The sequence below is a fragment of the Lissotriton helveticus genome, chromosome 9, assembly GCF_964261635.1.
Source record: "Lissotriton helveticus chromosome 9, aLisHel1.1, whole genome shotgun sequence".
Classification (NCBI taxonomy): domain Eukaryota; kingdom Metazoa; phylum Chordata; class Amphibia; order Caudata; family Salamandridae; genus Lissotriton; species Lissotriton helveticus.
Genome location: NC_136070.1, coordinates 913,667,493 through 913,811,671, shown reverse-complemented (window position 1 = coordinate 913,811,671; position 144,179 = coordinate 913,667,493). Strand labels below are relative to the sequence as shown.

General features: G+C 45.6%; 1 protein-coding gene across 1 annotated transcript; it reads left to right on the top strand.

The window, feature by feature from the left end:
* The first annotated feature begins 31,327 nt into the window (after positions 1–31,327).
* On the top strand, positions 31,328–128,519 carry LOC144781992 (thymus-specific serine protease-like). The gene is made up of 12 exons (XM_078661089.1): positions 31,328–31,609; positions 43,810–43,997; positions 45,498–45,597; positions 48,342–48,471; positions 57,845–57,968; positions 68,355–68,432; positions 74,845–74,892; positions 75,527–75,796; positions 91,865–92,006; positions 98,191–98,370; positions 100,320–100,465; positions 128,176–128,519. The coding sequence occupies exons 1-12, from the start codon at positions 31,546–31,548 to the stop codon at positions 128,236–128,238; spliced, it is 1,533 nt and encodes a 510-aa protein (XP_078517215.1). The 5' UTR covers positions 31,328–31,545; the 3' UTR covers positions 128,239–128,519.
* Positions 128,520–144,179: the final 15,660 nt, after the last annotated feature.

The following is a 144,179-nucleotide window of genomic DNA, read 5'->3' as shown; positions in this document are numbered from 1 at the left end:
TGTTAATAGGGCCCCTTTACACGCAGCACTTTGCATGAAAGGAGTGTTCCATGAGTGTTGCTGTGGGTGTTCCCAGGCAACTCCCATGGAACAAGACACATTTCCAAATGTACAAAGAATCGGAAATCTGGAAATGCATCTGAATGCTACGCCTCCCCAGGGCAGGCGTAGGGAGGCGAAATGTTTTTCTCTTTCTATGTGTGCTGCATTCTGCAGCACACGTAGAATGAGAAAATAACCTCTAAAGATTGTTTATGTACAGGAAGGTGTCTCCTCCTGTACATAAACAATCATCCCTCTGCGCAGGCATCCTTGCACCATGGTGCAAGGGTGCCTGGATCGGCGCATGGTAGCAGTTTGTGCGTCAGCGCTGGGGAAAGCACAGAGATGTGACATATTGTTGTAAATATGTTGCATCCCTGTGCTTCCAAATGAAGGCATCGTGTCGCAGCAAAATGACTTGCTGAGCCGCGCTGCGTTAGTTTATTGCAAATCTGCCCCCTGGTTTGTATTGTAGTGGTTGGGTATAGGAGAGGGCGTGGATGACAAAGATCAACTTGCGATGATAGAACCTACTTTGTTGATTTTCCCCAAAAAGAAGCAGTTGATAGTGTTGTATCTGTCGGGTGATAGAAGGATAGCAGTTCTGGGACATGACTGGCACACTATGTGGAGGCTTAAAGAGTGCTTTTCTTTTATTGATTGCGCCATTAATGATGAAAAAAGGGGAAAACGGAAAATCAGCAACATTCATATTTTTTCCCCTTGGAGATGTACATTTAACAAAGTTAAATTGTCGAAGAAATAATTACAAAAGTATTTAAGGATCGTCTTAGCTATTCCTTAATAATTATTAAAGCAAACAAAAACAGAATAGCAATGCTAAAAAACCTTGGCAAGCTGGTGTAATGGTTAATGTTTTGTCACTTTTTGTTGCGTGAATATGCTGGAAAAAAAAAAGGAATATAAAACAGAAAACATGCTGTTTGCTTAAACAAACCAGCAACATACATACTTGAATTAAAAGGTTTGAATTTGAAGAATCTAACCATTGCATATAATTTTAATAGAACAGTACAGGTGTTTCATAACAAGCAATCATACTTTGAAAAGGAATATTGGGTTCACATATTAAAGTCAGAGTATTGGTTTTGAATTACTGTAACCTGAAGACATATTTTAAACCCGCGTTTGACTACAAAAAATACAAAAAATATAAAGAATGGAAAGAAAGTATTAGCCCACCAGTACTGACTTTGAGGTGCACTTCTTTTTAGGTGGATGTGCATATGTTACCAAGAAAAATGCTGTAACTCACAGTGCAAGAAAGCCAATAGCTTGGGTGAGGCGCAACGACAAGGCGGCTGCGCCTCACTTGACCCCCCTCCCAACAGGCTACACTTTGGTGCGGACACAGCGGTGGCAGCACCCCACACAAGGCAGCAGATTTGAAGGCATCAGGCAAGCACGGAGCACAGGTTGGTGCATATTAGAGGCGGCAGCACCCCGCAGTTCTTTGTTTCAGAGTACACAGAAAGCAGGTGACTGCGAGGGGTCTCTCACAAGGGTATGCAGGATGTCGCGGAGAGGCAACAAGCAGTAACAGGAGGACCTAGTAGAGCTGCTAAAAAGTATGGGGGCGGCATCACAGGAGCATGGGAGTGACTGGATGGACCGCTTTGCGTCAAGTGACAACAGCGACGAGGGGTCAAGTGGGCAGCGCCAGGCGGACACCATCCTGCAAGCCGCCAAGAGGTCAAGCAAGGCGCCAGCCAAGTTTGCAGAGGCGGCACCCACAAAGAAGGCCCCCCAGAAGAAGGCCTGACCATCTGAAGCCAAAACAGAGGAGGCGGGACCAAGCTCAGGGACCAGGGACGAAGCAACGAATGGTGAGCATATTAGTGAGATAGTATAGGAATGCATAAAATCTATGACACCTTTGTTGTTAAAAAGTTTCAGCGCAGGGGGGGCAGGTGCGGCTCCAGAGGGGGAGGTGACAGGGCTGCCTTGGCATCTCATAGACCCAGGACAGGCACGAGCACAGGCGCTAAGGGGTCAGTGCGCGGCAGGGCCCAGGGGGACAGCAGGGCACCACTAGCGGCCTGGGGGAACTCAAACACACTAGACAGCAATGCCGCTGCCCCCCCCAGCAGCCAACCCTTACACAAGGCCTTCCCCAGGGCCAGAATCCATGACTACAAGAGCGACAGGGCTGGCTTGCCTCATACCACTAGCAGTAAAGGAGAGAATATGGAGGAAAGAGTTTATAGACATATTTTCCCTCTTGGAAATACAGTTGGAGGGGCTTGACCTGACAACATGCGATAAGAAAGACGAGGATAAAAGGGAGAGGCGAAGGGAGTGCAAGGAAAGGAATTTCGACAACTGGCTAGACGCGTTCAGAATCATGGCATGCATAATAGTGGAGAAATTCCAGCGATACGCAGCTGACCTTCGGCTTTATGAGGCCAACATTCATAGGGCCCAGAGGCAGTTCCCGGGCAACGTCTGGCTAGAGTACGACAAGGGCTTTAGGCTCAAGATGCAGACACACCCTGAAATGGAGTGGAATGAGGAAGACGTATCTGGCTTCATCCATAAGATGATGGTGGCCAAGGAGGCTATGTCATGGGCAGGGAGGAGCGAGCAGCCCTTTCAGACCTCCTTCCACAAGGGGAGAGGGAGGCCTTTTCAGAGGTCCAGACAGGCCAGCACGTTGAAGACGGCGCATGCTAGCGGGGCACCAGCAATATGCTGGAAGTTTGAAGCAAACTAATGTACTTATGGAGCGGCATGCAAGTTCCAGCACACATGCTCATCCTGCGGGGGAGGGCATCCAGCAGCAGCATGCAATCGTAGAAGGATCCAGAAAGGAGACAAGAAGGATGCAAAGAAGCAGTCGGGAGCCCACAGGGGCCACAGAGGGAGAGGGGGGCCTACGAGCTAGCATGGTCACCAATTAACACCCACCAGTTACACAGGCTAGCAAACAGGTATCACAACAAATCAGATGCAAGGACACTAGTACAGGGTTTTGAAGTGGGGTTCCCCATCCCTTTCTCTGGCTCCCTCCCACCGGGCAGCACCAGTAACCTGAAATCGGCATTACTACACCCAGGGGTAGTGACTAAGAAATTGGAGAAGGAAAGATCCCTAGGCAGAATAGAAGGCCCCCTCCCCCCGAGGGGTGCAAGGGCATGGTTGTCTCCCCTTTGGGGGTCGTACCCAAGAAACAGCAAGGGCAATACCGGCTAATACACCATTTATCTTTTCCCGACGGCGCATCTGTAACTGACGGGATTAACGCTGAAGTATGCTCCGTGAGCTACTCCTCAATAGACAACGCCTTTGACCTGGTTAGGGCAACAGGGCGGGGGACACTCATGGCGAAGGCAGACATAGAGTCCGCCTTTCGCTTACTCCCCATCCACCCCAACAGCTTCCACTAGCTAGGTTAACAGTGGGAGGGACAAGTGTATTTCGACAAGGCCATGCCAATGGGGTGCTCAGTCACCTGTGCTTACTTCGAAATGTTCAGCACGTTCATAGAATGGGCACTACATGACAGACACCCGGCGGGTGGGAAACTGCATTGCCTGGACGACTTCCTCTTCACAGGCCCGGCAGGGTCAGCAGAATGCGAGAGCACACTGGCAGCATTTGAAGTCTTAGCAGGCGAACTAGGCATCCCCCTGTCAGCAGATAAGACAGCAGGCCCAGCGACTACCATGACATTCCTAGGAATAGAGGTAGACTCGCTCGCCGGGACAGCCAGGCTTCCCCCAGAGAAAGTGGCGGACTTCAGGGCAGAAATCAAGGGCCTTTGTGGGTGCGAGAAAGCCACCCTTAGGGAGCTACAAAGTCTCACAGGTAAGCTGAATTTTGCAGCAAGGGTAATCCCGGCAAGCAGGGCATTCGCCAGACGCTTGACACAGCTAACATGCGGAGTGACCCATAAACACCATCACGTCAAATTAGGGGGGGGGGGTTAAGAAGGACGTACTCATGTGGGACACCTTCCTAAAAGACTTCAATGGTACTCTGATATGGAGGGAAGGCTGGGTAACTAGCAAACAGATTGCGCTGTTCACCGACGCTTCGGTCAGCACAGGCTTTGGCGCGATCTTGGGCAACAAGTGGTGCGCTGGACAGTGGCCCAGTAGATGGCACAGGGAGGGGGTGACCAAAAATGTCACCTTCCTCGAGCTATTCCCCATCATAGTCGCACTCACGATATGGAGGCGGTCACTAGAAATATGAAGCTCACACTATGGTCAGATAACAAGGGGGTGGTACAGACAATCAACAGGGGGACAGCCAGGTGCCCTGACACTGTGAGACGCAAGCGCCGACTGATTAAATTGCAGTTGGAAGGCAACATAGACGTGAGGGCCCGACATGACCCGGGAGTAGACAACGAAGTGGCGGACGCCCTGTCCAGAGCAAGAATGGCGAAGTTCAGGGAGCTAGCCCCCAGCGCGGACCAGAACATGACCCCCTTTCCGGACCAACTGTGGGACCTGGCGGGGTCGACTTGTCAGAACTGATCAGCCAAGGGCTCGCCCCCGAGGTAGCCAGGAGGTATAAGAAGTACGCCGCCATCGTGATGCAAGTAGGCGGCATCTGGTCAGTGAGCGACGTGGGGGCAACGAGCAGGGCAGCCGAGGCACTCATAAGGTGGGCTTTCAATGCCAACAAATCCAGGTCATGGGCTAGGGCCCACCTGTCCGCAATAGCACATTACAGTAAACTAGTGACAGGGCAGGACCCGGCAGCATCACACTACATTAAGTCAGCTATGAAAGGATGGTGACGCGCTGAGGATAAGAAGAAGGATAGCAGGCGCCCAATAGACTACACCAAACTGGGCGTACTGTTGGGGGCACTGGAGTGCATTGCAAAAGACACCTTTGAGCTTTGTCTATTAAGGGCAGCATTTTCGACAGCCTTTTTCGGGGCATTCCGACTCAGCGAGCTGGTGGCACCAGCAAAGACAGGGGCTGTGAGGCGCTGCCTACAGGCGGGCGATGTGGTACCAAAGACAGGGGAAGTCGAGATCCAGCTCAGACAATCAAAAACAGATCAGGCCAGCAAGGGGACATTAGTGAGGCTGCATTGCATCAGGGACCAGGCTTGTTGTGCAGTTTTTTGCCCGATGGCCTACATGGCCATACGCCCGGCCGGCGAGGGCCCCCTGTTCAGGCATAGAGACGGGTCACACCTGAGCAAATTTCAGTTTAAGGCGATCCTGCGACTCACGCTCAGCAAAGCAGGCCTGCCACCCGTGGTCTTCGGGTCCCATTCATTCAGGATAGGGCAGCCACAACAGCTGCACAGCAGGGCATGCGTGAGGCAGGGATCCAAGCGGTAGGGAGATGGCGGTCAAGGGCGTACCGCACTTACGTAAGGCCACAACTACTGAAGGACAACGGGACCTGCTGGGTGGAGGGAAATGAGGGGCGCCACCGGCAGGCGGACAACCGAGTGACAGATTTGTATGTCCTCTCCCCAGCAGGGCGAAGACCACGGCTCGTATGGGTGGTGGGCCACTCATACATAAGCAGGATGCACACCTGGTGGCGACAAGGGGCCCACAGGTGGGAGGGACGGCCAGTGGATACATGCATACGTTTGTACGGCCGACCCGGGATGAGATGGGACCAGCTCCCGGCGACCCTGGCAGAATTGCAGGCGGAGGCGGCCCGGCGCCCGGACATCCTGATCATCCATCTCGGGGGAAACGATCTGGCCAAGCTGGGGAGGTGAGCCGTCCTCCACGACATTCAGAGGGACCTTACCGAGGCAGCCAGAGCTTTTAAGTGCACCACCGTGATTTTGTCGGAGCTGATCAGCCGGTGGGAATGGCGTGGGGTGGAATCCCCAAAAGCGGTTGAGAATTCATGGAAGAAACTAAACCTCACCGTGAGCAAATTCAGCAGGATCAATGGGCTGGAGGCAATCAGGCATGGTCTCATTCACACAGGCCGCCTGGAGTTCTACGCGCAGGCTGGAGTGCACCTGTCCGAGGACGGCATGCGCATGTTCTGGAGCAACCTGTGGGGCGCCATGACTATGGCAGGGTGCAGATAAGGCTTTCCCCGGGGTGAGGGGAAGCCCCTGGGAAGACGGAAGCCTCCCTGGCGGCGTGGCGAAAACGACGGGGAGAATGGTTGGCACAGAAGCACACCGGAGGGCGGTGTCCCGGGACAGGACCACTTGCCTTAGGATGCCTCAGGCTGGGCGAGGGGACCGAAGGACGGCGGGTAGGACCGTTCACCTTACGATGCCTCGCGGCTGGGGAAGTCGGCCTACCAAGAGGGGTAGCTAACGGAGACGGCGCTCGCGGCCCAGCCCCCGCCGGTTGGCAGGGCTCAGCAGGAGTCCCACAAGGGCCTAACTCCGGGAAAGCGGCTACACCCCCCTTCACGCAGATGTGAAAGCAAACCCAACCAAATCCCCTGTTAGAAAAAAAGTAATTTTTGCAAATATGTCATGCCACACTGCCATTGAGAGCTGAATAAAGGCGGTACTGAGTACCCCAAAATGGTATATGTATCCCTAATAAAAACTGCGGCCAACAAATGACCACCACAAGAAAGGTGTATGTTGGCTTATTTACAAGGAGAGGGGTACTGTTCACAGGGAACACAAGGGGTGAGAGAGTGGGGCTGAGTGCGGGGGTTATCGCAGAGGCCAGCCCCCAACGGGGGCATTAGAGGCCGGCGCCATAACAGACGCCGAGCCCCCACCCCCAGCCATAACCGGTTTGGTGGCGCGAAAGAGCGCGACGAGAGCGGGAGGAGCCACCACCCGCCCACTTGGTAGCCAGGGTGGCGCCAACCCCCCCAGCCAATGGGCCCCCATGCACGATTCAAATGGCCCAATGGGGGTGTAGGGCGCAAACCGCGACAACCTTCGCCTGGGGGGATATAAGCCTGCTTCCCCCAGGGTGGCTCCTATATTTGGAGCGGGGGAAGCAGCACGGACAGAAGAACTGTTGACCCACCCACACCTAACAAGCAGCTATGTCGCAGGGCTGCGGAAAAGGCAGGACAATGGCAAAATGGTTGGCACAGAAGCACACCGGAGGGCGGTGTGCCGAGACAGGACCACTTGCCGTAGGATGCCTCACGGCTGGGCGAGGGGACCAAAGGACGGCGGGTAGGACCGTTCACCTTACGATGCCTCACGGCTGGGTGAGTCGGCATACCAAGAGGGGTAGCATACAGAGACGGCGCTCGCGGCCCAGCCCCCGCTGGTTGGCAGGGCACAGCAGGAGTCCGAAAAAGGTAGCGAGTTGGGCCTAACTCCGGGACAGCGGCTACACCCCCCTTCACACAGATGTCAAAGCAAACCCAACCAAATCACCTGTCAGAAAAAAAGTAATTTTTGCAAATATGTCAAGCCACACGGCCATTGACAGCTGAATAAAGGCTGTACTAAGTACCCAAAAATGATATATGTATCCCAACAAGAAAGGTGTATGTTGGCTTATTTACAAGGAGATGGGTACTGTTCACAGGGAACACAAGGGGTGAGAGAATGGGGCTGAGTGCGGGCATTATGGAAAAGATGTTTATGGAAAAAAAGAATGTTACTCTCAGTTAGTTCTTTTTCTTCCAAAACAATGGTATGATTGTTTTAAAGGAAAAAGAACAATACCTTGCACCTTTTTTCCAACGAGTAATGTTATCATGAGGTATCTGTATCTTTTCAGGTGTCATCCTTTTCTGACCCAGGATTAATCGAATCTGTTTCAGCACTTTTCCTCTAGGAAGCCAGTTATGATGTACTCTCCAATTCACGGAGCAGGGACAAGTTTACGGCGTTGTCAAAGGGAATTATAGTGCAGGACCTCAAGAACACGCGACCAGTGGCAGCCTGTAAGTATAGGTGAGAGGGGGTGGGGGCACACACATAAATTCATGTACACACACCCATGCATTCACATGCAGATACGTGCACACAAACACCCATTCACAACACTCACTCACAAATAAACATACATTCAAAAACACTCACACACCAAGCAGTCAAACACTTGCCTGCTGCAGGTCTAGGGGGGAGAAGCCTCTAACAAGCCAGGAGGGTTGGGACTGCTGCCTCCTCTCATTGGCTGACCTTAGATCAGCCAATGAGGGGAGGCCCTCATTGGCTGACCTTAGGTCAGCCAATGAAGGGAGGCAGCAGCCCCTACCTTTTCCAAGAGTAGGACGGGGTCAGAGAGACTGCTGACTCCACCCACTCTGAGAAGACTGGCAGTAATAGACACTTGGTCCTGGGGCCTTCGGGGCTTAAACTGAAGAGCCCATGTACAAGGCTATCACTGAAGCTCTCCCTTGTCATGGGGGATGGCCTTGAGGACTTCTGCTGAGCTGAGGAGGTCACGTCCACAGGATATGTGACATCCTCAGTCCAGCAAAGTTCAGCTCAGGCAACCAGGAGCCTGCACATCTAGCACATGTCTAGCTCCTGGCTGCCTGACCTGAAAATTAAGAGTGACTGTTGAGTTGACCTCTGCTCAGCCTGACAAACACTCTACATGTTCAAAAGGTGCTGGGCGAGACTCCTACACCCTTAAGGAGAGGCCGCTGCTGTGTGCTACTTTATTTGTTTGCCAGCCTAAAAGCACGGCTAAAGAATTTTGCTGAAGAGAGATAAATGCCCACAAAATACGAAAGGATCCAAATTTTAATTCCCATAACTATGACCATATTGTTAATCAGGTGCTAGGCTATTAGCGGTTCAGCTGATGCAGCGGTACTGGGGCTGGGAGGGTGGTCTGTCTGTAATGCGCCAGCTGCAGTTATTGTAGGGTCTGTCCTTTTAGAATTTTACAAAACCCATAGCCTGGCTGGTGTTTGAACTTTGAGGAGGGACAGGGGTACAAAGAGAGCAGAAGATAAGGTATTTATTTATTTATTTTTCACATTTTTAAAGCGCATTGTTACCAGACGGTGTCCTGGCGCTAACTGACCACTAGTATGCATGACCGGAGCATTAGTGTGTGAAGAGCCATGTCTTCAGGGCTCTCCTAAAGGACAGGAGGTCTGGTGTCTGTCTGAGGACCAACGGCAGGGCGTTCCAGGCCCTTGCTGCTCCCGGGGAGAAGCTCCTCCCCCCCCCAACGAGCCTTCCTGACTCTAGGGACTACAACCAGCCCTTGATCTGCTGACCTTAAAGATCTTGCTGGCTTATACCACTGGAAGAGCTGGGTCATGCAGTGGGGGCCCAGCCATTTCAAAGCCTTGAAGATAACACAGAGTGTTTTAAAAGCTATTCTTTTGCATACTGGTAACCAGTGTAGCTTCACCAGGTCCTGTGCCACCGAGGCAAATTTGGGTGTGCCCGTGATCAGGCGGGCTGCTGCATTCTGCAGGATTTGGAGTTTGTTTAACAGCCCCTGTTGGGCGTTCAGCAGCAGGCTGTTGCAGTAGTCTAACCGGGACATCACTAATCCCATTACCACTGTCTTCCTATGCTCGTCCGAGAGAAAAGGCAGGACTTTTCGTATTGTGTTTAAGACGTAATGTGTTGCTGAGGACAGCGCGTTTACTTGAGGCCTGAAGGACAGAGTATCGTCCATCCGTACCCCCAAGTTTTTAACCTTCGCGACTGGTGATGGGGGGTCCCCATTTCCTCCGGCCACCATCTTGGGGACCAGAAGTTATCTCTGGCCCCAAACAGCAAAACTTCCGTCTTTGCTGAATTCAGCTTGAGACAGTTTTCTGCCATCCAGTTGCTGACCTCACGCATACAGTCTCTAAACCTGTCGGCCGTGCTTTCCACTCCACCCGGTAACAGCGACACCACTATCTGCATGTCGTCTGCATATGATGTTAAGTTAAAGCCAAAGGATCTGATAACTGGTGCCAGGGTGGAGACATAAACGTTAAAAAGAGTCGGACTCAGGGAAGAGCCCTGGGGTACTCCGCAGGGGAGCACAAAAGGGTCAGATTCAAAGTCCCCCAGAGCCACCACCTGGGTACTAGGTAAGAGAAGGTAAGGCAAATGGAGAAAAGTAAAGCAATGAATTAAAACAAGAGGGTGGAAGATAGAAATGATCAGAAAAAAGGGAAGAGGAAAAGAAAGGAACTAGAAATAAGGATGCTGGGTGAGAAAGGAGACAAGGAAGAGTGAGAGATAGAAGAGGGGAAGAAAAAGAAAGGAAGGGGTAGAGAGGAGAGTGTAAATGAGAGGTAGGAGATGAGAGAGGGATGGGGAAAGGAAAAAGAGAAGGAAAGAAAGGTAGAAAGGGAAACGTGTTGACCTGTAAGCAGGGGCACAGCTGTCAGTAGTGCAGCAGGTGCACTAATATGGAGGCAAGCAAATTATATCTTTATTGTAATACTAACCTGGGGCCCCTTTATCTTGCTTGCATTAAGGCCCATGATACCTAGGCCACGCCACAGGCGGTAACAGTAAAAGGCAAAGAGAAAATTAATAATTCCAGTTACCATAGTGATTTGGCATCTTAATGGGCTTTTTCAGCTCTCACGCAGATGTTTGAGTGTCTGGCTGCATGTGACAGAAATTACATTTCCACATAGATGAGATCAGTGATAACTACGTGAAAGAACTGTGGTTTTGAAATTTGCTTGTCACTACTATTTGTAACGCAAAAACATGTACTTGAATGTTTATTTGTATTGTGAGCTACAAAAAAACGTCCAACACCTGTAAAATTTAAAATAAAATAGAGCTTCTGTTTGTCCCTATTGATGCAGATTAGACAAAAGTTATGTATGCAAGAGTGTGTTAAAAAAATAGAGTAAGTTTCGTGCAAGTGATACAAAAGTTGTGATTTGAAGTAAGCTGGAGAAAGTGAGGCCTGATGTCTGGCAAATAGTGGGATAACATGCTGCATGCCATCCCAGCATATTTGCATACAAGCCAATATTTTAGAGCAGGCAAGTGGGAGATTTATCAAATTAAAAAATAGGTCGGAAGAATGTATTTGAAGCAGAGGCAAATTGCCTGAATCAGGTCTATTAGTATGTATGGTGACCGACAGCCAGCATTTAATTTTTGCCAGTTTAATAACATAGAGTACACAAAAACAGGGTTTAAGCTCTGTTTTTGTTTATGCTATGTAAAACTGCCCAAAAATAAAATTGTAGACTGTCACATGCTCTAATCTACCCCTCCAAGAATTAAGGACAAAGCCTTAAACTGTGATGTCAGAGGCACTTCTTGGAGGGCGATATTGGAGCGTGGGTGATAGGCATACAAATCTTAATTTTGGGCAGTTTTGCAAAACTACGAATTGGGTTTCTGCTTGCAGGAATCGGGAGGCAGGAAAATAGACTTAAGGCAGGAAAGGCCCCTGGCCCTGATCAAATACCGGGTGATCTTTATAAATCTGAACCAATGGTTTGGGCTCTCTATATAAACACCCTAACAAACTGCATATCGGCTGGAGGGGCTATCCCTCCAAGATAGAGGGGAGCCGAGATAATCACTATACATAAGAAGGGTGATACTTCTGTCCCATTCAACTACAGGCCAATCAGTTTAATAGATAACTGGCAAAATCAAAAAATCGCCCGTCAAGTTCTGGATAAACTCCAGAGCTGGATGGACAAGAAGAAAGTGCTGTCCCCTATCAAGCGGGCTTTGGCTCCAAAATTAGCATGCGTGAACAGGCTTTTAGATTTACTCTCCTGACTTGGAAGTATGTGCTACTGAGAAGACAAAAACTTTACATGGCATTTGTCGACTTAAGAGCTGCCTTCGACTTAGTGCCACGTAAATTGCTGTGGAAAGTAATGCACGACCTAGGGGCCCCAATTGAACTGGTGACTCTGATAGCCACACTCCATGAGAACAACTATGCCCAGGTCAGATGGGGTGCACATGATGAATTAAGTGATAAAATACCAATACAGTGTGGGGTGCGTCAGGATTCGTGCTAGCCCCTACACTTTTTTCCTTGTTTATCATGGATGTTGCCAGCAGCTTAATGGTCTGCAGGAATCACTCTCCTCCCTTGAATGGTACTAACAGTCCCAATCCTGCTCTTAGTGGATGATTTCTTACTTATTTCCACAACCCTAGTGGGTTTGCAAATCCTTATGGATACGTTTTTGGATTTCTGCAGGAGCAGGAGTCTGGAACTAAACGTCACGGAGACCAAATTTAAGGTGTTTGGGAAAATCAAGGGTAAATCAAAAGAGGTCAGGATCACACTGGAACCTTTAGAGCGGATGAAAAGCTTTGCTTACCTGGGCAGAAGTCTGAGTGATACACTAGGTTGGGAGCAACAACTGGAAAAGAGCTACTTAACTCTTGTCCATAGGTCAAAATCAATACTGAGACACTTTAAGCAGTCTTATATTCAATCACTGACTCCAGCTCTCGAAGTGTATCGAGCAAAAGCTCAGAGTGGTGCTTTGTACGGAGCAGAGATATGGGGGTATATCAACATAAATAAATTGACGATATCCGAAAAAATCTTTGCCAGATCACTCATCTCAGTACCTAAGACTGCTCCCCTAACTCTTGGTATGACAGAACTTTGGGAATATCCAGAGTAGGCAAATAGAGAGGATTTCTCATAGTTGAAGATCAGGTTTGGGGCAGCCGTGGAAGAACATTATGTCACCAGGCCAGCGAATGGCCAATTAACGTCACAGTTCTTATGTGTCAAGCCATGCCCTTCCTTTGAAATCTTCCTGGATCTAATCACGCACCACTCGCAAAAAGCCTATATGTTAGATTTTCGGTATGGTAACCTTCTACTACGGTTTTCTAGCAATCGGACTGCAGGACTATCTTTACAACCCTGCCCTGCAAGCCCTCAGACTTTGGAGACAGAAGAGCACATTCTTTTTTTCTGTTCAAAACACCAAAAGATCCGCAGGAGATGGATATGACCGACCAGCTTAAACATTGGAGTTAGGCAACATCAGGTTGCCTATAGAATCCTGAAAACCGACACCACAGGACCAATAGTTTACACAGTCAGTCGTTTCCTATTCTCGTTCTGGATCAAACGGGAAAAGCTTCTGCATATAGTTGGTGCCGATTGTTAACACTAAAAATAAATCTTAATGATTCAAATTGATTTGCTGGCTTAAATGAATTGTATGCTTTAAGCAAAAACCCTTTTATTACTGTTACCCTTGAAGAACCGGGTTTTCTTAGAACCCAGCGGCGTCAGGGACACGCCCGAAGTCTTCGAGTTCCCCTGTCCTGGCAAACAGAGACACGGAATACTTCTAGGTGGCGTCAGAGATCAAATTTATTAGCTGCAGCTAGTAACAGTAAACCAAGCAATACAACACGGTGTACAACTCAGGAAAATGCTCAATTTTTGTTCAGCAAGACATCACCTTATATTCACAATTTCAGCCCATTACAAATGCACACCCACTGCGGCAAATTCTGACGAATCAAGTACATTTTACACACATTATTACATTCCAAGAAGCTCACTTTACATCGTACCAACCCACAAATTAATTATTAGGACTGTCCCAAATTCGATTACCAAAAGCCGGACAAACCCATAATTGAAAGCACTACCCATGTAATGAAAAGACATAAGAAAAGGAGCAATTTAGATGTTGAGTAGGATAAGATATGGGCAAGAAACTAAAAGTTAACGATATCCTGAACATTGATTGCCAATTTGAGACAACAATCTACTAGAGAAATTGGCTTCGTGAAAGGGTCAGTTTCAGGTGACGGGGTCAGCATCTTGCAGTTCACTCGCAAGTCGAAAAGGCCATGTTAATACGTACATGAACAACGAAGCCCATGCAACTTTGTTTGTTCGTTTACTTCCACGGCCTACATGAGGGCAACACAAAATGGCGTCTCGAACAACGCAAACAAAATGGAGTCCGGTCCCGAAAACCACGGAACCTCAGACCCTCCTTTTGCCATGACGTAGGCAATAACCTAAACTCACGTCAATCTGAATCCAGGTCTACATCTATTCTCATCAGATCATCAAGGTGTTGCTGTAACATCATCTTATGATCTTTCACTTCTCTCGGGACGGGTCTCTTCACACAGATCGTAGCACAAAGGCCACAAATGGCGGGACCACACTGGATGCATAAGCAACACGAGAAAAGGATCGCTAAAGCCATACCAAGAAACATCAGAATCTTCCATCCCCATTTGGACAGCAGTTACCAAAACCCTCCTATCAACGACCAGTTCCCTTCGTCTATATGTATAGACTCTGCGGACTTATGTAACTTCAAGATGGCTTGGTACACTGTCGGGGCGTTATCTGGTATGAAAACGCAGCAACTAGATCCGATCAATTTACATACTCCACCTCTATCTGCAAGTATAATATCTAAAACAAAACGGTTCTGTAATGTCATAAGGCGATCCGCTTGAAGCTCAGCTGTAATATTGCTAAGGGCACCTGCAGTCTCATTTATAGTGGCCTCAACCACTCTCGTAAGCTGACGAATATTCCTACTATTAGCCATAGGACCCCAAAAGGGCAGGAAACCCTTAAAGAAGTCTCCAACTTCTTGTGCGACAGTATCTTTCGCATCGATAATACCTCTACCAAATCTTGTCTTATGGTAATCGAAAGCAGCTGTGTATGTAGGGGGAAGCAAAAATGCCACATAACATGTGCCTGAAAAATCAGATGGCAACCATGTATATGCTCTGTCGTAACAAACAAAATACGTGCCTTTGGCTGGCACGAACGGTGGAGATTTCTGGGACGTATAGACATAGGTGTGAACACACACACTCTTACCAAGCTGAGCTCTCGGATTCTGACCATTACCTTGCAGAAAAAAATGACCTCGATGGGGTACAATCCAAATAGGAGGAGACCTTTTCTGTCTCTCCTTTTCAGTCAGACTAATACTATATCTCGTCTTGTTCCAACCAACATATGCTCGTACCTCATCTTTAGGGATAGCATTATACGCATCGATATCTCTGATCATATCGACTATTCCCCGTATCAAGGCATTATTACTCACATTATCCTTAACGGAACGTACAGGAGATGCTTCATTCGCATAGATTTTTTTATTTTTTAAATCTTTTTATTGACAGTATATTAATAGAATGACACAGTGCAGCAAGTACATTTGCATTGATTACACATCACATTAATGTTGAATTACCGTTCCTTTGCTGTAATAGATATTTTCATTTTATGATCAAAACAATCCCGGCCCAACTCCCTCCTCCCCGACCCTCCTGCCCCGGCACTCGTAGGGTAAATATCTTCCATCGTGTTGCTTAGTCCACCACATGCGAACATATTACTTGTAGCGTGTCTTGCGCATTCCTACTGGGAGCATACCTAAGTTTCCCTGTGAGGCAAGTCTGGTGCGGTCGGTGCACCCAGTTATATTTATAATAGGCTGTATAATGGCAAGTCACTACCAAAGCACTATCAACCCACCTCTGTAGAGGTGTCAGATGCATCACTTCCCTCTGCCTCGAAGGACCCAAGTAAAGTATTCCAGTCTAGGGAGATAAGGTTCTTTCTGAGTACCCTACGCTCCTTTCGTTGTAGCGTCACCCCTTCAGCCTTACCCCATCTTACCACTTTCGCCCTCCACATTTCCGGGTCAGGTGGCCTTGGCGACATCCATTTCATTGTTAGGGTGCGTTTTGCTAGTAACAAAGCCAGATCTGTGAAGCGCGTACCTACACTTTTCCTCCTCTCTACAGGTCCCAGCCCTAGCAATGTGTATTCCAATGCAGTGTACGGTTTGGAAGGGACCAGTCTGACCAGATCGTTATGAACGGCCGTCCAGTAGTATCCCAGTTTTGGGCATTCCCAGAGCATATTGATCAGGTTTGCGTCTGCCGCACCACAACGGGGGCACGTGTCTGGTGCAGTGGGGAACATTGCATGTATGCGGCGCGGTGTCAGGTATACTCTATGTAGTATCATAAGCTGTATACATTTGAATTTTGGATTTTGTGATACCTTTTTCGGAAATGCAATTATTCTGTCCCATTCCGTGTCTCTGATAGGTCTCCCCATATCATGTTCCCATTTTTCCCGTATCGAGTGCAACAGGACTGCTCTACCCTCTCGTATACCATGTGTTAGCCATCTGGTCAGGTGACTGCCGGAACCCATTAAGTATTGCATGGTGATTAGGGGGTTTGTGGGGGGCTCCTGTCCGTCTGTTGCCCACACCCGTGTGATATAGTGGCGCACCCCAGCATGCAGTAGGAACGACCCTCCCGATGTGTGGTGCGTGTTGCGGAAGTCCTCAAATGACATGACTCTGCCTTCATGAAAGAAGTTCCCTGTCTGTGTTACGCCCGCCTCATGCCACTCCGTCAACTTCGGATTCAAAAGTGGCCTCGGACCCACCGGTAGTCCCATAGGAGGTCGTTCGGGGAGTATACCTCACTGCCTGTCTCCAGTATAGAATCGCAAGACGAAGCAGTGGAGGCGCCTGTCGGGGGATTTCAGCTCCTGGTAACAATAAAGTGTGTACACCCCCCCTGCTCCAGTCCGTTACCTGAGACGTTGATTTCATGCAGGTTCCTTCCTGCCACCCAATAGGCTAGCCATTGTAATTGGCAGGCAAAGTTGTATGCCCGCAGGTCTGGTACACCCATACCGCCTGCCGCTGTAGGAAGCTGCAATTTAGCCAAACTAATCCGTCTCCTCCCAGCACCCCACACCAGTTCCGTCAGGAGAGTGTTCAGTGTAGTAAACATGGATGCGGGAATCAGAAACGGCATGTTTGTAAAATAATAAAGGAGTTGAGGTAGTACCACCATTTTAGAGATGGTCACCCTGCCTGACACCGACAGTGGCAGTGCGGTCCAGAAGAGCACCTGGGATTTCAGCGCCCTAATCGCTCTCCCTAGATTGCCGTCGAGCATGTCCCTCGCTCCCCTATAAATTTGAAAACCAAGGTATCGGAAGGTAGTTTCCGCCACCTGGAAGCTATGTGGTGCGAAGGGGATGTGGGCCTCCTCCTCCGTTACCGAGAAGTAGAACCAGTGGGATTTCGGTTCACTTATGGTGAGCCCTGACAGCGAGCGAAAGTTTTCAAATATGTTGGGTACCGGATCAAGACCCCCTCTCAAGTCCCTGAAGTACAGAATGATGTCGTCGGTGTACGCCGATACTATATGCGTGACTTTGTTCCTATGGATGCCCCTGTTTTGTGCCAGTCCCCGAAGTTTGCCCAGCAAGGGCTCTAACGCCAGTATGAACAATAGCGGAGACAGCGGGCATCCCTGTCTTGTACCTCTCGCCACGTCTAGGGGCGCCGAAATGCAGCCATTTGTACGGACCCGTGCCGTGGGGCGGGTGTATAGTAGTTGAACCCATGATATATATTCGGGTGGTATGCCGAAGCGTGTAAGTGCCGCCAGCATGTAGTCCCATCAGATAGAGTCAAAGGCCTGTTTCAGGTCCAGAGAAATACAACCCTCTCCATGCATAGCCTCACTCCCGTTAAGCATAAGTTGGCTGAGTCTCCGGAGGTTCATTGCCGTGCTTCTTCCCGGCACAAAGCCACATTGGTCAGGGTGTACCATGTGCGGTATACGTTGCGCCAGTCTCGTCGCTAGAATCTTACTTAAGATTTTATAATCTGTGTTTAACAAGGAGAGGGGTCGGTAATTAGCCAATTGTAGGCCATCCCTGCCCGGTTTCAACAGTGACACTATTAGGGCTTGAAGTGACGTCTGTGGTAAGCTACCCGTTAGTAGTGCCTCTCGGTATACCACCTGAAGGCGTGGGGCAAGAAGGTCAATGAAAGTACCATAGAACTCGGCCGGTAGGCCATCCGTTCCCGGCGCTTTGTTCCGTGGTAGTGCTCATATCGCCTGGCTGATCTCAGCAGCTGTGACAGGGCGGGACAGCTCCTTGCGTTGGTGATCGCCAGTCGAGGCAGGTCGATCCCCTCCATGAACTCTTCTAATGCCGTGTCCGACTGCGGGCTGGGTGGGCCATATAGGGATTCATAGTATGTTCTAAATGCTGTGTTTATGCCTATCTGTGTCGATGTTCGGGACCCTTCCTGGTCAAGTACCTCCATGATTGGCACGTGTATGGGGTCATCCAGTATCATACGAGCCAGTAGGGGCCCGGCCCTTTCCGCCTGCGAGTGTTGTCTGCATGTGTATTCCCTGTAATCTAGTACTCTCAGCTCCTCCAGTAGCTCTGCGTGCTGTATGTGTGCCCCCTGAAGCGGCGTGAATGGTACGTTTGTGCCAGCAGCCTCACTCTGCAGCGCTGCCAGTCTCCCTTCCACTTCCCGTAGTTTGTCCATTACAATGTGCCTCATGCCCACCCGGGTGCTCATTGCCACTCCCCTGATAGCCACCTTGAATGCGTCCCATTCCACCCGGCGGGAACTCGCCGACCCCGTGTTCGTGTCAAAATAGGATGTAATGGCATCTGCAAGTGTTGTTCGAAAAAACGTGTCTTCCAATAGCTCCGGTGCGAGGCGCCAGGTAGGTATTGGTGTTGGAATCCTACCCCAATGGAACGTAACCTCCACCGGGTTGTGGTCTGACAGAGTCTTGCCCATATGTTCCGCCAAGGCGACCTTCCCCATCAGTGATGTAGTACAAAAGACATGGTCTATCCTGGTGTGCAAGCTGTGAGGAGGTGAGTAAAAGGTGTATTCTCTGTTCAGCACATGTTTGACCCTCCATGCATCCGCCAGTCCCCAGCCCTCAGCCCACCTCTTTAGCTTATCCGCTTGTTTCCTACTCTCAGTGGCCTGTAGGGGTGGGTGCGACCTGTCTAATGAGACATCTAACACTGCATTGAAGTCCCCTCCTATTATCCAACTATGGTCCGCCCATTCCGCCATAACACTGTTTACGTGTTGCAAAAAGTCCGATTGACCCGAATTGGGGGCGTAGATACTGCCTATCACTACGGGGGAACCATCCAGTATCCCACTGACAAATACATATCTACCTTCCTTATCTAGGCGTTTCTCCACTAGTTTAAACGGGACAGGATTACGAATCCACACAGCAGGCCCCCTCGAGAATACAGAATAAGAGGTAGCAAACAATTGTCCTTTCCATTTTTTAAGGAGCTTCCCACTCTCCGCATTGTTCAAATGAGTCTCCTGGAGGCAGGCAATCTTAAAGTTTCTTCGGTTAAGTTGTGCCAGCAGTCTATGCCTTTTATGTATAGATCCCATGCCTCGAACATTCCAGGTGCACAGCTTGTACTCACTGGTAGTCCCCATCATGTTCATTTGTAGGCAAATCCGGTGGATGTTGCAACATGAATAATACTAATAGATTTTGCCATGTCCCCAGTGCCGCGTTAACTATTAATCCCAGAACTTTCAGGTCCCAAAGTAAAAACTCTCGGGGTCCAAACCTTACCGCCCAACGTGGGCGGATGAACAACCTAATCATGTCTATATGGTGGGGCGAGGGAGCCACTCGCGCCGGACCAGAGCCTGGTGATGGTACTGTTTTGTGCCCTTAGCCAGTGTGACCCCCACCCACATCCGCCCCTCATGCAAGGCATACGTTACCAATCGGAGTCTTCTGCGGCCGCGGTCAGAGTTCATTAGCCACTTGTGCCGTGATTTTGGGGAATAGTTGCAGGCTATCAGCCGATCCTGATACCTCCGTCGGCGTGTCAGAGCGGTTGTCTGCGGCTGAGTGACCGTTGGCATCATGCGCCGCCAGCGCTGCCTCTGTCAGGTGTCCGATCTTCGCCGGTCTCCCAGACCTAGTCGACTTGTGCCCTCTACTTGACGATGATTCTCTGATCCAGCTGACGCGTGTTCCCGGTCCCGGTGAGAAGGCCCACCGCCCCGGTCGTCCTCGAACAGGTCTTGGTTGGTCGGTGGTGTCAGCGTCACTTCCAACCATTCCGCCGTTTCTTCTGGCGAGTCGAAAAAGTAGGATTTGTTGCCGTGTAGTATCTTGAGGTGAGCAGGGAATAATAGGGCGTATTTAAGGTTTCTGTCCCGCAGCTTGCGCTTCACCCCCAAGAACGATGATCTGGCTCTTTGTACCGTTGGGGTAAAGTCTGGGTATACTGATATGGTTTTGTCCTCGTAGCGCAGTGGGGCTTTCTCCCTTGCCACTCGCAGTACAGAGTCTCTATCTTTGTAGTGCAGCAGGCGTGCTATGAGTGGCCTCGGTGGTGCTCTTGGCTTTGGTGGTATCGCCGACATCCTGTGTGCCCTCTCCACACTATACAGCGGAGTAAGTTCCTGTGGGCCCACAAACTTCTTCAGCCAGTCCTCCACAAATTGAGTGGGGTTCCTCCCCTCGCTGCGCTCCGGTATTCCCAAAATTCACACGTTGTTGCGGCGGGAACGCCCTTCCGCGTCGTCCACCTTATTCCACAGCAGCTTGATTTGTTTCTACATACTTTCCAGCTTCGTGGAGTGGACCTTCTGTTGCGGGAATAAGTCATCAGTGCAATCTTGTGCTCAGATACCTTCTCTGCTAGTTTGTTATGGTCTGCTCGTAATAGTGATAGACCAGTCGCCATATTGTCCATGCGCAGTTCCAGTGCTTCTCTGGATGCCTTTATTTCCGCCAGTATAAGGTCCAATTTAGCGTCTTGGGTGGTCTTACCCGTCGGCGGGATGATCTCCACATTGGAGGAGGCCAGCGGGTCTTCCGATCCCGTAGACTGTAGTGTTGGCGCCCATGTCTTGTGCCTTGGCTCTATTTCTTCCCGTGGTTCTCGCTGCATCCGGCGTTGGGTCACTCTATATGGGCTTCGGCCGGGGGTTCGCACCTGTGTGGTGAATTGGCCGTCGCAAACGTATTAAGCTAAGCCCGTCTCACTAAGTAGTATGCTGGTGCCTTCGGTCTGCTCCGGACTTCACCTGGCTTTGCGCTCGTATGTTCAAGGCTAATGTCCCCGTAGATTCGCCCAATGCCTCCACTTGCTTTTCTGAGGAGCGATGTAAGGTTCAAAAAGAAGGTGCTTTCACCCTGTCCCCCTGTCGAGTATGGCACCGTGTGTTGAGATCGGTCTTCTGGAGCTACTTGGCGCCAGAAAGGTCGTGCAGTGCCGAGATCTCCACGTTAGGCGCAGTAGCGATGTATGTCAAGTCAAGATGGCGGCCGCGCCACCTGAGTTGGTTAACAGGTAGTTGCCCCGCAATTGTGGTGTCGGGGGTCCGGTTTCAGGATTACCGGCAGTCCCTTCCTATGGCTGGCAAGTTTTTAGTGTCCCTGGCGAGGTACGAGCGGGAGCGGGTGAGGTCGTCGCGCTCACCGCGCCAATACTGTCTTGCCGGCGCTGCCTCTGCACAGCGCCCGAAATCCCTTCTCGGCACCCGGCTCACCTCCACGTTCTGTCGCCCCGCCGGTCCCGGGGCACCGCCAGGGCTGTCCGTGTCTCAGTGCTCAGGAGTCTCTCACTAGCCGTGCTGCGCCGCTCCGAGATGTCCAGGCGGCCGAGCGCCGCGCCTTCGGCGCGGTGCTCCTACTGTGTGCCGCGGCTTCAGATCGGGTGTAAGGCCTCACTTTCGCCGCTCCTCGGTTCCGGCCGTCAGAAGGATCTCACGCGTGGTGGCGGCTGTCTCAGGGACCCCTTAGGCTCCGGTTTGATGTAGGGGTGGAATGTGCGGTCTGTGGGTACAGGTATTCAGGATATTCCGCTTATTTAGTGGGCATCGGACGGAGCTACTCTAGAGCACGTCCGCCATGCTCAGCTCGTGGCCACGCCCCCTCATTCGCATAGATAAACATCGCTTGGAGTGCCCATACTGACCTATTAGGCGAAAAAGGCAAAACCAAATATGGCATTCCCTTATCTGTCGTATGTGGCATAAGACCACAAACCCAACAATTCGTGGAATTTATGACTAGCTGATGCTGGTGCAACATCTGTATAAACGAATTGTTCACAAATTCTGATCTTCGTGTCTGTTCATGTTCAGGCATCGTATGAAACTCATGTGAAGAAACAGTAGGAAAAAAAAGAGTAGGTTGGGATGTAGATGCAAGCGTCTGTTGTGTGACATAGAAAATTCAACCCACACAAGCTAACGTAATATTCAAAAGCATTAGAAAATACAGTATTAAAAAACATTTGCTACGAATCAAGATACATATTTGCGCTTTAAAATCAACTTTCTTAACACTCTTATCAGACTCAAAAAACTCCATCCTCTAAGGTGCTGCTCACGGCTATTACCTTCTTCACTTAAGTGTGCGCCAATATCGTACTAACGACCCTGAACCACAGACCTTGTGTCAATACGCGGCTCACCCCTTAAGGCTGGACCGCGACCCTGCAGCGGAGTCCGGATGGTGACTCGAAAAAGAAAAAAGAAAAAAAAGTTTCTTGATCTGACAAGGTGTAATTCACTGCATAAAAAAGTTCTAACTTTATTTGTCCATTACTCAGTCTTTCGTGATATTAGATCGTAGCGCTCTTTACCAGGCACAGTCTGGTCTCGGAAAAGGACCTCTGGATTCATAGTGTCGATTCTTAGGTGCGGCGGCACAGCAGCTTGAAGAATGTCAACATCCGCACGTTCTGACTGAGTCCATATCAAATGAGCATCACTAAATGGTACGAATATAGGAACTCTTTCACAATCAGAATCAGCTATTCCCTCCCTCACCCACTGATCATACGGTAAGGGCAAAGGAACTTTTTTACAATGGGTGGCATGCACCCAGTTCTTTTTGCCAGCTACTCTAACAGCAGTCCAAGTTACTAATAAAACTAAATGTGGGCTGGTCCACCTTGGTTCTAGATTCTTTGTTCGTTGAAAATTCTTGGTCAGCACGTAATTTCCAGGTTGAATCGTGTGGCCTGGATCTGCAGTAGCTGTCGGCAAACTGTCATAGACCTGTTGGTGGAGAACACGCAATTTAGCAGTCAAGTCATGTAAATAATCCACCAACATAGGGTACTCAATGTCGCTATATTTCTTGGGACGAGGCACACTCCAAACATTCGCCGGACGACCGAAAACTATTTCGTATGGGCTAAGTCCCACACGAGAATGCACAGTCGTCCTTGTTGACAAAAGAGCCAACGGCAAGGCATCTGGCCATGTAAGACCAGTGCTCGCTTAAATCTTAGCTAACTTCAACTTCAACGTGCCATTATAGCACTCAACAAGTCCAGCTGACTGGGGGCGATTCGCAGCATGGAATTTCTGCTTTATTCCCAAACCAACACACACTTTCTTCATGATTTGACCCACAAATTCACTCCCATTGTCCGACCATACAATTCTCGGCAAACCAAATCTGGGGAAATACTCTTTGAGCAAAACCTTGGCTGTAGACAAGGCAGTATTATCCTTTAGGGGGTAAGCCTCTATCCATCTGGAAAAGGTGCAAACAACCACAAGGACATACTTCAAGTTATTGCATCTCTCCATGTGAATGTAATCTAGCTGTATCCCCTCAAACGGATACGTCGGGGGAGCAAAATGACCAGCTGGAGTTGGAGTTCCTATTCCAGGATTGTATTTCAAACAAATCATACAATGCTTCACCACATTCTCAGCACATCTTGGAATTCCAGCATTCTGCCATACTGGAGCCAACAACTTGCATATTCCCTTCGAACTAATGTGAGCCATTCCATGAGCCATAGTAACCACTAGGAGCACATACGCATCTGGCAACAACCATCGCTGGTGCTCCGACAACTCAACCCAACAACCTGTCGAATCCAACATACCCGTACTTTCTTTCCACGTACTCACTTCTTTCTCAGTCGCTTCAGCCTGAATCATCTTCACACTTTCTATTGTGTCTTCACACATTCCACCTGCCATGACCCATCTTGCGGGGCCTGCAACATACATACGGCTCATCATGTCTTTCGCCGTTTCCTTCGCAACTTCATCTGCAAACGCATTTCCTCGACCTACATCATCCACAACTTTCTTATGCGCACTACACTTCACAATTGCAATCTGCTTTGGAAGAGTAAGTGATTCCAAAAGTTCATTCACTAACTGCCCTTGCTGTATTTTCGTGCCATGGGAAGTGAGAAATCCCCTTTCTCTCCACAAACGTCCAAAACTATGGGCAACACCAAAAGCATACTGGCTATCAGTATAAACATTCACTCGCTTTCCTTCGGACAATATACACGCTCTAGTCAGTGCAATCAACTCTGCTGCTTGCGCAGAATTCTGTGCTATACGTGCTGTTTCAACAACTGTATGCAAAGTTGTAACCACATACGCTGCAGTCGTTTCACCATTCGGAAGCTTAAAGCACGAACCATCTACCCACAGGATACCATCAACATTCGTAAGAGGAGTATCTTTTAAATCAACTCTAGCCTTCGTTTCTTCCTCTGTCCTAAGAAAGCAATCATGCCGTTCTTGAGCATCTGTCTCTACAGAAATCGGCAACAACGTAGCTGGATTCAACACATTACATCTCTTAATGTGCACATGGCTAGCCAACAATGTCAACTCATAACCTGACAGATGTGCACTAGTAAGGTGCTGTGTTTTGGTCCTATTCAATAACGTATCCACTGCATGTGGGACCATCACAATCAACGTATTATCCAATACCAAACCAGCAGACTGTCGGATAGAAACAGCAGCTGCCGCTGTATCTCTCAAACAACTCGGCAACGCTTTAGCTACCGGATCTAACGTCACTGAAAAATACGCACATGGACGTTGCTTGTCTCCGAATTTCTGTTTCAATACTGACAATGCCCAACCTTCTCTCTCGTGTACTTACAACGTGAAAGGCTTACTGTAGTCTGGAGTACCCAACACTGGAGCCGAACACAATGCATCACGTAATTCAGAAAAACTTTTCTGACATTCGTTAGACCAAGGAAGAGGATGCGGAGTATCTTTAAGAGTCAATGCCAACAGAGGTTTTGCTAGTAGGGAAAAATTCGGAATCCATTGCCTACAATATGAAGTGATACCTAAGAAGGCACGAACTTCTCTCTGTGTGGATGGCACACTCATTTGCACAATCGCTTGAATTCATTCTGGGGTCAATCGCCGTCCCTCCTTCGACAAGAGATGACCTAAGTAGGTCACTTCTTGGCGGCAATACTGTAACTTCGAAGGTGACACTTTATGATGAAGGTCAGACAAATGTCGCAACAAAGAAAGAGTAGCCTCTTTACAAATCTCTTCATCATCAGCAGCAACCAGAAGATCGTCAACATACTGGATAAGAGTAGCACCAGAAGGCAACACAAAACTATCAAGCTGAGTTTTCAACGCCTGACTATAGATGGAGGGACTTTCACAATAACCTTGGGGAGCTCTCTTAAACCGGAAGCTTCGTCCTCCTAAAGAGAATCCAAAAATATCTCTACTCTCCTCGGCAATCGGAATGCTGAAGAAAGCATTCTTCAAGTTGATAACCGAGATCCAAGCTGCCGAAGCAGGAATCAGAGTCAACAAAGCAGTGATATCAGGAACAACAGGAAACTGTGGCACAACAATCTTGTTAACCTCTCGAAGATCGATCACAAACCGATACACAGGTGGTTGAGAAGCATCAGTACGCTTAAGGACAGGTAAAACAGGACTGTTACACACGTTACCTCTCGTTTCTTCAACTACACCCTTCTCAACCAAATCATAAATGAAAAGAGCTCTCTCGCCATCGCTCGAGATTTTATATTGTGGAATACGAGGCAGTCTAGCATTCTACTTGAGGGTAACAACATACGGTGGAATTTGCAAAAGGCCAACATCATTTGGACCTGTAGCCCAAAGCGTATCAGGAAGCGAACGCAATTCCAGTGGAAGACAATCTTTAGACAAATACATTGGAGAAATCACTCTCTTACCTAAAGTAAGGTGTACTCCTGAAGGAGAGCAATGTAATGTCGCATACAACCTTTTCAGTAAGTCCAAACCCAACAGATTCTCACCACAACCAGTCTTTAGAATAAGTGGAGCTTCCAATTCACAAGAACCAATAGAAAGAGACAAAGGACTAGAAACCGGATTACGAACTGGGGCACCTGAAAATCCTACTGAAACATTGGTCAAGCCAGACAAAGGTGCGCCAGGAAGTTTAGAGTGCATAATAGAACTCTTCATCGCACCAGTATCCAAAAGAAAAGGTTCTACCACACCTGATGTACTCACCGTAACATAAGGTCCACTCTGGTCTACTGGAACTGACACTACTCCCTCACTTTGTCCTTGGCTATCCTAGTTATCATTATAACCAACACACTCACCTTCAACACAGTAATCCTCAACATAGTACTGGGCAGACTGACCACTCGGAACATTCTGTCTATCAAAATAATTCGCAGAATTCTGAGGGGGAGAGGAACGCTCATTTTGGGGAAACACACCACGTCCCCTACCCCTAGGAGCTTGCTGGAAACCACCACAACCTCTCTGACCAGATACACCATTCGCACGCTGTAGCAAAGCTGGGCAATTATTCTTGAAATGACCTTCCTCTCTGCAATAAGCACACTGATTAGGACCAGGAAAGAATCGCGGAACATGAGGCTAAGGGTTCTGTAGCAATCTCTGAAACTGTGGAGGTTGCTGAAACTGAGGCTGATTCATACGAGGTGGATAAGCTTGCTGCAAAAGAACTTTTGTCTTTAGATCTTTAGTTTTCTTCTCCGCTTTACCCTTCTCATCTTTATCCCTATTCTCATAATATTGTGCAGTAGCCAATATCTGGCCCGACGAAGAAACAGCCCATGAACTCTCAGAGTCCTTCAACTTATTAGAAAGTTCGGGAAGCAAATTAAAGACAAATTTGTCCACAAACAGCCTTTGACCACCTTCCGTACTCATATCCTGACCACTATGATCAATAAACATCTCTTCAAACCTAGTTAAGAAATCAGACACACTCTCGTCTTTCTTCTGCTTACATGCTGCTAACTTATCCCAATTCACTCGTAACGCGGGCATCATCGTTTTCATTAAATTAATAATTCTACCAGGTATTTCTGCAAATGGTTCAGGTTTAGCACCTCCTACCTGTCGACCATCTGCAGCAACAATATTCGCCCACGTATCTCCTAATTCTTGCGCATGATTCTCATGACGAATCTTCGCCCACAAAGGTTGAGGGACTACATTACTCATCAACATATCAATGTCGGCTAAATTCATAATACACGCATCTACTGTCTGAGACAACGCTTTATAATAACCAGCAGGATTCTTACGAGGGTCAGGTAAGGTCTGCTTAAGAGCCAAGACCTCTGCTCTCTTCCAAGGGACATGTACCCATACTCGCTGAAAATGAGCCGGTTCGGCCTGAATACCCTGATTAACATTAGCCTGAACTGCCTCTCTCCATATAGGAGGAACTTCTCTCATGGGATACTGCTTCACTTTTCTCCTAACGGAGGAATCAGGTTCATGCAATGTCTGAGGCGGAAGCCTAGATCTGAAAGCAAGTATCGTCTCTACGGCATCTGTAACATCAGATTCTACTATTGCCCCTTTAGCAAACTCTGACTGAACATCGAGCACATCCTGCGGAATCGGACCCAACTCATTATCTTCCCATTCTTGGCTCAGAAAAGTACACATTACATCAAAAACATACCTTTGCTTAGGCGGTTCCCATTGAAAGAAAACATCTATAACCGCTGGCAAATCATACCTCAGAGCATTTATAATCCACCTACGAGCCAACAAATCCAACACTGTCCGTTCCTCGGAACTAGGAAGCTGACTACGACTCTGCTTACGTTCCGAAACAGGGGTCATATTCAATGACCCAAACAATGGAGACAACAGATTAACAACAGTCTCAGTCATTCGTTTTCGAGCAGAAGGAGAAGAAGTAGACATAAGAACAGGAGAATAAGTATTTTGAGGCAAAAGAGGTGTAGGAACAAGAACAGTAGAAGTCGAAGATTCAGAAGTAGACGGCAAAGGAGTTTGAGGCAAAGCTGGTAGCAAAGCTGGCGACCCTAGAGGGGGTTGCACAGTAGAAGGGAGAACCATCTGGGGAACAACGGGTGGCTGAACAACAGCAGGAGGTTGAACAACAAAGGGTGGAACAACCGGGGGTAATGGAGATGCAGAAGCACCCTGCACATAAGGAGGTGGCAATCTCAGTAAATGAGAGATCAAAGGATCTTTTTCAAGGTCTTCAATCACTTTCGGAGGAGAAGACGGCAAGGTCGGATAACATTTATCTATGGCCATGCAACGTTGTCTATCTGAGACTTCACTCGCACGCTTTTCTCCATCTTCCTTAAACTGCCTAGCAGCTTGTAGTACTGACATATTCTTATCTTTCCTATCTCTTTTTGCTTGCTTAATTTCTCGCTGTTTGGCTTCCTTTCGCCAGAGGCGGAAAGAGTCAAACATTGCCGGCCGGGCTTTCTTCTTAAATAGCGCAACTTCCAGATTGTCTAAAATATTTAATTCGAAACTACCATGTTGGGGCCATCGTAAGACACCATCCTTCCTAGTATAGCGGACCCACACTTCATTATAAGTAATAGGACCCACTCCGTGTTTTGAATAGAGCTCATAAGTTGGAGTTCCAACCGGAGGTATCGGTCACGAATCCTCTAGTCGGGAATCCCTGTTGCAACCACAACTAAACCATTTCCTAATTTTGCTAAGACCAGGCATCCTATAGCTCACTAATCTAGCTTCAAACTTCATGGGGTTATCAACTATCGATACACTCGCAAATATACGAGCCCCTCGGCTTTGATTGCTGCAGTAACCGAATCAAACCAAACCAAGAACCAAAACAAAGTCGTGGGAGCGACCCACTTATACTTAACCAAAATATCTGTCACGCCACCAGAGGACCGTCTATCGTCTCGCTCTACAAAGAATCAATCAAGGGTCCAAGACAGGGCGACAGTCAGGGCAGCAGTCCTTCGTAGCCGTCGGAAAGCGGGAAACCTCGCAGCAAAAACCTTCGGTCCACGTCGACATACAGGGGTCGATGAAGTGGCGGCCTTCCTCAAGAATTTTCTCACGTGGCTCCTCGCGATCCTCTGGCTTGGACCGGTACCGCTTGATGTCGCCCCACGTTGGGCGCCAACTGAAGAACCGGGTTTTCTTAGAACCCAGTGGCGTCAGGGACACGCCCGAAGTCTTCGAGTTCCCCTGTCCTGGCAAACAGAGACACGGAATACTTCTAGGTGGCGTCAGAGATCAAATTTATTAGCTGCAGCTAGTAATAGTAAACCAAGCAATACAACACGGTGTACAACTCAGGAAACTGCTCTATTTTTGTAGAGCAAGACATCACCTTATATTCACAATTTCAGCCCATTACAAATGCACACCCACTGCGGCAAATTCTGACGCATCAAGTACATTTTACACACATTATTACATTCCAAGAAGCTCACTTTACACCGTACCAACCCACAAGTTATTTATTAGGACTGTCCCAAATTCGATTACCAAGAGCCGGACAAACCCATAATTGAAAGCACTACCCATGTAATGAAAAGACATAAGAAAAGGAGCAATTCAGATGTTGAGTAGGATAAGATATGGGCAAGAAACTAAAAGTTAACGATATCCTGAATATTGATTGCCAATTTGAGACAACGATCTACTAGAGAAATTGGCTTCGTGAAAGGGTCAGTTTCAGGTGACGGGGTCAGCATCTTACAGTTCACTCGCAAGTCGAAAAGGCCATGTTAATACGTACATGAACAACGAAGCCCATGCAACTTTGTTCGTTCGTTTACTTCCATGGCCTACGCGAGGGCAACACAAAATGGCGTCTCGAACAACGCAAACAAAATGGAGTCCGGTCCCGAAAACCACGGAACCTCACCCTAGTGTAGTGCTTCTCAATAGTATGCTGCTTTACATGTTATTAGCTGATAAATGTGCTGATAATTGTTTATAGAATTTTTAGCTACGCACTCTTTTATCAATTTTAGATATGTCTGATGGCTTTTAAACCAAGTTTTGCTCGTACTTGTATTTGAACACTTTGATGGTTTTAAACAAACCGAATCAAGTTATTCAACAACAGTAGTCTCTCGTCTGAATCGGGAGGGTTGGCATGTTTGAATTTGGTACAGTGGGTGCAATGCTTAGTACAAGCAAAACTGTGGAAATCATCCATGATGTTCGTAATCTCGTTCATTTAAGCTAAATAAAGTGTCATTGACATTTTACAACTAGGCTCGTACTCGCTCGTTCTCTCCTCTGATTCCCTACCCCTCTCGCTCCATGTCGGTCTTTCTTTTCCCCACACTTTCTCACACCAAACATGCCAACAGAACCGATTCAAGCGAAATGATCACGATTTCTAGGTAAAAAAATTGCTTTATTTTAGCTGTCTTGCACTTACTATTGACTCTGCTTCAATAGAGAGCAATAGGAAAAATACACGTCCTCGATTTTTGGGAAAATCTTCCATCTTCTAAAATGTTGGCATGTAAGTCTCACACCCATACAGACGTTCTCTCTCTATTTATTTATTTATTTGGAAAGTTTTATATAGCGCTAGCTAGACCCGATGGTATCATCTGTCTCGCTCTGTTATTGTCAAAAAACTTTTAATTCTGGTTTAGCAATCAGGGTGTGTTCAGATTGCTTTTATGAATTTAGATTTGTTTTTTTTATAAACAACTGTGTTAAAAAACACAAAGCATGGGCAAACCCAATAGGTCTGGAGTTAATGTAATATCATATGTGGCTCCGCGGCCAGGACGACTGACGCTGGAATCTGGGGACCACGGTTTGATCCGGCGGCAGGTTAGCCCAGCACCATGTGACTCTGGGCAATAGCTCGCTTAATCTTCCCGACGGCCCCCAGCGCCTAGAGACCCTTACAGGTGATTGTGCGCTTTACAAATGTGGACTTTACTTTATAATGCATGCCAAAACGGCTATGCACGAATAAAAGTTCAATCAGGCAAAATACTCACGTTTTTTTAAAGCGTACAAGGGCTCTATTGTAGCAGTTCCCCCCTCCCCCGACATTCCATCTGCTTCCATAGAATGCTTCAATGTGTTTTTGTGTAAAGTAACTGGTGCGCATGTAAAACGCTCCAATACCAGCGCTTCAATACCTCCGGGTCGAGTTCGCACTATATAAATCTTCGAAAAAGAAAAAATGGGTAAAATACACTCCCCTCTCACCAATTTCGTTTTCAAAATCTCCCACTTTCCTGTTCTAAAATGTTGAGATGTATGCTAGTTCGATGTGCTAGTATGTTTACAAGGTATTTGTCTCGAAGAAAGGTGGCAACCCTAGCTGTGAGAAGGAAACCGCGTTCGCTTGCTAACACTCCTGACGCGACGCACAAAGGCTACACGGTATTTTAAAAGTAATTTAACACCAGAGGTCTGTGTTGGGGCAGCCCCTGTCCACAGCAGAAAGTAAAACTGAAACTGCCCCTGCTCCGGCAAAACTTGCACCGACCAATGAGAGCTGAGCATTAGATGCCGTCATGTGAGGACACCGCTAGTCATGTGAGGAGGAAGTTGGCAGCGCCGAGGCGAGCAGCGTTGAGAAGACCGTTCCTTTTCTTTGAGCTCATGATTCGTTGCTGGTCGCTCCTTTTGTTGGGCTGAGAAGGGCTCGAGAGAGGAGCGATCACGTGCGTACCAGGACTTCAGCCAGCAGCGGTCCCTAACAGTAGGCTGCACGGTACGGTCACCAGTAGACATGAAGGGTTTCTGCTTCTCGGCGCTAGCTCTGCTTCTGTCGCTCCTCGAGCTGGGAGATGCAGGTGAGTAAAGTTTGATCAAGTGCCTGACTGCGGGGTATTGTGGGAACTTTCCAGAGACCAGCACTCTGCTGTAGATGGAGCGAGCGCACGGAGAGGGTGTGGCGTAAGAGCCAGAGCTGTCGATTTTGGAACAGAATCTCGGCGTCGGCTTAACATCCTACGATTCTGGGCACATCGCTTAATGTCCCCCTGTCGGCAAAAAAAGAAATGAAGGTGTCCTTGTTTAATGTACCTGGGGCTCGTCAAACGCTCTAACACCCTCGGGGGGAAGTTCGCGCGAAAAAAGAGGAACAAAAATGTCATATATGAGCGCTGCAATCCCATGCTTATTAGTTTCCACCCCTTTCATTTTGCTACTCGAACGTACAAATAACTCAAGGTGTATCTTGTCAGGTGTCCATAGCTCCCTCTTTTTTTGTTATTAGATCTAACGTGGCAGCATATATGTCTGTAAGACTTGTTATTACCAGTTCCTTAATTTCTGCATAGAGTGGGGTTGGCCCCACCCAGGGGCGCACCACTCTTGCTATATGCTATTGTCTGGTCACCCTGGTGTATCATTCCACTTCGTATGGAGTGCTTACATTACCATGCATAAGAGACTAATTTACACCCTAGAAATACACACGTTAAATCTCATAGATTCAATGTATACATTATTTTTTCACTGCTGGAGGCTTTTTGAAATGCTTTATTCGTGACTGAAAATGAAAGCCAGAACTATTGGCTTTGCCTGTCTGCCTTGGTATTCTTGTATTTGGGTGCAAGTATTTAATATAGGCTTCAGGTGCAGGCCAACATTTCTGTAGGAAGATATTTTTGTAAGATTAGAATTTAGTAGTCTATGTAGGACTGTGTTTTTGCCATCTATTTTCAGATGCTATCGACCATATACTTAAGGTCTGCTTACTCAGCATTTATGTAATCGACTGACTAAATGTAAGGGTTTCGAAGGCAGCCATCTGTATTGAGCCACTCTCCACATATACATCAGTAACATTTGCAAGATCAAAATCACCTATGAGCCCAAACTATACAGAAACCTTCACACAGAATAAAGCACCCTGCCAGTTGCATTCCATTTCCTGATTTTAAAGTAGAGCCACAGAATAAACTAGTGGGACCACCTATAACTGATAAGTGTGAATAGTGTGTGTGTGTGCGTATGTGTGTGTATATTATGTGTTTATATCATTGCCACTGGAATTATGTGATTCCGTGGATGCTGCTTTGGATTTGCTGCAATTGCCTCGTAATTCATCATCTGCTGTAAAATCTGCAGATTTTAACCAAACATTTTTTTCCAGTTCAAATGATCAAAAGTTACTAAAAATGTAGCAATATGTGTTTGCACACAGTGGAAGGTCCAACACAAAGTATTAACATGTCTAAAAATTTCAAAATAATGTAAGGGATAAAGTACCCTCTACTGTACATTATAAGGGATATTGCAAGTCACTGAGGAGTTTCATAAACATATAGAGGAATGAAGCCAAAGGCCAAGTTCCTTTAGAAGGTGATGGAACTCCGAGTTGACTTTATATTCCCTTATCATGTATGCCAGGGGGGTTCTTTATCAAATATAATAATACGTAGTTACGCTATCACCTTTCCCTAAAAAACACTTAAAAACTTGGTGCATAGGTCTTTCAAATGAAACCGAGAGCATGTTTGCAAAGATGAAGAATGATAATAGAAACCTCTAGTGCACAATTAAACATATTAAATACCTGTTAAATATTTCTTGAAAAAAGATATTAGAAACCGTTCAAATACAAGTCATGAAAAAAATAAAAATCTCTGAATGCACATTTACATGCAGAAAGAATCTCACTTTTCTATAATTATCTAAGGGTGCAAAAATAAGCATATACTTTTTGCTTTTCACTGTAAGCTAGAACAATTAAGCAGAAGAAAGAAAAGCAACACTTCATTTTTGTTTTAATTATGCTTTGACCTGACCTGCCTTTCACCTCGATTTCTGGCGGTGGCAGCAGACATTGTGACATCAGAACTCAACTGTGATAACTCATAGCAGTTGATTTCTGACATCTTTTCCTTATAATCAGAGACTGGGTATGTCACAAGTTGCTGATTATACAGAAAATAGAGATGGGTGTTTATACAGGGATTGCAAAATCCCATGTGATAAATATATGTATGTTTCGTAAAATAAAAAGGTCTTGGCCAATGGCATACCTACAAATATTATGCAATACGTTAGGCCCATGCAAAAAATGTATCGAGCAAGAATTTGTGTAAAATACCAAGAGCTATGGTATCTTGCCCGCTGTCAGCCACCAGAGGTTCTGATGAAAGAAATGTAACGCAACTGTATTTTGCAGTTTAGTTGTTGTTAACTAATAGTAACTACTAATGTTTACTTAAATGGCTTGGAAGTCTGAGTGGCTGTTCGTTGATACTAACGAGCATCACATGCTGCCCTATAAACTTTTTTTTATAACTACCCATCTAGGTCCTAGTGTCGATTTTGGTTAAGTCTGTGTGTTTCAGCAAAAGGCAGTAAAAAGAGTTGTGTGCAAAAGGCAAGTCTGCACTTTGCTGCCAGTAAAATGTTGGTGTCTTTAAAAAAACATGTTTTGAGTATACAAAGTTCATCTATAGAGACGTGGTATTTGCAAGGGTAATCCCAAAGCAATGAGTCATTATAGGATGAGGCTGGACTTGAGGCCCTATTGTGAGAAATGTAGATTTTTTTTTCTGAAGGAGCAACAGAGCATAAAGAAAGAAAGACACAAGAGTTGATAATTTCATACAACTTTCCCTAAAAATATTAATGGTAATATTAACATGAAAAATAGTGTACGACCGGACAGGTCTTCGAAGTTTCTGGGATAATTCGTATATTAAACAAATGCTTTCAAATTGCCACACACATAAGAAACTCTGTTCCAACTTTATTCGAAACATTCTGATGGTCTTTGTTATAGAGCACAGGTTGAACATTATTTGTTCTTTTTGCTATTCACTTGGCACTGGATTGTCATTTAAATGTAGAGACTGCCCTGCTTTAGTGATAAATGTTGATAGAACTGGATTCCACAACTGCCTGAATATTAAATCCGATGAGATTTTTATAATAACCACAGAATGTATATGTGCTCCTATGAAATTTTGCTCATGTATGAGACAAGTCCTAAATATTGTTTATAGCTGGAGAAGTAGCTGGAACGATCAGAGACCTGGAACCTTGCTTACATGGTTCCTCTAGACAGACCCCACTTGACCCTTGTCAGATGTCAGAAGTTTGCTGTTATATTTTTGGTACAAGCAGTCCGAACGCTTTGCGGCACTGGGACAGTGTCCAACATTGGAAGGGAAAAACTGGTGAAAAGGTGATTCAAAAAGCATAAAACCCCAGGTAGGCTATATGATTTTAATAAAGGAAGCACTCTGACCCTTCAGATCTTTAGGAAGTCTTCTTCGAGTCTCATTTTCATGAATGGGGAGTATCAGAGAAAGGACCCTTGCACTTGTTAGTTTTTCTAAAGTGCACTTTTTGGCCATTTTCACAGTGGTTTGATTCCGACAGATTTATTGTGTTCCAGCGTGCCCTGACAAGATGGGTCCTGTACCCAGGTGCATTCGTCTTGACCTCCACCACAATAGCTGTTGAATGATGCCCTGTGCCTAGCAGCGCGATACAAAAGGGGATGATGGACGGAGCGTTTGAGCAAATCAAACACTCACCCCAGTCAACTGATCTGGGTTTAATCCATCACCATTCTTTAGCCCACTCAGCCACCCCAGTTCAGACATGGCCATATGCAAATCAGTCTGACCCTGTGCCTCATGGAAACAGTCTAGCCCGAACTGCCAAGCCATGTCTTCCCTGGACTGGAAACAAGCATCCTGGGACCGGTTTCGGATTCATAATCCTCATCATCAGGCTATCTTGAATCCAGTGGCCAAGTGAGCAAGGGACTCACGTCTGAGCATATCCTGCCACACTTGGGGCGAACAAAGCGGTACAAAAGGGGATGATGGACGGAGCGTTTGAGCAAATCAAACACTCACCCCCAGTCAACTGATCTGGGTTTAATCCATCACCATTCTTTAGCCCACTCAGCCACCCCAGTTCAGACATGGCCATATGCAAATCAGTCTGACCCTGTGCCTCATGGGAAGTGCCTAGCAGCGACACAGGAACATGATCTGACACAGCACTGTGCCACACGCATTATATCCAAGTAATTATGTGGTATAATGTAGCACATTTATTATATAGTACTACTTTATAGTGCATGTATAGGGGCTTTCAGTCTGCCTGCATCATCAATTAGTCTGTTGCTGTGCCATTCACCTTTTTCTTCTGCCCACTACAGCATACAGCACTGCACAGTGAATTAGCCCATTCCCCAAGTCCTCTTCTTGTGTTTGGCCCTTCCCTTAGAGCATGTACCAAATACTTGTGTCCATCCTCTGCTCCCTTACTTGGAACTACTCTTGTCTTTGTGTTCAAACGCTCCAAACGAATGCTTGTGGTTTTAGTCAGTCTCCCATGTCCTCGTCCATGTAGCTTCCATTCCCTCACAACCGTCCCACTTCCATGTTGCTTATTTTCTCACCCACCCCGCACTCTATGCACCCGCCCTCCTGCCCCCGCCCTCCTGCCCCTGCACTCTGCATTACTCTACTCTGCACGACTTTCCTCTGCCACTACACACTGCTCCACTCTTCGCTACTGCACTTTATGCCACTGCTCTCTGCGCAGCTATAACGTACTTTGCATGACTCTATGCCACTTCACTTTTTGCTACTGTACTCTACGCCATTCTACTCTGCATCACTGCACTTTATGCCGCTGCACTCTACTACACATTACTTTGCACCACTCTACTTTATGTCACTGCACTTTATGGAACTGCACTTTACGTCACGCTACTCTGCTTCACTGAACTCTGTGCCTCTGCACTCTACACCACTACAATATCCTCCAAGCCACTGCACTCTATAGCACTCTAATCTACTCTACAGCACTCTTATTAATCTCAGCCCCAGTACTCTAATATGTACCATTGCACTCTATGTCACTGTTCTTGACTCTGCACCACTCTACTCAATTGCACTGTATTCTACTGTACTCTACACCACTACACTCTGCCACTGTCATATATTCTAAGCTACTGCACTCTATGCCACTCTGTTCTACTTTGCAACACTCTACTCTATGCAACTGCACTCTATGCCACTTCACTTAACGCCACTATACTCTGCCACTCCACTCTACTCTGCACTACTCTACACCACTGCAGTCTACTCTGCACCACTCTACCCCGCTGCAATCTATGTCAGACCCCTGTATGCCTCTCCATTCTACTCTGTGCCACTTCACTGTGTGCCACTCCACTCAACACAATAGTACTCTACACCAATCCACTCTAAACAGTGCCACTCTACTCTGTGCCACTTCACTATACCCTGCTTCACTCTCTGCCAATTTTCTCTACGCCACGCCTTTTTATGCCACTCTTCTCCACTCCATTGCACAACACTCTACACCATCCCACTTCACTCTGAAGCACTTCACGCCACTCTTCTACTCCACTAAACTCATCTCTACTCTGTGCCAATTCACTCTTCACCACTAAACTCTACTCTGTACCACTGTACTGTACACCAGTCTACTCCACTCTGTGCCCCTCCACTCTACACTAATCTATTCTACGCCACTTCACTCTATTCAATGCCCCTCCAAACCAATGGACACTACTCCAAGCAACTCTACTCTATGCCACTCCACTCTGCACTAATCTATTCTGCGCCAATTCTCTCTATTCAACGCCCCTCCAAGCCACTAGACACTACTCCAAGCAACACTACTCCAAGCAACACTACTCCATGCCACTCTATGCCACTCCACTCTACGCCACACCAGTCCACGTTGCTTTACAACATGGCTAAAAGACAGGGGGAAAGCCAATAGTTTTCGCATAGGCTAAACCTGTTGGCTTTGCCAATACTTGTTTTATGCTGATGAGGGGTCCAGCAGCTTCCCCAACAATGTCGTTTTGAAGAAAAAAAAATGACAAAAAACAAGCATTGACAAATCTAAAAGATGTTGACATATTGGCTTTGCCAAAGCATGTTTTAACTGAAGTAGATTTACATTGGAAGTCAACAACTGTGGGGGGCAGGCCGTGCAAGGTTGCTAGTTTGTGGCAAGAAGAGCAGAAGCTTCTTCAGCTGCTTAATTCGTGTCTGAAAACCGATATTCGTTTGACACTCAGCTTGCCTAGATATCCTTCTTAGGTAGATGAAGGCCAGTGTAATGATTAAATGTTAAGAATGCTAATGTAAAAAAAATAGTAGAAAAACAAAATTCCAAAATATTTTGGTCACAATATATTTTTATTTATGCATACTGTGACATTTTTGTAAGGGAAGAAAGCATCTTGCTGTATAGTTTTTATTCTTTCTTTTTTTTTTTAGAATTCTCTATTCCGATTTCAACTGAAACGATCAGCATGCATAAAGTGTTATGCGATGCTTATGTTTATTGTCAAAAATTAAAAAATATACTCTTCTAGATATGTTTTTCTTAGGTTGCTTTTGTTGGTATCCTGCCCCAACTGCAGCGGTTTTGCTTCTTTGGATGATTTAACATTTGTTATAATGATTGTTAGTCTAACGCATTTTTTGGTGGGGGCACATGATCACATTATTTTGTTTAACGTCGAGGGGCTCTGTAGGACCACTGACTTGATTGGATATGGTATACGTCATTAATAATGTGCAGCTGCTTATTTTCAGACGTTGATGACGTAGATTTTAAAGAAGTTTCTACCACTTCCCCACACTGCCAAGTTGCATTATGCAAGAAGGGGAAGTGTGCTTCCTGAAAAGGGTCTCGTTTGTGCTTACCCAGCGCTCTCGGTCATGTCGTCTAGGGGCACAGTCCATGCTTACATAGCTCCTCTGAATTTGTGTCTGCTCTGCTAGGTGAGAGATATGTGCTGAGCTTTCATTGCGGGTGAAATAGCAGCTGACCATTGGGAAACCCCTCTTACATTTTCCCATCCGGCAGCACTTTGAAACAGTGTGTCATTTTGTTAAAAAAATGAAATACTGCAAAACAGTTTAAGATCTCTGGCAATTGTTCCTACTTGCCACAGCAAACACTGTTTTTGTACATGTGAATAAAGGGAAGTATCTAAGGGAAGGCATGAAATGTCACCTTCACAAAAAAACCTACAAAGCAAGCAACATTCATATCTACTTATACATTTTAACTTTTTGTAGCCCCAATGTGCATTTATAGGGCTTCTTGCTGTGCTCTGAAATATAGGGAATCCCATCTACTTTTGTAAAGGTTGTATATATTTGACCTTTTCTGCACCCTTGATTGTTGATCTCCCCCATACTCTGCAGCCTCAATACCTGCCTGCTGCCCTTGAAGTGTGTCTCAGCTCTTCAATTTTAAGACCAGTACACCTTTTTAATTTAATTGGTGCATGTGTGCTGGCTGCTCCAGTGCGGTAAACAACCTTTACAACGCAACTTTTACAACTCACTACCATTACAACACAACTTTTACAACGCAACATCCACTACAACGCATGACACTACAACACATACCACTACAACGCATGTCATTACAACGCATACCATTACAACGCATAACATTACAACGCACAGTACCCTTACACTATCCAACACTTACTCTACTGTTGCACCCCCTGGATCTAGAATAGTAATTTTTACCCCTACACTATCCAGCACTTACCCTACTGTTGCACCCCCTGGAGTTAGAATAGTAATTTTTACCCCTACATTATCCAACACTTACCATACATGCAATGTAATGTTGTGCGTTGTAATGGTATGCGTTGTAAAGGTATTATGCGTTGTAATGGAATGCGTTGTAAAGGTAGTTTAAAATTTTTTGTTGTAATGGCATGCGTTGTAATGGAATGCGTTGTAATGGATGTTGCGTTGTAAAAAAATGCATTGTAAAGGTATGCGTTGTATCATCATACATCCCTCCAGTGCTACAGTGTGATACCTTTACAGTGAACTGGAGAGAAATGTTTACCACTCTTCACCTCCCGTTTGGTCGCACAGTGATACATAGACCACTGTATCAAGATATATAAGTGTGCTGTTAATTAAGATTTAATTTCACAGGCCTCGGGTGGTAACTATTATTTTAATGAATAATACAAAGTACATGCCGGGTCTGGTGACTCAGTGGGCTAATGCGTCCGCTTCAGGGGCCTGTATTCGACCTCATGGTCACAGGTTCAAATCCCTGCAAATCCACTCAGCCTTTCATCCATCTGAGGTCGATAAAATGAGTACCATTGAGTTTGGTAACAATAAACATCTGTTATTCAGCACCAAGATACCCTTGGGGGTGAATGTGCGCTTTACAAATCCACATGTTTTGTTATATGTTATGCTGTCCACATTTGCATAGGACATACCTGCCAGTGGTATAGCATTATATTGATGTGGGCTATCAGAAATGTGTTCTAGCCCCAAGGCGACTGGGTATGTGATTGCCTATATTTGCTGCTTTCCCATCCATAGAATTGGAGCAACTAACATGCTGTAGTCTAGTTTAGAGGCCTATTTAGACTTTGTAAGGTGTGCTTGTGTTCATACGAACTAAGGCGCACTCATGGAACTTTGTAACAACTCAGAGCCAGGTAGTAGTGTGTCCACCTAGTTATTCAAGTCCAGAATCCTAATAATGTTAATGAAGGAGTATATGTTGCCGGCCATGTGCCACAGGGGTCTTTGTCAGTAGGCATATTTGCTGATACCTATACACAAAGGGGACCAACAACTACTTTGAGGATATGCAAGTCACCTCAACTAATGATATTCCTCTATCGACAACACCTAACTATATATCCATCTCTAGGTGGCCTACAGTATATAATATGAGCTGCCCCTATGTTGCGAAACAACAAAAGATAGTATGGCTTACAGCCTGCTGCCACTCATTCAAAGCAGGGCCAAGTATCTACTCTTGATCACACAAACCTGGGTCCTTAATATTTTTTTTGCCACCCTATCAGTTTTCCATTCCTACAATGACATTCTCAACCCTGACCGCAAAGTGGCAGTAATATTTTAAAAACTGAAATTTTTCCTCATCAAATCAAAGCAGTTGCAAAGTTGAGCTTCCTTCAGTCCATCCTATCTGTGCACGTCAAACTTCATTCAATAGCCTTGGGGGATCCGATCGGTCTCAAGTTAGACTGTGCCAAATCTCTAAATGTTCAGCCTTATTACCTCCTGGTGCCCTGATAAAAAGTCCAAAATGCTGCTGTTAGGTTGGACCTGCATCTGGAAAAATTAGACCACATGTCAGCAGGAATAATAGGTCTTCTTTTGTTGTGATGCTTTTTAAAAATCAAATGCAATGGCCTTCTGTCTGCCCTGAAAATCCTTGTCTGCGAAATTCTTTACTTACTGAGTACTATTATAAATCTACATTCCTCGTCAGTTGGTTACTTAAATTTCAGCTATCCCTCTCCTCGTCTAAGGTAGACACATATTTGAACTATACAGTATATCAGAAAATGTAATAGAGGAGCATCACCAAGAGTGCGTTTGCCCTGAGGGATGCGCTTTAACAAGTTGTGTTTTGCTAAGCATGCATTTTTAACAGCCAGAGAGCTCTGTGGTGTTAGTGAGGAAGGAGGAATGTATTTTTACCTGCAGGGATGAAATACAAATTTAAACCAGTAGGTCCTCAAATGTTTGTGAAGGGTTACACAATTTTGTTTACTATGCAGGCTGAGTGGCTAATCACGTCAATGCATGGAGGCCTTTGCGTTGTAGGGTTGGCTGCCCAGTTTCTCTTGAGTGAAGCAAAGAAATTGCAGAAGAAATGATTGTTTGACCAATGCAGGACATCTTGAACTTGATCTAGCTAGACAAGATCAGGAAAGATTCCTCGATGGCTTTTAAGGGCATGAGAGCTTGACTTGACTACTTCAGAAGTGTTGTCAGTCATAGAAAGGACAGTGCCAGAGTAGATGATCAGTTTAGAAGTATCAGAGAAAAATGGCCAGTGCAACATGCCCATTTGGATTCTCTATTAAATGAAGAGGAATTTCTGAAGAGGAGGACCTCAGTTTTTGACGGGTTCAATTTTTAAAAGGCACTTCAGATAAACTTTATAGAGACAAAAAAATTTAATATATTTCTTCTCTGTTAGGTATATTGAACTTCTTTAATGCAAGCAGGGAAGGCGTTTTACTCCTTTTCCCATCTGCCTAAACGTCTTTTTCACTGTTGGATGGGAAACATCCTTTACAACGCAACTTTACAACGCACTACCATTACGACGCAACTTTTACAACGCAAGTTATTACAACGAATTGCGCGGGGGGGCGCTCTAGGATAGGGAATAGTTTAATTACTATCCAACACCTTCCCTACTATCCACGGGGACTGGAGAAGGAATAGTAAATTAAAATATTCACTATCCAGCGCACCCCAACGCAAGTCGTTGTAACGACTTGCGTTGTAAAACCTGCGTCGTAATGGCATGCGTTGTAAAAGCATGCGTTGTAGTGACATACATCCCTGTTGGATTCTCTTTTGTTTTTTTTATCTTACCAGATAACATGGGAGGCTGTTAATAAGACCAGGATAAACTCATGATACCTTACACTCTCTTGCATGATAATCCCTGCGAAGCCGCCCTCCCCTCCTCCGAGAGTATTTTTTTTAGGGCCTCTAATTTCAGTCAACAGATCACGTTTTTCAGGTGGGAGTAAAAGAAAATATACATTTTTTTAGCTTCTCGACATCGTTCTGGTTGACTTTGTTGTTTGGCTGTACATTGCAGTGTGCTACTGTGGATTGCGTTTCTATTCTGTAGGAGTTTTGAGTGTGAATTACAGTACCATTATGAATGTTTATCTGTATGCTACATTAATAAAAATGATTAAACCATAAATATGTTATATATTTTCTCATTTAAACTAAATGAGATCCAGCACAAACAACTGCTGGGCTTCGTCAACCAGTAATTTAATGTTATGTGTAGTATGGTCCATAAACTATAATAAGTTTGGTAGATTGAGAACTATTGTCAACCATGTCCAATGGAAGCGAATGCCACTGAAACAATTGCTATTCCCAGGAGGTCTGCACAAGCATCTTAGGTATCCATTTTGAGTGTGTACACATTTTCTGATTAAGTGCTCAGATAAGACAACATTTCAGAAACCTGTGGTTTATTGCCCCGAGGCATAAGTATGCGCTGTGGTGACTTGTTGTGTCCCTAGTTGCCTATATCAATCAACTGGAAGCCGTTGACAATTTCATAATATTAGAAATGGACATAGCGAGGACCCAGCACTGTTAACTACGGTTCCTAAAAGATCATTTGAGTTAACTGGTCAAGTAAACCATACAATGGAATGTAAAGGTGGGGGAAAGACTATCCACTCAGTCATACAGAAGACCGGCAAAAAGGTTTTTGTATTTTTTGCACGGAGTTCCACTGGTACAGCTGATGAGTTTTGCTTGTGGGAGTAATGGTGTTTGTCTCAGACATTTTGGGCTCTGATGTCATTTATCTATTGATATCATTTATTTAAAAACTGTAGAAAAACCTGAGCCATTCCATTAAGCTGGATTTGTAGTTAACCATTGTAAACCACTTTTCAGCATCCAGTTGTAGATTTTCTCCACAGTATAGCGCTCATAAAAAAAAAAAAAAGAAAAAATGTACTAAGCGTCTGTTTTACTGAGTAATCGTACTTAATCAAATGGTTCGAACCAGCTAAAAGTCCATTGCCGCGATTTGAAAGGTACAATTGTTTTAATACATAAAGAATGGCTATGGTTGCCTTGCAAGTATTTTCTAATCATGGTCTATTTTAGTTGCATTTTGTAATTGATGTACAAAGAGATTAGCGACTTGGCCAAGATAATGAATTTGGAGATGATGATAAGAGCTAGCTGCAAACCTAGGGCCACAGTCACTAGGCTCTTCCACGTCCTAGTTCCTGCAGGGAACAAATGTTTGCCTTTCCTTGAGCAAATATTGTTCATAATTTCATGGATTTATGATCTTTGGTGGAAATTCCTTCTGTTGATGTTTTCGGTGTGTTATGTGATTTATTTGTACAATATTAAGCACATTTTCTCCAGCTGCCTGTCATCCTTTACTACATAATGCTCAATGACGGAATGTTCTCCATCCACAGCAAGGAATTTCCACCTAATTAGGGAGAAGGTCTTGCAGTACCGGGAGATTCAGTCTATGAAAGAGGTTTACTATAGGAGAAAGTTTCACAGAGGACAGATGGCACTGCCAGTGAACGAGCCTGTCGAGGGCTACATCAGGCAGCCACTGGACCACTTCAACCGCCGAAACAATGCTACATACAACCAGGTGAGGCTGCCTTACTCCTTCTTGAGTTTTACAACACACCTTTCCCTCTGTCCTCACATACTCAACCTAATGGTAATATGTTGAACTTCTGGGCATTGCAGATTGATTGTGGTGGTGTTTAGTGCACTGCTGTAGGTCATAGCTTGCTTCCTCTACTTCGCAAAGCAAACACAAGGAGACGACATACGGAGGTCGGAAAGGTTTCAGACACTCACCCCCAGTTACTGTTGGATCTGGATTGGATCCATCATCATTCTTTAGTTCACTTCGTCACTCCAGTTCAGACCCAGCCATATGCAAATCAGTCTTGACCCTGTTCCTCCTGGCAGGAACTATGATTTTTGTAGTGGGTAGTAACCATAGCCCTGGAATGATGAAGGGTGCCTTATTAATGGTAGTCTATTTCCACCAAGATTACCTATCTTGAAAAGGCTGCCTAGGTTGCATTATACCTGCTCTGATCATTTAGGGTTGTGATGCAATAAAAGTTACACATTCCAATGTGAAGAGACTGATAAAATAAGTCTGTAAAAGTGGATGAACACACAAAAGGGGCGGGGGGGTTAAAAACCTTCAGGTACAGGTTCACAAATAATTAGTACACACACAACAATCTACCTGGGTGTAAATCAGTGGATTAAACTTTGAGGGTTCAGCTAGTAATCAATGTTTTTGACAAATGAAAAAAGTTTTCTTTCTGAGGACGAAAACCCTCACCCACCATAATGTGGCATGCTTCATCATAGGGGTCCTCCTCACACCACGACGATAGTCGTGGTGTTGGCTGCCACTCCTAAAATAGAAAGAGCTCTTGAATGTTTTTTGGCGTACCCTATGTAAATAAAATGTGTGGGCGGGATAAGGAGAGTATAACAGCGTGAAGGAAGTGAGGTTAAAACTGACACCTAATCAGACTGTAACCTTTATTCTGGTCTGTTAGGGACAGGATTAAAAACAATAGAGTGACGCAGGGAAAAATTTGTATATCCCTAGCTATGTTAACCGGGTCAACACGTTTCTGCCATAAAATACCTTTTAACTAAGTGTAGAGGCATTCATCACTCTGCTATGATATGTAAATGTGCTATAGCGTTAATGGAAATACAAATATTTGATACAAAGGTTGGTCACCAAAGATTAAAGAAAATGTACTTCTCCGATACCCGCTGTCATAGTCAGCGTAGCCATGGCTTGCGAGGATTGAGTACAGAGCGGACTTTCACTACTGTCTGTTTTGACTGCAAGGAAGATGGCGTGGGAGCAGACGCATCAGTAAGAGAATGACCATCCGTCCACAAGCAAATAATGACCTGTTGTGGCCAGCTATAATTAAGTCTATTTCACAGTTTCTTCATAGGGTGTAAAATGGCTACACATGTCTCTTTCAGTGTTTTTCAGTATCCCTCACTATTGCCCCGTATCTGTCTATCAACCCATTATTCCAACCCCCCCCCCCCCATTCACATTTAGTAATTCCTGTTCGGATTATCTTCTATGCAGAGATACTGGATCAATGAGGAATACTGGCAACTCAAAGACGGACCTGTCTTCCTTTACATCGGCGGCGAGAGTTCGCTATCGGAGTTTGCAGTGATGGTTGGTAAGTTGTTGCAGCACGTTTACATGGAGCAGATGCTGTGTTGGCACATAATTGTCAGTCAAAATGAAAATGCTAAAGTCTGATAGAAGAGATGTGCAGCTGCCTCTCAATATAAGTATTATTGTCTCCTGAGAATTGTTTTATCTGATTTTTACAAAAATACATGTTTTCCAAGCATTTCAAATTGTGTGATGTCTTGGGCCTGATGCATAGTGGGTAAAGGTTAGTTGATGGAGTGTCAAAGAGGAAATGACCTCACAATCTGGAGCTCTGGTGTTTGCTGGAGACCTGCATAAGGGGTACCTGCTGTTCTGGAAAGGGAGAACATCCTAACATACAACTAGGGCATTCAGAATGGGAACAGTTAACACACATGAACCTTGAAGTTCTTTTTGCAGATGAAGGTCCAAATGGATGTCTAGTCTAGCAAGAGTGTGGCACTTTATATGAGAGTGACGTTGTAGTGAAGGAGAGTTAAGAATGGTTTTAAAAATGTTATGGCCATAACAAATATAATAACACTGTAAAATCGAACAATTATGCTTGTTTTCTAACTTTTAGGGTGGAGAGAGAGGCTTATAATGTTAATGTTTGGTAAGGGTATAGGGTTGATCTTCCAGACTGCATTTACACACAAAGAGAAACCCTTGCTGCTCTAATAGAATGTAGGAGGGTTACATTTTTCACTTATTTGTATAAGTTATTAGCATGTGGTCTTTTTCTGTAAAGAGCGCAAACTCCCACTCACAAAATAATCTGCTTTATCAAAGGCTCTTTGATTTCCCTCCATAAATGATATATACCAATTTCGGTCCTTCCTTTTATAACGATCTCTACTAGATTTAAAGTGTCTAGTGGTGGGTCATGAATTTTTTATTTTTCCCCGACGTTCGCAAAGTGGAAAAAAATAATCTTTTGTGGCTATAATGCCTCTACTATATTGCTGTCAATCTACCTCATTCATCAACCGGTTTCTGCCTAAAAACTGTGCCTGCCATTAATAAGTAGACTTCTTTAGGATGACCCAGACTTGTGTCCTAGAAATCGTTGACCTCCTACGTGCTACTGGGGTAACAGGGGTTTCCTTGTGTGTACTACTTTGCTTGGCCCAGTGAGTTTGAGATCATGAAATGGAATAAACCTCCGAAGTAGAGAAACTCGGCTTAGGGTCAGTGAGTGAGAGCCTCCTGGAGAATGAGGCGGTCACATTGAAACATTCATCTTGGGAATATTCAGTCTGGTCTATAAAATAAAAATGAATATTTCCGGTGTGCGACTTGGTGTTGTGAGTATGTGGCCCTTACGGCCACTTATGAAAACAGAACAGCGATGGACCTCCCATTATAGCATAAATGTTTGTTGTCCAATTTCTGCATAGTAAAAGCGTAGTTGAGAGGGTTCCACTGGTTCTTAGTGAGTGTTGGGTTCTCAGATCTAAGACAGTGAGTAAATAGGTAGCACCGCTGTATTAAAGGAAATTAGTGTTTTATTACACGCACCTTATATACGAATATTTTTATTTCAAATTGAGAAATCATTAAGTGGGAATAAAGCTTTGAATGATTGTATTGCATTATCTGGCTTATGATGGAAGGTTGTAAAATGTTGTGCTTGTATGGTTTATCAAAGAAATGAGCCGAATAAAGTTTATTCGATTTGAGGTAGCACAGCTGGCAGCACAAAAGCTTGGCCCTTAGTATAGAACAACACTGAAAAAAGAGGGTAGCCCAAACTAGCAGCAGAGGGTAAGGCAAAGAGCTTATGCACGCTACATGAAGGAATGTGCTGCATTCCTGTTCATGAGTGTCGTAGTTGTTAGAACCGGGGAAATCTGATCTTTAACAAATCTGCAGATTTGTGTTCAATGCTTTTGGGTCGCCGGTCCCTCAAACCCTCAGTTGAGGGTGATTGCTAGGTCCTTTTAAGCTTGATTAAGACAAGAGAAACTTGTGTCTGCAAGGAAGTTTGAGCCTAAGTCAGAGTGGAGTTTGGACCTAGACATCACCTTATGCAGAATAGGCAATGCTACTTGGGAACCTAATTTGCAATTCCAGTGGTTGTACTTGTTCTCTTTTTTTCTCTGCCTAAAATATGATGTCAAGCACTTTTTTCTTAAGCTATATTAGGCAGCAGACTGCTTTGTCAGCCTCACAAAGATTGGACCTAATTTCTGCATAGAATGAGAGATGCATCTGTCCCCTCAAACTCGGGTAACATTTCAGGCATGGAACTCTTTTGGAGGGAACTGTATCATCTGTTATGAACAGAAATAAAAGCTTTGATGTGCTTAAACACAGACTGGTAATTTATATATAGTGAATTTAGAGGGAGGGGACACAGGTTCATATTTGCTACTCTCCCACGGACATGTTTTCTATACGTCTTCTAACGAATTAATATTTCTCTGAAATTATAACATAGCACATATATACAAACAACACTACAAATGTGTAATACATGTATTAATATGTAGATCTAAAGTTTTTAATGAAATTCTGTTTGGGTGACTCACAAAGAACACGAGAGCAGACGAATTCAAAGGAAGGCTAAATGTCAGGGTATATTTTTCACAGTGAAGCAACCTGCCTGTTCGCAGCCAATCAGTAAAGGGAGCAGTTAGACGGTGTATTCATTGACGTGTGTGATAAATGGATGGTTGCATTTAACAAAGGTGTATCATATAGTTAGCTGCAGTGAATCCCAGCTGAGGACTTTGGAAGGTTACATCTGCTCGTTAATTTCAGGGGAGCACGTAGAGCTGGCACAGAAGCACGGAGCAATGCTGGTGGCCCTGGAGCATCGGTTTTATGGCGCCAGCATCAACCCGGATGGACTGGTACTCGACAACCTTCGATTCCTCTCCAGCCAACAGGCGTGAGTATGGCAGCGTCTCGCGTCAATTCTCCTAATCTGGCAGAGCGGCTTGCAATCGGATCGCGTGGGCTTTTGCATGCCTAGGAAGCGATAAGTTTTAGCATCCTGCGGACGCTATGCAATGATCTGAAAAGATGAGTAACTGAGGAAATGTATACTTCGATGACTTTAGATTTTGAGAAAGCTTTCCTTGTGCTTGGGGGAGCACAGCATGCAGTTTCAAATTCTGACTTGGTTGACAGATTCTTTGAAAAGCTTGACACTTTAAATCGAATAGATATTGTGCATACATTTAACTGTAGAAACAGAGTTATTTTAATAATTAATTTTGTGCAAAATACTTTTCTGTAAAACTTTAAAGCTTTGGAGCGGTCATAATGAAATTCCTGTGATAATCCTTTTACAATTTAGAGCATATAATATTTCACATAAAAAAATGACTCTAAAAATTAATATCTGGATTATGTCTTTAGAGTGGAACTCTTAATTTTTTTAATTTTTTTTAAAAAAAAGTGTGTTTCCCCCAAACCTCAAATATCCTCCAACCACCCACCCAACGTTCACCTGAACCTTCTTTTACTTTGCATGAATTCCCGGAGAGGAGATACAAGAGTTTGAGCACTATTAAAAACGCGAGTCAACAACTATAAACTTCCTGCTTGGCCAGTATAACTAGTGGGTGGTTTTTCTTTTCAATGTCACTAATGGAAGGGTTCCTGTAATTATTGTAAGTGCTCATAGAGATACCACCCTGGTGTTTTCCAGCCATGTCCCCTTCAGTTTCCTATGTGTTCTTGACACCTACATTCTGAACAGTGGCCGATGATTCAGTAATTGATGCCTTAATCAATCTAATCCTGTCAGTCAGGAGAAGGAGCAATGACACTTTTGGAAAATAAGACAGTCGTGCTAAAAGGGTTGAAAACCATCATTTAATGTTCTTCAGTTGAAAGATAGTTCTACACTTTCAGTAAAAGTAGGATCCTGATTTTTTTTTAAGGAAAGGGAATTTGAACAAGACATTTGTCTGCCTAACTTGCCCAGGCATGCACATAAAAATGTCTAAGTCCAGCTCATCTTCTTGATGGATTGGTGTTCCTAATAGGCAAGGAGAGACCTAAATAAGCAACCATGAATAATCCACCAGGGAGATGTTGCTCTGCAAAACAATGTTCCATATTTATCCTAAAAGATTGGTACTTTGGCTAGGGGCTGAGCCTCATGCCCAAAAGTATATTTTGGGAGACCCTAGAAGTCCTCTGTCACTATTTTTTGTGTAAACAGACTGAGTAATCTAGTAGTTTCCTGAATATTTCATACTCTGCACTCCTGAAATCATGCAAATGGCCTAAAGGAAGTGAGATGTTGGGGCCATCGCTCAGTGCCAAACGTCAAAGACCACTTGACAAACTAGGATGAGTTAAGTGTCCGATTGGTGTTAAAATATGAGATTGAAGTTCTAATGTCGCAGTGGGCCCGAAGCAACTTTCCCTGTGGAAACAGGAGGTCTGACCTCTTAGAAAAATATCTTTCAGCTCTAGGATGTGACACAATAGTCTTATTCCCAGCAAGATTCGGTGAGATCAAGAGAGTCTAAATTGAATGTTAAGTCGGTTTTCATTGTCACGCCTTATTACGTTCCTCTTTGACTGCGAGAATACAGGCAGACTAATTACCATAATATAATTACCATCAAGGTAATTACATTGCCCAAACCACTACGGTGCTGCTAAAAGCAGCCTTATTGAGTTTTTGATATTTTATTTTTCGTGAGAAGAAACCCTGATTTCAGCAGCTAAAAAACAAAATCACCTATTTAATTCAGTTGAAAGTTTCACTTATCGCTGGTGTCATGGACGTTCCCTGGCGAAATGCATTTTGTGTTGGGTTGAAAACCTTTTTATCCTCTCCCTAAAATAAAGCTTGGTTTAATATAATTTTAGCAAACCATCTTGCTTGTTGGCATTCATTCTAACAAAATTGATAATCCACTAGATTACCATGAGTTCCTTCCTTGAAAATTGATCTAGCATTGCGCCTAGCCTTTCTTCAGGAATAGCGTAAGTACTTATTATTCCTTGAAAAAGTGAGTTGAAATTTCAGTCCACGACAGCACATTTTCTGTAAGTAAATTGCCAGATCACTCATCAGGTCATTTGGGATTTAATGTTTTACAAGCTCTGATTAATCCAAAAACAGAAATACTTGTGATAGGTATACTTAATTCTACAGGGCTAATTGTTGCCCAGTTTGGCAATTTTTCTTTATCAAGAACTTAACAAATAAATGATCCTACTATGCACAGCCTTTCCCTCGCACTACTGGGTTTAAAACCTCTGGGGCCCTATTACATATAGGACACACTCTCCCTGTTTACACCACAGTGCACCTTCAAACAGTTGCGCCGTGCGCAAACAGGGAAAGTGTGCACAATTTTGTTGAATGCGATACCCTAAGGGCAACCGCAAACTCGAGTTGCCTTGGGGCAGCGCATTCAAGTGAAATATGGAGTGTCTGCTTCAAAGCGACTCCGTGGTTCACTGTGCATGTGGAAACCCGCTTGCAATTTTAAGAGGGGAGAGAGATCCCCTTGCCGGCGGTTACAGAGACTGATGGCACCCACCTGTGCAAGAGGATGTCGGAGGTGTCCAAAGGGCCCCCTTACCCCCCTCCAGAGTGATGCCATCAGGGGGCACACTGACCGTGCACCACACTTTTGTGACATACTGCTAGAGTACCGCCTGACAAGCTTCTTTGCCTCTGCACCACATGCATAGTTCTGTGCACCCGCAGAGGTAAAGATATTCCTTATTTGCTTAGGGCCATGGGGTCCTGGATGAATATTTCAAAGCGGCCTTCCCTCATACCCGCAAGACGCAGGTATGAGACCATGTTGACTAAGAGCCAAATGTCTTTGTTGTGTTTTGCTTGGGAGTGATCAAATACGGGAGCTGCTCCCAAAAACAGCCACCATCTTGCCCACCCTAAAGAAACCTGGAGCCGACCCCTCCGCTCTTGTCAACTACCGCCCTATTTCATTATTGCCCTTCCTAGGGAAGGTACTAGAGCGCCATGTCACCCGTACGCTCAGCACCTTTGTGGAGGAGAGCGGGGTATTAGCCCCCCGGCAGGCTGGGTTCCGCCCCGCACACTCCACGGAGTCCGTGGTGCTATCGGTCCTTGACAATCTCAGAGAGGGTATGGACACCAACCATCCCCAGGCCCTGGTCCTCCTCGACCTCTCCGCCGCCTTTGACACGGTTGATCATTCCATCTTACTTTCTCGTGTCAGGGCGGCGGGGATCGGAGGTTCGGCCTTGGTCTGACTGTCCTCCTTCCTGAGGGACCGCATCCAGGCAGTACGCCTGGGCGACTTCTCGGCGGACTTCCGGAAAGTTCCATGCGGAGTCCCCCAGGGCGCCTCTCTTTCTCCCCTTTTATTTAATTTGTACATCGCCACTCTCATTTTCGCCCTTCACCAAATGGAAGTCACCGTTCTCAACTATGCGGATGACCTGCAGCTTATTTTCACCCTGTCCCCATCCCCTGAGTCCATGGTGAATTTCCAGTCCACCATGATCTTCATCCAGGACTGGATGAATTACAACCCCCCTGAAGTTAAATCCAGACAAGACCGAGTTGATTCTGACAGGTGGTTGCTCCAGTCCCTGGACCTCTCTCTTCTGGCCCCCCTCACTAGGCCCCCCCGCCCCTTCTTCCTCCGTGAAAACGTTAGGGATCAAGCTGAACAACCAACTCACCCTGCACTCCCAGGTCAGTTCTGTGGTGTCCTCCTCCTTCCTCTCACTTTGCACCATCCGCAAAGTTTCCTGTTTTTTTTCTTTCTCTGCCCTAAAACTCATTGTCCTAGCGATGGTGGTCTCCCGCTTGGACTATGGAAATGCTCTATACTGTGGCATGCCCGCCTACAGCACGCGACGATTACAGCTGGTCCAAAACCAGGCGGCCCGCCTGGTTCACAACTTGGCCAAATTCCATCACGTTACGCCTCTCCTAAAGTCCTTGCACTGGCTCCCTATTCGAGAACGAGCTCAGTTCAAGATGGGATGCATCACCTTTTAAGCCCGGGTCGGCACGGCTCCCGCCTTAATTTCTGCGGAAATCAAGGCATACGCCCCCGCCAGGGAACTACGCTCATCTTCCCAACACCTGTTGGTAGTCCCACGCTTCAGGCGTAAAAAGTGGGGGGGCACGAAATTCTCCACACTTGCCCCCGCCTTTTGGAATTCCCTCCCCGCCCACCTCAGATCTTCCACTCAATACTCCCACTTCCGAAAGGCCCTAAAAACCTTTCTTTTTTCACAAGCCTTCCCTTCATAATCCACTCTTCCTCGTTCTCCCCGACTTCCCTACCCTCTTGGGCTCAGTACCTCACAGCACCATGAAACCGCCAGGTGTACGTGCGCTCTATAAATGTTTTAAACTCAAACTCAACTCAAAAACAGATGCATGATGGGAGCTGCTTGATATCAATTATTTTCCACAGATTTCTCCTGCTTAATGTACCCACTAACCAGAGTAAATAATAAACTTGATTGGTAAGAGCATGTCAATTGTTCTTGCGAGAATAAAATGAAGGACTCCGAAAATTGGCTAAATGACTTGCATGCTGACTCTTTGCAGGGGTATTCTAAAGTCCTCAAATCCACGCACCTATGTTTACAACCACTGGAGCAAGCCAACACTCCCTTAATGGCTACTTGGAAAGGGGCCCTGGTTTACCGCCCACCAGGCCCTTGTACGACATTTGCCCTGTCTTTAGTGGAAGCATTGGCCCCACATATTAAATCCGGGAACGATTTTCTACTGTTGGGAGATTTTAATGTACATAGTGAGTTAGTGGACAATGTTGAGGTTCAGTCCCTTATGGCTGATTTAGCCTCATTAGGACTAACACAGCTTAATAAGGGTTCCACCCACCTAGCAGGGCACACATTAGACATGATTCTGTCCAATTCCCCTAAGATTGTGTGCAATCCCCCATGCAGGTCAACTGGACTGACCATTTTGTTATAGAATTTGCCTTGCTTAATGTAGGTAAATCCAGAAATTTTCCTGCCCCTCCTCATTTATTGCGTTGACAGTGGCACAAAATAACATATGAAACTCTTCAAGAGACACTGACTGAACCCTCTATTATAGCCTCAGACAACATAGAGATGGCGATGCTTAAATACAATCATGCCCTTCTCACCGCAGTGGACGTCATAGCCCCCATAAAACTATCCAAATTGCGCTCCGTCCGACAGCAAAAAAGGCCTGCAGAAAGACAGAGAAAATCTGGAGATCATCCCGTTCTGAGGCTGATAAGATCTGCTATTACACCGCTCTGGCCGTGTACCACAAGAACATTAGACTGGCCAGAAAGACTCATATTGCCTCGCAACTTACTGAGGCAGGCAATGCTCCTAAGGTGCTGTACCAGATTCTCCAATCTTTCACTAAACCCACTGCCTGTGAGAGTCTAGATATATCTTCACAACAATTATGTGATGATATTTCCCTATATTTTACAAACAAAATAGAGATGATCTATGACAAAATTATTAACTCTAGCCTCTCTTCGAGCGGCCCTCTACCATCTTCTCCTAAGAGTGGGCTCTCGAACTCCCTCTCGCTCTCTGAGTTTCCAGCGGTCTCTCAGAGCGAGGTAGAAACTTCATGAGTCAAATCAAGAGTGGATCCCCCCTAGATCTTATTCCAGCTAGAATCATGCCATCATTAGGTAAACTGCTTGGCCCGATGGTTCAGTCTTTGGTCAACCTCTCTCTCTCTCTGAGGGTAAAGTACCTCGGAAGTGGAAGACGGCTCAGGTTAAACCTATCCGCAAAAATTCAGCCATTCCCTGGACAGAATTATCCAACCTCCGTCCCATCTCTCTCTTCCCGTTTCTGAGCAAATTAACGGAAAAGCACGTCAACAGCCATCTGTCGAGCTTTATCGAACATACTGGGGGCCTGGACTATTCCCAGTCAGCCTTCAGGCCCAAGCATAGCACCGAATCAGCTCTCCTTTCAGTGACAGATGACATCCGAATGTCCTTGGATAAGGGGAACTCGATGATTCTGGTGCTATTGGACCTGTCAGCAGCGTTCGATACTATATCCCATAACATCTTTCTCAGTCGCTTGGAAGAGGTGGGGCTGGAAGGCCAGGCACTGGCCTGGATGCGGAGTTTTCTATCGGGCCGTACACAGTGTGTCAGCATGGGTTCATTTCGATCTGCCTCTGTTGAGCTCACCAAGGGGGTGCCACAGGGCTCTTGTTTGAGCCCAACTCTTTTTAACATCTATGTGGCCCCCCTAGCAGGCCTTATGAGATCACATGGATTCATCTTAGTGTCTTACGCTGATGATACTCAGCTTCTCTTACCTTTTAAGACACTTAGCGCCACGGTCAAACAGTCCTTCAATGAAGGCATGAAGGCCATGGCAAGATGGATGGCCTCTAACTTTCTACAGTGCAATGTAGGTAAGACTGAGGTGATGCCTTTGGGGGAAGCCACATTTTTGTGGACTCCGGACTGGTGGCCGGTATATTTAGGCTCGGTCCCCATCCCCAAGCAGGTTGTGAAGAACCTTGGTGTACAGATAGATCAGGGGCTTGCATTAAAACCCCATGTAAATCAAACAGTTGAATCCTGTTATCACGTAATGGGACTTCTCCGTAGAGTGTTCCCTCTTTTACCAGATTCAGTCAGAAAAACCCTTGTTCAGGCCCTGGTACTCAGCCGCCTGGATTATTGCAATGGACTGCTGCTTGCAGCAAACGACAGCCTTCTTTCTAAGCTTCAGGTGGTACAAAATACCGCAGCTAGGTTGGTTTTAAATGCTCCACCTAGATCCCCTTCACGCCCATTGCTGGAAAAGTTACACTGGCTGCCGATCCGTCAACGGATTAAGTTTAAGATCTCCTGTGTTGTCCATAAGGGCCTACATGGTTTGGGCCCCGCATATCTGGCAGAAAAGTTTACTTTCTACAACCCAGTACGCAACCTTCGTTCCAGCAACCAGTCCCTTCTTCAGACTCCAACCATTAGAAGGGCCAGACAGGGTGGAAAAGCACTTTTCTATCTGGGCCCATGTCTATGGAACAAACTCCCGGATTCCCTTAGACAGTGTACTAATCATCTGACATTTAGGAAACTGCTAAAAACATTCTTAATTCTACCTTAATCCCTCATTTTGGCTCGCTTAGTTCTTTCCGTCTTTGACTTGTCCTCTTGCCCTGGCGCGGAGATACTCCTTCGGGAGTCGATTCCAGCGCGGTACAAATCCATAAATAAATAAATAAACACTGCTAACAAAACCAATCAACCAGCACTGAAGTTCTACATTCCAAAACAGTAAATTCACATGGTTTTGTAAAGGTTGAGCACAGAGTGAGTGTCGGCGATTGCACTCAATCTTCATGGAGGCATTTACATACATGTCCCCCCTGCAACACTACTTTCAGGTCTGGTAGAAAGGCCAACAATACTACAAATACTCCCATGTGACCTATATTTCTTTGATGTAGGCTTACTAAAGCTCTGTGGGGCTGTCCTTAATGCAATTTTAACATAATACACCCTCATTCATGATATTATTTATCTTTTTATTAAATTATTCATATTTTTTCATTTCTTTCCAGTTGTCATAGTACAAAACAAATAAAATACAAATCGAATTTTTTTTTACAATATTTCCAATGTGCCACAATTTCTTTTGTTAATACAGATAAGCATTGCATTTATGTTTTACTTCATTTAAAAAAATAAAAAAAAAATCTGTGAATACATTAGATTTTATATGCCCCAACTTGAACCACACATACATACTAACCTATCATGCTACCACTCATTCCCACTCTCTCATCCTATACATCCAAAACCCCGCCTAGATCACATACACTAGATAGGTCACGGTTGGAAAAACTCTAATAGATCGCAGTGAACGTGTTGTAGGCTTGGGTATCTCAACAACCAGGTCAACCCACGTTTCGGTGGAAAATTTCAATTTAGAACCACCTTCTCCAGAACCACCCATAACAAATTTGCAGGTGAGTGATTGGGAATAACAACTAGTATGAAACCTCTACTCTGTCAGAGCCAAGATAAAATCATGTAAGGGTCTCGCTCTTTCATCCCTTCATTCTGAATCCAAAAAGGCGAAAAGTATCCAATCTTATGGTCCTCTCCTAATTAGTATCCATACTAAAATCTATTTGCTGTAGTACTCAGTTGGTTTGGTAAATGGGCATTGTTAGTTCCATAAGAATTGTCCATTGAGTACTCCCGACCCGGGTACAACTCTGATATCACTTCACATTTATGATATGATGGCGAGACGGGCGAATTTCAGTTCAGTAAAAGCTACATTCCAATAGGGTATAGCCACTATTCCCAAAGGTTAGGTGGAGGACAAGTACTAGTTGTAGATCCTAGGGGCAACATCTGTTTTTTTTTCTTTTGGGGGGGCATTTACATGCATAGCCGGAACCAACCAGGGTGCACTTATAGCATACCCAGAATACGTGCCAAAGCAAAATAAAGCTGCTCTTGCATTTGGCGGCTTAACAAATAATACCGCTATTGGTGTGAAAATAGGACTTCCCTTCCTGAGAGTAAAATATGAATGTATATATTATTCATTAATATAGCTATGTGTCTGGTAATCTGAAAAAAATAACTCTACAGAGATTAAGCTACCAACTTCGACTTGTCTCAAAACGATGGATGGAAAAAGAAAAATATTAATTCATCTGTTATTCGGCCACACTCAAACGAGTTAATGGTGAGACAACGTTCACAATTTTTAGCTGTGCCAGGCTGATCTTAAGGTGAAGCAAATTTATACAGACAGCAATTCAAACATTTTACAATGTTCTATTATTAATATTCTGCCATACAATTTTCCCTCAAAAAGCACCTGGCTTCCACTCTGCTATCCAGGTGTAAGCCCACGGGTCCTGAGGAGAAACTGCGAGCACCCACATTGATATGCACTCCTTGCTCAACCCCAAGGTGACAAACACACAGCACAGGCTACTCCCCACACCTGCCTGGGGGCCAACACAATTCTTACTTTCCACCAGCCTGCCTCCCTATGACCTTTCCATGTGAGGGTCCCTGACTGGGAAAAAACATGCTTGCCTGTGGCAGCTCATCCGATGCCCGACTTTGCCGACCACAGGGGTGACATTGGAATCCTGGTGGAAAAAAGGCAAGAGATAACCATCCTCTAGTTAGTACCCCACTCTGGGTTGTTCACTAGGGAACTTTTCATTTACATTGCTGACCATTGGCATTATTTCATTGATATGGCATTATCCAGTTCCTCAAATCCTTGACCACATTGTCTATTCCTTTCAGGTTGGCCGATCTGGCATCCTTTCATCTCTATGTGACCCAGAAGTACAGCCTGACCCCAGAGAACACCTGGATCTGCTTCGGAGGCTCCTACCCTGGCTCCCTCTCTGCATGGTTCCGACTTAAGGTAATTAGCCTATGGCCCTAGCGGTGGCGCACTACATATATGGTATGCTGTAAAACGTTCCGAGACAGTTATCAAAGCTGTCTTGAGTTTGAAAGCATTAAACCTCTTTTGCTCAACTTTACCTAAAGCTGGCCATGTACAGTTCTGTTCATGTGTAGCACATAGTTGCATAAAGGTCACTCATGGGGAGGTGAAATGGTTGGGGAGCAATTTCAGGGCATGTGATATATTCGAGGGAGAGGTGCAAATAGCAAGGAGAAGTCATGCATAGGGCATGAAGAGGTGATACAAACTCATTAGAAAGAGTGGTTCACACAGCTATGTTGGGGACCCCTAGGGAAATTGATTCACTCTTGTAATAAGTTGTCGAGCACATGCATACCTTCCAACTCACACGTTACCACCATGTTGCACACCATATCGGTTCCCATCACACGGTCTCCCGGTGAGGAGCCGATATCACGCGTTGGTAGGGAAAATGAGCTGAAAACCACTGTAAATACTGGTTTTCCAGTTCGTTTTCCGAGGCTTTGAACTGTCGACCTCCATTAAGGGGTGTGAAAACACCCCAGGACATCCGGCACCAGCCTCAGTAAACATTTTTGGAGGGCGGGAGGAGGAGGTTTGGAGGCAGAATGGGGTTCAAAAGTGTCTCGTAGGTATTTCTCGGCTCGAGGCCCGGCCACCTTCAAGCCCGCTCCCTCGTCACACAGTGAGGTTGTTCTTCAAGTTGGCAGGTATGCACATGGGTATGGGTTAGCTTATACAGCTTGACTGGCATATCACTAATTCTGGAAATCAGACTGGAAAAGGAGTAAGTGGCATGGTTAGGTGGAGCGGGGCACTTGGAGGTATGTGTGGAAAGAGAGTACAATCTGGCCTCTATTACAATAGAATGTAATAGATAGTAGAAGAGGCCTCTGGTCTCCGGTGGAGTCCCAGCTCTATATCAACCTTCTGGAGCTGCGGGCGATCCGACTTGCACTGAAGGCATTCCTCCCCTCTGTCCGGGGGAGTGTAGTGCAGGTGTTCACGGACAACACCACCGCCATGTGGTACTGCAACAAACAGGGCGAACCGATATCTAGGGTTAAGGTCATCCCCTTTCAGGGCCCTAGTTTTTATAGCACCAGTGTTGGTTTTTATTGTGGCTCTGCGTTTTCTGGCGCGGAAAATCTGTATAAGAACTGACGTCAGCGCGCCAGGGCGGCGTTTAAGTACTCCGGCGACGTCGACCCGGCGCCGATGACAGACGCGGAGCCGCAAACGACGCCTACCGACGCGCAAGGGTACTGCTACGCAAAAGTTTCCGGATCCAGTCTGACGCCTGGGGGTATTCTAAGGTAAGGAATCTAATACTAACTACCGTTTCTTACAGATATATCGCTACCGAAGGTAAGTAACTTGTGCATCACATATGCAGTATGCTGGAAGGTTCAGGGACAACTTATGCAGAAGTGACAAAGGACAGACTAGGAATGTCAAGGTGATGGGGCCACAGAATGGAAACCCACCACCTGTGCCACCACTACAGAATGGCAGCTAAGCCACGCAGTAAAGAACTGGGTAAGTCTATTTGGAGGATGTAAAGGGATGAGAACAAATGGAGAGGCAGGAGAACCAGGGGTCACTAGGGTGCACAGAAAAAAGCAACCCAAAGCTACTGTAACACAGTAGTGAGCATGGTGCCCAGGAAGGGGCATGAACATCCTACTTGGAGAAGCTGCTCACAGATGAAGAGAGGCTGGGTCGTGGAGCAGAGAATAAACAACCTGCGGCCGCTGACACATCATGGTGGTGTGTATAAAAGAGAGTAAATGTAGAGGTAGCTATGCATATGTGGGGATAGGCGGGAAAATGGCATATAGAAAACGAACAACTATGGCCACTTAGAAAATATAGCAGCCGTGGTCTGCAGGGTGTGGGAGGGAAAGCCTGTGCAAGAGGTGAAAGGTGGTGTGTGTAGGTGAAAAGAGGCTAGACAGTAGTGGGCATAGCAAAAACACAATTTGCAACTGCTATCACAATATAATAACGATGGTGTGCAAAAAGAGGCAGGAACAATATATGTGGACAGACAGAGCTGTGTGGAACAGATGAGGAAAGGCAGATCAGAGACAAGAAAATATGGAGTCAGTCAATCAATCAATCAATCAATCAGAGTTCTTGTAAAGTGCGCTACTTGCCCGTGAGGGTCTCAAGGCGCTGAGGGGAGGGGGTGCCGCTACTGATCGAAGAGCCAGCTCTTGAGGAGTCTTCTGAAGGCGAGTAGGTTTTGGATCTGCCGTAGGTGGGTAGGGAGGGTGTTCCAGGTCTTGGCGGCAAGGTAGGAGAAGGATCTGCCGCCGAAGGTTGTTCGTTGGATGCGGGGAACAGCGGCGAGGGCGAGGCTGGCGGATGGGGGTGTAGAATCTGAGTCTGCTGTTCAGGTAGGCTGGTCTGGCGTTGTGGAGTGCTTTGTGTGCGTGGGTGAGGAGCTTGAAGGTGATCCTCTTGTCGACGGGGAGCCAGTTTAGGTCTCTCAGGTGGAAGGTAATGTGTCTGCGGCGGGGGACGTTGACGATCAGTCGGGCGGAGGCATTTTGGATACGTTGTAGTTGTCGTAGGTGTTTGGCTGGGATTCCTGCGTAGAGTGTGTTGCCGTAGTCCAGTCTGCTGCTGACGAGGGCCTGTGTCACTGTTCTTCTTGTTTCGGTCAGGATCCACTTGTAGATCCTGCAGATCATGCGGAGGGTGTTGTAGCAGCAGGAGGAGGAGACGGCGTTGACCTGTTCTCAGCAGAAAAAACAAACTTTTATTACGGCACAATAGATGGTTACAGAGGGTAATACAATAGGGCAGGTGAAACATTGATGGGCTGGCAGTTGTGGGAGAGAAGCAGGTGCTGTGCAAGAGAGTGTTTGCTTGGGCTAGTCAAGCTGTCCTGTCTTTCTAGTGCTAGCTGTGTGTAATTTTGCCTTTGGTAGGTATCCTAAAGAGAAGACATTAATCTGATCCTCCTGAACCTACGTTGGACATCCTTGACCTGGCAAGTGGCTCTGGTGGACATCTAAATCAATGTGATCAAAGTTTGATTTCAATGTCACGAACTGTAGCACATGATGCAGGTGTGTCTGCTTCAAGAGGTTCGGATACTTGCTGTCCTCTTCATCCTGCCTTATCTCACCAACCAGTGCTTAGACTTCTCTTTTTCTTCAGACAGTTGATGAATCTGACTCACATAGTAAGAATGTGTTAAGACACAAGCTTCCACTGCCTCACTTTGGTTGATGTGGCTTTTAAAGGGGTTGTGCCATAGATCTCAGGAGTTGTAATATTGTGTGGGAATTTGATGTTAGTGGTAGTGATATGTTTTAAGTTTTTTGCATCGGTTTTGACTTTTGTGGACCTCCGCTGAATAACTATTGAAAACTGGGGAATCCAACCTAAGTCTTTTCGACAATTTGGACCTCAAACAAATACAACTACAGAAACAAGTATGGATTAACCAAATACACAGTTTATGAACTATTTTCTTTAATTCACAAGCACTAAAACATACACAATTAGAATTTTTTATTTTAACTGGAAGGTTAGAGTTTTTCAAAATGATGTTTCTATTTTAAAAAGACAAAGCAATATGCTAGACACTAGCATTTCACTTTGTCTTTTTTTTCTTCCTATAACATCCTCAATTTTCGACAGTGCTTACTAGCATAGTGCTTCAATCGAGACCAACAACCCTCCCTATTCATGTTTGCTGTTCTTGCACCGCTTACCAACTACATTTGTAACCTCCAATTTAAAATCCAACACATTTGCTGAACGTTTAAAAAAATCAGTTTACATTTTGCTTTTTAAGTGAATATAGTTGATTAAACTGTTAATAATAATGTTCGAGGCATGTGGGCTGCTAAATTCATATCTTAGCATTAGATCGCCGCCTAGTGTTGGGCTCGGATGATCACACATTGTTGTCCTGGAAGAGTCTTCGAAGTATCCTGAGATAGGTGGCTCCTCCCCTGGACTACAGTGCGCATGGGCATCGGCTCCATCCCCAGATTGTTTTTTTCCGCCATTGGGTTCGGATGTGGTCTCGACGTCTTACTGTCGGAACCAAGAAAAACTAACTTTTAGCGGCCAAAAGGCCTCGATTTTCTTGCGTCGGTATTGTCTGCGCACGGTCTCGAGTCTTCCGTCTCTTGGAGCCGGAATAAGCGGAGTTTTCTTCGCTCTCGGAACTTTGAGGCCTTCTCATCGCGACACGACTGCAAAACTTTTCGGACATGGAGCGGAGCCCGTTTAAGTACTGCCCGCTCTGTGGGTCCAAGTACCCACACATCGATCTACACCCCGTGTGTAACAAATGCCTTTCGCCTGACCACGACGACGGCAAGTGCAAGTTGTGTGCACAGTTCCGCTCAAAGAAGACTCTCAAGCTTCGGCGCGCGGTGCGCATGGAAGCTAAACAAGGGGCCCCGGATCAGGAGAACATCTTCGGCGACCCGGACGAAGAGGACCAGGGTCATCATCTCCAAATCTCCCCACCCGAGACGGAGGTCGAGGCGGATCCGAGAGACGACGACGGAGTCGCGGGTCAAGGCCTTGAATACGTCGACGAGGTAGGAGACGACGATGAGATTTATGGGGCCGCGGCAGACAGCTCGGGGGACGAGCTCTGCCCCGAAGGTTACGAGGATATCGACCGGGACACGGGATCGCCTGTCGGCCTTACCCAAGACCCGTTGCCGCAAGCCACAGCCCCGCCTTCGGGCCCGGCCACGGACTTACTTGCTGAGCAGACTGTTTCGAAACCGAAACCCAAACCATCGGGATCGACAACACCTAAAATGGCCGACCCGAAAACGAAAACGAAACTTAAGGACTCGAGTGTCCCTAAGATGGCTGCCGTGCCGGTGAAAACGACGGTGCCCGCTACCTCATCGACTCCGTCGACCTCCGGTCCGCAGAAGTCGAAGAAGTCCGTCGATTCCGATGCTGCAAAATCGAAACCGACGCCAGAGGAGGGGTCCTCCAAAAAAGATGGTCGGCACGGGTCAGCGGCTACGACGCCGTCCAAGCCCGCCAAAGTCGGCTCCAAGGAGGCTACGCAGGCACACGGAAAGAAGTCTGCGCCCCGAACACAGGAATCGGAGCCGGTAAAGACAGGATCCGCGCCCAAAGTGCACAAGGCCCACAAGGACGTCGGATCCGAGGGAAAGATCAGACCATCCTCGTCAGCGCCGAAACAAACTGTGAGTGAGCCGTCCCTCATAGCCGAATCTCTGCAAAGAATCAGGGAGAAGGCTTTTGCCCCGTCGGCTCCGATACCATCGCCGCAGCCGCAAAAGGACACTCCAGCGAAGCCTTCTGGGAAACTTCTCTTTATTTTGCCGCCGAAGGAGGCGCCGAAGGCATTTTCAACCAAATCGGCACAGAAACAGGTGATTTCTTCACCGACTGGCCCGCCTCCACGTCGGGTACTCGAGTCAGAGGACGATTCAGAGCGTTTCATCGACGCTGACACAGGCAAACTGACCCTCTATAAGAGGAAAATCACTTCGCAGCCAGTGGACTCCTATGTCATCCCACTAAAGAAGAAGAGGGTGCCCCTTGACGCCTCAGGCCTCACGGAACCAATCCAGCCTCCTCCGAGACGGAGCCCTACTCCCTCCCCAGAACACTCTGCGGGTGAGGGGTATGATGAAGACGAGCAGTACAATTTCCCTATCAATGAACCTAATGCACAACCGGATTCATATGATGACACTGGTGACCAGAACACCCAGGGTGTGGGGCAGGACCCGCAGCTTTTTAATGCACGTGCATCCCCGACTGAGGATTCAGCAGGTTTTCATGCACTACTCGAAAGGGCGGCAGCCAATCATGATGTGGACATGCATGCCGACCCGGTTGAGGAAGACTTCCTTTTCGACACTTTTTCAGTCTCTGAAAGGACAGTAAAGACACTGCCTATGCTTAAAGGAGTCCTCAAGCATGCTGGGGACATATTTAAGGAGCCTACTAGAGCGAGAGTGGTCAACCCTCGCATTGAAAAAAAGTACAGACCTGCGCCTGCGGACCCCGCATACATCCGGGGACAATTGCCACTGGACTCTCTTGTGGTCGCCAATGCCAGGAAACGTGCCAACTCCCAGACAACGGGTGAAGCTCCTCCCCCGGATAAGGAGTCCAAAGTGCTAGAGGCAGGGGGCAAAAGAGTAGCTGCACAGGCATCAAACTTTTGGCGCATCGCCAATACACAGGCACTCTTGGCGCGTTACGATAGGGCGCACTACGACACCCTAGAACAGATTGTACAACACCTGCCTCCACAGTTCCAAGAAGCCACCCACCTGCTCATTGAGGAAGGAAAGCTAATCTCAAACGCAGCCATCAAGTGTGCACTTGACGCTGCGGACACAGCTGCTAGGGCTATCAACACTAGCGTTATGCTGAGACGACAAGCGTGGCTCCGCATCTCAGGGTTTAAACCGGATATTCAGACAACAATCCTTAATCAGCCAGTCAATCCTGATAGTCTGTTTGGTCCAGATGTTGACACCACCCTAGAGAAAATAAAGAAGGACACAGAAACTGCTAAGTCCATGGGGGCCCTGCAGTCACAACAGTTTCGTGGCAGCAATTTTCGTCGCTCAGGTGCACGTGGAGTCACCAGAGGACAAATGGGTCAACAATCCCAGTTCTCTAAAGGTGGGGCACAATCCTCGTTCACAAAACAGAACAAGGGAGGTTACAGAAATAACAGCAACAGAGGTCGCGGCAGAGGAAACAACAGCTCCCGCTCCTCTGCTCCAGCCAAACAGTGACTCTCTGTCACTGCCCCCCGACCACCTAACACCTGTCGGGGGGAGACTACAGCAGTTCCTGCCCGTCTGGAGAAACATCACCACAGACAGGTGGGTGCGACAACTAGTCCAGTATGGTTATTGCCTAGAGTTGAGGTCCACTCCACCCAACATCCCGCCAAGGCAAAGGCCTATGTCCGCAGAGCACTTGCTCTTCTTGCAGCAGGAAGTAGTGGTGATGCTGCACAAGGGAGCAATCGAGCTCGTGCCGGTGGGAGAGGAAGGCACAGGGGTTTATTCCCTGTACTTCCTTATTCCAAAGAAGGACGGATCTCTCAGACCCATTCTAGATCTACGTCCCCTCAACCTGTACATACTATCGGAACATTTCCACATGCTTACACTGCAACAGATTCTTCCATTGCTAAACCAGGGAGATTTCTTAGCAACCTTAGATCTCAAGGATGCTTATTTCCACATTCCACTACACCCGTCACACAGGAAATACCTCAGGTTCACTATTCAAGGCAGGCACTACCAGTTCAAGGTCCTACCCTTCGGAGTCACCACAGCCCCGAGGGTGTTCACCAAGTGTCTGGCGACAGTAGCGGCGCACCTCAGGAGGCAGAACATCCATGTCTACCCCTACCTAGACGACTGGCTCGTGCAAGCCAAGTCAGAGCAACAGTGCGCCGCAGACATGTCGACTACAATTCACCTTCTTCACGATCTGGGTTTCTCCCTGAACTACCCAAAATCGCATCTTCAGCCGGCACATGTCCGGCAGTTCCTAGGTGCGACGATCAACACCCTGACGGCCATGGCTCAGCCAAACCAAGTCAGGATAGACAGCATGCAGGCTCTGATCCAAAGGTTCAGGCCACAACACTCGCTTCCAGCGAGAGTGTTCATGCAGTTGATAGGCATGATGGCCTCCTGCATCTTCATAGTCCCTCACGCACGGCTTCATATGCGCCCGCTCCAGGAGTGCTTAGCGAATCAGTGGACACCGGCTCGTGGGCAATTGACAGACCTAGTGTTGGTTACCAGTCGGGCATACGACTCTCTGCATTGGTGGACTCCACACAACCTTTGCATGGGCCGACTGTTCCAAGAGCCTGTGCCGCAGATTGTCCTGACAACGGACGCATCTCTCCAGGGATGGGGAGCTCATGTGCTCACTTACACAGTGCAGGGACTATGGACGACGCAGCAACAGAAGATGCACATCAACTATCTGGAACTGATGGCAATCTTCATGGCGCTCAAGTCCTTCATTGTACATCTGTGCAACAAAGTCGTGCTAGTCCGGACGGACAACATGACCGCGATGTACTACATTCAAAAGCAGGGAGGCACCCACTCGCCACAGCTGTCTCATCTGGCTCAGAGCATGTGGAAGTGGGCCATTCAGAGGAACATTTTCCTCATGGCAGAACACCTCCCAGGAAAGGACAATCAGATGGCGGATCTGCTCAGCAGGTACAGCCATCAAATGCACGAGTGGGAGTTACACCCATCTGTCCTCCACCCGTACTTCCAGCAGTGGGGTCATCCGGAAATAGACCTGTTTGCCACAAAAGAGAACGCAAAATGCCAACACTTTGCCGCCAGGTTCCCTCGCCCACAGTCGCAGGGGAATGCGATATGGATGAACTGGTCAGGCAAATTTGCGTACGCTTTTCCGCCAGCCCCTCTAATACCGCTGGTCGCAAGAAAGCTAAGGCAGCACGAGATGACTCTCATCCTAGTTGCTCCAACGTGGGCGCGCCAGGCCTGGTACACCACGTTCCTCGAACTCTCAGTGGTGCCACATCAAAGACTGCGCCTCACGCCCAGTCTTTTGACGCAGAACCATGGAGAAATTCAGCATCCAGATCCGCAACAGCTCAACCTGGCGATCTGGCTCCTGAAGTCCTAGAGTTTGGATACCTTAACCTACCTCCGGAATGCATGAACATCATCAAGGAGGCGAGGAAACCAACTACTAGAGCATGCTATGCTGCAAAGTGGAAGCGTTTTGTCATTTACTGTACAGCCAATGACATCAACCCGCTAGATGCATCTATCCCCAACATCATCTGCTATCTGTTGCATCTTTACAAGTGCAATCTAGCGTACACTTCCATTCGGATACATCTATCCGCCATAGCGGCTTATCTCCAGAATAGGCAGCACCTCTCTGTCTTCAGAGTGCCCGCCATTAAAGCCTTCCTTGAAGGTCTGAAACGAGTCATTCCCCCAAGAACACCGCCAGCTCCGGTGTGGAACCTCAATGTCGTTCTCACCAGACTGATGGGACCACCATTTGAGCCACTGCACTCGTGTGAACTCCAGTTCCTTACGTGGAAAGTAGCTTTCCTTGTAGCTATTACGTCTCTGAGGCGTGTCAGTGAGCTGCAGGCGCTCACAATCCAAGAGCCATTCATTCAAATTCATCCAAATAGGGTAGTGCTACGCACTAACCCCAAATTCCTTCCGAAGGTGGTGTCACAGTTTCATCTAAACCAAACTATTGACTTACCAGCATTCTTTCAAAACCCGCAAACGGTGGCGGAAAGAATGCTCCATACCTTAGATGTACGGAGGGCGTTGATGTACTACATAGACAGAACACAACCCTTTAGAAAAACAAAACAACTCTTTGTTGCCTTCGCACCACAATACAAAGGCAACCCGATTTCCAAAGCAGGGATAGCCAGATGGATTGTTAAGTGCATCCAGATATGTTATCAAAAGGCCAAGCGCACTTTAACAATACCCCCCAGAGCGCACTCCACACGCAAACTGGGGGCATCCATGGCTTTCCTAGGGAACATTCCTTTAGAGGATATTTGCAGAGCAGCCACGTGGGTTACACCACATACCTTTACAAAACACTACTGTGTTGATGTGCATTCCAAGCAGCAAGCTGCTGTAGGACAGGCTGTTCTGAAGACACTTTTTCAGGTTTCTGCAGCTGGCACGGGCAACCGCCGCTGATGGAGGGACTGCTATGTATTCTATGCTAAGATATGAATTTAGCAGCCCACATGCCTCGAACTGAATATGCTACTTACCAGTATGCATCTGTTCTTGGCATGTAGGGCTGCTAACATTCATATCGCCCGCCCTCCTCCCCGGTGCCTGTCGCAGCTGCAGATATACTATTGTATTTATTCATTAGCATGGACATCCTTTACACTTTTCACTCCATCTCCTGCCACAATGGCGAAAAACAATCTGGGGAAGGAGCCGATGCCCATGCGCACTGTAGTCCAGGGGAGGAGCCACCTATCTCAGGATACTTCGAAGACTCTTCCAGGACAACAATGTGTGATCATCCGAGCCCAACACTAGGCGGCGATCTAATGCTAAGATATGAATGTTAGCAGCCCTACATGCCAAGAACAGATGCATACTGGTAAGTAGCATATTCATTATTTTCTAAACAGTCATAGACCCCCCTGAGTAAGTGTCGCAGACCACAGGTCAGGAACTGCTGTTTTTTAAACTGTTTATAACTCTTGGATTAGGAAAATAGAATTCACACCTCATGGCTTCACTGGAGTGGGCTCGCGTGTGTCCTAATCTGACATGTGTCTCTTTTTCTCTTTAGTTTCCTCATCTTGTGTATGCTGCAGTGTCATCTTCAGCCCCAGTGAGGGCGGAGCTGGACTTCATTGGTTATAACAAGGTAAAAGTGTTTAGATTTATTTTCGCGCGTTGGAATGTATGATCATGTCTTTTGCTTGTCTATCACCGAAAAGAAATTACTGGGACCTGGTTTTAAATGAAGGACACCTACAATGCATGTAGCTGTTACTTTTGTAAAATATATCACTGCATACTGATAAAGGTGCTCCGCTGAGGAAGCCTGATTGGATAACGATGTGTGATGCAGAGCTGTGTGTAGTGTGGTAACCCTATGAGAGACACAATGTAAATTGCATACTGAGGGCTTGTGTAATCAGGTTTGCTGTGCTGATGCATACATGTGAATCTAGAGACCTATTAATGCCCACTGTCCCCTAATTATTAGGAAATGTAGGTATGTGTCCTGAACAACCACCAAGCAGAGAAATTCACTGGGTTTATCTGTTGCTTGGGATTGGCTCTGGATATTTATCTTGAATTGGCCTAGAATGAGGAGTTTCTGGAGGCCGCAGAGATCTAGAACGTGTTTGATTCCCCTTGTTGTTGCTCTGTGTGGGACTTCTGCACTACTTTAACTCATGTACACTAAAGAAGATAGTCCTCGGATAAACAATTACTTGAAAAGATGGGTATAGAACCTTCACATCAAACTGTATGAGGAGTCATTGGCTAATGCAGTGGCAGCTAGGTTTACAGATTTAAGTAAACACCTCTTTTGATACATAACAGAGATGCCAACTCAGGTGCTCCCAAGCACCTTATCTCCGTGCTAAAGGCTGTGGCTGACGACAGTTTGCAACTATGCTTTGGATTTGGTTGACCCTTTATCAAGTCTAGATTTTCCTGGAATTTAGGTCATTCCACAAATTAAAGACAATTCAGGTCTTTCTAAACAAAATAAATACTAGGGAAAGTAGATGTAATCCGCTTGGCTTTTTAGAGGCGCTCTGCAGCAAAAGTCGGAAAAATCGTACATTTTATTACCTGCCTTATCGGGACACTATTTCATGTACGTTCGGTAATTATAGCCAGAACCTCTGACGCTTTTGGGCCGCAGTCAGTATATCCCGTTAGCTGATAAAAAGTTGATTGATTCTACTTGGTGGACGGAGCTATGCCGCATGGGAAAAGCATGAGTACACATTCTCTCTGTCCACAGGACAATCCTGTACTGCCTCAACCTTCAGTAGCCGCAGACTCACGCTGTCTGGGCTGTGCAGTGTGCCACATGTGCAGCAGCTGCGACAATGAGAAGGTATCCAATGGTGCAACCGTCCAGCACAACCCACACATTATGAATGCCACATCACCTCCTCTGCCTTTTGGAGACTATGCTCTACCAGGTGGATTGGAGAAGCCTGGCATAGGACTGCTGGTGTGGCTACCAGGCTGTGAAAACAGTGACGCAATAACTCTTGACCATGAATCCGCACATGAACAACTCAACCAGCATGTCCACCAGAAAAACTGTCTTATCGCCACTACTTACTCAGGGAGATAAGTTTACTTCTTCTCTCTGTTAATGGTATTCCTCCCGCCCAGTACATGTCAAGTTTTCTGATTTCTTGTGTGATAGTTCTCTTTTAGTATTTTTGCTTGCCTTTTGTTTGCCATTTTGAGTGGAATTGTATCTCAGACAGAAGTGTGTATGTGATTTTAATGACAATTCCATTAGTCTCAGAGAGAATGAACTACTCAATCTTGATATCCAGCATTTGGACAAGTCATGTATAGATTTTTGAAGGGGACCCAAGTCTTTTTTTCAGGCTACTATATACTTTACGCCTTAGACAACTGTATCCTGGAAAAAGTAAAAAAGAAGTAAAAAATCCAACAAACGCACCAATGTTTTAGCACCATACGAAAATATATAGATCCCAACTTATTCCATTTCACGTATGAAAACTGACATTTCAGACAAACTTATTGCAATCAGAATTACACTTCAGCTTTATTTTTAATGGACAATCGATTGAGTTCGTGAAGCTAAGTGCCGATGTTGGTGCTTGATAACCCTTACTGCGGCAACTGTTATTTCTTTATTTGTTTGACAGCATTTGATCATCCATATCGGAAAACCTATTATATTGTTACAGTTATAAGGGGCCTGAGCATGTGAGCATTTTGTAACCCATCTGCTCTCTAATCCTGCACTCATTGGTCTCTAAGGCATGCAAGTGAGAGATTGGTATTGTTTATTTTTCTTCCGTGATCCTCCTTCGCAGATACTCAAACTAGTTGGAAGGTGTCAATTGGAAAAAATGAATTGACAAAAGGATCTACATGCATTTTAACCACTTTGATGCTAAGCATGAACTTGGACTTCAATGCAATTTCCATTGAAGTCAATGGAAACTCCATGACGAGCTGAGCTCGTCATGAGCGTCGAAGGAGTTAACAAGTGATAAGTCATATAGCTTCTTAGCTAGCTTATAGGGGAAATGTGCTGGAAAATTCACTTGCTTGGCTCTGCTTTTTCAAAGTTGTCTAGCTGGGGGACGTGGGAGAGTGATACCTTCTGGACTACCTTAAAAAAGTTGGACTTGCTGTCAGTTTTCTGACTTACATCATCCGAATCGAGGCAGGTATTTCACCAATTGTGTTAAAACTTTAGCTGCTACTCTTTCTGGCAGTTATGGATCTATACTAGCACCACAGAATGTTGCTGATATAAGTGGTGGAAATGGGCGACCGCAGCAGTGTCGGCGGTGCCATGCCATCCATATAAAATATAATACCCTATCTGTATCGCTACGGCTCCTGTCTTTAGCAAGAGCCTTTTTTTAGTAGAATATCTCTTGCCACCATTGTTGCATCCTTGTTGTAGAAGAAAAACCAGCAGATCTGACTGCATGGCTCAAATATAGTGTCACTTCAGAGGATTTTAACTCTGTCCCTTGCTCTGGCAAATCGAATGGTAGGAGCTTGATGACAAGCACCTAAAAAATGGGACACTCACTCGTGTCTAGCCGTAAAAATCTATTAAGGAATTTGCCTCTGCAGGGGAAGAAACTGTAGAATTTTATCTAACTGATGCCACTGATTCTAACTGTGAAGTCCTTTGTTCTCTTGCAAGGCTCAACAAATTGGTTGAAAGCAACAATTTTCTATGCCAATATAAATGAGGAACTTTTCCAGGGAGAGGGTTTAAAGCAGTTGTTATGTCACCAGTGCTATAGTGTTTTATCTACAGGCAATGCATTTTCAAGAACCCCCGATTTAGTTGAGTGCCAATTTTCAAGCGAAGCAAAACTCAAAAAACAGACTTGTTCTTGGGTAAATTACATCTCCAAATACCTTGCTCCATCTAGTTTTCTGCCAGCTGCTATGCTTTCTGTTTCATCAGAGAATATCCTTTAGGACCCTGGGTATTTAATAGGAAGTAGTACCTTTCAAGACTTCCTCAGAAGCAGGCCCTCTCAAAGATTCAGGTCAGCTTGTCAAACTCAACATTTACCTTCATCATATGCCAACAAATGTGTATCTAAATCTGAAGCACTGATTCTGAACATGGATTCAAGAGCAAATAACCCTTCTGACCCACCGTAATGTGCCTCTGTTGATAATTAACAAAGAAACAGATTCTCTTACTAAGGCAGTGGTGTACTCTGACAGTAACTATTCTACTGAAGCTTAGCATCCCCCAATTCTGAGTGGAATATTCAGTCCCCATTTGTTTCATCTGAGGAATCTTAGATTTGGAGTAAGTTACAGTTGCTTTGAGGTTGTAGAGTCCTGCAACTAATTGTATGCTCTTTATTATAAATTTGTATAGATTTAAGGTTTAAATAATACTTTTCCTATTTTACATTCCATGAATATCTGTCAGGTTTTCTGTTCCTTTCTTTTTGCTTCTCTGAAGCACAAGGAGGGTTTTCTTAACACGTGTGATAAATTAAAATTATGTGAAATTTTGTCTGGGTAAGCACAGGGCGTTTGTTTGACTTAGGCTAAAACTGCGGTTCTTTATTACTTCTCTGATGTAATTGTGGTTTTTAACTGCATTGTAGAAGCTTCTTGTTAGAATTTGGGCTTCTGGTTGGCAGATGTATGCCTCTGGATCAAGCAGGAATCACAATCCCAGGCAGAGTAAACAACAAGACACACTAAATTATCCTGTGCTCACCCTCTTGTAGCTTGGCACAGGGCAGTCAAGCTTAATTTAGGAGGCAATGTCTAACGTAGTTCTGCCACACTTTAAAAGATAACACAGTGAAAACACCACAAAAAGACTCCACACCATGTTTGAAAAATAGATTATGATCTTATAAATAAATAAAACAAGACCAAAATGACAAAAATCCAACAAGCAGAAGTCGAAATATGAATTTGTAAAGAATAAATGCAAAGTAGCGCTTAGACGCAATAAGCTCATAAATTGGATAGCTGGTCTCGCTATACCGGGGTAAAGTCAAAAGTTCAGGCCGACCACGATGCTACGTGTGCCAGATACAGAGACCCACTTGGGCCTGCTGAACCAAAGTACCTTGAGCAGAGATGGGTCGTCGTCGACTAAGATGTGAAGTTCAGTGCATCAGTGTCTAGCCACGCAGTGGTCAATGTGCGTCGATTTTCTCCACCCAATGCATTAGTTCCTAGTGCCAGGCACTGGTTCCAAATGCGATGCGCAGCTGCTGCTCCCGCAGTAGGTGATGTGTTGATTCCGAAGGCGATGCACGGGGTCTGCTCCATGCAGCAACAAGGGTTTGCTAGTTCAGACTCACTCAAAGGCAGAGATGCAGACCGATGAGGATGCTTGGGTTTTGGTTGAAGCAGCACTTTATACCCACTACCAAGGGCCCAGTACTGGGTTGGCACCACTTGGCATGGCAAGACTTCCAGCAAGCAAAGTCAAGGTGCGTAGCAGGATGAGCTGAAGTCGTTGATATCCCTGCGACTTAGAACAGGAGGCAAGCCATTGGAGGTACTCTGGATGCACGTGTTGTGGGTCCAGTCCTTATTACCCAGGCTTGAGAACAAAAGGCAGCAGGGCAGCTCTGAAAGGCAAGAGTCCCGAAAAGCAGCAGTCCAGCAAAGTGGCAGTCCTTCCAGCAGCACAGCATTCTTCTTCCTGGCAGAGCGGTCACTAGTCCAGAAGTGTACTGAAGTCCATGTCAGGGGTCCAGTACTTCTATCCCATTGTGACTTTGAAGTGGGTGAGACTGCAAAGAAAGGTCTATGAAATGCATGGAGGTACTTCCTTCCTGCCCTGGCTCCAGACTCAATGCAGGGGGGTATGCAGCTGTTTGTGTGGGGACGGAATACACTGTATTCAAATGTCAGCCCCTCCCTCCCATCTTGCCCAGGATGTGGATGGCCTATCAAGTCACCCCTAAACTCCCTTGTGTGTAGCTATCTATAGGCAATGCACAAAGCCCAGCTTTTCCCCACCCCAGACGTGTATTGAGAGACAGGCAGCAGGCACAGCGTGCCTAAAGTAAGAAAATGCCAACTTTCTAAAAGTAGCATTTTCAGACTTGCAATTGAAAATCCGTCTTCACCAAAAGTTGTGATTTTAAAGTGTGAGTCCAAAGACACCAAACTTGAAAAGTCCATCTCTTCATAAATGGGAATTGCACTTAAAAGATGTTATAAGGTCATCCCAATGTTAACCTTTGGGAAAGATAGGCCTTGCAGTAGTTAAAAACGAATTCAGGAGTTTTTCACTACTAGGGCAGGTAAAACTTTAAAATTACATGCTCCACCTATTAAATGCATCTTAGCCTGCTCTTTGGGTTTGTCCAGGGCCTACCCTAGGAGTGATGTATATGTTTAAAAGGGGAAGGTTTGGGCCTGGCATGAGGTTTATTGATCTTGACAGGTCGAAATGGCAGTATAACTGCACATACAGCAATGGCAGGCCTTCGCCAAGTTTGGAGGGCTACTTGAGTGGTTAGCGCAATGAGTGCTGTTGGCCCACTAGTAGCATTTAATTTAAAAGGGCCCTTGACACGTAATGCACTTTACTATGGACTTATAAGTAAATTAAATATGGCAATTGAGGTTAAGCTAATATTTCCATGTTTAGGGTAGAGAGCACAAGCACTTTAGCACTGGTCGGCAGTGGTAAAGTGCACAGAGTCCTAAAGCCAGCAAAAACGAGGTCAGAAAATGGTGGGAGACAGGCAAAACATTGAGGGGAGACCATCCTAAGCTGTCAGGTATAGCACTTCTTTATTGCTGTATTTTACGGAGGCACAGAGGAGTGTTGTCTGTGGTATAACACTGATGCTAAGCACTTAGAAAATAGTTAAACGGCCTGCAAAAAAATATTCCAGTGATAGGCGGTTGGTGGAAAATTATGCATGCATGGAGAATAGAAGTAAGCCATGGCACCCTCATGAGGCACAAATGGAGCAGGGAACACTGTGGAACTATCGGAATGCATGGAATAGGATGTACGTCAGTTTTTTTAATCTAGTCTTAAAGTAATTTTTTGTTCATGCTTGCAGGTAGTGTCGGAGAGTTTAGCAGATCCCGTAGTCGGCGGATCTGTCAAGGTAAGAATCATAGTGCAGCCTTCTTAAAGGATTAAGTAAAACTCTGGTCTTCTGGAACTTATTACTAGCTCTGTTACAACACACTGTTTACTCTACGCCTTTGTAAGATAATTACATGCCTTAGTATTAAATCAGTGTACTCCTTGAATATGATTTATTAATAAATAATATTTATTATGGATTAAATGATCTGTGAAACATAGCAAATACATTAACAACATTATGTGGCATATAAAGGAAGCTAAAGTGATTGAAATAAAAAATAAAACATAGCCAAAAGGGGCAAGGTAGGGGGTGGGGATAAACAACACATTTGAAAAACATGAAGTGCAATTCCAGAAAAACTTTGCTTGAAAAAAAATGCATTTTGCACCACAATACTTTCTTAGTGGATTAGAATATTAACCTAATCTATGAGTTTATCTGCCATTTGCATAGCAGACGCTTAAAACACCATAAAGATTATATCTGCATGGTTTGTGCAACAGCATAAATATAAAGTATTGCCAATAGTTATTTTCACAGTATTAAGCATATAGAGATCTAAGAGCAACTATCTTCCATACTACTCGTGGAGATAAGACAAACTTAAATGGTGGTAACTGTGTTTCCTTTGTTTCTCTTAACCATGCAGTGCAGGGATGCTGTGGCTGAAGCGTTTGACACAGTGGACCACATGCTGCAAACTGCAAACATCACTCAGCTCGAAAAGGATTTCAGTTCTTGTGAGAGCTTAAAGGGTAGTGATGATTACATAGAGTTTGTCAGTAATCTGGCAGACATTTTCATGGGTGTAGTGCAATACAATATGGAAATGCCTGGAAACGACATCTCAAAGCTCTGCAACACCATGACGGATGAATCCCTTAGAACCAGCTACCGCAGACTAATGGTCATCAATCAGGTAAGGATGCACAGGCAACCGCTGTCTGGAAACTGCTGTGGAGGCCCTAGGTCAGTGGAAAGGTTGGAGTGCGGGGCAGATAAGCTGTATAGCAATACAATTCTCAAGAGCCCAGAAGCTACCTTCAATGACTCATGGTCAATAATATTGTTAAGTTATTGGAAGTTTGAAATGGAGCACCATAACTCGTTAACCGCCTGGATTCAGCAACAATAATGTATGGCCAGTGGGGTAAAAGTATTTAAAGGAGCAACATCATGTGTTAGTTCCAATCATCTTTATTGCCACTGTTCTCAAAATGATTGCCCCTGGATGATCATTTCCCACAGCTTTGAATATTCCAGATTACACCTCCCTCCACAACTCCGTTAAATTTGGGCATATTTCTCATATAGATCCCAGAACCTGAAACACAAAAATCTAGAGCCCTCAGAGCTGCTGTGAAGTCTGAGTTGTCAAACAATGGAGCCAGTGGTGAGGGGTCCATTTACTTCCCGTTGTTTGACCAAGCTGGCCCACATCTCCAAGGTGATATGTGTGACCGGAGCTACACAAGGGTTTCGGCCTGTTTGGTGCTTCGGGATCCATGGTACTTCCCCGATTGAGCGGTCCGCCAGGTTTTTATCAATGAAGCATCATCATTTTCTAAGTCTCTCCTTGCAGCCACTCTTCCATATATTGTAGTTAGGACCCCTGATAGTAGTGGTGTACATGAGGCCACACCCATCCCACTGCTTGGGGTGTTTTGTACTTGTTTTCCAACGAAGTCAGAGCTCTTTCTTAACCCATATAAATGTCTTGGAGGTGGGATATTTTCTACCATTGAGCAGGAGCGCCTGGAATATATACAGAATTTTTGGGAGAATCATCATCTTATGCTTTCCAACCCAAGACAATGTGTGGTTGCGCCAGGAACACTGTAGATTTAGCATCTCTCAGAGGGGCCATTAAGTTCTCCTTCACATGTGGCTGGAGGTTGGGTACTAACTAGTAAGTTTCCAAGGTATTGAATAATCTCCATTGACCATTTTGAAGGGTGTTGTGGACCCACTAGGATTTGGCCCTCTGATTTTAAAGATGTTTTCATACGCCTGATGTTGCTCGGTACTGCTCCAGAATTGTGGTAAATTCCCTTTGTTTTTGCGATTCTATCAACGACAGTAGTATGTCATCTGAGAATGCTGAAAGTTTGCAACTTTGTTGGCTTTTGACTCTTTTAATTAGTAAAAGCTCTCTCTAATCCTTTGCTAAAGAGGTTCTAAGAAAAGGGAGAAGTGACACCTCTTACAGGAATCCTGTTGCTTGCAAATGCAGTTTGCGAGTTTACCAACAGCTGTGTCTTGGAGCAGGCATAATGGCTAATATCCACCCCATGAAGCATCTCCCATTGAAAACCTCCTCATGGCATCTCACCTTATGCCTAAATTTGCCCTATAAGACACTTTGTCTGCTTCTAGGGACACGAACACTGTCCCTCTGCTGTGTATCTTGGCTATGTATGTCAAGTGGAGCACTTTCTTGGTGCCGTCACTGGTTGTTCGACCCTTGATGAAGCCCATCTTGACTGCGTGGGTTAGGGAGGGCATCCCCTTATCTAGTCTGTTCAGCAGAATTTGTACTAAGATCTTGCCGTCCGTCTGCAACGCAGAGAATGGACTATATCATGTGCATCAGGTGGAGTCTTTGCCTGGTAGGCTATCAATGACATTGTTGCTTACACTATGGTGTGTATTACCAAAGTCAGTGACGACCTCCATCATGACTGGAAGCAACTGGGGAACCAGTATTTTGTAAACTATGGTTGAGAAACTGTCTGGCCCCAGCACTTTAGGCTATTTATTCGCTCCTAATACTACTTCTTTAGTTATGGGTAGGCTTTCCTGTTTTCAGGTTCTATTTTTGGTAAATTCTGGTGGGGGGTTTTCAGTGTTTTCCAGTGATTTCAATACCTTAAAAAACAGTGGTTATCAGTGGTTACACTTTTTCACGCCATTTAAAAACAACAGAAACAGTTTTTTTTCCTGTGTTTATGGAACTTTTTGCTTTTATTATTGCTTGCTTTCTGCACTGATAGTGCATGCTATAAAGACAGTGTACATACAGTGTATATGAGGTCCAAATGCATTTTTACAAATCAAACGTATCGTAGTACACCATACAATACTTCTTCAGTGAGTCTTTGGTCATGCACGCTCGCTCTTTCCTTCTCATGTAAACTTTAATCTGTGAAAAGGCCCTCTCAACATTGGCACTTGAGACAGGCAATGTCAAAATAGCCAGTACACAATTTGCTAACTCTGGCCACTACCATAGCTTTCCATGCCAATACTGGTGAACCTGAAGATTGTGATTTTCTGCGACAGGTTCTGCAACATATGCGTTGAACTGGGCGCATATGCCCTCAGAGTTATTGAAACGGTCAAAAATGAGGCCGCACTTTTGAAACTCCGGAGAAAATTTCCCCTTACGGAAGGGATCTATAACTTGTGCAGAGTACCACATTGAGGCTTCATTGACATCTAATGCCATGGCTGGTGAAGGGATATTTCTCATACATTGTAAAATAAAAGTTCCTGGATTGCTCCTCAACATTTCTTTGCTTACCAAGTGGCCAGCACTCTAACATGGAACATGTTGCAGCGCCAAAGTCACTAAAAGTGTCACCCAGCTTACTCTCAAGGAGATGTTTCACATCTACACATGTTATGGTCAACACTTGGCGGACAAGGCTGTTTTCAGACTCTAGTTTTTCTATTATGTCCACTACAGCAGTAATGCTTTCCTGTAAAAATCTAAGACTGTAGTAGTGTACTTTTTTTCAAATCACCATCAATATGGGTTCAAAGATCCTCACATTTCCTGCCATTTGCATCATCACTCAGCAAAAGTTCTGGAAACGGTTGCCACATGGATAATATAGCATTCATTGCCTCTGGGACTCAGAGCCACCAGCTAAGTGACACAGTTGGGATGACTCTTTCTTTGATGCCACACAAAGCACAAAACGAGAAATTTAGTTCCCACGCATTACAAAACAGTGCACTAGAATGGACTAAAAAGTCAATAGCATTCTTCATTAACTCTGAAGATTGTAAAGATGCTTTCAGATTGCCATCTAACAAGTGGCAAGGATCTCTAACAGGGAAGCACTTCAGCTCAGATATTGATTTTGACAGGTCATCACATAACTTTTTCATATACGTTGCTGAATCATTGTAAATACAAACAATATCACTCCAATCTTTGTTGAACTTGGTAAGAACTTTTTGCAGCAACATTCCACGTGACACTGCATTCCATGTTTTCTAAAAGTCTGGTGTTATGTTTTCACCAGTATTACAGATGCTTAGTGACTGCACTCTTTTCACATAAAACTGTCACTATACCTTGCATTGAATGTTTAAAGCCTGAGGTGTTTGGCAATTCACCTACTATCAATACTGACTTACTTGAAAAGGGGGCAGATGTATCAAGGGTTTTTACCCATTCTCTGTGGTAAATGTGATGGTACATATTGGGAAAGATTCTTATGAAACCTACATTTTTCCTATCAGTGAAAGACTCAAATGTAGCCAAAAAATCAAATATGATTTACATATTTCCTGATTCTCTACAGTTTATCAAATAAATGAACAACACCTAAAACATGCTTCTAACCCCTGTATCTTTAGCCCAAAGACCACAAAACTGAAAAAATGATGAAGAAACAATATTTTTGTGACATCCCTAAGCAACAAAACTCAAGCAGAATATTGTTAGCCCAGTCTTTCTTACTGCTACCTTATATAACAAAGTTACATTGTCTTGGCCCATGCAGGAAAAAAATAAAAATGACTCTTTCACTCTCCTTTTCCTTTCTTTGAATGGCATTTAGTTTGTGGTTGTGCAGGTTTTTTTTCCAGTGTTTATATATTTACACTGTGATGGCTATTTCCCTTCCAGTGGGGTTTTATCAGTTATTATATGTTTAAACCTAAAACCGGACAGCCTAGTTATGGGGTTGTCGAGCCAGTTCACATCCAGGTTGAATTGTTTAAAAAGGGTTACAGATTACAAGAAGGAGGTTCTCCCTGCAGAGCCAGATGATGCAACGGTCTGTAATATCTGGTAGTAGGCTTGGAATGCCTGTAGCTTCCGTTCATCTGGATTTCCCAATTTCTCATCTCTAACCCCCTAGACATGTCTGCTGGCTTGATGGGCACACTGTTGGTTTGCCAAGAGTGTGCCAATGTAGTTTCCTCCCTCATGATATCCGGCCCATATGTTATCTAATATATAATTGGCCCTCTCATTCTCTAGGGTACAGAGATGTTGCTCTTCTGTGATTAGATTCCTTTAAAGTTTCTTGAAAGGATAGACTTTATGCTTTCTTCTAGGTCTCTGAGTTTACTCAGCAATATCTCGATCGCCATTACTGTCACACCTCTGAGTTGAGCTGCCTCCTGTATGAATGAGTCTCTGATTACTGCCATGAAGGTGCCCCACATTACTCCCTTGATTGTGTTGCCTGTACCGTAAAAGGCCAAGTATTCCATAATCTTCTCTGTGATTTCATTGGGCTTTTAAAAGGAAGTTGTTCATACGCCACATTCCCTTTAAGCCCAACGTGCCTCTGGCCTGCCATTCGAGCGATACAGTTATTGATCCGTGATCAGATAGAATCTGGGGGCTCTTGAATGTTTCTTCCACAAGATCTAGTATGCACTTATGTATCAATCAGTAGTTTATATATGCATATGGTTGGTTTGCAGCCAAGAAGTGGAAGTAGTCAATTGTCAATGACTGGCAATTTTGTCATGTGTCAACCAGACCTACGTCTTCAAGTCAGGTGCTCCCTTCCACTGAGAGCCTTCGTTTCCTCGCTGTCTTTGCTGTAATGTATTCTAGGTGGAGCTCATTACCAAATTAAAGCCTCCCGCATGAAAACTGAATATGAGGAGAGTTCAACTATATATTGTATTGTCTGTTTTAGAAATTATTCCTTTCCACGATTAGGGCATATATTGCTGCTACTGTGATGTGCTGTCTATCTCACACTCAATCTACAGCTACTCATCTCCCTGCTTGGTTAGCCTTGGTATTTTGTTCCACAAAGGTGTGTCATGAAATCAGCAAGGTGTAATCTATGCAGGTCTGCTTGATGGAGATGTGTCTCCTGTTGAAAACAGATATCTGCCTCCAAGTCATATAATTCCCATAGAGTGTTCATCCATTTGATAGGGTTCTTGAAATCCTTGACATTATTGGTTGTGGCTATTAGTGGGTCTGTCCTAGGCATCAACCAAATGTATGCTGCTGTTCGCTATGTCAGGCCATCTATCTGTGCCCCTGTGAGTCATGTGTGGGCCTGTCTTGCTTCTCTGACTGGTTTCTACTCCTGTACCACCCACCCACCTCTAATATGCCCCCAGATTTTGAACATTTCCACCTTGAAAAGCAAAAGGGATTAAACTTTTACCAACACCGCAAGTAGTCTATTTCCATAGTTCTAGTTTTGACTCAACACATTACTCTCCACTTGAATCCTTACTTCAGTCGCTTGAGTTTAGTCTGAGGTGATCTAGTGTAGATTGGGATTATGAGCCCTGTCCCCACAAAGGCGCTCCCCACTGGCATCATTCACCCCACCCCCCCCCCCCCACCCCCACCCCCCAAATACACACACACACACACACACACACACACAGACTACTTATCCACTGTCTGTCAGTTTCAGTATGTGCTTATCACACAGATCTTCTGTATGGTGGCTTCATCTCGCTCCTTTCATCTGAAGGATTGTTGTCTGCCTTCCGACTGGAACGCCACTCTTAGTGGGTGACCCCAGCAGTATTTGATGGCTTTTGATGTCAGAAAATCTGTAATTGGCTTAACAGCTTTTTGTTTTGTGAGTGTGGTGGGAGAGAATTCTTGAAAGAGTACTATCTTCCCCCTATTAAACAATATCGGCCCTCCCTGTGATACTTTGGACATTATAGCTTCCTTTTCCACGAAGAAGTGCATCCGTGCCACTACATCTGGGAGCGGGGTTCCTGCTTGTGATATTGGAGGCTGTCTGTTTGCAATGTCTATTCTTTTTGGCTCTTTTATTCTGTCTGATATGACATAATAGAGGCTAGAGCAATATTGCTGCAGGTCGGTGCAGGCTATTTTGCAGGGGATTCTGAAAATTTGATTTTACCTACAGCGATACTCCAGCTCTTCACAGTTCCCCTGCAGAATCACATGATGTTCCTCGAGCACCTACATGCATCTTTGTAGTCGCATGTGCTTGTTTATTTGTAAAGGGTTGTGGGGGGCACTTGTTCAGCCCTTTGATGTAACTGCGGTCATAGGGTGCATGGTATTCATTCTGCTGTACCTGCCAGTTATGCAAATCTGTGTGCATGACTCCAGACAGGGCGAACAGCTTTCCTCATTGCATAAGAGCAATTCAATTCTGTGAAATTAAGATGTTACCCAATAAAGGTCATTAGCTGTTTACTGCTAAGAGAATGATTACAGGGATTAGTCCCGACCTCCTTGGTCTCTGCACCGCTTCCCAGCACCAGAGTCTGGTACCTCGAGCCCTGAGACCTCTGATTCCGTTCCGCGGTCACCCCAGGCGCTTGCTTCAATCCTTCCATCCACACACTTGTATTTGTTGTTTTGTATTGCTGGTGTCTATTTAGGCCTGTATTTCTATGATTTCTTCAGTAGTCCAGTATTTGTTTCATTGTTGCTGTCGGCTGGTTGTCTTGGAACTTAATTCCTTAGCCACTTGTTGCACCTGTCACCTCCCTTCACCCCCTTTTTTTCGTGCCGTTGCTCCCTGCCTCTCACTTCCCCGACAGCCCCACTTCCTCCCAGGACTACTTATGCATGCCATTTCCAGGTCGTACCAAATACAAGCCCATCCATGCCCGGCGCCAGGAACCCTGGTTTCCCAGCCATCTGTCACTACACCGCCGCCAAGCTCCTTTCCCTAGTCTCCAGAGGTGGCAACAACAACTGCAGACACAAGAAGGACCCGTCGCCTACCACCGCTGTTGGTTCACCTGTGGCACACACCCCCCCTCTGCATTGACACAGTCAACCTCCAACCTTGTGGAACAGCTCCAGTGAATGCTGGTCAATCTCAGATCCCTCTGTAAGCACACCACTGAAATCTGGGACACCATCATCACTTCCACACCCGACATGATGTTCGTCATCGAGACCTGGCTCACGCCGTCTTCAACCCCCGACATCACAACTGCATCGCCCCACGGCTACAAGATGATATACAGGGACCACACCAACAAACAAGGAGGAGGCATCGCCATCATCCACAAGGAGACCCTCCATTGCACCACCGAAGACGACATCTCACCAATCGTGGAACTCCTCAACTTCTGTTTTCGGATCGTCACAGAAACCACCGTCAAAGAAACCCATGCCCACAGACCCCTGGGCCGCCATCCCAGTTTCTGGGACACTATCGCCGAACTCCTCACCACCTTGGCAATAAAACCAGGAAGTGCATCTTCCTTAGCAATTTCAACTTCCACCTCGACTACCCCAGCTCCTCCAACCTGCTGGAAAACATGAGCAACTTCTTACTCGCTCAGCTGGTTACCAGCCCCACACACTGCTCTGGACAAATACTGGATATCATCTTTACAGCCAGTGACAGAATCAAATTCAGCCACTCCACTGAACTCACCTGGACAGACCACAGCATAGTCCACGTCACCATCGTAGGCTCAGCCACTTCACCCAACCCTGCCCTCTGTCACTAGTGTTCCACCAGACGATCTCCCACCAAGCACAGTCTATTCTTCTTGTAATGTTATCTTTCCATAATTTGGTAGGTTTGCTTCAAACTACCTGTGTGCCTCACAGACACTGTCCCTAATTACTGCCTGTAATATCAAAGCTGTCCTACATTTTCCTTTCCTTACAAAGGGCTTCATTATGTGTCTTCATTCCTTTTTTTCCTGCACCCACCTAAGTCTAAGAATGATGTGGGAAGGGGTGAGATTGCATTATCCTAGGCAACACTCCTACTCCTACAGGTTGGGCTTTACAGGTCCTATCCTGTGTCTAGTTCTCTCCCAAAGACTCTACCTGGGTGCAAGGTGAGGTCTCTGCCTCTGAGTGAAGGGGGGAGGGGTATGTCTATGTTAGTTTAGGGTGAGAGTTGTTTCTGTGTGAGTGCTCATGAGCAGGGTGCATGTTTACAGGCAGGGTGAGCAGTGTTCCAGTTTGAGTATAGGGTGAGGGAGGCAGCATTTTGGGTGGAGGGTGGGGAGAGGGATATGCCTTTGTGAATTTACAGTGAGTGCAGGGTTAGTTGTGTGTATAGTGCATGCCAGAGGATGTGAGTCGGTACAAGTGAATAGTGAAGGGATTTTCAACATGGACATCAGTTGGGGGTAGTCAAGGGTCGCAGCTGTGACCTCTAGCTTGCTCTCTTCTGCTCCTGACACTTCATTTGTGACGTTTGCCTCCTCTGAGGTCCCTGGCCTCAGAGGAGGCAAACGTTTTCCCTCCTCTGATGCCAAGGGTCACACAGAAAGTGTCAGGGGAAGCAGGGAGAAAGCTAGAGGTCATAGCTGCGACCCCAGATTACCCCAAATGACGTCCATGATTTTCGATTGTCTGTATACTTGCAGGGTAAGCAGAATAAGAAGTGTTCAGTCTGCAAGCAAAGTGTATTTTGAGTGCAGGGTGAAAGGTGTGTATTGTAAGTGTTGGGTTGAGGGCTATCTTTGTGAGTACAAAATGATCAGTTTGCTTGTATGAGTGCAGTGTGAGCAATGTGAGTGCAGGGTGAGTTGTATGCATTGGGGAGTTCAGGAAGAAGAGACTGCTTGTGGGGTATCGAATGAGTGGCGTGCATGTGTGAGTGTAAGGTGAGTCAGGTCTGTGTGAGAGTAGTCTGTGTGTGTATGTGTACAGTGACTAATGTGCCTGAATGCGGAGTTTCAGTGTGTTTGAGTGAATCTATGCAGGTTAAGCAAAGTGCTTGAATGTAGGGTAAGCAATATGTCTGTGTGATTGTAGGGTAGGTGGTATATCTTTGTAAGTGTAGGGTGAGTGGTGCGGTTTGTGAGTGTGGGGTGAGTAATGTGCCTCAGTGCAAGCTCTCAGTGTGTTTTAGAAGTGCAGGATGAGTGGTGTGCCTGTATAAGTACAGGGTGCAGTATATTAAAGCCAGACCTATTGGGATTGCCAAGGCTTGTTAAACAATTTAGCAGGGAAATGTGCTTTCAATTCAGTCTTTAATTTTTTTATGTTTGTGTAGGTATCCTCTCTAGTCTCAATAGAAAGTAGTATAATTGTTGCTAGTATCACTCAGTTGCGCACATAAACAATAAATGTGCACACACAAACATGTCACTCTGCACAAACAAAAAAATAATTAGAGTGAGCACTGATCATAAGAAGCACTTTTAGGGATACAACTCACAAATGTATGTGCAAAATCATATGTAACAGTCACTTGTAGTTTCAAAAACACTTTAGTTTGCAGAAACACCCTTGTGGCAAAATAAGCATGATTGTAGTATCACTTATAAGCAGAAAATCACATTTAGGTTCAGATTCAGCCACGGTGCAACATCAACAGGAGCGTGAAAGCACTTTTAGGGGAGCAAACACCCTAAGTACAGCATAAATATGAGTGTAGGTGCAATATTTTCAGGAGCATAGTTTCACATAACCGTGCTTAATCACTCAGTACAGATTAAGAATGTGGCAGTACGAATAGGAGCGTTGACACGGCGGGTATCATGTAATGCACGCTTTAAACTTATTCATTTTAACTTCCTGTATAGAACCTATCTCACTCCTGCCCGGCTGAGTCGCTATTCCGAGAGTAGAGAGGACAGTTGCCCCAGATGTGGTACGGCGGGGCGGGCTTCTTACACCTAGCCTGGGACTGCCCTTTGATAGGGCGATTTTGAGGGAGCGTGGTAGATCACATAAAGGCTACTACAGGCCTCCAGATTAAGCTGACACCTTTACACTGCCTACTGGCGTTAGTACCTAGGCCGAGAAGCAGAAACTTTCTTATAAATTGCTGCAGCTGCTGCTCGTGCTGGCCAGGCGCAGAGTAGCTATAACGTGGATGGGACAGAGAGCCCCAGAGATCCCTACATGGCTCAAGGATGTCAGGGAATGGACCCTAGCGGAAGAAACGCATATGCAGAGCACAAGGAGAGATGGGAAATTGCAGGAGGACTTGTTGGCTTGGTGGGCTATGTGCATCTCAGGATTAACAGAGGGAGAGCAGCCTTCACACAATGATTCTGAGGGGTCTAGTGGCGACCTTTTTTCAACACAGGGATCGGGATCTGACGGGGAGGAGGGCGGTGACTCCTGAGCGGTGTTTGGAGTAGTGCATGGGGCGGGCCCGGGTTATTTCCTCACGATACAGTATATTTATTCAGTTAATTCTCCATTGAATCTTCCTCATGGATCTCAGTATGCCTAAAGTGTAACCTATGTCCAAAAAGTGCCATAATTAGACTGTCGATCTGTATACGTGTGTTTTTATGATGCCACATGGGGGGGGTTAAATGTGTATCTGTTATATCGCAACATTGAAAAATAAAGTTAAAAAAAGAATGTGACAGTAAGTAACAAGTCACTTTTAGGTGCAAAATTACCTTTAGTGCTGATGTGTCTTAACTCTTTTAGGTGCACAAATCACACGTTAAGAGAACATTGGTAAAGGTGAAAATCACTTTTAGGTGTGCCATCTCTGTGTAGAAACGTGTTTAGTAGTAAACGCATAGCTCAGAGCACAATTATATTTAAGTGCAACATCGCATTAAGTGGCCCCATCACCCATGGAGTGAAATACAGTATACATTTGTGGCACTCAGCTTCTTCTTGACTAAGAGACTCAAAGCCATACACTGTTTGCCAAGTTCTGGCCTGAAGTTTAAACTGGGTTGAGGTGTACGTGAATCGACATTGGTGGTGGAACTCCATACGACTAGAGTATGGAATGGGAAGAGAACAGAGGACCTGCTAGATTAGCCATGACTAACGTATTGGGTGCTTCATCCATTGGAGGCTAGGAGTTCTCCTGGGTCATCCAAGTGAGACGTTTGACCCAATATATACTTGGGTGACTGCGTGCTTAATGGATCTGGGGCACCTCCAGTCTCATCCCCTATCTACTGTACAGCAGAATTGAAATGGCATTGAGGTATAAACTGCTTACAAATCACTGTTTTTGTGCTAGACGACTTGTGTAATTTGCCTTTTTTATTTCATGTCTATTGAAAACTATTATCGGCTGGTGAAGAAATGGTCACTATCAACTTGGTGCAAAATCAGCTAGAGTGTAAACTATTTTAGGGAGGACCAAAACCCAGATGTAGGTACACAATTACATTAAGGTGCAAAATCACTCTTAGTGCAACATCAGTTTGCATGTGAAACCATTTGCAAGAGCAAATCCCACATGTAGGTGCAAACAAATCACACCTGTGTACACATTTGCTCTCGGTGCAACATCACTACGAGTGTGGAAACATTCAAAGGCACAAACCAAGTGTAGGTGCTTAATAACATTTTGGTGTTGGGAGAAAAATCACATTTAGGAGTACAGCCACATGATGCAATATCAGCTGGTGTGTGTAAACACTTTTAGGAGATAAAACCACATCTACATGCACAAATAAATCCAGGTGAAAATTTCTTAGAAGAGCAAAGTCAACAGGAGTGTAGTATTGCTTTAGTTGTAAAATCACCCAGGATTACATAATACGATAGTAAGATGCCACATTAAATGTAAAAGTTGATCAATGGTTTGACTACACAGGTAAAATCATCCTTGATGTGGCACATCAGCACAAGCGTTGTAATCTTTTGGGGGCACTGTTCGAAGCTGACTCTTTAAATAGTATACCAAAAAGAGGTATAATGCGCAGAGTCCCGGTATTCCCATATAAGTGGCGAGGGACTTGCTCTAGCAATCTCAAGGTGCTCGTCTAGGAGGTAGTGTGGTTGAGCAGCCTTAGGTTTATCAGAGAGGAATATTCGTCTTCTGCAATACAGACAGTCAATAAATGATGCACATGACTCAGTAAGGAGATCCACACCAATTTATAAAAAATAACACATATCTTTATATAACTTTAGGCACAAAGATCATCAAAATCAGGTAAGTAATTTTTGAGTTCTGAATTTTTACAGTTTTCAAAAATGGACACTGCAGTTTCTGAAGAAGTAATGTTATCCTATGGAGGAAAGACATGCACTGCATACAGGTACTTCACAGCGACATACAGGTACTTCACAGTGACATACAGGACAAATCTCCTGGACTTAAGGTAAGTATGGGGTAAGGTCTAAGGCAACACCAACAGGTGTCATTGGGGTGACCGGGTGCAGAGGTGCTTTTCTTCGTCAGTTGCCCAAAGTTATCTTATGGGGATTGGTTTGGTTGCAAAGAGGCTACAGGTTTGGACTGGGAGACCGGTCAGGCTGAACCAACAGGGGGGTTGTGATGCTCGGAGAAGTGGGGACACCTTTGGTCCTCTTCTCCAGGAGTGATGGGTGCAGAAGTGTTTTGCGGCATATGGTTTTCGTCACCGGAGACCCTCGTGGTGGCGGGCTCCACACAGAAGCTGCTGGTGGAGTGGAGTAGTTCACTCCTGGCAAACCCATGGTGGACCACGTTGGCACCATTGACACACCGGCTCGGAGTGACAAATGCAGTGGTACTACCTGGTGTTGGGGTTGCGTGGTTCTGAAGTCCTCACAGTTCTTTCTTTGGTACCTTCATTGTGCTGGGAAACCGCTCCACTGCTCTATGTGGGTTCCCTGGGCCGATGTAGAAGTGCTGGCAGTCCTCCCAGGCTCTTGAAGGCACAGCAGCTTGCAGGGCAAGTCGAATTTGGTGCAATTGTTGAAAATAGGTAAACAGGCCTGCAGGGTTAGTGCCAAGCCAGTTGCTCCTTCTTCAGTTCTTGCTTTTCATGGCTCTTCAGTCCTTCTTTTGGGGCGGTAGGATCTTATTTCCTGGTACCAGGGGCTCCCCAAAATACTAGATTTAGGTGCATTAGGGGAGTGTAGGATAGTAGCCAACGGCTACTTACCCCTGGGTTCACTACACCCCCAATGTGACCAGTTCCTGTGGGAAGTGGGCATAACCCTGTGGCAGAGTTCGTAAGTTTTCCATCACAAAGTTGACAGAGTCTAAAATTTCGTCTTCACTTCAAGTAGCCCACCTTAGTGGTGGAACTAGCCTGAAGGTGAACACACACCTCTCTGACTACAAATTTTCCCACCTGGCCAGGTGCCAAGGGGGCCCTGGACAGAGGGGGTCGGCATCCTGTCTTGTGAGGGAAGCCAGATTCGCATACCACAGGCGATGGGTTCTCGGAAGCACCCTGCCTTGGAATGCTAATTTACAGGTCATCCTGTGGGAGGGGGTGTAAACAACCTTTGCCCGAGCAGGCTTTGTTCCTGCCCTCCAGAGAACAAAGGCCCTCACCCTTGGGCGTCAGAAAATCATTTGGGGTGGCAGGCTGGCTAAGACCAGTCACTGAGCACAGCAGTAGTCGGTACGTTTTCAGGGGGCATCTCTAAGCTGCCTTCTGGGTGCATGTATTAATAAATCCAATACTGGAATCAGTGTGGGTTTATTATTACAATATGTGTGATACCAAACATCCCAGGTTTCAGTGAAGCCATCATGTAGTAGGGGTACTCGTTTTTTCCAGTGCCCAGCACATATTTTGAAATGGCTTTCCTGAGTTGTACATGCAGTTATACCTACACGTGTTTTATAGTGCACCCTGCCTTAGTGCTGTAAGGCCTGCTGTAGGGGTGACGTTACCAATACTGCATACAGTGTCTGTAGGCATGGCACACAGGCTGTGAACCGTGTGGTGTTTTCACCTTTTTCTGCACCAGAACACGTAGTCTACATGAATTAGTTGAGGGGTCCTTTAGGACATCACAATATGTGCTGTGGCCCTTAGGGACCCTCTTCAGTATTTCAGGCCCTAGGTATCATGGATACCATTTATTAGGGACTTATAGAGGGTGCTAAAGGTGTTTCCATTTAAGGTACAATGGCATAGTTTTGTGAAAGAGATCTGGCACTGGAGGGCTGAAACGTACTTCGGGTGATGTCATCTCTCGGCGGGTAGACCTCATTTTGGATGCCCCTGCCAATGTCGCTGAAAGGACGCATTGCCTTATCTAAGATGGTAATGCTATTGCGCTTGCTTTATTAGTTTTCCAATGTCGCAATTTATTTGCATAGGTCATTTTTTGTCACGCTTTAATGCCTGCTTGATGAATTCATCTGGTCCGGCAGTCGCAATGTCAATAATGTGCTTGCCCCTGATAAAGGGCAGGCTGGGGCTCCAAATTTTGAGCACTACTACCTTGCTTTCCAACTGCTTAGGATAGCGTGGTGGTTTGTTGAGCACAGTTTAGATGACACATCAACACTAACATCGCTCTTCGGACATTAGAGCACCTGCTACAACTTTCACCCGCAAGTTTATGCCCCGTCCCGCCCTTTGCGTCTACTGTCAGCGTGGCTGTGCTTCTTTCGCCGTTGCCTCTGTCGTACTAACGCCTCAGTGCTGTACTCCTCCTGCTTCCGTTTCTCTGTACACCCAGAGAGGGGGCACACCTCACGGTGGCAGCTATTGCCCATTGGCATGAGGCAAGCCTAGATTGCTATAGGCGACCTCTTCTCCAATACTTCACTCATTCCATTTGCTAATGTGAGCAACCAAGCTGGTCTTCCCCTGGGACAGTTCTTATATACAACTCAATCATAGACACGTACACATATACTGGAGACGATTGCGGCTTGAACCGGTCACACATCAGGTACTTCATAATCTACACCTCCTGGACACTGGGCACTACCTGGTCACATAGTTCACCAAATCCCTGCACGATCACACCTGCCTGCTTCACAACCGGTAGAACGAAGAACTGTGCAGCAACGCTGAGTGGGCCACTATCCTCGCATTCCCTGCCAATCTCTTCCATCTAGTGGCTCTGCCCCCTGATGCAGAACCCACTTCCCAGACCAGCACCTCTGATTTGTTCACTACCACAGATGCCCGGCCTATTGCCTTGCTTGACTGCCTCCCACTGATGACTTGTTTCATTACTTCCTCCCGCTCTACCTTCCCCTCCATCTCCCCCTGGTTTTGCCACTTGCCTGCATTTTTTCAGCACTCAACCAGTGCGATTTTCTCCTTCAGTGGCAGGGGATGTTTGGGTGTGTGTGGTGAGGGACTGGACGCCTCTGTATGCTGGGTGTGTGTGCCCATGCTCTTCCTCATTCCCTTTCCCCCTCGTTTCTTCCTATACATGTTTCTTCTTGTTCTGAAACGTATACACACTATGCACTGTTATCTTGCTATTGTCATTGTAATAAATTCATGTCGTGCACTGTTAAGATGACAATACTATTTGCAGAATACTTATTAAAAACAAGTTTGAAGAAAAAGATGCTAAATGAGGCAACATCAGGTGTTGTGTGGAACCAATTTCAGAAGTACTGATCACATTTAGGAGCAAAGTCACTGTTGTGCAGCAATCAAGAGGGACAAAAAAGAAGGAAAGAAATGAGCATCAGAATGTCAATTTAGTTGAAAAGAATGAGGTACAAAATCACCATTGGTCCGATATTAGAATGAGTATTCAAAATATTTAGAACCACAAATCTCATTTAGGTGCAAAATCCTATTCAAACGCAAAACCGCTGTTGGTGCGGCAGCGACAGGACTGTAGAAACACTTTCAGGAGCACAAATGCACCACCATTGCAGCGCATGGAGGCTTTATCCCACCATCTCTGCACTGCAATAGGATGCACTCTTTAGGCAGGTGATCTAACACACTTGAGCCAATAGCTAATCGTGAAAGGGAAATGCTCTTCTGGCCAATTAAAAGTATGAATGTCACTTTATTCAAGCAGTGGCTTCAATTGCTCTCAGTTTTTTTATTCGTATTGATTGTATGACGTTTGGCATAGTACTAAAGGTGTTTAAAAGCAGTTTACAAATTATTTGTGCTTAAAAAATATTGAACCAACTTTGCTCTGTTACAGAAATACATGGAGAGCATGGCTCTGAGCTGTGTGAACAGCTCACATCAGAAAACCCTGGATGACCTTAAAAACACAAACCTATCACTGGTTGGAGTAGGGGAGCGGCAGTGGTACTTTCAGACCTGCACCGAGTTTGGATACTGTAAGTGCTAATATCTCTGAAAGTCATTACAATTGTGCATTTCACTTCTTTTAAAAGTTTTGCAAAATACCACTATATTCATATATGGAACTACTCACTTTTGATACCAACGTACTCTTGCACGTTACCATCGGGTTATACTAGGCATGCTTTGTGGAAATGTACTGATGCGTTTTGGTACATACCTGCACTGAAAACGTGCAAACAGGTGAGCTTATAAATAAAACTTGTTTAAAACATAATTATTTGAATATCAAAAGGCACACTGTGCCATTGAAAAACAGATGTTCTGGGAATAGCATTTTATTTGGGAATTCACAATTATGAGAGTTTATTAACAATAAAAAAATCACTCTTTATATTATGTTTATGTTTGAGTCTCTGTCTTTATGATAGCCTTGACATCATGTGTGTACATTATCTTAAGACCATAGTTGAAACAGTCTAAAGTTCAGTTGATGTTAGATATTCAACATATTATTACATATTATTATCTATTAACCTAATGTGCATTTCTAAGGTGCATGTTCTCCCCTTGGCCCTCTTGGTGCTGAAATAATAGATTTTTATTGTTACCAAACTCAATGGTACTCAATGTATTACCATCAGGAGGATGAAAGGTTGAGTGAACCCACCATGATTCGAACCTGTGACCATGAGGCTTGGAATCCATTAAACCATTTTGTAAATGTATCTAGGTTTTCACTATGTGACACTACAAAGATGCTACTAAACAGAAGCTAGCTGTGTATTTAGGAGTTTTGCGTTGTGCTACGTGTCACCTGATCACTTTTTGTTGCTGGGACATAGGAAACATTCTCATGATGCATGCAGTGACAACAAAATAAGGAGGTAGAGTGCATCTGGCTGTGAGAACTTTTCTTCTATCCCGAATTCTTTGTTTATTCTCCTTTGTGAAGTGCTCTCTGGTTGAAAGCTTTCCAAAAGTAACTGTGCTTTAAAGATCAATTTTTTTAAAGTGAAGCTGAGGGCTGATGGCATTTTAGAGTTTCAGGCCTTGTCCCTCTAAAGATCTGCCTCCATGTTTAAATCTTTTGAAGGAGTACTGTTGGATTAGGAGCTGGGTGAAAGCTGATGTGAAGGTCCCGCTTGGATGTAATATGGAGCAAGGTTGTGCAGGCTGTGAGGACGTCTGCCCCGTGAGCTTTTTGCATGATACAGAGTTTTAAATATTTTTCTGTATTCCCCCAGAAGCCATTACAGTTTTCTTTTCTACCTTGATGTGATACTTTCTGCTTAAGTTCCAACACAATCTGACTTAACTAGTTTGTAATCTTTCAAATTTAGTGATGAGGCTCTTTGAGATGCCAGTGTATATCACATTACAGTAGTCCAGGTGTGCTGTCGCTACTTCTCGTGGCCTATCTATTCGATATTGTGCATGTAGGTATGGTAGGATTTTCTCTAGAGAATGTGAGATTAAACCTGAAGAAAATTCCTCAGTTTATTTACCTGCTGTAAAACTGCTGGACGAGATCCTAGATTTGTAGGCCAGGTGAAAGGGAGCAAATCAGGACAGACCTTCTTTCACAAGAGAAGGTTTCCTTTTAGGATATTTTTAAATAATAAGATTTCTTTCATCCCATGAAGAAGACAGTATAGCCACTCTGAAATGCTGACCATCTTTTCTAGACAAATGACTATCTAGAAGTTGTCCACGTACATTGGAAAGCAAGCCTGATGCTGAATGGGAGCTTATGTCATGAAGGGCATAAAGATGTCGAAGAATTGTGGTAAGAGGGTAGGCCCCTTTGGAAAGTCACAAAGCGCGTTGTGAGATGATGATTCTGAAGATTCAATATGCACTTGATGGGTTCGAATTTAAATTAAGATTCAACCCGTCTGAAGATCAATACGGACACCAACACATATTCTTTAACTCTTTTCAACAAAATGTTGTAGTCGAGCATGTCATGGGCTGCTGAAAGACAAAGGAATATTAAGGCAGCTTGTTGATCATTGTCAAAGGTGATGGGTAGAATTTCCTTGATGTTTGTAAGAGCAAATTATGTCCCGTGTGTTCTTGCAGTTGTCTGGGTGATTTCTTCCAAGAGTGGGGTGACGACATCTCATTGAGTTAGCAACACAGCATGCCACAGAATATGGAGGCATCCAAATTTACACTTTCTAAACCCTTCCCTTTGAATCCCTCCACTGCCCTTTTCAATCCAACTAACAGACTCACATGTCCACGCTCAAATTAATTTCATATTTCCCTGTATTAATTCACCACTGATCCTGTTTGGGTTCCAAAGTAGGGTGCTTCTCCTCGAAAATCGCTTTGATGCTTCATCAGGGGTATCAAGCACTATATAAATGCAAACCTTTCCCTCTTCTATCCCTCCTCTATCATTTCAATCCAAATAACAGAATCACATGTCGACCTCTCAAATAAATTTCATATTTCCCTATACTAACTCACCACTAATCCTTTTTGGGTTCCAGAGTAGCATGCTACTTGCCGAAAAGCGATTTGACACCTTGTCAGGGGTAGTAAGTGCTATATAAATGCAATTACAATAACAATACAATAACAATTAATTATGCTAGCGGTGTCAGCCACAAGTGTAGGAAGAAGTTTCTGCACAGAGGCTGCTAAACATTGTTGCACTGCCAATTTGTTTCCCACAAAGAATGATAGAAAAATAATTCAAATTGACATTTGTTTGGAGCAAGAGACACACTGAAACGTTATATTAAAAACATAAAATAACATTGTCTGCTGAAGAAAGAAATTCATTAAGAGAATTCTATGGTGGTGGGTAAATTAAAATGAATTTCCTGCATGCACATAAAACCTGGGTTTTGCTTACAAACAGTGATACTGTAGTGGTGGCAAATGATACAGAATAACATGCACTCGTGTTACTCTGTGATCACTTTAGTGTTTGTTTGTGCATATCCACCTCCAGCTCTCAATGGCAAATGTTTATTTAGTCTCAGGAAGACTTGTAAAATCTGTAGAACCCAGTTACACATGGAGACTATTCATTCTCAAACATTTGCCATGTAAGTGTTGTAGGAAGGTGGATACCTGACTATGGTTGCCCCAGATTTTTTTGCTTTGTGTTTAGCTGGTTTTCGACTTAGTTGGCCTGGGATACTGCTAATCAGGGCCCCAGGCTATCTGCTCTCTCTGTAAAATGGACTCCATTTACCTTAGGTACATAACTAATTGGATATTGGGTCACCTTATGAGCCCCTGTATAGTGTACTATAGGTACCCAGGGCATAGGTGCACCCAAGGCCTACCATGGGCTGCAGCATATATTTTGCCACCCCTGGCTGGCCATCCAAACTGACACACTGGCTGATCACTCAGCTGGGGCAAGGTTGTGTAATCACCCCTTGCTTAGGTATAGTATTCCTATATCTAACCTTATATCTAGACACATATGCACCTATAATTCACTCCTATTGCCGGCCTTAACAATCCTGGAGGCAGAGTGCTTGGTTTTATGTGAGATGGTGCTCTAGCATGAGCTGAGCCTGTCTGCAGCTTTCGGAACCATGTCCTTATAGCTGTTGTAGGATATTGCCATACAATATACTCTTAAGTGCATTATGAACCTCGCGGTTAAATGCTATCTTTGGTTTGGCTTTATCAAAACATGTCGTGTAAGGTGTCATACGCTTTGGAATACTACCCCCTTGCTAGTTCTGGCGGCGGGGGTAGCATTCCACCCTTCTAGAGGAAGAAGACCTGTTACTTCCATTAATCCCGGTTAAAGTTAACCAGAGCCTCAGCATCACAAAATGGATGCTGCTGCCACAGACACAAGTCTGGCCTCCTGCTGCTGGGAGTCCTTCCAGCGAGGGAGGCTTGGACAATAGGTTTCCTGTCACAGGGAGGTGCTAACACCACCCCAGCCAGGCTATAGTGTATTGGGGCAGGGAGGGCTGAATGAAAGGAGACACTGCCTGGTGCACACAAGGTGTCCCATGCATAGGCCAGTTCAAACCGGTGCTGGGGCACTCCAGCCCCAGCTCTGGCGCGAAACTGGACAAAGGAAGGGGGTGTAACCACCCCCTTCCTGGGTCCCACCCATAGGAGGGACCTAGCAGGTAATCCAGCCCCTAGATTTGGTATATAGGAAGGAGCTGAGTCCCAAGACTTTAGATTTATACTGACTGAAACTCTGATACGAAACTCTGGACCTTCGACATCCTACTCGACAAAGAATCTCCCTTGTGGTCAAGGAGTGACTACCCTGTGCAAGCAGGCACCATCAAGCGTTCAACGGTTTCCTTTGTCGTTGCTCCCGCCGGAGCTTGAACACAGAGCCTGACAAGACCCGGACTTCCAGACTTCCTTCAGCCCGATCCACAACAACAGCAAAGCTGAGACCCTTGGAGGCGACGCGAGACGTGGGACCGGCCATCTTGGAAAGCCAGCGAATTGCTTTCCGTGCAACTTCTGAGGCACCCTCGAAGTTGTGCATTGGGGATTGAGAAGCCCCAGCCCCGAGCACCAACTGCACCGAAGATCACCTCTCCACACTCGCCGAGTGCTGCGTGGGGCCCTTTTGCATTTTCCTGCTCGACGCGTCTGTCCGGTCACTTGCCCGTTGGCTAGTGGCCTCTGCGACGACAAAACCTTGAATTTCCAACACTGGTCTGGTTGCTCCAGACTGGCCCTTGCTCCCCTGAAAAGGAGCAGCCCATCAGACCTTGCTGGTCTGATCCAGAAGCCATCTTTGATTCCTGTGTGGGTTGCATTTGCCAAGGCCTGTTGATTCCGAATCGAGAACCGACACTGCCAACAGCGAGAGCCTTCATGGGACAGTCCGTGCCCAGCTCCTGGTGGTCGTCGACACCTCCTGGTCCACGTGGCAGCGGAGACAAGCTCCTCGACATCACCTGATTGCTTCGCGACACCGCCTGGTTCCTTCCTGGTTCCATCCTGGTCACTGGCTAGTGACCCAGACTCTGTCCCCTCTGCTTTCAGGTACTCTTCCTCCTCGATCCACCCTTGGATCCAACCGGACTCTTCTCTCCTGGTCGCCTACAGCATCTTTTCTCCAAGGCTCCATAGAACTCCACGACGAAACCCGACACACTTTGGGACCTATGCACCCGCTTCATGTGGGTGAGGTAACGTGAGTACTGCAGTGCTCCTGTGAAGATTAATTCTCCTAGTGTCCTAGTTTCAAGTGGTTAGTTTCTAGTCCAGTCGGAAGACTCCTAAACCTTTAACTTTCTAACTTTACGCACCCATTGACTTCTATGTGTGCACGCGTGTGCATTTAGACACTGCACCCGCATCCCGTGGGCCTCCTGCTTCCTAACAACTGTTAGTCCAGTGTAGTCCCAGCGATTCCCAAGGCCCTAGGCCTTACCATTGTTCGTGACGTGGTTCTTATACCCCTATTTTAGTATATGGTTTAGCGGGCCACCAGGGCCTATCCATATTTGTGCAATTAAGTTACTTGTTATGCGCTTGTGCTTCTGTGCTCATAAAGAGTTCAGAGGGTTGTTTTAGAAATAAATACATATATATTTTGAATATATAACCTGTGTGGTGTCCTTTTATTTGGTATTAAAAGGTTTGCATATGGTAAAACAGCTGGCTTCACATGCCCTCTTGAGTTTAGCCTAAGACTGCTTTTGTCCATGCTACCCCTAGGATAGCTGGTCTATAAGGTTGACTTTACAACCATCACCATAAGGGTTGTTTGGACTCGTGCAAGGGGCTCACTAGAATAGTGAACATCATTTACCAGGCCAACGTCTCATTTTTCAAAAATGTTTGATTTCTTTTACCAGAACTGTACATATAATTATCAAAAGAAGAAAATGAGAAAAGTATGCTAAAAATAAAATCGACATCACATAAAAGCAAAGTAAGCCTTGTGAACCGCTAATTTTGAGCCCTTTTGACATTTGCTTACATTTACAGTCTTAACATACACATTTATGTGCAGTGTCTTAAGTCGTTTCCTTACATATTACACTCCCGGACTCACTCCAAGCTGAATAAGCAAATTGCTAAATATTGTAAATATGTTTGTAACATATATTCCACTTTGTTGCATAGTGCTGTTCCCAGATATTTGCCTTTTAAGAAGCAATTCCTTAAGATGTGTCAAGCAGAAAGTAAATGGTATAAAAGGTTTCTGGGAGCATAAAAATGGTTTTATGTTTTCTCATTTCATTCTTTCAGATCAGACCTGCGAGCAAAAGACGTGTCCATTCTCCCAGCTCATGACCTTGAAGTCCCAAGTGGATCTGTGTTCTCAAGTGTTTGGGATCCCTGCAGACACTGTTGAGGCTTCTGTGCAGTTTACTAACGAATATTACGGAGCCGATCATCCTAAGTCCAGCCGGATCATCTTTGTAAACGGTACAAAACAAACTTAAAAAAAAGAAATAGGAATAAGTCTGACTTTAGTGTACAGAATGCGTGGTTCAGAATAATTTCCATACATACATATTTCATGAATGTTTTCTTGTGTGCCACTGTTGTTGTCCATGACAAAACTACCTCTAGAGACCTTTATTTGAAAGGACAATCTTGAAGTTGCACGTGGGACTATTTCTTTGATATCCTATTTCTCCTTCTTGATGAGTTGACACATACAGGAACATTTGGTCATTGGTCCTTTTTGAGAAAAACATTTATTTTTTGTTTTTGGTCTATTAAATTTTGCTCTTGGCATCTCCCTTGGAATGATCTCCAAAGGTTAAGAGTTGTTCTCTTTACTTGTCTTAGTCACCCCCCACTTGGCCTCTTAAAGAGCTCCTGATCCGTTCTGAGCTGTTTCTTCCTTGACACACTATCTTATAATTTCAGGGAGCAGGGAATATGAATTTCAAACTCACAAGCCTTATTTAGCATCTGTTTGGAAGAATCACCTTCACAGCTAAAGAAGGATGTTGTTATGTTTAACTTGAGCCTGCCTCTAAGGAAGTCCAGGCTCCAGGAATATTGGCCATTGGTTCTTATTCCATTGCCATTTTGAGACTCTTTAAAAAGACTTAATTAAGCAAGGGAATGGGGATCCCTCTCTCTTGACTATTCTTACTTTGTCCCTAGGGGAATGTACCATAAATCTCAATTTATTTTGCCATGAAGTGATTGACTTGTCTCTAGAGTGGAGCTCAGGCTGAATATCCTTTATAGTTTCTTCAGTATGCCACCTTGCTCGAGAACCATGGCTTACCAGCATTAACCACAGTCACCTCAGCTAGCGTAATCCTTTGTATTTAGATCGTGCAGTGCCTTTTTCATTGCCCATCATCACCACCTCATAATAAAAACAGATTTGTTTGTGCTGAAAATATGCACACAGTTTTCCAGCCATTGGGTGTGCACTGCCAAGGTGGTAGCTGTGCTGTTCATTAGGACCGGTCTAAATCCCCATAGGCCCTTTTGTCATGGCTTTGACTCCTACTTCCAATTTCGTTGTACGGGCCACAATGTTTGATAAGAGACCGCCTCTCGTCCATTGTCTGTGCTCACTCTTTTTTTGGATGTCAGCCAACTTTTAAAAATATCTGTCTGGCACATAAAGCTGATAATCTGGGTCAGCCGGCCGGCCTTTCATCCAAGCTGAAAATCGGAGGATGAGTAGTGTCCAGGAGGTCACCTCTTTTAGAGATGGAGACTGAAGTCATGCAAAAAAAAACTAGCATGCTAATTTCCCTCCATTATTGTTTTAGTGAGATTTTTTTTCCCTGTCCCATAGAAAGAAATTGAGGGCTCCCTTTTTTCTATCTGCAGTTCAATTGACGTGCCATTTTCAGTTACAGGCACCACACAAGCAAGACCTATTTGTCACATTTTTTAGGGTTGTTATTCCATTTTGAAGAAAGCAACGTGTTATTTATTGGGCAGTGGAGAGACCACAATTTTGAGAGGAGTAAAACGGAATGTTGTTATGCTTTACTGTTAAATATTTTAATGGTAACTGTATTTAATGGTCATGTATTTTATACCTTAATTGTAAAATAAAAATAAATAGCAAGCCACAGTCTATTCTAATTGGCAATATTCACTAAAGGTGTGCATTTATTACACAACCAATCAGCATTTGCTTATTGTAATGTAACAGAATTAGTTAAATAGCTCCACTGAGACCACCAGCATAAGAGCAACCATTTATTTTTTTAACAAGCAGTGCATCATTGCATACCCCTGATTTAAAGCTACTCCTGTTTACCAGCTCTCTTCGCCAGATCCCACAACTCCGTTCTCGCCTGCTTTCCCAAGTCTGCCTGTCCCCTTTGTCATTTAAGGGTGTGTTTCTCATTTGTTAATTTACACCATTCTTGCTTCCTCTTTGATGGCAGGTAACATCGACCCCTGGTCCTCCTTGAGTGTGCTGAAGAACCAGTCTCACTCAGAGCTTGCCATATTTATCAATGGGACAGCCCACTGTGCTAACATGGGTTCCGCCAGGCCCATGGACCCACCGTCCCTGAAGAAGGCCAGAGAGGTAAGATCACATATTTCGAAAAGCTTTAGTGTTGCTGTGGGTAATGAGCAGGCATGAATGAAAGTTGTTCACAGTTGATATCTACAAAGTGAAAGATGTGTATAGGCAATGTCCTGCCTTCCTTTGGGCCCTGCCAAAGCCCTTGGGTGAAAATGACAGAAACTTTGCAATAGTGCAAAAATGGTGGCCGATATTGTACTATTTTACTGCTTTTGTAATATGGAATGGAATAAACTCATTTGCTCACGACAAATTTTCACCTGGGCAAGGTTGAAAATAAATTATGGGACCACTGCTGAACAAATGTGTCACTTGTTTGCGTTTAATAAATAACCCTAATCAAAACACTTTTAAAAAAAAATAATTTACCTCATTGTTCCATCATTCACATTTGGAAACTGAAATATATATGTTCGAGGCATGTGGGCTGCTGAATTCATATCTATAGCATAGATCGCCGCCTAGTGTTGGGTCCGGATGATTGCACATTGTTGTCCTGGAAGAGTCTTCGAAGTATCACGAGATAGGTGGCTCCTCCCCTGGACTACAGTGCGCATGGGCATCGACTCCATCCTCAGATTGTTTTTTTCCGCCATTGGGTTTGGATGTCCTTTCGTTATATCCAGTCGGAATCAACTTAAAAACTTTTCGAGGCCCTAAGGCCTTTTTCTATACGTCGGTATTGTTTGCGTTCGGTGCCCCGGTTCGGTTCCGACTCAGCCGAGTCGGATTTCCAGGGAGTCGCGTGACTCTTGAGTGATCGAGGACCAGTCGACGCAGCAAGACCATCGACGACGCGACATGGAACGGAGCCCGTTCAAGAAGTGTCCCGTGTGTGGATCTAAATACCCACACATCGACGTCCACCCGGTGTGCAACAAGTGCCTGTCGCAGGACCACAATGAAGCAAGCTGCATGGCTTGTTCGAAGTTTTGTTCGACGAAGACTCTTCGGCTTCGGCGCGTGGCGCGCATGGCGGCCCTGCAGTCGGCCACGGCACCAGTGGACATCTTCGAAGAAGCAGGCGAACAAGAGGTTCGAATGCAGATTTCACCTCCCAACGGTAGACGTCGAATGCGAATACGACGCGGATGTCGAAGGCCTCGATGTTGAAGAAGTCGTCCAAGAGGTAGGAGACGACGATGAGGCCTATGGGGCCATGGAAGATAGCTCAGAGGAAGAGCTATGCCCCGTTCGAACATTAACCAAGGCTCAGGTCGAGGGATCGCTGTAGGAGAGTAGGGTCTGCAATCCTATGATCACCCAGATTTTTGCTTTTTGCTTCACTGGTTTACGACTTTCCCTGGCTGTGGGCCTGCTAATCAGACCCACAGCCTAGCTGTTCTCTCTATTCCAAATTGTACCCAGGTACTGAATTGGCACTGGGCCCTCTCTTGTGTCCCTGTAACCAGGGCAGAGGTGTACCCAGAGGTCTCCCAGGGGCTGCAGCATGTATTATGCCACCCCTGGGCTGACTAACTAAAACAGACACAACTGGCTGCTTGACAGCTGGGGCAAGGTGGTGTACACACCCTTTGCTTTAGATATAGTATTCCTATATCTAACCCTAAAATGGACACATATATTCCTATCAGTCACTCCTACGGCAGGCCTCATCAATCCTGAAGGCAGAGTGCTTGGAATAATGTGAAATGGTGCTCTGGCATGAGCTGAGCCCGTTTGCAGCTTGCGGAACCAAGTCCTAATAGCTGTTCCATGATAACGCTATACCATATACTCTAAAGTGCATTATGTACCTCGCGGTCAAATGCTAACTTTGGTATAACATTATCAAAACATGTCGAGTAATGTGTCATACGAATTGGAATACTAACCCCTCGCCAATTCTGGCGACGGGGTTAGCATTCCACCCTTCTAGAGGGACACGACATGTATGTAACTGTGAACCCCGGTTAAAGTTAACTCAAGCCTCAGCATCACAAAATGGATGCTGCCACCACAGACACAAGTCTGACCTCCTGCTGCTGGGAGTCCTTCCAGCGAGGAGAGCTTGGACAAAGGGTTTCCTGTCAGGGGCGGTGCTAGCACCATCCCAGACAGGGTTTTGTGTATCCTAGGTAGGCAGGGCTTTAGAGGAAGGTGACTGCAAGTGGCACCCCGGTGCTCACTGTGCATATACCGGCTTGAACCAGTTCCAGGGGCACACCAGCCCCTGAGCTGGGGGAAGTCCAGCAGGGGAGAGGGGTGTAACCACCCCCTTCCTGGTCCCACCCATGGGCAGGACCTAGTCGCGTGCCAGCCCCTTTCCTTAGTATAAAGATAGGAGCGGGCCCCCTTCCCAAATTAGATAATTCTGAATCTTGACTACTTTCCACGAAAGGACTCTTGAACTACTTCTGAAGACTCTCCCTTGTGGCTAAGGAGTAGCCACCCTGCACCCGCAGGCACCATCCAAGCATCGCGGTCTGCTGTAAGTCTCTCCTCCGGATCAAGACTGCCCAGCTCGACGAGAACCGGCTTCCCTGGCACCTCTGACCTCTACCTGCATCATCAGCCCAGCTGAGATTCGTGGGTGTGACGAGACCTCGAGGGACCGGCCATCTTCAAGACTGCACGACGCTTGCCCAGCACGACCACCGAGGGATCCTTGAGTGAGTGCTTTGGGGTTTGAGAAGCCCCGACCCTGAGCAGCTCCAGCACCGAAGTCCAGCCCTCCAGCATCCACGAGATCTGCGTGGGGCCCTTCTGCTCTTTGCTGCTCACCGCGTTGTCCAGGACACTTGCCCGTTGGCTAGTGGCCCTTCTGACGACGAACCACGACGACAACACCGCTGGTCTGGTTGCTCCAGACTGGCCCTTGCTCCCCTCCAACAGAGGAGCACCCCGGACCCTCCTGGTCCACTCCAGACGCCATTTTGAGTCCACCGCGTGGGCTTGCATTTGCCAATAGTTGTTGCCCCAATCCTGGGTCAAGCGACGTCGACAGCAGACACCACCGTGGGACAGCTCGCACCTCCATCCTGGTCGCCGACAACGCCTCCTGGTCCGAGAGACTGCAGAGCCCAGCGTCGCCCACTCACCTGGTCGAGGTGACTTCGCCCGGTGCCATCCTGGTGCCCACCTAATCACTGGCTAGTGATTCAGGACTTGGTCCCCTCTGCTTACAGGTCTCCATCTTCATCGATCCAGGCTTGGATCACATCGAACTTCATCACTGGTCGCCTGCCAGCAACTTCTTCTTTCAGGCTCCATAGACTGCAACGAGGATTCCCGACGTCTTTTCAGACCTATGCAGCCGCAGCCCCTGGGCTAGGTAACCTGAGCATTTCGGTGCTCCAGCATAGCTTAACTATCTAAGTGTCCAGATCCTTTTTCGTTTCAGGTCTACCTAGTCGGATTCGTCCGATAACACTAACTTTGCATTTACTAGCCTCCATAGACTTTGTTCCGCATCCCGCGTGAGAGTGCACACTCTGCACCCGATTTCCCTAGGCCTCCTGCTCGTAATCTAAAGGTTCAGTAGTCTAGTCTTAGCGATCCCAAAGCCTCTGAGAATAGTTACTTACCTGCTAGTAATTCGTATTCCACTTTTGTAGTATATGGTTTTTCGTGCCCCTCGGACATTTGTGTAAATTGTGCGACTTTCAGTATTTCTGTAAGAGTTTTGTGTTGTGCTTAGCTCCCTGACTCATAAAGAGTTCAGGGTAGTATTGTTATAAATAAATATACTTTTATTTTCATAACAACTTGTGTGGTGTCCTTTCACTTGGTGTTCAAAGGGTAAATGTGATGGTAAAACAGCTGGCTTAACACGCCCTCTAGAGTTTAGCCTAAAGACTGCACGTGTCCATGCTACTAAGATAGCTGGTCTATCAGGTTGACTTACAACCAATCATCAATAAGGGTTGTTTGGTATGATACAAAGTGATCACTAGAATAGTGAGCACTATATATCAGGCCAACTTCTCACATTGGTGAGCAGCGGTTGGGATTTGAGCTTGCTGTTGTTTTACCACACACGTATCCTAAGAATATCATTTGAAAGATCACATAGGTACATAGGTACATATAACTTAACTTAGAATACTCTGAGTTCTACTGAACCAGTTGTTGTAGTGTGTTAGGGCTTAGCACACCCTAAACTACAACTCTAGCAAGGGATCAGTAGGTAAACCCATAGTGTAGGTAGGTGCATCACTTACACCACACTAGAAGCATGTCTACCCATGGAGAGTCTTCAGAGACTCCCCTAGTGGCTAATGACCCTCCACAGGTCATCTCAAGATATGCAGCTCTCAGTTTCCAGGAGATGAGACAAGTGTGTACCTCCAGGAAACTGAAACAGGGGTCTAACCCCACAATTCCCTTTCTGATAGGTCTCTTAGAGACATATGATGCTAAGAAAGCTTCTCATACAGATGGGAATATGCCAGCCTTAGAGGGTACCCTTGGTGATCCAGACCTCCTTGACACTGAAAATGCAGTTGAGGAGGAGGAAGAAGAGGAACTCTCTGGGGAAGAGGCAGACAACAGGTCTGAGTTAGTCAGCAGACTTACTAGGGCCAACTTAGACCTACTTAGGGAAGGATCTGGGGGACCCCCAGTACTGACCCTAATAAGGCCTAACCTTGGAGTTAGAAGAGATAGATCTAATTCTAGGGACTCCAATAGATCTCTGCACTCTAATGCCTCTTCTCAGAGGAGAAGGATTTCTCCCCAGAGGAGATTGACTTCCCCTCAGAGAAGAGAACATGAAGCTAGGATGAAACAGGCTAATCTAAGGATTGAAAGGGAAGAACTTGCCCTGGCCAAAGAGAAGCTTGCCTTTGCTAGAGAGCAGCAGATGAGTGGGTTAGCACCCACTGGTGGCAGCAATCTCCCTAGAGATAAAGAAAGGAGTTTAGATACTAAACACCTGAGTAAGATAGTGCCCCCCTTTAAACAAGGGGATGACATCCACAAATGGATGGCTGCTTTGGAGAGGGCTGGTTGCTGGGTAGCAAGGTTACTGATTACACAGGGTTGTATAATCTGATCATGAGAGAACAAATTTTAAATAACTGTCAGAACCAGTTGTTGCATCAGCACCTTGTTGATTCAGATCTGACCTCTCCCCAAGAATTGGGAAAGAAGGCAGACAGATGGGTCAGAACAAGGGTCAAGCAGAACCAGACTCAGAACCAGGGTGGTCAGAAGCAAGCAGACCAAAAGGGTAGTAACAAGAGTGAACAAAATGACCAGAAGTCTTCAACAGGTCCCCAACAAACCAAAGAGGGTGGGGGTCAGGCTTCACAGCAGAAAAAGAAGACTCAAGAAGGCCAGTCAAAAAGGTGGTGCCAATACTGTAAAAGTAAGTCTCACTGGTTTAGTGAGTGTACCAAGAGAGGAGGGCAAACTACAGCCCCTAAGGCAACTGCACCCCCTAGTACAGTCAGTAGTGGTAGTGCACCTCCCAAGGGAATAGTTGGGTTAACCTTGGGAACTGAGGGGTCTGACAACTTAGTTGGCACACTCACTCAGGCTGTCCTTGTCTGTACAGGGGATGTGGATATATCCCCTGATGCCAGTCCCAATACTTTGGGCAAATACAGGCAGACACCTTTAATTAATGGAAAAATGGCTCAGGCCTACAGGGACACTTGTGCCAGTGTCACAATGGTGACACCTAACTTTGTGTTCCCTGGACAGATCATGCCAGGTGCAGATTACCTGGTGACCAATGCCAGCAATGTCACTACCAATCACAGTATGGCAATTGTTGATTTCTCCTGGGGAGGGGTAAGTGGCCCAAAGAAGGTTGTGGTTAGTTCAGACCTCCCAGTAGAATGTCTGTTGGGCAATGATTTGGAAACATCCCTATGGTCAGAAGTGGAGCAGAGGACTCACATGGAAATGTTAGGCTTGCCAGCACATGTCCTTGCTGTGACTAGGTCACAGGCCAAAAGATGCCCCACTGAACAGGTGCTGGATCCTGGAACAATGGACCAGACACCTCCCAAGAAGAGGAGCAGTAGCGTTAAGGCATTGCCTTCCCCCTTGCCCCAGGTTGTGGATCAAGTCTCTGAGGAGGCTGATCTCAAGGAACTGAGGGAAACTGAGCCTAAAGAGCTTGAACCTGATCAGGCTGAGTTTCTGGGCTCAGGGGGACCCTCCAGAGCAGACCTGGGGAAGGCACAGTTAGACTGCCCCTCACTTGAACCCCTCAGACAGCAGGCTGCTGCTGAGGCTGCAGGGAATGCCACAGGTACCCACAAGATATACTGGGATGATGGACTCCTGTACTCAGAGTCAAGAGACCCCAAGCCTGGTGCAACCAGGAGGCTGGTCATCCCCTTGTCTAAGAGAGGTTTCCTTCTTACCTTGGCCCATGAAATTCCCCTTGCAGGTCACTTAGGCCAGAACAAGACGTGGGACAGGCTTGCCACACACTTTCACTGGCCCCACATGAATGAAGATACCAAGGAGTTGTGTCGCTCCTGTGTCACTTGCCAAGCCAGTGGTAAGTCAGGTGGCACAACAAAGGCCCCCCTCATACCACTACCTGTGGTGGGGGTACCCTTTGAGAGAGTGGGGATTGACATTGTTGGTCCAATGGAACCCCAGACAGCATCAGGGCACAAGTTTATACTGGTGGTAGTGGATCATGCCACCAGGTATCCTGAAGCTATACCCCTTAGGACCACTACAGCACCTGTTGTGGCAAGAGCCCTAATTGGAGTGTTCTCCAGAGTGGGCTTCCCTAAGAAGGTTGTCTCTGACAGAGGTGCAAACTTCATGTCAGGATATCTGACTGCAATGTGGAAGGAATGTGGTGTCAACTATAAGTTCACCACACCCTATCCCCCACAGTGCAATGGGCTTGTTGAGAGATTCAACAGGACCCTTAAAGGGATGATTCATGGACTACCTGAACCCCTCAGGCGGAGATGGGATGTCCTGATACCCTGCCTCTTGTTTGCTTACAGAGAGGTCCCACAGAAGGGGTTTGGCTACAGCCCTTTTGAACTTCTGTTTGGGCATCCTGTAAGAGGACCCCTTTGTTTGGTAAAGGAAGGATGGGAGAGACCTCTCAAAAAGCCTGGAACAAACATTGTGGACTATGTACTTGGTCTCCGCTCCCGGATGGCTGAGTACATGGAAAAGGCATCTAAAAACCTTGAGGCAAGCCAAGAACTCCAAAAAGCTTGGCATGACCAAAAGGCTGTCCTGACTGTGTACAAGCCTGGACAGAAGGTGTGGGTGCTGGAGCCAGTGGCCCCAGCAGCACTCAAAGACAAATGGTCTGGGCCCCACACAATCATTGAGCAAAAGGGAGAGGTCACCTACCTGGTGGACCTTGGAACCCCCAGGAGCCCCCTCAGGGTGCTCCATGTAAACAGGCTCAAGGCATATGTCGACAGGAAGGACATGGGCTTGCTCATGGCCACAGATGAGGGACAGGAGGAAGAGAGTGACCCTCTCCCAGACCTGCTCACTCAGAATCCTGATGATGGATCAGTAGATGGTGTTGTCTTTTGTGGCAGCCTCTCTGAACATCAACAAAAAGATTGTAGACAGGTTCTTCAGTCTTTTAGACATATGTTCTCTCTGACACCCAGTCAAACTGAATGGTGTACCCATGAGGTTGACACTGGAGACAGCCTGCCTGTCAAGAGTAAAATCTACAGACAGCCTGATCATGTCAGAGACTGCATCAAGACAGAAGTGCATAAAATGTTGGAGCTGGGAGTCATTGAGCCCTCAGATAGCCCTTGGGCTAGTTCAGTAGTTCTAGTGCCAAAACCTCACACCCAGGGTGGTAAGAAAGAGATGAGGTTTTGCGTAGACTACAGAGGTCTCAATGCAGTCACTAAGACTGATGCCCACCCAATACCAAGAGCAGATGAACTTATAGACTGATTGGCTTCTGCCAACTACTTAAGTACATTTGACCTGACAGCTGGGTATTGGCAAATCAGGTTAGCTGAGGAGGCCAAACCCAAGACAGCATTTTCTACCCCTGGTGGGCATTATCAGTTTGTGGTAATGCCCTTTGGTTTGAAAAATGCACCTGCCACCTTCCAAAGGCTGGTGAATCAAGTTCTCACTGGGTTGGATGACTTCTGTGCAGCATATCTTGATGATATAGCTGTCTTTAGCTCCACCTGGGAGGATCACCTGGTCCACCTGAGGAAAGTGTTAGAGGCACTGCAAAAGGCAGGTCTCACTATCAAGGCCACCAAGTGCCAGATAGGGCAGACACAGGTTGTATATCTGGGCCACCTTGTAGGTGGAGGCCAGGTTCAGCCATTGGAGAGCAAGATACAGGCCATCCAGGACTGGGCTCCTCCAACCACCCAGACTCCGGTTCGAGCTTTCTTGGGCCTGACTGGTTACTATAGAAAATTTGTCAAGAATTATGGGTCCATTGTGACTCCACTTAATGACCTGACAAGTAAAAAGATGCCAAAGAAAGTTCAGTGGACAGCAAGCTGTCAGAAAGCATTTGATGACCTAAAGCAGGCCATGTGCACAGCACCTATCCTAAAGAGTCCAGACTACTCCAAAACATTCATTGTCCAAACAGATGCTTCTGAGTTGGGTGTGGGAGCTGTTCTATCTCAGCTGAATTTTGATGGTAACAACCAGCCCATTGCTTTTATTAGCAGAAGGCTGACCCCCAGAGAGAAAAATTGGTCCGCTATTGAGAGGGAGGCCTTTGCTGTGGTTTGGGCCCTGAAGAAGTTGAGGTCATACTTGTTTGGCACTCACTTCAAGATTCAGACCGACCATAAGCCCCTCTTATGGCTAAATCAGATGAAGGGTGAAAACCCCAAACTACTTAGGTGGTCCATTTCCCTACAGGGGATGGATTTTACAGTGGAGCATATACCTGGTACTGATCATGGCAATGCTGATGGGCTCTCCAGGTATTTCCACTTAGAGCAAGAAGACTCACCTGGTCAAGGTTAGCTTATTGTCCCAAAGTTTGGGGGGGGGGGTCATGTAGGAGAGTAGGGTCTGCAATCCTATGATCACCCAGATTTTTGCTTTTTGCTTCACTGGTTTACGACTTTCCCTGGCTGTGGGCCTGCTAATCAGACCCACAGCCAAGCTGTTCTCTCTATTCCAAATTGTACCCAGGTACTGAATTGGCACTGGGCCCTCTCTTGTGTCCCTGTAACCAGGGCAGAGGTGTACCCAGAGGTCTCCCAGGGGCTGCAGCATGTATTATGCCACCCCTGGGCTGACTAACTAAAACAGACACAACTGGCTGCTTGACAGCTGGGGCAAGGTGGTGTACACACCCTTTGCTTTAGATATAGTATTCCTATATCTAACCCTAAAATGGACACATATATTCCTATCAGTCACTCCTATGGCAGGCCGTATCAATCCTGAAGGCAGAGTGCTTGGAATAATGTGAAATGGTGCTCTGGCATGAGCTGAGCCCGTTTGCAGCTTGCGGAACCAAGTCCTAATAGCTGTTCCATGATAACGCTATACCATATACTCTAAAGTGCATTATGTACCTCGCGGTCAAATGCTAACTTTGGTATAACATTATCAAAACATGTCGAGTAAGGTGTCATACGAATTGGAATACTAACCCCTCGCCAATTCTGGCGACGGGGTTAGCATTCCACCCTTCTAGAGGGACACGACATGTATGTAACTGTGAACCCCGGTTAAAGTTAACTCAAGCCTCAGCATCACAAAATGGATGCTGCCACCACAGACACAAGTCTGACCTCCTGCTGCTGGGAGTCCTTCCAGCGAGGAGAGCTTGGACAAAGGGTTTCCTGTCAGGGGCGGTGCTAGCACCATCCCAGACAGGGTTTTGTGTATCCTAGGTAGGCAGGGCTTTAGAGGAAAGTGACTGCAAGTGGCACCCCGGTGCTCACTGTGCATATGCCGGCTTGAACCAGTTCCAGGGGCACACCAGCCCCTGAGCTGGGGGAAGTCCAGCAGGGGAGAGGGGTGTAACCACCCCCCTTCCTGGTCCCACCCATGGGCAGGACCTAGTCGCGTGCCAGCCCCTTTCCTTAGTATAAAGATAGGAGCGGGCCCCCTTCCCAAATTAGATAATTCTGAATCTTGACTACTTTCCACGAAAGGACTCTTGAACTACTTCTGAAGACTCTCCCTTGTGGCTAAGGAGTAGCCACCCTGCACCCGCAGGCACCATCCAAGCATCGCGGTCTGCTGTAAGTCTCTCCTCCGGATCAAGACTGCCCAGCTCGACGAGAACCGGCTTCCCTGGCACCTCTGACCTCTACCTGCATCATCAGCCCAGCTGAGATTCGTGGGTGTAACAAGACCTCGAGGGACCGGCCATCTTCAAGACTGCACGACGCTTGCCCAGCACGACCACCGAGGGATCCTTAAGTGAGTGCTTTGGGGTTTGAGAAGCCCCGACCCTGAGCAGCTCCAGCACCGAAGTCCAGCCCTCCAGCATCCACGAGATCTGCGTGGGGCCCTTCTGCTCTTTGCTGCTCACCGCGTTGTCCAGGACACTTGCCTGTTGGCTAGTGGCCCTTCTGACGACGAACCACGACGACAACACCGCTGGTCTGGTTGCTCCAGACTGGCCCTTGCTCCCCTCCAACAGAGGAGCACCCCGGACCCTCCTGGTCCACTCCAGACGCCATTTTGAGTCCACCGCGTGGGCTTGCATTTGCCAAGAGTTGTTGCCCCAATCCTGGGTCCAGCGACGTCGACAGCAGACACCACCGTGGGACAGCTCGCACCTCCATCCTGGTCGCCGACAACGCCTCCTGGTCCGAGAGACTGCAGAGCCCAGCGTCGCCCACTCACCTGGTCGAGGTGACTTCGCCCGGTGCCATCCTGGTGCCCACCTAATCACTGGCTAGTGATTCAGGACTTGGTCCCCTCTGCTTACAGGTCTCCATCTTCATCGATCCAGGCTTGGATCACATCGAACTTCATCACTGGTCGCCTGCCAGCAACTTCTTCTTTCAGGCTCCATAGACTGCAACGAGGATTCACGACGTCTTTTCAGACCTATGCAGCCGCAGCCCCTGGGCTAGGTAACCTGAGCATTTCGGTGCTCCAGCATAGCTTAACTATCTAAGTGTCCAGATCCTTTTTCGTTTCAGCTCTACCTAGTCGGATTCGTCCGATAACACTAACTTTGCATTTACTAGCCTCCATAGACTTTGTTCCGCATCCCGCGTGAGAGTGCACACTCTGCACCCGATTTCCCTAGGCCTCCTGCTCGTAATCTAAAGGTTCAGTAGTCTAGTCTTAGCGATCCCAAAGCCTCTGAGAATAGTTACTTACCTGCTAGTAATTCGCATTCCACTTTTGTAGTATATGGTTTTTCGTGCCCCTCGGACATTTGTGCAAATTGTGTGACTTTCAGTATTTCTGTAAGAGTTTTGTGTTGTGCTTAGCTCCCTGACTCATAAAGAGTTCAGGGTAGTATTGTTATAAATAAATATACTTTTATTTTCATAACAACTTGTGTGGTGTCCTTTCACTTGGTGTTCAAACGGTAAATGTGATGGTAAAACAGCTGGCTTAACACGCCCTCTAGAGTTTAGCCTAAAGACTGCACGTGTCCATGCTACTAGGATAGCTGGTCTATCAGGTTGACTTACAACCAATCATCAATAAGGGTTGTTTGGTATGATACAAAGTGATCACTAGAATAGTGAGCACTATATATCAGGCCAACTTCTCACAATCGCCACTCGGCCTTACCCAAGACCCTATACCAGCGTCCACGGCCCCGCCTTCAGGACCGGCTAAGGACACTTCGGCGGAGCCGCCATTGTCGAAACCGAAACTGAAACCATCGGTGTCGACGACAACAACAAAAAGGGCCGAGGCGCCATCGAAACCGAAGACGTCTGCTCCCCCATCGACGCAGTCTTCTTCCGAGGTGTCGAAGCGATCGGCGCCGACGAAAGCTGTCGACACGGTCAAGGTGACGAAAGGGGTCAAGGTCGTCGAGCCAAAGCTAAAGAAGGCCGCCGACTCTGAGCCCAAAAAGACCGTCGAGCCGAAGCCAAAGAAGGCCATCGAGCCGACATCAAGCAAGGGCGTCGAACCGAAGACCGGGACCCCGACGCCAGTAGTCAAGGCCGCCGATCCGAAGCCGTCGCCGGCCGCGTCTACAGCCAAAGCCAAGGATCGTGGCGCGCCTAAGCAGGATGCTCCGGCGCCTCGCTCCGAGAAGCAAAAGTCAACGGCGATCGGGTCTTCCCCTGGGGGTGGACAGAAGTCGTCTGTCGGGTTGACGAAGCCGTCCGCTTCCTTTACGAAGCAGGTCTCGGACTCCCTCAAGCGAATTGGAGACAAAGCTTCATCGCCTGATCCGAAGACGCCTTCCGCCTCGAAGACCGCTGGATCAACGCCGCAAACTTCGACGCCGATCCTCTTCACGTTGCCGCCGAAGGTGGCGCCGAAGGCCTTCGCACCCCGTTCGGTGCCCAAAGACTCTGGGGTATCGAAGCCAACTCACTCGGCTGGGAGTCTGCTGCCTCAACAACACTTGCTAGAAGAGCAGACAGAACATTTTATCGATGCCGACACCAGAAAGCTAACGCTTTACAAGAGGAAAGTCACGGCAACGCAGCCTTTGGAGTCGTATACCATTCCTCTAAAGCGCAAACGGCCTGATCAAGATTCCATGGTCTTGGTCGAACCACTTGTTCCACTGTCCCACAGAATTGCGACACCCTCAGCCACTTATTCTGAGGGAGAGGATGCAGGAGAGCAGGAAGATGAATGTGACTTCCCCGCCAACACAGAGCCTGATGAGCAACAGGACTCCTGGATAGGAGCTGGTGACCAAGGGGATCAGCACACAGTCCATGACCCTCAGGTGTACAATGTTAACACTTCTCCCACAGAGGATTCTGCGGCATTTAATGCCTTGATTGAAAGAGCGGCCAAAAACCACGATGTGGAGCTACATGCTGACCCTGTGAATGTGGAGTTCCTATTTGACACTTTTTCAACAGCTGAAAAGACTGTCAAGACTCTTCCTATGCTGAAGGGGGTCCTTAAACATGCTGCGGACATCTTAAAGGAACCTACACGGTCCAGGGTGGTCAACCCTAGGATCGAGAAGAAATACAGAGCGGCACCTGGCGATCCTACCTATATCAAGGGCCAGTTGCCATTGGACTCTTTGGTGGTTTCCAATGCCCGCAAGAGGGCAAATTCGCAGACCACCGGTGATGCTCCTTCCCCAGACAAAGAGTCAAAAGTGCTGGAGGCATCTGGAAAGAGGGTGGCAGCTCAAGCGGCCAATATCTAGTGCATATCAAACACGCAGGCGCTCTTGGCACGTTACGACAGGGCACACTACGACACACTAGAGACCCTATTACAACATCTACCAGACCAGTATAAAGAGGCTGGGGAGATGCTTATCCAAGAAGGGAAGCTCATCACTAACGCTTCCATTAAGTGCGCCCTAGACGTTGCGGACACTGCTGCCAGAGCAATAAATACCAGTGTAATGCTTAGACGGCAAGCATGGCTCAGAATATTGGGTTTTAAACCAGAAATCCAAACCACCATCCTTAACCAGCCGGTGAACCCTGACCGGTTATTTGGTCCAGAGGTGGATACCACCCTGGAAAAGATCAAGAAAGATACGGAGACTGCCAAGTCCATGGGAGCTCTCCAATCCCAACAGTTTCGAGGAAACACTTTTCGTCGCTCAGGCAATCGAGGTGTTAACAGAGGACACATGTCACAGCAGACACAGTTCAGTAAAGGTGGGGCGCAATCCTCGTACACTAAGCAAAGTAGAGGAGGATATCGGGGCAACAGCACCAAGGGCAGAGGCAACAACAACTCCCGTTCCTCTGCCACCAACAAACAGTGACTCTCTGTCACTGCCCCCGACCATCCAACACCTGTCGGGGGGAGACTCCAGCAGTTCCTGCCAGTCTGGAAATCCATCACCACAGACAGGTGGGTCAGGAAACGTATCCAGTTCGGGTATTGTTTGGAGCTCACATCCACTCCGCCCATCATGCCACCAAAGCACCGTCCTATGTCAGCAGAGCATTTGCACTTATTGCAGCAGGAGGTTCTTGTCATGCTGCAAAAAGGCGCAATAGAGCTCGTGCCAGTGGAGGAAGAAGGCACAGGGGTGTACTCCCTGTACTTCTTAATCCCAAAGAAGGATGGGTCACTCAGGCCTATTCTGGAACTGAGGCCCCTGAACCGGTACATTCTCTCAGAACACTTCCACATGCTCACACTGCAGCAGGTTCTTCCATTGCAAAATCAGGGAGACTTCCTCGCAACCTTGGATCTCAAGGATGCTTACTTTCACATCCCACTCCATCCATCCCACAGGAAATACCTCAGGTTCACCATCCAGAACAGGCATTACCAATTCAAGGTCCTTCCTTTCGGGGTGACCACAGCCCCCAGAGTGTTCACGAAATGTCTGGCAACGGTAGCGGCGCACCTCAGGAGACAAAACGTCCACGTCTATCCTTATCTGGACGACTGGCTGGTTCAAGCAAAGTCAGCCCAGCAGTGCGCCACAGACATGTCCCACACCATTCACCTACTTCACGGTCTGGGCTTCTCACTAAACTATCCGAAGTCGCACCTTCAGCCAGCACATGTGCGGCAGTATCTGGGCGCGACGATAGATACTCTGGCAGCCATGGCTCAGCCGAATTCAGTGCGGAATGGCAACATCCAGTCGCTCATCCAAAGGTTCAGACCGCAACACTCACTTCCAGCGAGAGTGTTCATGCAGTTGATAGGCATGATGGCCTCCTGCATCTTCATAGTCCCGCACGCCAGGTTGCATATGCGTCCGCTCCAAGAATGCTTAGCATATCAGTGGACTCAGGCTCCAGGACAGTTGAACGACCTAGTGTTGGTGACCGGTCGGGCATACAGCTCTCTGCATCGGTGGAATCCACACAACCTTTGCAAGGGCCGACCGTTCCAGGAGCCTGTGCCACAGATTATCCTAACGACGGACGCATCTCTCCAGGGATGGGGGGCTCATGTGCTCCACTACACGGTGCACGGACTATGGACGACGCAACAAAAGAAGATGCACATCAACTACCTAGAACTGATGGCAATCTTCATGGCACTCAAGTCCTTCAAAGTACATCTGTGCAACAAAGTCGTGTTGATCCGGACGGACAACATGACCGCCATGTACTACATTCAAAAGCAGGGAGGAACGCACTCTCCACAGTTGTCTCATCTGGCTCAGAGCATGTGGAAGTGGGCCATTCAGAGGAACATCTTCCTCATGGCGGAACACCTCCCGGGCAAGGACAATCAGATGGCGGATCTGGTCAGCAGGTACAGCCACCAGATGCACGAGTGGGAGTTACATCCATCAGTACTCCGCCCGTACTTCCAGCAGTGGGGTCATCCAGAGATAGACCTGTTTGCCACAAGGAAAAACGCAAAATGCCAAAGCTTTGCCGCCAGGTTCCCTCACCCACAGTCACAGGGCAATGCGATATGGATGAACTAGTCAGGCAAATTTGCGTACGCTTTTCCCCCAGCGCCTCTCATTCCGCTGGTGGCAAGAAAGCTAAAGCAACACTCGATGACGCTCATCCTGGTTGCTCCAACGTGGGCACGCCAACCATGGTACACCACGTTTCTAGAACTCTCCGTGGTGCCGCATCAAAGGCTGCATCTCACACCCAGGCTCTTGACGCAGAACCATGGCGACATTCAGCATCCAGATCGGCAACAGCTCAATCTGGCGATCTGGCTCCTGAGGTCTTAGAGTTTGGCTACCTTGATTTGCCTCCTGAATGCATGGACATCATCCGGGAGGCAAGAAAGCCCACTACCAGAGCTTGCTATGCAGCAAAATGGAAGCGGTTTGTCATTTACTGTACTGAACACAATATCAACCCGCTAGATGCATCCATTCCTAATATCATCTGCTATTTGTTACATCTTTACAAATGCAATCTAGCATATGCTTCCATACGGATACACTTATCCGCCATAGCGGCTTATCTTCAAAATCGGCAGCATCTCTCTGTTTTCAGGGTGCCTGCCATTAAAGCTTTTCTAGAAGGGCTGAAGCGGGTCATCCCTCCCAGGACCCCGCCAGCTCCTGTGTGGAACCTCAATGTGGTCCTCTCCAGATTGATGGGCCCACCTTTTGAGCCTCTCCATTCATGTGAGATTCAGTTCTTAACATGGAAGGTGGCTTTTCTCATTGCCATCACGTCTCTACGGCATGTTAGTGAGCTACAGGCGCTCGCAGTACAAGAGCCATTTATCCAAATTCATTCAAACAGGGTGGTGCTGCGCACTAACCCTGAGTTTCTTCCTAAAGTGGTGTCGCAGTTTCATGTTAATCAAACCATCGAACTGCCCGCATTCTTTCAGAACCCTGAGACAGTTGCGGAAAGAATGCTCCACACGCTTGATGTCAAAAGAGCGTTAATGTACTACATTGACAGAACCAAAGACTTTAGAAAGACACAACAGCTTTTTGTTGCCTTCTCAGCCCAGCATAAAGGCAACCCCATTTCCAAAGCAGGTATAGCCAGGTGGATCGTTAAGTGTATTCAGATTTGCTATCACAAGGCTAAGCGCACTTTAACGGTCTCCCCCAGAGCCCACTCCACCCGCAAGTTGGGGGCCTCCATGGCTTTCCTTGGTAATATCCCTTTGGAAGATATTTGTAGAGCAGCCACCTGGTCTACACCACATACCTTTACTAAACATTACTGTGTAGACGTGCACTCCAAGCAGCAGGCAGCTGTAGGGCAGGCTGTTCTTAAGACACTATTTCAGACTTCTGCAGCTGGCACAGGCGGCCGCCGTTAATGGAGGGACTGCTATGTATTCTATGCTATAGATATAAATTCAGCAGCCCACATGCCTCGAACTGAATATGCTACTTACCAGTATGCATCTGTTCTTGGCATGTAGGGCTGCTGACATTCATATCGCCCGCCCTCCTCCCCGGCGCCTGTAGCGGCTGCAGACATTTTACACTTACTATTAGCATGGCCATCGCTTACACTGTTACACTCCATCTTCGCCACAATGGCTAAAAACAATCTGAGGATGGAGTCGATGCCCATGCGCACTGTAGTCCAGGGGAGGAGCCACCTATCTCGTGATACTTCAAAGACTCTTCCAGGACAACAATGTGCAATCATCCGGACCCAACACTAGGCGGCGATCTATGCTATAGATATGAATGTCAGCAGCCCTACATGCCAAGAACAGATGCATACTGGTAAGTAGCATATTCAATTTTCTCCAGTTGCTATGTGAATATGGCAGAAATAATGTGAAATCAGTTGTCATGTTTTCTGTGATTCAAATAACGTTTGCTACCACCCGTATTGCAAAAATAACAAAAATATAGCAAATGGATTTGCCCCTTACTCATTTTTTAAGACTAATGCACAGTTTCTGTAACATACCCAGTGATCTGCTGACAATTTGTGAAAACTAAGCCTTAAAAGTGCCGTTTAAATTTCAGCTTTGAAGGCCTACTAAACAATAGTACTCAGGGAAGCCAGTTGTTCTCCGAGCCGCATAAAAACATGCACCATCCAATTACTTATACTCCGCTTTGTACTTGGCATATCATTTCTTCTATTGAGACCAGTCCAATCTATGACGCATTACATTTTTACCCTTTCTCACCTTTTTAAATAACCTCTTTATTGTTTGTCTGAGAAGAGTCCTCGGGTTTGGCCAAAATGCTAGATGTTTTAGAAATCCAGTACAATGCATTGAAACAGACTTTTGGATACATCTTACCTAAATGGGCCAAAAAAACATATTGCGAGAAAAGGTCTCAATTGAGGCTTGCGTTCCCCACCTCAAAACTGTTCCTTTAGAGTCAAGGAGATGTCTAGAATCGAGAGATGCACCTGGCCTACAATTGGAAGTAGAATTGTGACACTTCCTTCAGAATAAAAAAATCCCTTGTAGCAGAAAGAAAAGGAATGTTAGATAGGTTCAGAAACTTGAGTCTGACTTCAGAACATGACACCCCAGCCCATCTCTGCCCAGGCCCTAATATTGCAGAGTGTGGGAGATTGCTCAGCTCTCATTTGCACATCCATCAGTTCCAGATTTTCATTCAAGGTTCAGCATAAAATACATTATGGAGCGATAGGCGGTGAAGATGAGTTAGGAGAGGTGGTAAAAGACATGACTGAGAGATACTATCCAGGCTTTTATTAAAGACCCATTTCCCACTGAACATATATGCATTCAGCACTGCTCAATGGTAAGTTCTGAGCAGAAAGAGTGAAATATCTTGCAGTTAAAATTGCCCCTTTATTTTCCTTGACATTTGACAGTAGTGATAGTGCTGTAATGATTGAGAATACTCCCAAATTGAGCCCCACCTATACTTTAGGGTAGCTAGATTGATCATTCGTGACTTCAGGCAGGTTTACCTGCTCTACAGGTGGGGTGGATGTCTGTGGTTAAAATGTAATTTGTCTACTGACTATCCCATTGTAAACTCGGACAGCTTCACATACCCAGTTTTTCCTTTCCCTAAAGTGTGTGTTGTGGAGTGTGTTCTGCATGCGTAACACTAGGAGACTCATTGAGGATAATGTGGGCTGGAACTAGATGGTGGTTTTGCTGCCAGTTGGCTTTATCCTCTGTCAATGTCACAAGCTATATGTCCTTTTAACCTGAAAATGTAGTTAACTTGAAACTCATCGCCCTACCAGTCCAGTGTCCTTCTAATTATAAATACAGCCCTCCTTGAGCGAATGATGCAAATGAGTCTGGTGAACACTGATACTCTGCCTTCACTAGAACAAAGCAAAGCTATACCAGGTACCGGTCCCTATTATCATTGATCTGCCCTGTGAGCTGGTAGTAAGCCCCAGGACAAGAAGATGACCTGTCCCAGCACCTTGGCTTGTAAATCCGTATTTGTAAAGCGCAAACTACTCACCCTTACGGGTCTCAAGGCGCTGAGGGCTTTCGTGGAAATTAAGTGAGCTATTGCCCAGAGTCACATGGTGCTGAGCTGAGCTGCCGCCGGGGATCGAACCGTGAATCCTCTGAAGCTGCCCTGGCCGCTGCATCACCTCTCCTTGGCTTGGAAGAAGGGGAAGTTGGAACTGGCCAGAGGAATGAGTGAAGCATGCCCCTAACTAAGAGGACAAGAAGTGAGACTCCGCAGCCTGAAGTGAGTGTAGAGAATGCCTCAAGGAGCTGATCTGAGGAGGAACCACGAAGAGATTTGCGGACTATAAACCCAAGAAATACTTGCACCATCAGAGATTCACCGATGTAGATGCCATCAGAAAGTCCTCACAGCCTTACCAGAGGCAGTGACAGTTCAGTGCCATTGATGAGCAGTCTCAGACCCCCATGTTTTTCTATGTGTGAAATGGGTGATTGTACCCGGCCTGGCTCTACTAATGAGTTGCATGCAGTGGAGCATGTTGTTTGCCTCTTCAAAACAATTATTATTTTGGATTCCCCACACCAATGTATGGCTATTTCAGTTCCCTCATGCCCTGGCCTGTGTCCCTCTTTATGGTCTCTTTCTTGGATATCAATTCTGTAAAGCTGGTGCAGGTGATGGAGAGAAGAGGAAGGGCATGCTGGAGAGAAAAGAGAGAGGGAGGATCGATACCTGAGAAAGTTTCCATAAAGAGGAACCCCACACCTCTCTCGAGAACATGATAGTGTCTCCAGTGAGCAGTCCTGGATCACGACATTTCATTTTGAAATGTTACAGTGGGTCCTGCATAGGCTGCAGTCTATATTGCCTACATGTGTGCTGTATTTGTGCCTTCACAGATTGGATTGCATGTGTGGGTCTCCACACCAACACAGAGTCAATTCAACTACCTCGTGATCCCTGGCCTGCTCCTGCCTTTCTTCCACCTAACGCCGATCCACTCTCCCTCTACCATACTATTTTGCAAAGTGATAGGGAGAAAGAAATACCAGCGAGAGGCTTGTACACAATTTTTACCCTGAGCCCATGACCGCACATCCCATAATTGGTCCTAGGTCACAAGGTTTCTTCTCTGAATGGTGAATGGGGAATTGGGCCCAAATTTTCTGCGTTTTAACAGCTTTTGTTGCTTACACAGATGAGTTTTTACTCCTGCTTGCCCGCACCAATCTGAGCCATTTCAGCTTTTTCTTACTTAGACTTGCCCCAACACACCATTTTTCTCTTACAAGTATTAAATGATCAAGAAAACAAAAATGGAAGCTAACCCTATGTAATCAATTGAAGAATATGAAGGAGTTTGAGTAAATTTAGGGTGTACTGAAGAGCATTCTCCCAATGGCGAGCTCATAAACCATGTAGCAGAGGTAGGAGGAACACCAAAAGCCTGCTGTCTACAAAAAACACTAACAAGCATGGGTAGAAAAGACTAGTAGCCTTCAGAAGTGCCTGAAAAGTCCCAATCACCTATAAGGTAATAGCACATCACAGTAGTGGAAGAAAACATATACAACATCTTCCAGCTTGGCAACCAGTCATTATTGCCCTATTTTAAATCTAAGTACAGCAAACAAATGGGTCATAAGAGATCAAGAGTTGGTGCTGCATGCTCTAGACTTAATCCCACCCTTCAAGAAATGTAGGAGGTTATTCTCCTCAAATCAACAAGCAGCACTGTCAGTATAGAGCTCGTAACGTCAGCTTGAAGTCGACACCAAATGCCCATTCTAAGGATATGGGAGAGGGGGTCGGTTTTCATGTATCGGAATATATATTCGTTAGCTTGTACATGGAAGACGGGCTAATAAAAACACACTTTTGGTTTAATGTAATGTAAAATTTATGGAAGCCATCCACCCCTAAACACAACAAGGGGCTCCACATCAACTGTAAAACAGCCAGACGTGATTCCTCCCTTCTGGATTCCATGACATAGCGATGTGCTATTGTTCCACATGCCAGACGCCATGTTGGCGCCTGCAGCACTAACTTGGAAGATCAGTGGTGCCCAACAGCTAATTATTCAGAGGACAAATTGAGTGTATTCATGCAACTGAGCAGTGGTCCCCTCAGTGATGGCAGAGGAAGATCAGAGATGGGGAGTTCCCTTCTTGGAATCTCTTCTTCTGCAATAGCTGTTTGCCTCATAACAAGCTTGGGGTCCTCACCTGGAACAACTCGCAGTGCAAGGCAAATGTTTAACCCTGTAGCGATTTTACTACAAACCTATGCTGTAACTAAGAGCAGTCAATCTATTTATCTGCCTATGCATCTAGTCAGTCGGTTCTTTCTACACTCAATAATGTCAGCCTCCTTGATTTAGTCTATGCACTAACAATGTATTATCTGAACAGACTTGGAAGGAAACAATCCATGGCACTTTCAAATTAGATTCAAATCATTTGGTAGCACTTTTAAATTTAGAACTTCATGATAATTTAATCAGAGCAACCAGCTAATTAGATACTTTTTGGAAAAGCACAAGTTCATTCTGAACAACAAAGTGCTTGGGGACATTTTCTTTGCTGGAGGACAATCTTGATCTTGTTGACCACAAAAACAAGGAGCACAAAATGCTGAGCATTCATATGCAGGTGGGTCCTAGGGTTTATTTCCTAGTTAAAAGCCTTTTGATAAATTAGTCAGAAAAATGTGTAGGCCTTTCTGCCAATTATCATGCTGAAAGTGCTAATCAAGTTGAAACTCAAAGTAAAGTGGATTTCTCGCTACACTGAATGGGGCACATCTCCTGTTCACGTTACTTTTAAGTTCCCATACCACTGCCGTCCTTTGCTGAGCAGTGATCTGGGTCACATGTACCATGAATGCTGTCATCTCGATCTTCATCTGGCTGCAAGGGTAAATTGGAGGAGAAGAAGTGTCCTTCTACAAGAAACTGCATGTCTTTGAGTGGAAAACGTTTTGTATTTGCTGCCTGGAGCAGCACATAGATTTATGTATGTGTCATGATGAAAAAGTAGTTGGTTATCATCCATATTTAGCTAAATTGGAAGTTCGCTCTTCTATAAATGTACATCTGGTAGCAAATGCAGAATAAGGGCATCGTTGTTATTTACATATAGTCCTATTGGTTTGCTTTTCAATAGAGGAAATAAACAAGCACAGTATGCTGGTATCTGCCATTTATGAGGCAATTTAGTTTAATTATTTGTTTGGAATATAATGAGCTCTGGGACTTTAATTAGACATAGTGACAAAACGTACCGTATTGCTTACCCAGGAGCTCGAAATAAAATAAATACTTTTACTTTGCAGATCAGGTCGAGGGGTTGTAGGTCTTTATTTTATAGAATGTTGTGCTGCTACTTAGTGTGTTTCTAAGTAGCATTCTGTTCGAGGCATATGAGCTGCAGGTTGTACACTTTTCATAGATCGCCATCTGGTGTTGGGCTCAGATGATTACATGTTGTTTTTGTCTTCGAAGAAGTCTTGTAGTCACGAGACCGGTGACTCCTCCTTCGGTGTACAGTGCGCATGGGCTTAGGCTCCAACGTTAGATTAGTTTTTTTCCGCCATTGGGTTCGGATGAAACTTGCAGTGCTCCGGTTCGGAACAGTTTCCAGACCTCTTCGACGCGCAATTACATTCACCGACTGTATTGTTTCGATCGCGTGCCTTCGACGCGCACCTCGAAGGCCACCATCACTCTTCGACGCCTGCGAACCTCGACGCGGGCCGTTGGGCCTACCCGCGCCGATACAGACGGACGTCGATGGAATGGACTCCTTTGAAAAAAATGTCCACAGTATGGTGCTAAATTTCCACACTCGGACCTCCATCCTGTATGCAATTTGTGCCTCTCTCCAGAACATAGAGAGGACAATTGTGAAGCCGGTCTTACATTTAAATCGAACAAGACTGTACGGGATCGTCGAGCGCGACGCCGAGACATGCAGCGAGGCTCAGTCTCCATTCTGGACATCTTCAATCCAGGTCCAGATAACCTTCCGGAGCCAGAAGAAATCATGGACTCCGAAGCAGACGTCTCCGATGCTGAGGCCAATGAGGACATCACTCCTGCTCAAAGGGATGCGAGTACTGAAACCCCGACCCAGCCCAAAACAATGGGCCCGGTAACACCTTCGCTTTTGGGCGCAGGTTTGCACCGTACCAAGACTTCGAACACCCCGCCCTCGGGCTCGGCACCGAAGGACAGACAAAAGCCATCCGGCTTGAGTCAACCACTCGGCACCGAAAAACCACCCTCGGCACCGAAGGTGCAACCATCCGAGTTGCCACACCCTCTTCCGTCGACACCAACAAAGCACTCTGTGCCGAAACCTATAAAAGACCCCTCGGCACCGAAAGACTTGGATAAAAAGTCGGCGCCGAAGCAACTCGATCAGTCATCGACACCAAAACAGCCGGATAAACCACCGGCACCGGAAAAACCAGATAAAACTTTGGTACCGAAACAAACTAAAAACATTTGGCACAGAAACATATAGAAAATACTTTGGTACCATCAAAACACAAGGCACCGAAAACTTCGGAACCGTGTAAAGCTGCTGTATCGGACAATGTCCCAAAACACCCAAAATCATTTTCTAAGGACAATTCTTCGACACCAAGCAAGTCTGTGGAGTCCGAAGAACTTTTTTTCCCAGATCCAAAGCAGACTACTATATTTATCCACCCAAAGACTAGTCACATAGTCACCAAGCCACCTGCAAAGAGGAAACCAGAACATTTACCCCAAATTCCAGTTCCTCCAAAGAAAATTTATATATCTACTAACACTTCTCCTCCACCTTCACCGCCTTTTAACCCTAACTTAATAATTTCACCACCACACTCTCCAGATTTACAGGATAGTGATGATTCACAGGGACATGGAGATTTAGATGAGGGTGTAATGCCATTAAGTCCTGTTAATTCACTGCAGGAGCCAGACCCATGGCATGATTATAACACTGATCCTGATCTAACAAATGATCTAGATTTCTACCCCTCAAAGCCGTCCCCCGCAGATGATAATGTGGGGTTTGTACAGCTTATTAATAGAGCAGCTACATATCATAAAGTCAAACTTCATGCAGACCCTGTAGAAGAAGATTTTTTGTTGGAAACGTTTGCACAACTGCAAAAATCTACTCACGTCTTACCTATGCTACAAGGCATTATCAGACATGCTCCTGAGGTGTTGAAAGACCCAGTCAAAGCTAGGGTTCTTAACCCCAGAGTGGATAAAAAATACAAAGCAGCTCCTAGCGACCCTATCTACATTAATGGCCAACTTCCCTTAGATTCATTAGTAGTAGTCAATGCACGTAAAAGGGCAAACTCCCAGGGATCAGTTGATACATCACCTCCTGACAAAGAATCTAAGTTGTTAGATGCGTCAGGTAAACGTATGGCATCTCAGGCGGCTCCTCAGCAAAGTTGTCTTAATACGTACAGACAACATGATGGCAATGTATTACATACAAAAGGAGGGGGAGACACACTCTCTCGGGTTATCCCGTCTAGCACAGAGCATCTGGAGGTGGGCCATTCCGCGAAACATATACCTCCTAGCAGAACATCTACCAGGAGTACACAATCAAATAGCAGATCTGCTCAGTCGTCCGACACAACAGATCCACAAATGGGAACTTCATCCTCAAGTTCTTCTTCCATTCTTTCACATGTGGGGACAGCCAGACATAGATCTGTTCGCCACACACAAAAACACAAAATGCCAAAACTTCGCATCCAGGTATCCACACCCATTGTCCAAAGGCAATGCTCTATGGATGAACTGGTCAGGAAAATTTGCTTACGCTTTTCCGCCTCTCCCACTCATTCCATTGTTAGTAAGGAAGCTCCAACAGCATTCCCTGACAATGATCCTAGTTGCTCCAACATGGGCAAGACAACCATGGTTCACAACTCTGTTGCAGCTATCAGTAGTGCCACATCAAAAGATGCACCACTCTCCCAAGTTTCTCCCTCAGAACCATGGAGAGATGAGACATCCAGATCCAAATCAGCTCAACCTGGCGATCTGGCTCCTGAAATCCTAGAGTTTGGATACCTCAATCTTCCACAGGAATGTATGAAATGTTATCAAAGAAGCTAGGTGCCCTACAACAAGAGCGTGCTACGCTGCAAAATGGGAAAGGTTTGTCATTTATTGCTCTAACAATAAAATTGACCCACTAGATGCTTCCACTCAAAATATCATTTGTTACCTTTTGCATCTACAACATTGTAGTCTAGCGTATACACCAATAGGATTACACCTAGCTGCCATAGCAGCCTATTTTCAGAACAGACATCTGTCGCTTTTCAAAGTTCCACCAATTAAAGCTTTTATGGAAGGGCTTAAAAGAATAATTCCACCAAGAGCTCCACCCTCTCCAGTGTGTAATCTAAATATAGTCCTTACCAGATTAATGGGCCCTCCATTTGAACCTCTACACAAATGTGAACTACAATACCTTACTTGGAAAGTAGCATTTTTAGTCGCCATCACATCCCTCAGAAGAGTGAGCGAACTCCAGGCATTAACCATACAAGAACCATTCTTACAAATTCATCATAACAAAGTGGTTCTTAGGACAAATCCTAGTTTTCTACCTAAAGTAGTGTCTGCCTTCCATCTAAACGAGTCAGTTGAGCTACCCGTATTCTTTCCTCAACCTGACTCAGTGGCAGAAAGAGCGCTACATACTCTTGATTTCAAAAGAGCATTGCTCTATTACATAGAAAGAACGAAACCATTTAGGAAAACCAAACAACTTTTCGTAGTTTTCTCCCCACCTCATAAAGGCAATCCTATATCTAAAACAGGAATTGGAAGGTGGATTGTAAAATGTGTACAAATATGCTACCTTAAAGCTAAACGCACATTAACCATTCCCCCTAGAGCTCATTCCACACGTAAACTAGGGTCATCTATGGCATTCTTAGGAAACATTCCTCTAGATGACATATGCAAAGCAGCAACTTGGGCCACGCCACACACCTTCACAAAACACTATTGTGTAGATCTGCAAGCAAAACAACAAGCTAGTGTTGGCCAGGCTGTTTTAAAAACACTTTTTCAAACTACTGCAACAGATACAGGTAGCCACCGCTAATGAGGATACTGCTTTATAGTCTATGCAAAGTGTACAATCTGCAGCTCATATGCCTTGAACGGAAAATGCTACTTACCAGAATGCATCTGTTCTTGGCATGTAGAGCTGCAGAGTTGGACACGTTCACCCTCCTCCCCGTATACCTCTGTCTGATCCAGCATTATCTTAATTAGATACATCACGCACGGACACTTCTCTATTTCTCACTACTCCATCTAACCCCACTGGCGAAACAATCTAACGATGGAGCCGAAGCCCATGCGCACTGTACATCGAAGGAGGAGTCACCGGTCTCGTGACTACAAGACTTCTTCGAAGACAAAAACAACATGTAATCATCCGAGCCCAACACCAGATGGCGATCTATGCAAAGTGTACAACCTGCAGCTCTACATGCCAAGAACAGATGCATACTGGTAAGTAGCATTTTCCTTACAGTGTCTTGTGATGTGATTATCTACATGTTAAAGACTTTTGATGTAAGCTTTACAGCTATGTTAGCAGAATTGAGGAAGATATAACCCATGTAGAATTGTATTAATAGAGTAAATTGAAGATACAATGTTTTAAGATGAGGAGTTAAGATAGAATCCGATCAATACTACCCTAGTTTGCACCATCTTCTGTTGGATGTGCAGATCATCACACTCCCAACACCTCAGTTGGCAAGAGGTGTGTGTGAGAAGATCCTTAGCCTAAGGATTTGAATCTAACAGGGACAGCTTTCTATCCTTCCATGGGAAATAAAGTGAGTGCTAATAATTTGAGCGATAGTGACACCTGTTATTTGCAGCACTTAGAAATGGTACCACTGGAGTATTCTGATGTCTATAAAAGCAAGTTATAATAATAAGCACTGATTTGAAGCAAGACAATGCACCCACCTCAAACTTAACATAGCGTCTCTTAGGATTTTTTCTAATTGCCACATATTTTTAGCTAGAGGTACCTCCAGGAGATAAGATATTGCTTCAATAGGCAAATACCTGAATGATTGTTACCTTTGAGACAGAGGTCACTTTGTGGTTTTCAGTAGGGTTCTTCAATTTAGTTGTCATATCTCCTGGAGGATAATGAAGCTACAAATTTATTTTCCTATAAAGAATGGATGTTGCAAACAGTACCTTTCCTACAATTCACAGATTTAAGGGTCAACATGTTTTCTAAGGACAAAATGATCCTGAATGGAGGTCCCGTTGTAGTGAGAGACTGCCATTTCATATTTCTGAAGACCTGAGAAGCAGCTGTGTTCCAGAATTTTTATGTTGGTCAGTGGGGAAGTTGGGGTGGGCGTGGGCTACACAAATAATGCACTGTGTTGTCAAGCAGCAGGACTGAAGCGAGGACAGATGAGAGAATACTGCTCATTAGAGGCAGAATGGAAGCCAGTCAATGGAAGTTCACATAAATAGCGTAGAGATGGGGTTTCAGCTGTCTTTATTTGTTCCAGGCAGTGAGTATACTCTGATGCACAGTTGAAGGTTGTTCCTGACACTCAGAACATACTTGTCCAGTTAAAAATATATTAACAAGTGCTGAAAGTAGATATAAGGAAACTTTCTGTGAAACCCATTTTTGGGGAAAAGCCTTTTCTTAAGAGGATGGCACTGCTGCTTGCCAGGTGAAAGTTTGGGTGCACCCCAATTGTGTTACTTACAGTTTCTCATACTATGAAGAGAATGTTCTTTGTTACCTAAGATTATAACCATGATGTCCTTCTCTTGTAGGAGATTGCTCTTCAGGTTGCAGAATGGTTGAAGTCAGCCATGTTAAACCATGTGGACAACTAGAACTCTGGAGTCGAAATATGGACTAAACTGACATTACCAACTCTGGGAAGGATATGTTTGCTCTATATGTGACTTAGCGCCAGTGGATACTTTGCAGCAAATGTGAGAGATCTCAATTGAATTTTGTGGGGAAAGTTTGTCCTAAAGAAATCTTATCTCAAACAATACAGGGCCTGATTTAGAATTTAATGGAACAGAAAATTCTTCTATTTCTGAAGGAAACACAAATACGTAGTCAAACCCACTAGTGGAATTTCCTCTACAATATTATTCCTTTGATGCAGGAAATCAGCTAGTGGTTTGTACTTTGTACTTGGAGATTCCTCCTTAAGTTGGATAGTTTCCATGTGCCAACAAATTCTTAATGAGACCCGTAATGCTCCAACTCCACATTGGGGCAAAGCAATATTTTTAGGAGTCTTTTTAATATAAAATCTCCTAGATCATGATTTAAAACCTGGTATTTGTTCTTGCATGTTATTTAGAACATGCACTAAATCGGTAAGGAAAACTGCATTTTTTATGATCAGGGTTGCAGCAAAGTAGCAGGTAGCAACCATCCATTGTACTCATTTTGTTAACACCTTTAATGTTTTGTTCCTATTTGTTTTACACAGAGGAAGTATTCCTTTTAAAAATACAGCTAATGTGAAGCCCAATATGCAATTTATAAAGGGAGAGCGTGCCACTTTAAACCTACATTAAATGTTCTTCCAAAATAAATTCTCTCTTGAAGACTGCACCCTTTGATTATAGGTTTTGTGAACAATCGTACCTAAAGTTTTAAAATTCCTGAAAAGTCTGAATAAAATTTTTAAACGATGCATAAAAATGAACAATTTCAAAAAGTATGTATTAAAATCTTCAAAACTAGTGGTCGCTTAAACGTTTCTTATAAAACCACTCAAAGATACATTCATATTTATATTGCAAGTGAATTTTGCAGTACTACAGTTATAGCAAAACATCTGTTTGCATATTGGAACACTGAGTATTTAATATATTAAGGCAATAATAAAAGATCAGATTATCAAAAATATACATTGTAACCTACTTTACAAACCCCTGTGGCACAATGTCAAAAAGTGGTGCTTGAGATTGTTAATTCATCATGCATTCAAGGGGGGGAAAAATTAAAAGCATCCCTCGGTTGGTTTTATTGCTTTTAAAAGCTAGGCTTGGTAAATGAGCTTTGAGCCTTACTGTAAAAATAAAGATGGTGATTTTAAATGATTGCCTTCACTGATGAAACGCGCTGTGTGCATAAACGAAATCAATTTGATACTCCTTTTGTGATTGTCAGTGCTTCCATATACAATGAATTGATGTGTATTTGTATTCCAATTACAATTTTCATTTGTTCACTCAGAACATAGGCATTAGTGATTTGGTAGGTTGCCAGCATTTTTTCTCATTCAATACTACAACAAATGTTGGTGTTAAAGTTGTCATTGATATTGTTCCCAATGTGCTCATTTTACCATTTAAGGAATTATTCAATATGGTTTTCTGTTGGCAACAACATTTGACTGAAATACATTTAACAATTACACATTTTCTGTATTTACAATAGTTTTTTAATATACTGCCTAACACATCTCCTTTTTTTCTAGCTTCATTTGTTTCTTTTCATGCTTAGTATTTTTCACGTTTTACTAAATGGCTACATATTGAAGTACATTATTATTTCGTCCATGTCCTTGCTTTTGCCAGACATGTTATACAACTGACCAGTGTTGTCAATTCATCTCCATATTATGACATGGATGGCAGGGAGGCCTCATCAAAAATTAATAGCACTGATCACTGTAAGACAAATCAAATAAGTAGAAACCTGCAGAAATGAGTCGTTTATATTAAGTTCCCAGATGTTGGAAATGCTGGCAATCGAAAGACAGACTCCAGTTACCCGAAGCAAAGATAGGAAAGTGGTTAACAGGTTTATTCCCAGAAGCTCGATTCGTTTAAGATGTAATCCAGTTTGCAAAATGTGCATTTAGGTAAGTGTTAGCAGTTTTAATCAGATGTCTTCTGGCTCGGCAAATTGTAGTATTGTGTTTTTAAAAAATGCTTTCAACCTAGAAAGTAAAAAAAATAATCTAAAAAGTATTCTACTGATCCCTTAAACTGCTTTGCATACACTGCACCAAACAGAATATGATGCACAAGATATGGCACATTACAGGGTGTATGGTAAAATGGAGAAGACGATCACCTAGATTATGATGATATAGCAGCGGGATGATAAATGACTGGCTGCTTGTATCATCCCTGAAACTTTTCTTTTGTAGATAGATGATTCTATTTTAGCCTAACACATGTTTTCAATCATTGTGACTCCCTTTCCTGATGCCTTTTATGTTGAGTTCTCAAAACAGTGCTTGAACCTTGACATTTTGGGGTTGAAATCCCATAATAAATGGCTGCTGCAGGGCGAGTGATGGGGCTGATGATGATAATGGGTGTTCATTCACATTTTTGGCTCTCAATCATGAACAAAATTATTCTTGCATCTTTTGTTGCTCTCCTCCAGAGTACATTATCTGTTAAGGTTACTTCTCTGGCTTTCATATATTTGGGAAATAAACAACTCCTTTTAACTGTTTTCGTACTTGTTACTAGTTTGCACTATAAACTGTGCTGTGGCTTGCAAAATAATGAATCCGCACGCACCTGTCTGACCAAAATGGCTGTGTTCACTGTGGTAGCCAATGTGAATGTCTTAACTTAGAGCATGTTTACTCCTGGTTGTACATTTTATTTCACAGTACCTGGATTGTCTCTTTGTAAATTGCATTGTGTAAAGATTTCTACATTTCCATTTAATAAAGCAATATTTTTGTGATAGCTACTGTATATTGTGTATAATTAATCTTCAACTAATTTATGAAAGGTTTTCACTTTTGTGGGGAAGATGACTTCATTTAATACAAGGTAGATGGGTCAACCTGGCTCTGTTGTTGTGGTGGTGCTTGTTCCAAGTTGCAAGACAGGACTGGAAGGTATAATCATTTATGTGAAATTTAAAAACCTGCCTCTTACTGTAACATATTAAGAAATGCCGCAAGCAACTCCTACCCTAACGGAGAATTTGAAGAGGTCTCTAACTAAGATTTTTCAACAGTCACATGATTAAGTGTACAGCTCAGTTTTCTAATTTTTACTAAATGTGTGAATTAATCTCAGCCACTAGGAAGTACTCTGAGCACATTCCCATCCACAATTTTTCACTGTCCCGTCATATGAAATAACCAACCATAGGCAAATCAGGTTTTAGCCCAGCTTTAAAAAGGAGTTTACTGCACGAACCACTAGAACACTCCCCCTGTGTTGGTAAAAAAAAAAAAAAGCAAGCCTAGAAATGCTTCGACCTTGTTAGGCCTACTTAGTGAACTGCAGCTTGAGTTCTGTGCCACAGAGAGCTATAGGCCGGTAGTATGAACATACTCTTCCCACTTAGGCGAACCACTGAAAGTGATGAATGGAATTTATTGGGCTCAGTCGTTAGTTATACTCCTCAAACTCTGGAACTAGGTGCTGGTCTCAAAGCTTTGAAATTGGTGTGCAAGGTTCCACAAAGTAGAGTTCACTTCAGCAAGGAAAAGGGCATGCCAAATATCAGAGAAAACTCGGTCTTATTTTTGGGTTTCAGTCTGAAAAGAGATTCATTCCCTAAGCTAAGGCAAGAGGCAAATCAATACTATATTACAAACCAATTCTAGCATCGAACATGTGAATTTCTCAATGAGAATGCATGCAGGTGCATAGCTGAAGTCATGAAAGCTGGTAAATGGGCTTCTGTTGAAGGCACTGTAGCAGAAAGTTGGGTCAGTCAAGGAAAAGTGAATTGTAGTGGCCAATCCTAGATAAGATGATTGTTGTAATCTTGTTTCCTTTCCCCTTGGTACCTTCCTCCCACCCCTCCTTTTCTCCCCTCTAGTAGTACGCCCGGGAGCTAAGGTTAGAATGTTGGCATTTCTGTATTCTGAGAGCGGATGACCAAAGAATAAACAGCTCTTACCTTGGACTTGTGCCTTCCTTGTCATAATTCTTCATCTTCTTTGAAGTTATTACACTGGCGACTGAACTGCGCAGGGGGCAGTTGGTCATCTCCCCTTTCTATGCTCTCTCAGGAAATGAATGAAATTCTGGCTGGTGTTCATCGATAATTTTATGTGCGATCCTCGCACACTGGAGGTCTGCCTCTTATGGTGGGACTGTGCCGTTCTCGGCAAATAACTGGCACTGTGGAATTACATCATCAACAACATTCCGGTTGTCAGGGTGGAAAACCTAGCGCTTGGGCGAATGAAGAACTTTCCTGTCAGCCCTGTGCGCAGATGGTTCATGGAAGCTTACTATCTAGGCACTAGCACGTCCTGGTTGTACCGGCGTCCAGCCTCTGTGGTGCTGATCCAGGCTGAATTCCTTCAGAACTATGCCCATCACCAGGTGAGCTGGGGGGATTTTCGGTGATATTCCGCGATGTCCCCTTTGCGCCCGGCGGACTCCTGCTATTGGCTGCCCTGTCCCCCTCTGACTCACCGCTTCCTGTTGTGTGTCTTATCATGTTCCACATCTCATCGTCTGGGGGGTGAGACATATGAGCCTGACGGCCTCCGCTCGTGCCCCACTTTCGCTTCCTACCTCCTCACGGACGCAGCGTGTTCCTGAATGTGCTTTCCCTCAGACCTGCCGTCCTCCCGGTGTGTGCCCTGGTCTCACTCCGTAACGGTGTTGTCTGGTGTTGGAACCTTTGAGCCCGCAGCCTCCGCTCCTGCACTGCTTTTACTCCCTGTCTCCTCACGGACGCAACGTGCCTTTGGGACCGCGCTGCCTCATACTGCGCCAGGCACACTCAGGAGTTTTGCTTGCGGGGGCATTCTTCTGACGACCAACAACCCTCCTACAGCTCCTATTTCGACGTCTTCTTCCGGCGCCCGGCCTCCCTCTCCTGATGTGGATCCTGGGCGACACCTACATGCCCCCGCAGCAAGGACCTCCCACAGCGGTGCTTCCGCTCTCAAGTACGGTGAGGCGAACACCGCTTATGCCGTCCCTTCAGGCTACGGTAGGACTCGATCTTCAGGAACTTTTATTTTAATGTGGTGAGGCACCTGTTGTGACATTCCTGCTACCCATTAACTTCTCCACATATGGTGACGCGAAAGACGTTTGGCTCTGTACTTTCAGGCAACTGTAGGACACGAACTTCGGCAACCTTTATTTACACTCTGTGAGGCGCTTGTTGGTGACTACCAGCTACTTATTAGTGCAGCAGTCTATTTATGCCTTTCAAGGACTCTCCTACAGTATCTTGTTATTAACATCAGAACTCACTCTGATCTAGAGCCTCCATGCAACTGTGAGATCTTCATTTAGACTTGCCTGTGTTGTGAATTCAAAGTTTATTCTGCAGTTTTTTTTAAATTATTCATTACTTGTTTATTTTTTCCGGTTAGAATTTTATTCCCTTGAGCCCTTAACACCAGTTATGTTTTAACAGCGGATAATTATTGGCAGTCTAGTGTAACCTTTAATTCACCTGTTAGTGATCCTATAGCACCTCCTCTACTCTTCAGTACATTCTTGATAGGGGAGGGAGCGGGTAGTGTAACCTTTAATTCACCTGTTAGTGATCCTATAGCACCTCCTCTACTCTTCAGTACATTCTTGATAGGGGAGGGAGCGGGTAAAGGGGAAGGAAGCATCCTGCTTCAAGCCTCCCTTATCCTCAAGATCCTCTATAGTGTTACCTCCTCCTTGGGAACCCTGCCAGCGTTGGTTTCTTTTGGCAATACTCTTTTGTATTGCTAGGTCCCGCATGGGTACACCGGGGATATGCCAACCGCCTTCATTTCTAAATGATTGTGGGGAACCTGAGATCCACTGGAAAGAATGGACCAAACTATTTTAAATCGTACTTAATTGTTATGGGGGGTGAAAGGTTCTCTGCAGTGCGTAAACAGCACATTCTTTTACATAATCTGGGGGTGTATGGCCGTAAAGTGTATGAAACTCTACCTGAACCAGAGTTAGAAGAGGGCGAAGAACTTGACGCTTACAAAATTACTTTACTTTAGCAAGGCACCCATTTCGGCGATAAAATAAATGTGGTACTTGAGCGTCACAAGTTCTTCAAACGTGCACAAGGGGAGAATGAATCTGTTAAGAGTTATATTGCAGTGTTAAGAGGTCTCACCCAGCGTTGCGACTTTGGCGAACTTAATGACTCTCTAATTAGTGATCAATTGGTTCGATGTACCAATAACTGCAGAATACAAGAAAAGCCAATTGCAAAGAACCCTACATTGGAAGAAGCTATTTCCATTGCTCAGTCCATCGAACACACTGCTAGATGCATGAAAGAGATCAAGCCAACGGAGGAAGTGGTGGCCTCAGTACAAGTTGATGAAACTAACAACAATGTGTTGAAAGTTAAAAATAAAGGAGATCCACCCAACAAACCCACGAAGGAACATGCCAACCTCAAATGCTTCAGATGCGGTAGCAGTAATCATTTATCCAACAATCCATTGTGCACCGCAATGCTCATTGCAAGAAGTGCAATAGAAGAGGACATTTAGTCAGGGTTTGTAGAAACAAAGACAGTGGCCAAGTGAAGGCAGTTATAGACGAGAACAATGATCAACTACAATTCATCTTCCAAGTGAAAAATATGATTGGTGTTTCAGTTCCTGATTACCCGAAATGTAAGATATTAATTAATGACATATCCATAGAAATGTTTGCGGACTCATGAACTTTTGGAATTCGAGGAGAGCGGAATATAACAATTGATTAACCAGATATTTCACCCCAAGGTTATACTAAAGATCCCATCCCTCTGGTAGGCATGTTTGAAGCACAAATAAACTTTAAAGGAAGGTCTACTATTGGGAAAGTATATTTGGTGAGCGCTGGATCCAACCTTTTGGGGTGGAAGCATCAGAAAGAGCTGGGTATCATATTCAATCCCAACAATAAGGGACAAGTCACCCTAGTGGAAAAATCCGACCCAGGAAAGATGCTCTGTGACAAATTCCCTCACCTCTTTTCAGACAAGTTGGGTCTTTTGAGAAAATGTCAACATAAAATAAAGGTGAGACAGGGCGCCAATCCCATAGTCCATAAGACCCGACTTCTTTTAAGACAACCACTAAAAGATGAATTTGATAAGCTGGGCCAATTAGGGGTCATACAACCCATCGATTCCTCAGAATGGCTAGCCCCCGTTGTCATCGCCTCAAAAGCTAGTGGGGAAGGCATTCGTCTTTGCATAGACTTACGCAGCCTTAACGAAAATATTTGGGTTGAGCGATTTCCACTCCCCAACATAAACTAAATGTTAAGTACAATGAGGAAAGCGAAATTCTTCTCAGTTATTGACCTTTCCATGGCATATTATCAAGTAGAACTCCACCCGTAATTCTGTCCTTTAACTGCATTGTCAACCCCGTTTGGCACATACATGTTTGGAAGGTTGCCTTTCGGCCTCGCCTCAGCTGCCGCAGTCTTCCAAAAGATGATGCAGCAGGTACTTGAAGGAATTCCCAACAGTATGTGCTTCCAGGATGATGTCTTAGTTTACGGAGCCACCGGGGAAGAACATGACATGGTGTTCAGGAGAGTATGTGCCAGACTATCTGAGGCTGGGTTGACAGTAAAATGCAATAAGTGCAAAATAAAAGTAACGGAGGTGGATCACGTAGGACACAAAATCTCACAAGAAGGGATTTGGCCTAAACATAGCCTAATCCAAGCGGTGAGAGACACACCTTTTCCCATCTGTAAGGAAGAACTCAAGTAATTTTTGGGCCTAATTGAATACATGGCCAAGTTCATTCCATCTTTTTCTGAGAAATGTGAGTGCTTACGGGAACTCCTTAAGGTCAAGCAAGAATTTAAGTGGGAAGAACGACACAGTGAAACAGTAAACAGACTTAAACATGAAATCATAGAGTCACCTGCACTCGGCCAATTCAATTGCAAAAGAAGACCATCTTAAGCACCGATGCATCTAACAAAGGATTGGGAGCAACCTTATCTCAGAAAGGGGATGACGGAGAAACCATTATAGCATTTGCCTCCCGCACCCTCAGTCAATCCGAACGGAATTATTCCGTAATCAAAAGAGAAGCCCTAGCATGCCACTGGGCCATTAATCACTTTAAATGTTTTCGATGGGGGGGGGGGGGGGAATAAAATTCACAGTCCGAACGGACAACAAACCCCTAGCATACATTTTGTCTGCTAAACAATCTCACTGCGAGTCTCCCAGAATTGCCAAATGGGTTCTAGGTTTAGAGAAATATAGTTTCAAGATCGAGTACTTGCCAGGACATGAAAATGCTGTGGCAGATTTATCCATATCTCCCCTCATAAATGACCACCAAGGAGATACGTTGGACACCCCTATCTTATCCATCCAACTCCCCTCGATCTTGGAGGAGGAATGGGAAGAAGGAATGAAGAATGATACTAAAATTAACTCACTAAAAAACCTAATTATCAATGGGTGGCCAGAAAAAATGCAGCGAGATGCAGGACGAGCTAAAGGAATTTTGGGAAGTAAGGCATGAACTTACCATCATTGATGATAAAATCTACCGCAACAAGAAAGCAGTTCCACCTACCTCAATCAGAAAAAAAAAACGACTTGGCCCACGAGGGACACTTAGGTAGGAGTATCACCAAAGCTAAAGCCAGGAACAGTTATCGGTTCCCAAAACTAGACTCAATGGTAGAAACAATAGTCAAGGATTGCATCAGTTGCGCTAGAAGCGACAAATCTAAAGTATTGCACAAAGTTCCTTTATCTCCAATTGAAGTACCAGAAGTACTATGGACGAAATTCGCCATGGACATAATTGGCCCCATGGAAATGTTAGGACCCCAAAAAAGATTTATGTTTGTCCTGGTGGATTATACCTCACATTGGGTAAATGTGAGATTCACATCTTCTACCACCACCAACAACCTTATTATGTTCTTAAAATCAGTCTTCTCCTCTGAAGGGATACCGGCAGTCCTTGTAACCGACAATAGGGTGCAGTTTACCTCCGAAAAAAATGATGACATTCCTCAAGGACTTAAACATCAAGCATGGAAAAAACTGCACTCTACTGCCCAAAAGCTAATGGCTTGGCGGAAAGAACAAACCGCATGATAAAGGATCACATCCAACTGGTGCTCACCAATGGCTTTAACATTGATAATTCCCTCTGAGATTGTCTATGGTCCTACCATACAACACCCAATCTTATCAGTGGCATCTCACCTTTTGTGGCCCTAAGAGGAAGAGAGCTGGGCACCAAATTGAATCCCCTCTGGTTAGGTGGGGGAAAGGCCGTGGCAATCGACAGTAATGGGAGTCACCGGAAGGTTCTGAAACATCAAGCCACTTACAAAAATGGTATGATCAGAAACATGGGGTGAAAGATCTTAACATCAAAGTCAACGACTCAGCCGCAGTGAAGAAACCCACCCATGCACAAGCTGGGCAGAGTAAATTTTTCACTCCTCAAATTGTAAAAAGAACTTGGAAAAATGTAATGCAGCTAGAAAATGGTCAAACTTGGAGCGGGGATAGAATAGCTGCAAATATCTAACTGCATTTGCATCTTATATTTTGCTCCCCTCTTCCTTTCGATTTCCATTTTAGGAATATCTGCAACATTTAATGTTATTATGTTGGTATTATGTTGTATCACTATTTTTGGTTCCGTTGAAACTCTGCCGGGGTAAGGAGATGTGTTGTAATCTTGTTTCCTTTCCCCTTGGTACCTTCCTCCCACCCCTCTTCTTCTCCCTTCTAGTAGTACGCCCGGGAGCTCAGGTTAGAATGTTGGCATTTCTGTATTCTGAGAGCGGATGAACAAAGAATAAACAGCTCTTACCTTGTACTCGTGGCTTCCTTGTCCTAATTCTTCATCTTCTTTGAAGTTATTACAATGATGCCTTGCACCAATGTACTACAGCAGTCTAGTGTTTATTGTGGCAGAACTTTATTAGGTGTAACCAGTAAAGACCGAAAGATGAAGGAACTTTGCTAATTTGTGTTATAAAGGAAAGGGAGTGATTTAAAAAAGAATTATGTATAGATCTGTGGCTGAATCCACTGGTATCGGAAAACAAACCTTCGAATGAGGACGGATAAAGAAATAAGGTAAGGAGGGAGACTTAAAGAAGAATTCTGTGGGATTCTACAGATCAGGAATTTTGGAAGAACAAAATGGGGGTAAGTGTGACTCACTGAATTATTTTGCAAAGAAAGTAAGACTTGCAGTACTGATTCCATGATACCAAGGAAATAAAGTCTGTAGATAAGAAATAAGAGTCACATGCTGGACTTTGGTCCAAAAAGATAACAGCAGCATGACCATTGTGATCTAGAATATACCTAAAGTCCTTTGAAACTAACAAGAGAACAATCTCAGTCCTGTGAAGTGGTAATATCCTGAATTCCCACGATCCAACAGAATAGTGGGTTTAATGTAGTCTGATAGTTTTTTTTTTTAAACGTTATTGTTCCAAACGTTTAATGGGGAAGGAAAACAGGGGAAATGATCTGTATTGGCTGCGAATTTCAGGGTCAGGGGCTGTTTTTCGACCAGATAGCTCATGGTAGCCACCTTCCAGCACAGTGAAACAGTAGCAAGCAAGGTAGATGCATTACTTAATGGTAATGACAGGGGTGTTCAACTCTCACCCTTCACTGAAGATATGATTAAGACAGGAGTCTGAAAGGAGGTACATGTGGGGAAAGAATGAGAAAGGGTGTCAAAGGGATAGTAGGTATTGAGTCTTCTGAAACCGATGTGGTTGTATGTTCAATCAAAGGCGACCACTTTCAAAAGAGTTCTAGAGGAATTCATGACATTCCTGATCTTAGAAGATTGATAAGTAGCATGTGCTAGCCTGCCCTGTTTCCTATAGACCTTTAGGGTATGTTACATGATTTGACTTTCTATTTGGATCTGGTTGTGATTAGGTCAATAGAATACCATGGGCGAGGAGGATGAAGGTGACTGTTTCTCCTTTGTCCAGTAGGGTGTGAATGTCGTCTGTTGCGGCGAGGAGGATGGTGTCCGTACTGTGTTTTTTTCTGAAGCGTGATTGGGAAGAGTCGAGGATGTTGTGTTCTTCGATGAAAGTGGCGAGTTGGCTGTTGATGGCTTTCCCGATAACTTTAGCTGGGAACAGGAGCAGGGAGATAGGTCTGTAGTCTTTTAGGTTGTTGGGGTCCGGTGAGGGTTTCTTTAAGAGGGGGTTGACCTTGGCGTGTTTCCAGTCGTCGAGGAACGAGGCGGTCGCCAAGCAGAGGTTGATGGTGTGGCGGAGCATGGCGGCTCTGTTGAAGATGTGGTGGGGGCTGGGGTCCGTGGGGACCCATCAGTGGATTGACTTCGTTGTCTTCAGTGTGTCTTCGGTGGTGAGGGCTGTCCAGTTGTCAAGCGCTGGTTTCCAGGTGTCGGGGTGGTTGGTGAGGGTTCAGTGTGTTGGTTGTTTTCGTCGAAGTTGTCATACATGCTCTTGATTTTATGGTGGAAACAGGTGCTGAGTTTGTCACAGAGGTCTTGTGAGGGGGGATGTCCGTAGACTCGCTGGTGGGTTGGGCGAACTCCTTGATGATGCTGAAGAGTTCTTTTCTGTTGTGTGCGTGTGTGGAGATTCGGTCTTCAATCGCTTTTTTCCTCGTTTCTCTGATGAGTTGGTGGTGGGCGTTAGTGGCACCTCTGACGTTTGTGTGGGATTCTGTGGATTTGATGTTCCTCCAGGCCTTTTCGAGGCGGCGGCAAGTGCGTCTGGACTCTCGAAGTTCGATGGTAAACCATCTGGCTTTCTTTGCGTGGGCATTGTTGTTTTTCTTGAGGGGGCTATGGTGTTGGCCCTGTCCGAGATTCATCTATGCATCTATGCATCTATTCATCTATGCAGGGTTCGGGCTGCAGTGTTGTGGTTGTCGTTTTAACGCGAAGGTTGGGGTGGAATTGTTGAGTGTGGAGGTGAGCTGGTAGGTGATTTTGGTCCACTTTCTTTGTGGGAGTAGGTGCTGGTGTCTGTGGATGGTGGGTGTTCTGAAGGTGAAGTGGACGCAACGATGGTCGGTCTATGGGAGTTCGGTGGTGTGGCTGAAGGTGATGGAGTTTCCTGTAGAGAAGAGGGAGTCGAGGGTGTGCCCTGCTGAGTGCGTGGGCTCGGTCACGATCTGGCGGAGTCCAATGTTGTGGAGGTTGTCCAGGATGGATGTGGTATTTGGGTCCAACAGTTGAGAAATCACCGGTTGCAAAGTACACCAGGATCTACATTTTAAAACCTACTTATATTTTTGTGAGAAATATTGGTAGTCACTGTGAAAGAGTTTGCATTCAGCTATACAGATTAAGGGTCTTCTCTGTGGCATTTTATTGGTGGTGTGGGCTTAAATAAAAACCTGGATAGAAATACTACGGCTCAAAGGCCTCTGAAAGCCAAATCTACCATGCTTACAACTGAACATCGCACCGCAGTGAAGTTCACTATCTAAGGGCCAGGCAGCAGTTCCGACAAACTGTATTGAATCGGGCTTGTGTGCTACTGAGTAGCAATCAGGCTCATCATCCTCTTTCATCAGCATGAAGGGCTGAACATATTTCACACATAGGATGAACCTATTATTACAGCTGTATGAGAAGGCTTCAACTTTGAGATAGTCTGTTATATGTGCCAGAAGTTTATTTTATTTGCTATAAAACAAAACTCTTGGCATTAGCAAAGCTTAGGACCAGTTAGTTGTGGTCCACCAGGGGTAAGGTCGCAAAGCTTCCCATGATCTAATAGTGCAGGTGTTTTAACAAAATAGGGGTTGCACACCAGCAGGAGCAAGTAAGACTGATTGCCGGGCCTCAGAACCATTGGGGTAACCTGCGCTGTTTACAAGGTACGGCCTTGTAGCATGGTAACTTCAAAAGCCATTCTGGAAGGTGTAAGACTCCCACTCATGGATGGGGCATAGCCTGAATGTTGCCTCACGTAAATGTGAAATAACCACAGTCCGTAGGCTTGGAATTGGTACTCAATTTTTTCCTAGACAACACTAAAGTTCCTGCCTTCTGAAGAATGTGTATATTTTTTGTTTTGTGACCCGTTTCACTCTGTGTTCGTACATAAATACTACTTTATTCATAAAAGCAAGTATCTGGCTGGACTCTCATTTATTGGATTTGCTGCTTCTCCTCCCCCTACCGAGAAGCCTTGGATTGCTCGATCTGTGCTACTGTAGAATGGTAGGGCCGAATTAGACCAAGAACCCTTCAGTATTTGCCCGGCGTTAGCCGCCTCTCATACCATTCGAGATTACCAAACAAAGAGGCAGGCGCTGGAGACAGAAGGCAGGAAACAAGAGTTTATTCCGACGGAGCAGAACACGTCAAATCAGACAACAGGGTATCTTCTCGAGGTGCTCTAAACGCATCCTTGAGGCCTGGCCTCTTATACACAGGTTTATTGCTTTATTACATAAAACACATTCTTGTCAATACTTTGATGTACGGAAAGGCATCCTCGGAATCCCCGCTTCACCCCCGTTCCCACACATATTTACAGTAGAGTTCCCACCTCAGCATGTGGTGGTTGTCGCGCAGCTGGACATTCTGCTGGGAACGGGAAAGTGGGCGATCGGTCGGATCTGGAGGTGTGAGAGTATTGATTAACCACCGCTCCTTTGATGTGAGGTCCTACTGTAGGGGGCAATAAACTGCATCTGTCGGGCTAGGTGATGGCCTGGGATCGGGCTGGACAATCGGGCAGGGAGGAAGAGGTTATCAAAAAAGGGGGGCCTGTTCTTCGAATGAGATGAAAGAGCGAGGGGGTTCAGCACAGGATGTGGCTCGGAGACAGGGTCGCGCTAGAGGTGCGCTTATGGTCCAAGCAGGAGAAACCGGGGGCTGTCGGGGTGCGGGGGAATGCTTGCGAGGCTGGGGTGTGAGGGGGAGAGGCGCGCAGGCTATTGGCAGTGGGCAGAGACAGGTCGTGACACAAAAATGGCTGCCACCTACTTTCGCGATGGGGCCTAAAAGGGACAAGATGGCGTGGCTACTGTTTTCATGGTTGTCGCTCTACTTTCAACAGTGGCTGTGGTGAACATAAATGAACGCCGCTTATGTATACCGATTTTAGTCATTTTCCACACTACCACCGAGAGTCAAGTGCTGAAGAGGGGGTTATGTATCGAAACAATGTAGGTATTTACCACACATACCTTAATAACGCAGTCTGAACCATGAATGCTTCTTTACAACGCATTGCTCTAACACGAAAGTCGTTACAACAACTTGCCTTGGGGAAAGTGCTGGACTGAGGGATAGTATAATTTAATATTGCAACTCCAATATGCGCAAAAGTAGGGAAAGTTTTGAACTTCAAGTCCAACAATGCTTTCCTTAAGGCAAGTCGTAACGGCTTGTGTGATAAAGGAATGCTTTGTAAAGACTCATTTGCGGCTTAGACCGCGTTAAGGCACAGAGTGGTTCGAGCTGCAATGTACAGGCTGTTTCCCCTAAAGAGGTAGTACTTGGCCCAGTTACTCAGGACCAATAGTAGGTTGGGTCCCAGGAATTTCAGTGTAAAAGGCCTCCATCCCCCTCAGTGTGGCCCAATGGCTCTTGCTTGACCCATGGCCCTTTGAAAGGAGTTTTGAAATGTAGCAACCATGTAACAATTTTTTTTAAAAACATTAATTCTATGTTTTATTTAAGGTATATTCTTCCTCTCCATTTCAGTTTACGTGCAAATTACTTTGTTGTATTTGATCCCTATGCGCGATATACCTATTTCTTTTTTTTTTAATCATTCCCAAACAAAATATTGAAACATTTTGTAGCCGTACTTCAGTTTTTCAGCAAATATGTGGCATTACAGTGATTATATTTTCATTATCAAATTGATGATTAAGAAAGTTTCAGCCACAATGGCGCCCATCAGTATCTGATAGAAACCTGAACGCTACTACTACCGGACACCTTTCCAGATTTTAAGGTGCAGCACACACTTCAGACAAGCCATTCATCCTTTAAAGTTCACATCGTAATGATGGCCAAGCCACCATGTTCGCTCAGCCTAAGCTGTGCACTAATTTAGGGAAAAGATGCACAAAACCATAACACATTAATAGGGTTGATGCTCCATGGTACAAACACCCTGCCACCTAGGGTGAAATACCAGAGCCGGAGAAGATCCCAGTTCGGCAGACTTATGAGCAGAAAAGTACCTAAGCCGTCAGAGAAGTCCGTGTGTAGTCCGTAAAAAAGTACTGCAAGGTTAAAGTTGTGTTTGTCGCAATTCATTCTTCCCAAAGTTATTCACATTTCTTGCTTCAGAAACATAATATCCAATACAGACATGCAGCCAACACGAGTTTCATCACAGAGACTTTTTTTTTAAGGCTGAAGTACACGAAAAATGCCAATGTTCAGTATATAATTGTGGCAGAGTATTCTCGCACCATATAACATCCTTCGTCGCAAACAAAAATGTCCTTAAGTGGTGCTGACAATAAGTATCAATACAGGAAGTGGTTTATTCTCTGCTGCCTGAACATCACTGCAATGCTATACATTTGCGGATAAATTGCACCACAGGCCCAATACTTATGGTTATATCTCCTCAGTAGCCGTGTTTATTGTGCTCTAAAAACTCCCTCCTTTCATGCCCAGTTATTCCCTAGCACAGCCATTGTTTAGCACGCAAATGAAGCTTCTCTATTACCTTTTCTACCAACACCATATATTTTCCCACAGCTGTTTTTTGGCGTTTTAGTCCAGTACTAGTGTGCTATGTTTTTCATACCTGCCACATACCTGTATGTTTCTTATTTCTTTATGCTCTACTGGTTGGTTTATTTTCCTTCTCCAGTTTCTTTTTATTTAAATGTTTACTCTCACTTTTCTTTTCATTCTATC

Bases quoted from the DNA above. Each gene is read 5' to 3' on its own strand.
- LOC144781992 (XM_078661089.1), top strand. From the start codon at position 31,546: ATGAAGGGTTTCTGCTTCTCGGCGCTAGCTCTGCTTCTGTCGCTCCTC. The intron at 57,969-68,354 runs GTAATTAGCCTA...TTTTCTCTTTAG, and splicing joins CTGCATGGTTCCGACTTAAG to TTTCCTCATCTTGTGTATGC. The intron at 98,371-100,319 runs GTACAAAACAAA...CTTTGATGGCAG, and splicing joins CCGGATCATCTTTGTAAACG to GTAACATCGACCCCTGGTCC.